General features: G+C 34.9%; 7 protein-coding genes and 1 non-coding gene across 15 annotated transcripts in view; 5 read left to right on the top strand and 3 right to left on the bottom strand.

Annotated features, from left to right (window-relative positions):
- Positions 1-23,228: 23,228 nt before the first annotated feature.
- Positions 23,229-30,775, top strand: LOC122403071 (S-adenosylmethionine synthase). 2 transcript variants are annotated; one of them, XM_043406366.1, is made up of 10 exons: positions 23,229-23,370; positions 23,735-24,265; positions 25,586-25,663; positions 26,333-26,455; positions 27,674-27,786; positions 28,865-29,008; positions 29,315-29,533; positions 29,603-29,785; positions 29,862-29,995; positions 30,183-30,775. In XM_043406366.1, the coding sequence occupies exons 2-10, from the start codon at positions 24,151-24,153 to the stop codon at positions 30,286-30,288; spliced, it is 1,215 nt and encodes a 404-aa protein (XP_043262301.1). In that variant the 5' UTR covers positions 23,229-23,370; positions 23,735-24,150; the 3' UTR covers positions 30,289-30,775. The 2 variants fall into 2 exon arrangements, with proteins under 2 accessions (XP_043262301.1, XP_043262302.1); XM_043406367.1 differs by lacking the exon at positions 27,674-27,786 and adding an exon at positions 26,954-27,066.
- On the top strand, positions 30,042-30,111 carry LOC122403085. The gene has a single exon (XR_006259586.1). It is a non-coding gene; the product is annotated as a small nucleolar RNA SNORD24 (small nucleolar RNA).
- A 4,099-nt stretch (positions 30,776-34,874) lies between the features above and the next one.
- Positions 34,875-38,871, bottom strand: LOC122403070 (zinc finger protein 665-like). Its single transcript, XM_043406365.1, has 5 exons — positions 38,425-38,871; positions 36,835-37,165; positions 36,506-36,778; positions 36,265-36,447; positions 34,875-35,857 (listed from the first exon to the last, which is right to left on the bottom strand). The coding sequence occupies exons 1-5, from the start codon at positions 38,587-38,589 to the stop codon at positions 35,487-35,489; spliced, it is 1,323 nt and encodes a 440-aa protein (XP_043262300.1). The 5' UTR covers positions 38,590-38,871; the 3' UTR covers positions 34,875-35,486.
- Positions 38,872-39,709: 838 nt separating this feature from the next.
- On the top strand, positions 39,710-71,376 carry LOC122403072 (extensin-like). Of its 2 annotated transcripts, XM_043406368.1 has the most exons (7): positions 39,710-39,860; positions 59,652-59,816; positions 61,799-61,899; positions 64,569-64,648; positions 66,293-66,574; positions 67,051-67,167; positions 70,166-71,376. In XM_043406368.1, the coding sequence occupies exons 2-7, from the start codon at positions 59,692-59,694 to the stop codon at positions 70,442-70,444; spliced, it is 984 nt and encodes a 327-aa protein (XP_043262303.1). In that variant the 5' UTR covers positions 39,710-39,860; positions 59,652-59,691; the 3' UTR covers positions 70,445-71,376. The 2 variants fall into 2 exon arrangements, with proteins under 2 accessions (XP_043262303.1, XP_043262304.1); XM_043406369.1 differs by lacking the exons at positions 39,710-39,860; positions 59,652-59,816 and adding an exon at positions 60,576-60,724.
- A 150-nt stretch (positions 71,377-71,526) lies between these two features.
- On the bottom strand, positions 71,527-85,369 carry LOC122403068 (probable E3 ubiquitin-protein ligase HERC4). The gene is made up of 19 exons (XM_043406358.1): positions 84,915-85,369; positions 84,360-84,440; positions 83,532-83,727; positions 83,348-83,455; positions 83,096-83,218; positions 82,730-83,005; positions 82,512-82,663; positions 82,257-82,373; positions 81,922-82,188; positions 81,729-81,856; positions 81,362-81,527; positions 80,988-81,287; positions 80,725-80,910; positions 80,571-80,654; positions 80,348-80,512; positions 79,973-80,283; positions 79,691-79,840; positions 79,275-79,614; positions 71,527-72,457 (listed from the first exon to the last, which is right to left on the bottom strand). The coding sequence occupies exons 2-19, from the start codon at positions 84,360-84,362 to the stop codon at positions 72,305-72,307; spliced, it is 3,225 nt and encodes a 1,074-aa protein (XP_043262293.1). The 5' UTR covers positions 84,363-84,440; positions 84,915-85,369; the 3' UTR covers positions 71,527-72,304.
- A 1,613-nt stretch (positions 85,370-86,982) lies between these two features.
- On the top strand, positions 86,983-124,506 carry LOC122403069 (moesin/ezrin/radixin homolog 1). 6 transcript variants are annotated; one of them, XM_043406361.1, is made up of 11 exons: positions 86,983-87,161; positions 88,909-88,966; positions 91,076-91,255; positions 104,622-104,654; positions 108,163-108,285; positions 109,171-109,443; positions 109,518-109,847; positions 109,936-110,178; positions 110,270-110,445; positions 110,520-110,736; positions 110,795-114,590. In XM_043406361.1, the coding sequence occupies exons 2-11, from the start codon at positions 88,952-88,954 to the stop codon at positions 110,957-110,959; spliced, it is 1,755 nt and encodes a 584-aa protein (XP_043262296.1). In that variant the 5' UTR covers positions 86,983-87,161; positions 88,909-88,951; the 3' UTR covers positions 110,960-114,590. The 6 variants fall into 6 exon arrangements, 5 of the variants coding, with proteins under 5 accessions (XP_043262296.1, XP_043262295.1, XP_043262297.1 ...); XM_043406360.1 differs by lacking the exons at positions 86,983-87,161; positions 88,909-88,966 and adding an exon at positions 90,604-90,841; XM_043406362.1 differs by lacking the exons at positions 86,983-87,161; positions 88,909-88,966; positions 104,622-104,654 and adding an exon at positions 90,604-90,841.
- LOC122403074 (annexin B9) lies at positions 121,742-124,682 on the bottom strand. The gene is made up of 7 exons (XM_043406370.1): positions 124,547-124,682; positions 124,345-124,396; positions 123,604-123,985; positions 123,210-123,362; positions 122,880-123,053; positions 122,104-122,285; positions 121,742-122,019 (listed from the first exon to the last, which is right to left on the bottom strand). The coding sequence occupies exons 2-7, from the start codon at positions 124,372-124,374 to the stop codon at positions 121,966-121,968; spliced, it is 975 nt and encodes a 324-aa protein (XP_043262305.1). The 5' UTR covers positions 124,375-124,396; positions 124,547-124,682; the 3' UTR covers positions 121,742-121,965.
- Positions 124,683-132,931: 8,249 nt separating this feature from the next.
- Positions 132,932-134,173, top strand: part of LOC122403055 — an 11,672-nt gene continuing 10,430 nt past the window's right edge. Inside the window, exon 1 of the mRNA XM_043406335.1 lies at positions 132,932-133,211. The gene's annotated coding sequence lies outside the window, so the exon portion shown is untranslated. The remainder of the gene's footprint in view (positions 133,212-134,173) is intronic.

Genomic DNA, 134,173 nt, shown 5'->3' with positions numbered 1-134,173 from the left:
CAGCTCGCCCTAGCGGCGAACTCTTATCTTTGTATAAACACCATGAGTTCGTAGAACCTGTGGCCAGAACTAGAAAGAAACTCTAGACATGTACATCGTTACTGGAGATGATTTTTTTATCGTGAGACGGTTAGGAAATTCAACAGTCCTTAGCTACAGCGATCAAAAATTTTTTTTTTTTTTTTTGACGTACGTGGATTGCAATACTCGATGAAGAAATTATTTATGACAAATTTTAGCGTGATTGGACAACTGGAACACGTGCCGCATTTGAATTGAACTTTTGAAATTATAACGATTTTGTATTAGGGTCGAATGTACTTGTATCCTCTTATTCGAAATTTAATAACCTGTAAGCGTGAGCTTCGAACTCGTGCTCGCATAACGCGTGGTCGAATAATTAACACTTGATTGAATAATTTTAGATATATATATATATTTGAGAAAGAGTGCAGAATGAAAAAGAAGAAGGAAATAGAATAATCTCTCACATTTATAACATGGAAAAAATCGCAATAAAGCACACAGTCCTTCGTGGCTAGGAAATCGCACACACACATTCTGACCGCCATTTGTCATTAACTGTTCAGGTACGACTGTCCTATCTCACGCACATTCTTTTCTCATTTGCGAAATCTGAATTCACCGATAGGGGGCACTGGTCTCACGTCGCTAACTTCGCGTTTACCGATTCGCGCCTAAAAACCGATATTTTTTGATCAAATTATAACTCTTTTAGTGTTAAATAATAACACTAAAAGAATTATTCAATTTATTATTAAACATTGTATATAACATAGGGAATGAGTCATAATTCGTGGCTTTTTCTTATTTATGGTAACTAACAACCGAATGTAGGTGTGCTACGTTTTGTCACACGATTATTTTCAATTTAAAGGACAAGGAGACACGTACGATCGTGTGTCAAAAAATTACGTTTATTTGCAACGTGCTAGGAAAAGTTTCTTTTCCTTTTTTTCATGAGAATTAATAAAATCCTCTTGATTGTTAGGTTAGTAGAGGAGGAGATCCTAGAAACCATTTTCCAAACACACAGAAGTTGTACTCTTTCTATAATACATTACAAAAAAAGGATTTACTGCGAATCTAGAAATAAATTAAAATAAAATTTCACTTTAGTATACAGTCTGAGACAAAAGTAAGTGGACAGGTGATGAAAAAGGATATGAATGAAATTTAACCAATATAGCATTGCAATTACATGTTTAAGTTTATTTAACATTCATCCTTATAGAATGCAACGAAAAATAATTTTCCCAGAGCGATTTGAAATTTTTTAGTTTTGTCGAAAAATTTGTCCTTTAACTGGAATTCTTTTCTAGAAAATGCGTAGAATTTTGGGAGTATGCCTATTCACTAAAAATGATTCTAATTGACCCTCGCAACCGAAAATAATTTTTCCAGAACGATTTGAAACTTTTCAATTTCGTCGAAAAATTTTAGCACCTACACTCCGTCGATTTTTCTTAAAAATTCGTTATTGATTTTTAGTAATTTTGTTTGACGTCATACAGAAATTTTGTTTAGTACTTTTTTGTAGGTACCAATGAATACTACTGCAGGAAAAAATTTCACTGAAATATATTTACTATTGTGGGATTTATGGCTCTTTGAATATTGGACCATTTTTATTTGGGTTTTCTCACTTTACGGGGTTAAGGAGTAACTTTTTGAATATTTTTGGAATTTTTACATATTCTTTGCCAAAATACGCGTTGTTTGCCGTTTGAAAGATTAAAATCCTTCAATCCGTTCAGGAGTTATGATTTTTCAAACATACGCATGAAATTTCAATTTTTTTCTCGAAAGCACGTAAGATTTCGGTGGTATGTATATTAACTAGAAATGATTGCAATTCACCCCTGTAGTCGAAAATAATTTTTCAGAATGATTTGAAATTTTTTAATTTTTTCGAAAAATTTCACATCTTCTCGAATTTTTTTCTCGAAAGTGGGTAGGATTTCGAGGGTATGTCTAATGATTAAAAATGATTGTAATTGACCCCTGTAACTAAATATAATTTTTTTAGTATGATTTGAAATTTTTTAATTTCGTCTAAAAATTCCAGGGAAGTCCCGAGATTCAATTTGATATTCATTTGTTATTTCTTACTAAGTTTGCCTGTAATAAAGTGAATAACGCAACAATGTATCGAAAAACACGAGAAACAACAATTTCAGAGAGAAAAATTCTATTAAAATTATCAAAAGAGGGAAATTCGTATTCTACAATAGCTAAAATAGTAAATAGAAGTCGTTTCATCGTAACAAATATCGTTAAACGGTTTCCTGACGAACAAAATGTAAAAAATCTTCCGCGAAGTGGTCGTCCACAGAAATGATCAGAACGAGATAAACGAAAAATTATCAAGATTGTAGAAAAAAATCCTAAAGTTGCCTCTACAGAAATAGCGGCACAAATGAAAAGTGAAAATAAGGTAGATGTACATCTTATAACTATCCGGAGAGTTCTTAAAAGTGCCGGGTACAATTCAAGAGTGGCTAGAAGAAAACCATTGATCAGCAAAATTAATCGAAAAAACAGATTAGAGTTTGCAGAAATGTATGTACACAAAAATTTAGAATTTTGGGATAGAATACTCTTCTCTGACGAAAGTAAATTTAATATTTTTAAATCTGATGGTTAAATAAGAATACGGCGAAAGCGTAATACCGACTTGGATTCACATAACATAGTCCCAACTGTTAAACACTGGGGTGGTAGTGTATTAGTATGGGGTTGTACGAGTTCCTCCGGACTTGGAGAACTAGTTTTTATAGACGGTATTATGGATAAATTTGTATGTTTAAATATTTTGAAACAAAACTAAAAAAAAAGTGTGGAAAAATTAAATCTTGGGGAAAACTACTATTTCCAACAAGATCATAATCCCAAGCATACTGCTTATATTGTCCGCCAATGGATGGTTTGTAATACACCCCATACATTGCCAACCCCTCCTCAATCGCCGAATTTAAATCCGATTGAACACATATGGAATGAGTTAGAAAGAAGGATCCGATAACACCTTATTCGGACAAAGGAGCAATTAAAAGATGCACTTATGAAGGAATGGAACGAAATAGGTTCAGAAGTGACACAAAATTTAGTACATTCGATGCCTAATCGGTTACAAAGTGTAATAAGACAAAAAGGATTGCAAACAAAATATTAATTTGAATATTGTATTATAAAATAGTAAGTGTGCCAATACTTTTGTTTCGTCGAAAACTGCCCTGTATGTGTTTGTTACTATTTTTTATTATTACAGGTCTACTCAATCGCTTTGTTTCGCGAGATACTTAAAGTTCAAACCTCAAACTTATATTTTATACCAAAGATAAGGAAGATATTGTGCTTTGTTCACAGTTACATAACATTTTATTTGAAAATACGCTCTGTGCCAATACTTTTGTTCGTATATGGGCGACGTGGCAGCCAAAGTTTTAAGGGATCTAAGCGTCGCCTCACTTCTCAGTTTCAACAGAGTAAAGACGTCCTTCCAGACCATATAACAAAGTTTCCACTTTCACTTATAAAGAGTACTGCTTTTTCACCCAATTCCAATAATACCATTTAACACGTCGACTGCCAGACCAAACACCTCAAATTACAAGGGAAATTAAATTTTGTTTACAGACAACTGGAAAGTAGCATAGCAATCGTTTGTTATTGAATTTATTTTCACAGACTCGTTAAAATTGAAGGGCCCTGCCTAGCTTTATTTTCTTTGACATTTGAGCATGAGAATTAATTTTTTTAATTCCTTGGTGAGAAGTCGTGTCGCCCATATGTGGGTGACGCGGCAGTCAATGTGTCTGTTGGATTTCCTAACCGTCTCACGTGGTTACAAAAATCATCTCCAGTGACGATTGTACATGTCTGGAGTTTTGGCCATGGGTTCTACGAACTCATGGCGTTTATTATAGAAAGATAAGAGTTCGTCGCTAGGGCGAACCGTGCTCCACTCTCGCCTTTCTTCTGCGGGTGAAGTCACAGTCTTGTAACAGATCTCTCAGAGAACAGAACTAAACTCTTAGATATATCTTTTACGTATCATTTAATAAAAAGTACATTCTACCAGTAATTATTGTCGTTTCGTTCGAATCACACGTCTCATGACCCCGCCTTTGCCAATAGTGTTGAAAGAGTAGGAAAAACCGTATAAAGCTATAAATAAATCGATCAAACGAATGAAAATGTTACGTGTTAAAACGGATCAGTTTTCAGCGGTGTCGGACCAGTCTGCAGATTTTAATCGATGAAATAGAATCTTAATTGTTCCCCTGTTGGCCGAAGCAAAGGCTCCTTTAACATTTAGAAGACTCTCGTCTATTTCAAGCTGCTGGCCCATCGATCGCGCAGTCGGCTTTTTCCGTACGAAACACGTATAAATGTATATGCGCGCGAAGAGTAACGGATGGTGTGGACAGGGGCGGTGGGGGGCATCGGGCGGTCGAGGTGGCGGGGCAACGAGGCGGGGCGACGGGGCTGGAGGGTTGTACAGGGGTCAAGGTTAAAGCAAGCCACTCTTTCCCTTTCTTTATCGTTCTCCGATCTTGCTGGTTCTATGCTCCCTCCGCAGCGCGAGTCAGTGTCAAGGGTCGGTGAACTTCTGTTTCGGGCCAACTCGCGCGACATTAGAAGCGAATACTCAAACTTTCCAACGAACGATGACACAGTGCACGGTCGCGAGAGCATATACAGTGCCGAGCAAAAGTATTGGCACATAGCGTATTTTCAAATAAAATGTTACGTAACTGTGAACAAAGCATAATTCCTTCCTTATTTTTGGTATAAAATATAAGTTTGAGGTTTGAACTTTAAGTATCTCGCGAAACAAAGCGATTGAGTAGACCTGCAATAATAAAAAATAGTAACAAATACACAGAGGACAGTTTTCGACGAAACAAAAGTATTGGCACACTTGTAAATTTAATATTTCTATGATTTTAGTAACAACGTGAGACGGTTAGGAAATCAAACAGACACATTGACTGCCACGTCATCCACATATAGGTGACACGACTTCTCACCAAGGAGTTAAAAAAATTAATTCTCAAGCTCAAATATCAAAGAAAATAAAGCTAGGCTGGGCCCTTGAATTTTAACGAGTCTGTGAAAATAAATTCAATAACAAACGATGGCTATGCTAGTTTCCAGTTGTCTTTACACAAAATTTAATCTCCCTTGTAATTTGAGGAGTTTGGTCTGGCAGTCGACGTGTTAAATGGTATTATTGGAATTGGGCGAAAAAGCAGTACTCTTTATAAGTAAAAGTGAAACTTTGTTATATGGCTTGGAAGGACGTCTTTACTCTGTTGAAACTGAGAAGTGAGGCGACGCTTAGATCCCTTAAAACTTTGGCTGCCACGTCGCCCATATACGAACAAAAGTATTGGCACAGAGCGTATTTTCAAATAAAATGTTACGTAACTGTGAACAAAGCATAATTCCTTCCTTATTTTTGGTATAAAATATAAGTTTGAGGTTTGAACTTTAAGTATCTCGCGAAACAAAGCGATTGAGTAGACCTGCAATAATAAAAAATAGTAACAAATACACAGAGGACAGTTTTCGACGAAACAAAAGTATTGGCACACTTGTAAATTTAATATTTCTATGATTTTTGTAACAACGTGAGACGGATAGGAAATCCAACAAACACATTGACTGCCACGTCACCCACATATGGGCGACATGACTTCTCACCAAGTAGTTAAACAAATTAATTCTCAAGCTCAAATGTCAAAGAAAATAAAGCTAGGCAGGGCCCTTCAATTTTAACGAGTCTGTGAAAATAAATTCAATAACAAACGATGGCTATGCTAGTTTCCAGTTGTCTTTACACAAAATTTAATCTCCCTTGTAATTTGAGGAGTTTGGTCTGGCAGTCGACGTGTTAAATGGTATTATTGGAATTGGGCGAAAAAGCAGTACTCTTTATAAGTAAAAGTGAAACTTTGTTATATGGCTTGGAAGGACGTCTTTACTCTGTTGAAACTGAGAAGTGAGGCGACGCTTAGATCCCTTAACATTTTGGCTGCCACGTCGCCCATATACGAACAAAAGTATTGGCACAGAGCGTATTTTCAAATAAAATGTTACGTAACTGTGAACAAAGCATAATTCCTTCCTTATTTTTGGTATAAAATATAAGTTTGAGGTTTGAACTTTAAGTATCTCGCGAAACAAAGCGATTGAGTAGACCTGCAATAATAAAAAATAGTAACAAATACACAGAGGACAGTTTTCGACGAAACAAAAGTATTGGCACACTTGTAAATTTAATATTTCTATGATTTTAGTAACAACGTGAGACGGTTAGGAAATCAAACAGACACATTGACTGCCACGTCATCCACATATAGGTGACACGACTTCTCACCAAGGAGTTAAAAAAATTAATTCTCAAGCTCAAATATCAAAGAAAATAAAGCTAGGCTGGGCCCTTGAATTTTAACGAGTCTGTGAAAATAAATTCAATAACAAACGATGGCTATGCTAGTTTCCAGTTGTCTTTACACAAAATTTAATCTCCCTTGTAATTTGAGGAGTTTGGTCTGGCAGTCGACGTGTTAAATGGTATTATTGGAATTGGGCGAAAAAGCAGTACTCTTTATAAGTAAAAGTGAAACTTTGTTATATGGCTTGGAAGGACGTCTTTACTCTGTTGAAACTGAGAAGTGAGGCGACGCTTAGATCCCTTAAAACTTTGGCTGCCACGTCGCCCATATACGAACAAAAGTATTGGCACAGAGCGTATTTTCAAATAAAATGTTATGTAACTGTGAACAAAGCACAATATCTTCCTTATCTTTGGTATAAAATATAAGTTTGAGGTTTGAACTTTAAGTATCTCGCGAAACAAAGCGATTAAGTAGACCTGCAATAATAAAAAATAGTAACAAATACACAGAGGACAGTTTTCGACGAAACAAAAGTATTGGCACACTTGTAAATTTAATATTTCTATGATTTTAGTAACAACGTGAGACGGTTAGGAAATCAAACAGACACATTGACTGCCACGTCATCCACATATAGGTGACACGACTTCTCACCAAGGAGTTAAAAAAATTAATTCTCAAGCTCAAATGTCAAAGAAAATAAAGCTAGGCAGGGCCCTTGAATTTTAACGAGTCTGTGAAAATAAATTCAATAACAAACGATTGCTATGCTACTTTCCAGTTGTCTGTAAACAAAATTTAATTTCCCTTGTAATTTGAGGAGTTTGGTCTGGCAGTCGACGTGTTAAATGGTATTATTGGAATTGGGTGAAAAAGCAGTACTCTTTATAAGTAAAAGTGGAAACTTTGTTTTATGGTTTGGAAGGACGTCTTTACTCTGTTGAAACTGAGAAGTGTGGCGACGATTAGATCCCTTAACACTTTGGCTGCCACGTCACCCATATACGAACAAAAGTATTGGCACAGAGCGTATTTTCAAATAAAATGTTACGTAACTATGAACAAAGCATAATATCTTCCTTATTTTTGGTATAAAATATAAGTTTGAGGTTTGAACTTTAAGTATCTCGCACAACAAAGCGATTAAGTAGACCTGTAATAATAAAAAATAGTAACAAACACATACAGGGCAGTTTTCGACGAAACAAAAGTATTGGCACACTTACTATTTTATAATACAATATTCAAATTAATATTTTGTTTGCAATCATTTTTGTCTTATTACACTTTGTAACCGATTAGGCATCGAATGTACTAAATTTTGTGTTACTTCTGAACCTATTTCGTTCCATTCCTTCATAAGTGCATCTTTTAATTGCTCCTTTGTCCGAATAAGATGTTATCGGATCCTTCTTTCTAACTCATTCCATATGTGTTCAATCGGATTTAAATTCGGCGATTGAGGAGGGGTTGGCAATGTATGGGGTGTATTACAAACCATCCATTGGCGGACAATATAAGCAGTATGCTTGGGATTATGATCTTGTTGGAAATAGTAGTTTTCCCCAAGATTTAATTTTTCCACACTTTTTTTTAAGTTTTGTTTCAAAATATTTAAACATACAAATTTATCCATAATACCGTCTACAAAAACTAGTTCTCCAAGTCCGGAGGAACTCGTACAACCCCATACTAATACACTACCACCCCCGTGTTTAACAGTTGAGACTATGTTATGTGAATCCAACTCGGTATTACGCTTTCGCCGTATTCTTATTTAACCATCAGATTTAAAAATATTAAATTTGCTTTCGTCAGAGAAGAGTATTCTATCCCAAAATTCTAAATTTTTGTGTACATACATTTCTGCAAACTCTAATCTGTTTTTTCGATTAATTTTGATGATCATTGGTTTTCTTCTAGCCACTCTTGAATTGTACCCGACACTTTTAAGAACTCTCCGGATAGTTATAAGATGTACATCTACCTTATTTTCACTTTTCATTTGTGCCGCTATTTCTGTAGAGGCAACTTTAGGATTTTTTTCTACAATCTTGGTAATTTTTCGTTTATCTCGTTCTGATCATTTCTGTGGACGACCACTTCGCGGAAGATTTTTTACATTTTGTTCGTCAGGAAACCTTTTAACGATATTTGTCACGGTGAAACGACTTCTATTTACTATTTTAGCTATTGTAGAATAGGAATTTCCCTCTTTTGATCATTTTAATAGAATTTTTCTCTCTGAAATTGTTGTTTCTCGTGTTTTTCGATACCTTGTTGTGTTATTCACTTTATTACAGGCAAACTTAGTAAGAAATAACAAATGAATATCAAATTGAATCTCGGGACTTCCCTGGATACAACAGCCATGCCAATATTATAAATATTTACATAAGTGTTTCATAGAAATATTAAATTTACAAGTCTGCCAATACTTTTGTTTCGTCGAAAACTGTCCTCTGTGTATTTGTTACTATTTTTTATTATTGCAGGTCTACTTAATCGCTTTGTTTCGCGAGATACTTACAGTTCAAACCTCAAACTTATATTTTATACCAAAAATAAAGAAGACATTGTGCTTTATTCACAGCTACATAACATTTTATTTGAAAATAAAGTCTGTGTCAATACTTTTGTTCGGCACTGTAAATAGGGAAAATCTTTTATTCATATTTGATACAGTGCCCCGAGTGTCATGTCGATATTTATTCTATTCCGTCAGCGCATGTTGGGAGCATGATTCTTGAGATATAGTTTTCTCGCAGAATGTTAAGTATTTCTAAGTTTTGTTATTTGTATAATATGGTCGATATTTTGTTTTACCACCTTTGTTTTTGGTCACCTCAACACAGCGACCAGGCATGGAATTGACAAGTGTGACGCATCGGTCGGTTGAAATCGTTTTACACGCGTTTATTTTGTACAAATTGGAGAAGTCGCACTTTATTAACATTAAAACGACAATCCCACTTTAATTGAAAATGGGTTATTCGTTAGGTACTTGTGATTACGTTTCTAACATTTTTATGATAAATAGCATCTAAACGTGTGCATTGGTTACAACGGAAGTATTGATTAATCTAATACTGATTAAAATTCGATTGCAATCAGCAATATGGGATCAGCTTATTTGATGAGCAATAATGTTACTCTTACTATAAAGAAAAGAAGCTTACAACAAACACTAGATTTTAATTATAATGAAACAGAATAATAATTCCGCGGATTATCTAGCTAATATATTTAGCTATTATAGCTTACAATATATTTCCTAACCACACAATTTCTAATTATTAAGTTCAAATATGCATATCCTATTGCGTCAGTTTTAATTTCCGAGTGCTATGAAGCAGGAAAATTCGATATCTATTTTAAAATTAAACGATTTATTATGAGCCAAACAAAATAACAAAAGTATATACCTTTTCGATACTATACTTTGTTAAAATTACTTCTTACACGAAATATTAAATAACTAAAACCTTCAATTTGCAAATTGAAAATTAGTACTACAAATACCCTCATGTTTAATTCAGTTCCTCATATCTAAATGAACAAGTCAAATGCGCATTTTCTTTGACTATGAAGGATTAGATAACAATAACCGTATACACAATGACTATTATTATTTCTGTAAACAACATGTAAATAACATGATTATTTTAACTAATTTCAGTGATACGCAGTCTGAATATATTTTCTATGATCAAAAACACTATGAATCTTTTATGCACTCACATTAAGCTTGACTTTGGTGCTTTATGATCAGGAATTTTAATAACACAACTGTCAAAGTTTTATACTGAATTCAGCCAAAGAATTTGCATGGCATATTGATAAAATTATCTTGCACATTGTTTAACTTTGTCCTGGTCTTGCTGCTTCTTCAGTTGTTTTTCTCTCCTTCGTTCTGCATCTCTAAAATTGCAAAAGTAATTTCAAGTATTTCATTTATTTCGTACTTTACGCGTGTAAAACATGTAATTTTAACTTCCATTGCATTCGTTTAATAATTTTTAAACTTACAATTATTCCAAACCTTAAATTTCAATCATCTAAGACTAATATCGATTTCAAATTTATAACTTTTAATAGAATTTATTTATAATTACGAATTATAATTGAAACTGGAAATTATAACTATTTTGTGGTTGGCTATTAGACACAATTCATTTGTTAGAATACAAAACATATGGGTTTTTAAATATACAGGGTGTTCGGCCACCCCTGGAAAAAATTTTAATGGGGTATTCTAGAGGCCAAAATAAGACAAAAATCGAGAATACCAATTTGTTGATTGAGGCTTCGTTAAAAAGTTTTTAACGTTTATAGTTCCGCCTGTAGATAGGCAACCTGCGCACAGCAGCGTGCGCGCGATAGCGGTTCTCACTCACAAGACCCGCAACTGTAAACGTTAATAACTCTTTAACCAAGCCTCAATCAACAAATTGGTATTCTTAATTTTCGTCTTATTTTGGCCTCTAGAATCTCCCATTAAACATTTTCCCAGGGGTGGCCGGAACACTCTGCATATATTTTTAACAATTCTTTGGAAGGATTTGAAAGCTCGGTACTGCATACAGATTTATGTATTAATTATTACCGTGCTTTACGCTGTTCCAACGATAGACCTTTGTTACTGTCTTGTTCAGCAGCTGATTTCTTTGCAGTTTTTTTCATATTTTTGGCTCGTGCTAATTCGCGCTGATTTCCACCTATATAAGAAAAAGACAAAAATAAAATAAAATATTTTTACTTATTATAATAACAATATATGCGTTACAGAAAAATACGTATTAAGACGAAACAGTACAAGTTTATTTGAAATAACTAAACAGTACCAAAGTAGAAAAGAAATGATGTTATTTTAAAAAACATGTGTGGCCTCGAAATTTCAAAAAGAAAAGCTGAGGAACTATTTTATTATTACTATGTTTGCCACTGTCAACAAACACTTTCATTATTAATAAAGATATTTACAAATACCCATTTAAATTCTATATAATTACAGTCAGTCCCATAAGTATTAGTACCAGTGTAGATTTTGCCTAAAACTCGCATATTATGGTAACTTTTTTACTTTCTATTAATTTTCAAGTATTTCGTGGGTCCACCTTTATGCCTTATTACACCGTTTAACCGATTTGGCATACTTTCTACCAGTTTTAAAGTGATATTTGATTCAATGCTATTCCAAACTTCCACAATTTTTTCTTTTAGCATTTGTTTATTGGAAATTTCATGCTCGCGTAGTCTTTTATCTATTTCCGTCCATAAATTTTCTATTTGTATCTGGACTCTGAGGAGGTGTGCGTACAAAATGAGGAACGTGGTAAAGTATCCACTCACGAACAATCTGAGCAGTATGCTTCGGGTCGTTGTCGTGTTGGAAATAGTAGTCTTGCTTCCTTCGAGTATATTTTTATACTTTATTTTATCCATAATTCTATCGATAAAGATAAAATTGCCCACTCCGAATGCTGACATGCAGCCCCAAGGCCATCACGGAACCTCCGCCATGCTTTACAATCAGTTGTAGCGTCTTTAATTCTAGTTCTTTATTAAGCTTTCTCCAAACTTTTCCTCTTTCGTCACATCCAAAAATATTAAATTTTGACTCGTCAGAGAAAATAACTTTTTTCCAAAAGGTATTACTTTGACTTCTGTACATCTTTGCAAATGCTAATCTCTTTATTCTGTTAATTTTACTAACGAAGAGCTTCTTTCTCGATGTTCGACCATAAAAATTTTCACCTCTCAATATTCTTCGACAAGTTTCAGCAGAAATCTTCTTATTGAATATATCGTTACACATTGTCGGTAACTTAGGTGCACTAAGTTGAGGATTTTGTTGCACTTGACGTATCATAGTTTTTCTCTCTCGAACGGTTAAAATCTTTGGTCTTCCAGTACGTTCGTTATTTAACAAACTATCACTTGCTTTTATCCGTTTAATAATGAATTGGATAGTCGATTTACTTCTGTCCATTATTTTTCCCATCTCAACATAACTTTTGCCCTCTTGGTGCAATTTAAAAATTATTTTACGCTCTTCTAGAGTAGTCTCGGACTTCTTTCGACTCATTTCTGTTTATTGATGTTATTTTGACACAATTTTGAACTAGTCTACTTTGTTGCCGTTCGCTCAACCGACTATGAACTGTTGTAATTATTTTCGATGTAAAATGACATTCGAAAGAAAAAAAAACCGACTTTGCTAAGAATGGTAGAAATACTTTTGTGTACTGCTATTACGTACTACGTATAATAAAATCAATATATGTTTTTTATTAGATAATCAATTTCGTTATAATTTGGTATAAATAAACTTTATACCTGTGTTCATTTATAATAAAAAATTTATTGGAAAACTTTAAATGCATCGTTTGATTTGAACAAATTTCTATTACAAGCAACAAGGGTACGAATACTTATGGGTCTGACTGTACATGTTACATGTAAACAAAAAGGATTAAATTATTCTAACCAATAAAATTGTGATTTGGTCAAATCTCAAAAGTACGAATAGGAAGGTAAAAGTTCCAATTTACAACATTGTATTAAAATAATATCAAGCACATTTCGAAAATTATCCAAACTTGTTACATACAATAAATTACTATAAACTATACAAGGCGTTTAGCCACCCTTGGGAAAAATTTGAATGGGGGATTCTTGGGGCCAAAATAAGACGTAAATCAAGAATACCAATTTGTTGATTGAGGCTTCGTTAAAAAGTTATTAACGTTTAAAGTTAAAGTGTGCAGCGCGCACGGTTTTCGTCTCACAAGCGCAACTATAAACATTAATAACTTTTTAACAAAGCCTCCATCAAAAAATTGGTATTCTTGATTTTCGTCTTATTTTAGTCTCTAGAATCTCCCATTAAAATTTTTTCCAGGTTTGGCCGAACACCCTGTGTATTATTAAATATTGACATAATTGTTTCCCTATTCATATGCTCGCCATTTCTCTTCGAAATTTCAATACCAAAAGAATGAGCTTTCCATATGACTCCTGTACATTTGAATAATACAGAATTAATGAAATGTTAGAAGAAACGCGTTAAAATTAAATGCAGAAGATGCAACGATTCGTTTGAATATCGCAAGAAATATGGATTAACTGTGAAACTTTGTGCATTGAAGGCATTGTGTGGCCAAGAATAAAGCATCGTCTCTTTTCTATATGCACGAACAATAATAGAAAACCTTTCACGATGTTGTATACCTGTCATTCAAATCGTGACGACAATAAGAGTTTAACAAAGCGTTTGGCGGCCGTTAAATTTCAAAGTAAGATACGCCTATCTTCTGTCAGCGCACGCGCACGCGTTTGTCGATGAATGAAAAGAAAATTTACTCTTTTCTATATTGGCCCAACTGAATTCAGGAGGTTATGTATAATATATTGGAAAGATATTTGACTAACAAAATATTGGTGGGCTGAAAGAATTCGAAATTGATGGAAATCGAGTGGAAATTGTTAGGTTAACTGAAGTAACATTGCTATTTTATTGATATGTGAAAGATTGAAATTTAGCATTGTTGTTATAATATATTGCAAAGAAATTAGATTAAGAAATATATTGATGGGTTAAGAGAATTCGTGATAATTCGAGATTGATGGAAATCGAGTGGAAATTGTTGGGTTAACTGAAGTAACATTGCTATTTTATTGATATGTGTAAGATTTAAATTTAGCATTGTTGTTATAATATATTGCAAAGAAATTAGATTAAGAAATATATTGGTGGGTTAAGAGAATTCCTGATAATTCAAGATTGATGGAAATTGAGTGGAAATTGTTAGGTTAACTGAAGTAACATTGCTATTTTATTGATATGTGAAAGATTGAAATTTAGCATTGTTGTTATAATATATTGCAAAGAAATTAGATTAAGAAATATATTGGTGGGTTAAGAGAATTCCTGATAATTCAAGATTGATGGAAATTGAGTGGCAAATTGTTAGATTAACTGAAGTAACATTGCCATTTTATTGATATGTGAATGATTGAAATTTAGCATTGTTGTTATAATATATTGCAAAGAAATTAGATTAAGAAATATATTGATGGGTTAAGAGAATTCGTGATAATTCGAGATTGATGGAAATCGAGTGGAAATTGTTAGGTTAACTGAAGTAAAATTGCTATTTTATTGATAAGTGTAAGATTGAAATTTAGCATTGTTGTTATAATATATTGCAAAGAAATTAGATTAAGAAATATATTGATGGGTTAAGAGAATTCGTGATAATTCGAGATTGATGGAAATCGAGTGGAAATTGTTAGGTTAACTGAAGTAACATTGCTATTTTATTGATATGTGAAAGATTGAAATTTAGCATTGTTGTTATAATATATTGCAAAGAAATTAGATTAAGAAATATATTGGTGGGTTAAGAGAATTCATGATAATTCGAGATTGATGGAAATCGAGTGGAAATTGTTGGGTTAACTGAAGTAACATTGCTATTTTATTGATATGTGTAAGATTGAAATTTAGCATTGTTGTTATAATATATTGCAAAGAAATTAGATTAAGAAATATATTGGTGGGTTAAGAGAATTCGTGATAATTCGAGATTGATGGAAATCGAGTGGAAATTGTTAGGTTTACTGAAGTAACATTGCCATTTTATTAATAAGTGTAAGATTGAAATTTAGCAATGTTGTTATAATATATTGCAAAGAAATTAGATTAAGAAATATATTGGTGGGTTAAGAGAATTCGTGATAATTCGAGATTGATGGAAATTGAGTGGAAATTGTTAGGTTAACTGAAGTAACATTGCTATTTTATTGATATGTGAAAGATTGAAATTTAGCATTGTTGTTATAATATATTGCAAAGAAATTAGATTAAGAAATATATTGATGGGTTAAGAGAATTCGTGATAATTCGAGATTGATGGAAATCGAGTGGAAATTGTTGGGTTAACTGAAGTAACATTGCTATTTTATTGATATGTGTAAGATTGAAATTTAGCATTGTTGTTATAATATATTGCAAAGAAATTAGATTAAGAAATATATTGGTGGGTTAAGAGAATTCGTGATAATTCGAGATTGATGGAAATCGAGTGGAAATTGTTAGGTTAACTGAAGTAAAATTGCTATTTTATTGATAAGTGTAAGATTGAAATTTAGCATTGTTGTTATAATATATTGCAAAGAAATTAGATCAAGAAATATATTGGTGGGTTAAGAGAATTCCTGATAATTCAAGATTGATGGAAATCGAGTGGAAATTGTTAGGTTAACTGAAGTAACATTGCTATTTTATTGATATGTGAATGATTGAAATTTAGCATTGTTGTTATAATATATTGCAAAGAAATTAGATTAAGAAATATATTGGTGGGTTAAGAGAATTCGTGATAATTCGAGATTGATGGAAATGGAGTGGAAATTGTTAGGTTAACGGAAGTAAAATTGCTATTTTATTGATAAGTGTAAGATTGAAATTTAGCATTGTTGTTATAATATATTGCAAAGAAATTAGATTAAGAAATATATTGGTGGGTTAAGAGAATTCGTGATAATTCGAGATTGATGGAAATCGAGTGGAAATTGTTGGGTTAACTGAAGTAACATTGCTATTTTATTGATATGTGAAAGATTGAAATTTAGCATTGTTGTTATAATATATTGCAAAGAAATTAGATTAAGAAATATATTGATGGGTTAAGAGAATTCGTGATAATTCGAGATTGATGGAAATTGAGTGGAAATTGTTAGGTTAACTGAAGTAACATTGCCATTTTATTGATATGTGAATGATTGAAATTTAGCATTGTTGTTATAATATATTGCAAAGAAATTAGATCAAGAAATATATTGGTGGGTTAAGAGAATTCGTGATAATTCGAGATTGATGGAAATCGAGTGGAAATTGTTAGGTTTACTGAAGTAACATTGCCATTTTATTAATAAGTGTAAGATTGAAATTTAGCATTGTTGTTATAATATATTGCAAAGAAATTAGATTAAGAAATATATTGGTGGGTTAAGAGAATTCCTGATAATTCAAGATTGATGGAAATTGAGTGGCAAATTGTTAGGTTAACTGAAGTAACATTGCTATTTTATTGATATGTGAAAGATTGAAATTTAGCATTGTTGTTATAATATATTGCAAAGAAATTAGATCAAGAAATATATTGATGGGTTAAGAGAATTCGTGATAATTCGAGATTGATGGAAATCGAGTGGAAATTGTTAGGTTAACTGAAGTAACATTGCCATTTTATTGATATGTGAAAGATTGAAATTTAGCATTGTTGTTATAATATATTGCAAAGAAATTAGATTAAGAAATATATTGGTGGGTTAAGAGAATTCGTGATAATTCGAGATTGATGGAAATCGAGTGGAAATTGTTAGGTTTACTGAAGTAACATTGCCATTTTATTAATAAGTGTAAGATTGAAATTTAGCATTGTTGTTATAATATATTGCAAAGAAATTAGATTAAGAAATATATTGGTGGGTTAAGAGAATTCGTGATAATTCGAGATTGATGGAAATCGAGTGGAAATTGTTGGGTTAACTGAAGTAACATTGCTATTTTATTGATATGTGAAAGATTGAAATTTAGCATTGTTGTTATAATATATTGCAAAGAAATTAGATTAAGAAATATATTGGTGGGTTAAGAGAATTCGTGATAATTCGAGATTGATGGAAATCGAGTGGAAATTGTTAGGTTTACTGAAGTAACATTGCCATTTTATTAATAAGTGTAAGATTGAAATTTAGCATTGTTGTTATAATATATTGCAAAGAAATTAGATTAAGAAATATATTGGTGGGTTAAGAGAATTCATGATAATTCGAGATTGATGGAAATCGAGTGGAAATTGTTGGGTTAACTGAAGTAACATTGCCATTTTATTGATATGTGAAAGATTGAAATTTAGCATTGTTGTTATAATATATTGCAAAGAAATTAGATTAAGAAATATATTGGTGGGTTAAGAGAATTCGTGATAATTCGAGATTGATGGAAATTGAGTGGAAATTGTTAGGTTAACTGAAGTAACATTGCCATTTTATTGATACATGAAAGATTGAAATTTAGCAATGTTGTTATAATATATTGCAAAGAAATTAGATTAAGAAATATATTGGTGGGTTAAGAGAATTCATGATATTTCGAGATTGATGGAAATTGTTAGGTAACTGAAATAACATTGTCATTTTGATAAGATCTGACGTATTGAAATTTAGGATTGTTATTGTTGTTTTGTAAACGTACGATAGTCGTAAGAATTTGTATTTATGCTGCAATAAAGTCGTTGAACAAATAGATAAATAAAAAAATAGGTTCGTAAACACGATAACGTTATCGTAATACGTGACTTTTATCAAGCATTTTCTTGCATGCGCCGTATCGTCGCGAAGACTATGCAGTATAGAAGCTTGCAGCACGTGCGTTTCTTCATTGCTCAGCAAATGGAAGTAACGTATCTGTATCTGCGTATCAGAGAACCTCTGTTATCCGAACAGTATACATTCCTTTACAACCGAAATAATCATGCGTTAGTTTTCCTTGTTTGGAGATAGATGTTCTCGAGATCCAACGGAAACTAAAATGTAGTCGCCTAAAATTTTAAGGGGGCAGTCTCACGTGTACTTTGCAAGATTCAACCATCTTTATCAATCTTTTTTAACTAAATATTACATCTAACGCTGTAATTTATTTTCTCTATTTACTTAACTACTTTACTTTGGGAAGATAAATTTTTCAATAATTTTTATCGACTCTTCATGTTTTTATTCGTTGCAAAAGGGGGCAAGTTTACAAATACGAAATTGATTTTAACACGCCCTTTTTAAATGTTTAAAAACTTTTGGACATATATTATATAAATATTGTACAGTCCACAATGCTTGACATTTATCTCTCAAAATTTAACAGAACATTCTTAAATTTACTTCCAAAAATTGAAATAAAAAATAATTAATTCTCTTGAGGTCCACATGAGACTGCTCCCCTTATAAGGTGACTTTCCTTTGATAGAAATAGTGAATATAATCAGTGGACGTTTATGGCACGAATCTACTCGATTTTATCAACAATTTGTCCTTCGATGCGTCGATAAAAATCATATTAGTCATGATTCGAGACCAGTGAAGCCGAAACAGTGTAAATATAATACGGCTGATGTAAGAGGCGCCTAAACGTGTCACCATCCGCCACATGCTCTTAACAAACCTTCAAAATCGACTAGAACGAATAGATATCTGGCCGAGATTTAGTTAAAAATAAAACAGATATGACAACGACCGTGACTTTGACCACAGCTTCTCAAGATTCACGTTAGAACTGTTACATTATTAGTATTTAATTATTACATCAGAAAAATAACGATTACTAAAATTAAATTTAAATGAATAAATTTAAATTGCCTTAAATATTGGAAAGAAAATTGTTTCTATCATCCTTTCGATTCTAATTGCAATCCATTTATTATTTTCATTTAAATTCTTTTAGTTGAAAATTATTCGCCGATGAAATTGAAAAAATAACGATTACTAAAATTAAACCTGTTTTAAATAGTGGAAAAAAATTTGTTTCTATCATCCTTTCGATTCTAATTGCAATCCATTTCTTATTTTCATTTAAATTCTTTTAGTTGAAAATTATTCGCCGATGAAATTGAAAAAAAAAAACGATTTCTAAAATTAAACTTGTTTTAAATAGTGGGAAAAAATTGTTTCTATCATCCCTTCGATTTTAATTGTATTTCGTTTTTTTATTTTCATTTAAATTCGATCGTTGCTTGTTGTCGAAATAAATAATTTCGATCTAATTTTTAGTCGATAATTGATAAAATTGAATCGTCTACTAGAATTGTTTAAATTATTCGTTATGTTAACGACGAGAGTAGCCTCTCCTTAGCGCGATACAAAAATTGCGTCAGAAAATAACCACGTGCTTAATACGTACTTGTTGAACCGTGCAATCTACCGAGTAACGTAAATGACCGATACTAAACAAATATATAGCAAGAATAATGTCTTGACGATGATGTTATTCAGAAAATATTGAGTCCACTTATCACAGTCGCTATCTGAAGGAAACTGAATGAAAAAGGAATATTTGGGGGAAAAGCGCAGATAAACTTGAAATATTTATTGTTATAAAATTTGAAAAAATTGCAATTGGAAATTTTATAGTATGGAATACGTGTTTGAAAAAAAAATTAAATACATGTTAATCGGAGACGATTTTGGCTTTGTTTCGGTGGACGCCATTTTATTATTTTCGAATGGAGGAAAACTTGCGTCAGCCAACTAAATTCTAAATATTTTGTGTTATTTTTAATTATTACGATGATTATTTAAGTAACCAAAAGTTTGTTTAAATCTAGTTAATTGTTTTATTTTTTATTTTGAGGAATTTAGTTTCCACAACTAAATTATAAACATTTTATATTATTTTTAATTATTACGATGATTATTTAAATAACTAAAAGTTTCTTTGAATCTAGTTAATAGTTTTGTTTTTAATATGATGAGGAATTTAGTTTCTACAATTAAATTGTAAATATTTTATGTTATTTTTAATTATCACGATGACTATTTAAATAATCAAAAGTTTTTTTATATCTAGATTAGGTGTTTAAAAGAAAAAAATGAAATACATGTTGATCGAAGACGATTTTGGCTTTGTTTCGGTGGACGCCATTTTATTATTTTCGAATGGAGGAAAACTTGCGTCAGCCAACTAAATTCTAAATATTTTGTGTTATTTTTAATTATTACGATGATTATTTAAGTAACCAAAAGTTTGTTTAAATCTAGTTAATTGTTTTATTTTTTATTTTGAGGAATTTAGTTTCCACAACTAAATTATAAACATTTTATATCATTTTTAATTATTACGATGATTATTTAAGTAACTAAAAGTTTTTTTAAATCTAGTTAATAGTTTTGTTTTTAATATGATGAGGAATTTAGTTTCTACAATTAAATTGTAAATATTTTATGTTATTTTTAATTATCACGATGACTATTTAAATAATCAAAAGTTTTTTTATATCTAGATTAGGTGTTTAAAAGAAAAAAATGAAATACATGTTGATCGAAGACGATTTTGGCTTTGTTTCGGTGGACGCCATTTTATTATTTTCGAATGGAGGAAAACTTGCGTCAGCCAACTAAATTCTAAATATTTTGTGTTATTTTTAATTATTACGATGATTATTTAAATAACCAAAAGTTTGTTTAAATCTAGTTAATTGTTTTATTTTTTATTTTGAGGAATTTAGTTTCCACAACTAAATTATAAACATTTTATATTATTTTTAATTATTACGATGACTATTTAAGTAACTAAAAGTTTTTTTAAATCTAGTTAATTGTTTTATTTTTTATTTTGTGGAATTCAGTTTCTAACGGGCTATTATAAATTGAATATCAGAGCGAAACGGTTAAATTAAGCGACTCTGTGGATAGATATGTAGATGGGTCGTGGAGGCTGAATTTAGGTGCTATCGAGCTAGTTAAGGTTACGGTAGTTCGTTAACTGATAAGTCAAATAAAGTCACAGAAAATAATGCCGATCGATTATAAAATCGTGTGCAAAATTTAATATCAAAATTACCAATATCATTTAAGTAGCCAAAATCGATCTTGTATAAAATAGTACAATAAATATATACCAAATTTCGATCGCGTAGTTACTTGTTACAAGCGACGCCATTTTTCCCCTAGAATTCGTAAGAACCTGAAAGACCATTAAATTTATTTTTAATTATTTTCGAATCATTACTGTGACAAATATTATTATCACAGTATTAATAATAACTATGCTTCAATTTCTTCGCATGTATTTACAAATATAACAGATGATACGTATTATTTTAATCGCGTGTAATTTATCATACTACGATCAGTCGTCAAATGATCATTAAATTTGTATAGCATTACGCGAAATTTTTCCAAATGAATACAATTCTTGTTAATTTATAATTTCAAGAATCGAATAAAATTTATTATTCAATTTCAAAAGTTAAATTAAAGTTCTTAACAATTTCCCAAGCACAGTATTAATCATAGCTAAGCACTTTTCATTTCTTATATATTATTATAAATTTTTCCAAACGAATTCTTGTTAATTTACAATTACAGGAATAAAATTTATTATTCGATTTAAAAAATTAAATCAAAATTCTTTACAATTTACTAATAACTTTAATCTGCTAATAGGGTACACCATTATTTTTATCCGAAACATTTCTTATCTACGCGTAACTGAAACCTCTCGATGTTGTTTCATAATACCAAATGATCGAATTAAATACTGAGTCATGTTTCCCTCAGATTATATCTTTCACATCATGCTTGCAAAGCATAGAGTTTTATTTAACCACGGAATAATATAATTTTTTTTAATTAACTGAATAATTTATTCGATATTCTCTCATTCGGCTGTGTCAGTGTCATTGCATACGTCTAGTTTTCGATTACGTTGCTCTCCTCGTGAACAAGATAACATCAGACTGCGCGCGTGTTTTTCTTCGAAATATATTGCATTACAAGCATTAACAAGATTCTCATTTAAACGATTACCAACAGAGTACAAATTGCTTTCGTCAGTTCCATGTTTATAAATTTTAATTCTCGTTTCTGCATGTTCAGATAAATGGACTTAATCATGTACGTATAAATATTATTAATATTGTTTTTTTTACAAATATTACATAATGGCCACCCCTGGGAAAAATTTTAATGGGGGATTCTCCAGGCCAAAATAAGACGAAAATCAAGAATACCAATTTGTTGACGGAGGCTTTATTAAAAAGTTATCAACGTTTAAAGTTCCGCTCGTACTGAATTTTTTTCTCGAAAATGCGCAAGATTTCGGGGATATGTCTATTCACCAAAAGTTATTGTAATCAACCCCCGCAACGGAAAATAATTTTTCCAAAACGATTTGAAATTTTTTTTCCGGTCGAAAAATTTCACACCTTCTCGAATTTTTTTCTCGAAAGTGGATAGGATTTCGAAGATATGTGTATTCACCAAAAACGATTGTAATTGATCCCCGCAACCGAAAATAATTTTTCCAGAACGATTTGAAATTTTTTAATTTAATTGTTAATAACTTTTTATCGTAGCCTCCATCGACAAATTGGTATTCTTGATGTTCGTCTTATTTTGGCCTCTAGAATCTAGAAAAACTCGAAGAACATTATTACAATACTATTACTATAATAATATTTTTTTTTACAAAGAAACTTAACGAAAATAAAATATATTTATTTTTCCGGTTGTCAATTCCTCTTTACTTCTTACATATTACCCGCAATGCTTTGCATGACAATAAACCAAAGAAATTCGCGCGATAATATATTTTTCAACATTTTAAATTCGTAATCGAATGTATATCGCAATGTTATAAAGTTCAAGCCGAACAATTTGCCAAAAAAGAGCATTACGAAACGCCTGAAATGAATCGTTTTTATCTCGAATCGACACTTCGTCGACGAGACAAACAGCCATTTTTCATTCGTTCGAAAATTAAAAGAAATTTTTTTTTTCTCCCCCCTAAGGTTCGGTTTTCATCGAGAAACCATTTGAAATTTCAATTGAAAATTCCTTATCGAACATTTTATTCAGCGGTTCTCTCTGCTTTCTTCGACGCCCCATGCATAATTATATTCATCGAGTGCACAAATACTTGTTACGACCCCACTCGAATCTTTTCCAACATCGTGGAAGGGAGGTGTCATGACATACATATATAAAAGTTGGACTGATACGCAACATCTGCTCAGTGTGAATTCGCTTCTATCGGGAGTAACCCGCGAACCGTGTTTACCGCGAATCGATAATCATTCGAACTATTTATAACGGTTAAAAAAAAGAAATTATCGACCTAGACGACGATTTCTCGTGGAACCGATACATCGAATCGAAGGTAACGGCCGAATCACTCTTGGTTAGGGAGATTTGGAATTCGTACGAACGCATTATTAATGTCACGCGATTAAAAAAAGTCATAAACGTTGCGTTACAGCTGCTTTCCAATCGCTCGATTAAACCGCGACGATGTAAACATTGTTGAAATAATTCGATTCGAACCTAACCTTCGTGCAACCGATATAGAACCATTTCAAGATTCGTATGGAACCGATATAATATCGATTAAACAGAGGATCGATATTGATCCCTTTTTTTTTTACTTATAACGGTTATAACACGGTCTCGATTATCCGTAACTGCTATTTTTGTGTAACTTTCAAATTCTGCTGCTTCCTACAAAAATACGAAATTGTTTTCAGTCGGCGAACACGTGGGAGAAAGAAGAAATTGAATTACGCGCCGATCGTCGACTACCAGATGACTGGGCGTCACGTGACACGAGATTAGCCGAACGGAGCGACGACGGTTCCGTGGTTATAAATAGCGGCCGCCAGGGAGCGGGGAGTCTCTTTTACTTTGAACACTGTGCATAGTGCGTATGCTCCGCGCTCTTTCAACTATTACGTTCCGTGGTGTGTAGGTGTCGGGGATTCGCTCGTGAAATTGAAGTAGGGTGTAGATACTTGGCTCCGTATCTTGGTCGTTTTGGTTAATCGTTATCCGACACCAGACGGAGTTAAACGTGTTTACGATACCGCGGTCACGTGGCTTGTAACGTTGGAGGAAGAGCAGACGAGAGGAAAGTCCTTAACGACGAGTACAAAAAAGAAGGAAAATGCCGGAGACCGCTCACCATATGAACGGATACGCGAACGGGCACACGCCGCCCGAGCTGCAACAGGACACCAGTTTTCTCTTCACGTCCGAGTCCGTCGGCGAAGGACATCCAGGTACGTAGTCGAAAAAGTACGTCTTCGTCTCATGACTGGCTCGTATTTCAGCTGATCTCGTGTGCGAGCTGGATTCGAGTTTCCATGCGCGGTGAGTCGCGTGTGCCGCCATGAAACTCGATGAACACGATCACACATATATACCGCGTGCGCACGCCGCGAATCTACTACCCTTCCTTCGTGTTTTCTTAATTTCCTTAAAAGCTCCGAAATGCCGGGATGGTGTTACGTTGCACTTTTAGTTCGTCGGCCCTGATCGTCTTTTCGATCAATTCTGAAGGACCGTCGATACACCAGATTCTAATAAACACATTTCCACGAGCGTGTTGCACGAGCAAACTGATAGAAGAGACCAAACACCTGCGGCGTCGCCATGTGCTCGATATTACAACTTACAAATCCACGATTTGCAACGGTCGTTCTTGATCTTCTTCCTACATAGATCTATTTCGGTGATCTAACGGACCACGTGGACCGTTTCCATGCAATGTTCTTTCAAATAACGTTCTTGAATGTTAGATAAATTATTGTTTAAAAGCCAGACTTGTTTCTGTACAATGCTCAGAGTTGAATGGAAAACTTGCACAGATTGGTTTATAAAACTAGCATACGCGTACGAGGAACACCAGAATTCTCAGAGAGCTTTTAGCAAATTTTTACTTCCAAGATCAACATGTTCATCCTCAGAACAAATAGAAAAAGTTTAGAAACGTTACAATTGTTAAAAGAGATCTTTATTTTCTACCAAGCTACAAAGTGTATTTTGACATTTGATTTTTCAAATACCTCAACTTGTATGCTTCCCTTTCGTATTAGCAGTTTAGCTAAGAAAGCTCTCTACGCAAAACTAAGTAATGTTTGAAGCATTGAAAAGATAAAACAGATATTTTCACACATAAAGTACGCAATGAAAATAAATATTTAAAATTGTTAAAAACCACTATCTTGTGACTCTAATTTCTCTTTGATTTCGTTCTTTACAAAATCTGTTTCTGCTTACACACCATAGATGATTCTTCGAATATCGCGTGAAATTTATAAGTAAACCTAATCTAAACCACATTTTTCATCATTTCGAACGATTTTGGTCGAATTTTCTAACGAATTCATCCAAAACCATAACCTAAAATAAAAATTATTTTCTATGTTTCCGAAACTGTTCCTATTTAACGAACAAATTATATTAATTCGTGACGTAACGTACATTTTGAAAGGGATGCTAAATTAATAAAAAAATTAGATCCAGTTATTTAAAAATTAAAATGTTTTAGACTTTTCCCACAATTTTAATAACACGTTTGAATTTTCTTTTCTTTTTAGATAAAATGTGCGATCAGATAAGCGACGCTATTTTAGACGCACACTTAAAGCAAGATCCTGATGCAAAAGTGGCTTGCGGTAAGTTTTCTGGGATACTCTTAATTTTTCAATGATTTCAATCTGTTCGTGTTATAACCTCTATTTATAAGCTAGCCAATCCGACCTTGAGTTAATTTTGAAACAGAACTCTAAAGGGATCTAATACTTAATAAATCACATACAATTGTGTTTCTATTTCAGTCGATGCCTTGAATTTTGTTAAATATGAAAAACATAATTATAGCGCAAATAAGTATGGTATCGTCGTTAAATGCTTTCGCCAAACAGTCCTTTGGTATAATAGTAACGCGAATAAATTATCGTAATAGTAGCAACATTTGACACTGATTAATATTTATAAACTGCGTGGTACGAATGTAAATCTAATGAATGGTATCTCCTCCCACAAAAATTCTGATTTCGAGATGGTAAACATAACGACATTGGTTCAAAATTTCTTTTGTTATCGTCGAAGTATGTTTGCAATTCTATCTTCTCCATATTCTGCGTGCAAGATCTCTCTCGAATAGTAGCAGCAAAATAACTCCATATTGGTACAAAACGTCATATTTAACGATATTTCCTTCGACTTGTTCCCTCTTCGTTCGTTAAATTGATTTTATCTTAATTTTCATAGTTCGTTCTATATAATTAAAAATGCATATCGTTATATTAATTGTAACAGTATTGTACTTTTTAATTGTTCAGAAACTGTGACAAAAACAGGAATGGTACTGTTATGCGGTGAAATAACATCGAAAGCTGTGGTAGACTATCAAAAAATTGTTCGGGACACTGTTAAGCACATTGGATATGACGATTCGTCGAAAGGTAAAAATACTTCCATTTGTATCTTGTAATTTCTTGTTTTCAGCGATGTATGTTTGTTATACCTTTTACACCCTTAAAATTTTGTTGAATATTTTTCTTTTTTATCTTATACATCTAAAACATTAAAGAAATTTTCCTTGCTAACATGAAAAGTTTTCCGCACCCTCTGTATGACGTACACATTGGCCCGTGGCTGGATGAAAAAAACTTTATTATCTTGTCCCTCGTAAAATTCGCCTTCATTTGGTTCTCCAGAATCAGATTTTACAAATACACGGTCGAATCATGGCACGAAAGCTTCCAGCACTATGTTATGAATTTTAATCGAAAAGGATGTGATGTGCTTTACGCTACATACACGTTAGTAACATGTTGGACTTGAGGAAATTCCATGACTCGATCGATTGGATAACTAATATCCTGCTCATTATCTTTTGGAAGCAATGAGCAAAAGAATACATATGAATATGTAACGTAAGCATATCGTGATCGTGGCAGGATTCGATTGGCGTACGTTGAACCTTTTGGTGGCGATCGAACAACAATCTCCAAATATCGCTGATGGTGTTCATGTGGACAGGGAAGAGAAGGACGTGGGTGCAGGTGATCAGGTACATAACCCATTCTCAGCCCGTGCCGCAGAGCAGCCATATAATTGAATGACATTGTTTCTTTTTTTGCTTTACCGTTTCCCTTTTTTTTTCATGACATATTTTACAAACCTTTTATAACATACACGTCCCCTATGTTAAGTGTGAATGTGTGAATGCAGTTGTATAAATGCATCTACTATAAATATTTTATAATATAAGAATAAATTCGTCAGGAAGTATCAATAGATAGGATTATTCACAAACTTCCAGGGAACTCGTTATTAAACAATCATCGCATATTTATTTATCATCGCAGAAAAGTTATCCGATACAAATGTATCTTTTAAGTAGGCTCTTGGTGTTTCGTTGTACATTAATCGTGGAAAAACATTTTCAATGGTATCATCGTGCAAAATGGTTAGGTAGAAGTTGTTTTCAATATCTTTATTTAATAATAACGAATTATTGTTGTGTTAAAATTGTTAAATCGAATACTTAGGATCGGTGTTATCTGTGAAAAGTCGGTTACCTGGAATTAAGCACTGTTCGAAGTGCCAGGTGGATAAGGCACCGTTTGATATTCACGATAGTGAATATTTTTACCTTACTCGTGTAATTTCTACAGGTTTTGACTACAAGCTCTGCAGTGTTCTATTGGCGCTCGATGCTCAGTCGCCAAATATTGCAGCGGGAGTTCATGAAAACCGTAGCGATGAAGAAGTGGGCGCAGGAGACCAGGTCAATTAGCATTCTGATCGTTCGTTTGAAATTTTGCGTTCTTCTTTTAATAAAATGTCTAATGCTATTTATTAGTTATCCCTTACTTTTCTGTGTAACGTATGTATATATAACTATAGTGTTGTTCCTATTTTTAACGTATGCTAGATGTTTCCACTATCGTAGAAATATTAGCTACAGCGCTATTGCTATATGCTATTTATTAGTTATCCCTTACTTTTCTGTGCAACGTATGTATATATAACTATAGTGTTGTTCCTATTTTTAACGTATGCTAGATGTTTCCACTATCGTAGAAATATTAGCTACAGCGCTATTGCTATATGCTATTTATTAGTTATCCCTTACTTTTCTGTGCAACGTATGTATATATAACTATAGTGTTGTTCCTACTTTTAACGTATGCTAGATGTTTCCACTATCATAGAAATATTAGCTACAGCGCACTCTATATACTCTGTTTTTTTTTCTGCTATTTCTTCCAATTTTTGTAAAGGCTTTCGTAGATAAAATTTTAGTTTCTCGTTCTTGCCTCGGCTTGGTGATGGTGAAGGCCACGTATAGCCCATTAGAATGTGTTTTGTTTTTATTATGATTCCATTGTCTTCGTAAATTTATCTATTGGTTTTAAAAATCATTTCTACGCCAAGAATTCTCATCATTAAACTGTGTGTGATGGTAATTCTTATTCATTCATATTCATAGACATTCATAACATTTCCGACTAACTGACCCTGAAATTCACGCAATCTTTGCCAGTTTTAAAATTATTAAATGCAATTGCCCCCAAATGTTGCTCGTCAGGATTCTGCTCTGTGTGACACCTTTTTATGTATGTTATAAATTTGTACACCGTGTTACAATTATAATTGGTGTTACGGTCAAATAATGGCGTAACACCTTCTATCGGGCTCTATGTAGATATGCGTTGTTGTTATGCTCTCTATTAATGCTTAATCTCCTCTGTAGAAATTCGTATAATATCGCAAATTAATTAAAGATATTTATCAAATCTTTCGCCTGCTTCAAGTTTATATCTCGTAAATTTTAGCTGGAATAACTGAAATTCTTCTATCAGGGTCTGATGTTTGGATATGCGACAGATGAGACAGACGAGTGTATGCCGTTAACTGTTGTCCTAGCGCATAAATTAAATCAAAAGATTGGGGAATTGAGGCGAAGCGGTGAATTGTGGTGGGCAAGACCAGATTCAAAAACACAGGTTGAAATTTTTACTTATTAAAATATTGTACTTTTAAACCAGATCCAAGCGTTCTGAGAAATTCAAAATTAATTTCCAGAGTTATTTGAAGAGTAATGTGATTTTAGATGAAATTATAGATATATTTGAAATACATTTGTATGGGTTCGCTTAGGATATAGAATATTGTATTCGATGATGTAATGTTTAGTATTTGCTACTCTTGAGCGACATGATGCGACGATAAATTCACTGAGAACATCTCTCACTGTTATATTATTAATGTAATATGGAGAACCTATTTTTGATTGAAATTTTTAAATCCAGGTGACTTGTGAATATCTCATGGACCATGGTGCATGCGTGCCTATAAGAGTTCACACGGTGGTCGTGTCGTTGCAACACAGTGAAAAAATTGGTTTGGACGAGTTACGCAAAACAGTTATGGAGAGTGTAATTAAAGAAGTAATTCCGGCGAGGTACCTTGACGAAAGAACGATTTTTCACGTAAATCCTTGTGGACTGTTCATTATCGGTGGACCGCAGGTAAGAACGAACACTTTAAAGTGAAATTTCCCTTAGGATACACTGAAACGCGTTTACCTCTGATTACAGAGCGATGCTGGTCTTACTGGGCGTAAAATAATAGTGGATACCTACGGTGGATGGGGGGCTCATGGCGGTGGAGCGTTTTCTGGCAAAGATTTCACCAAAGTCGATAGATCCGCTGCTTACGCGGCGAGATGGGTCGCCAAGTCCTTGGTGAAGGCTGGTATCTGTAGACGTTGTCTTGTACAGGTAACACGAAATTAAGGGATCGCTGATTCTAATCGTTAGAAATGTTTCCCTGAAATTAAACATTTTTTTTGTTTAGGTTTCGTACGCTATCGGCGTAGCAGAGCCCCTGTCGATCACAGTTTTTGACTACGGTACATCCAAACTCTCTCAAAATGAACTTTTAGGTATAGTTAATAAAAACTTTGATTTACGGCCTGGAAAAATAGTCAAGTAAGTATAATGCATTTGTGTCTTATTCGTAATAGTTTATCGAAATATTCAATGATGTTATATAGTATTTGCTACTCTTGAGTGCCATGATGTTAAAAAACAAGTTCACTGAGAATGATAGTAATCGACTATTTTTATAATATAGTTTATGTTACGAAATTGTCTTTAAATTATGTGATTATTTCAGGGAGTTGAACCTTCGTAATCCTATTTACCAACAAACCAGTACGTACGGACACTTTGGCCGAGAAGGATTCACTTGGGAGCAGCCAAAAACACTAATTCTCGATTGATGAGAGCCATAGATTTTAAATAAATTTGGCGTTTCTAATATTGGAACGTCTACCAACTCGCTCTAAATATGCGTGTACATCCCGGAAACATTATCCGGGACTTTTCGACCTCCGCGCTTCATTCGCCAAGAGTCCATCAATTCCTTTTACCAACTTAGTACTAGCAGGAAGAACGACATGGTAGTTTTTTCCCCCACGCGATGAGGTACTTGGTATTATGTGGTATAGTACAAATTTCATTGACCCCAGCACACAGGTGAGGACAGCAAGTTTTCTTTTATTCTTTGACAAATGAATCCAAGTTTATCCATCATCAGGTGTCATGAAACTATTGACAAAGGGGAAAAAAAAAAAGATGATGAATTAAAGCCTATCATGAGTTCGTTGCCTACTCGTGCATTCGTTAGAATCGTGGAGGGTAGATTGTTTACCAAATGGCACGATTTCTTTTTGTGGCTCGTAAGTGCTGTGTGTTAGAAATAATTATAATAGAGAGAAAGAGAGAGAGAGAGAGAGAGAGAAAAAAAACATAATATTTAAGCGAAAAGGCGATCGAGCATTCGAAAAATCTGTAAATTGGTAACATCGGGCCGTGCCTTTAAACGAAACTATGAGATGAAAATGTTCACTCAGATTTTTAGCGGTATTAGTATTTTTCTAGGGGTGTGTGGGTACCACCGATCAACAAAATATTTCAAATTTTATTACGACACAGACTCAAATATGCTTCTCAGGTTTTTCATATTTAAATTCAGACGTGTAATCGTGCAATACGTATACCATAAATACGTACAATCGGATTGCAATACAAATTGTTTCGCGGGCAAATATTTTTCGGGCTCGGATCTGGAACATCGAACACCCCACACCACGCCCCTGGTATTTCTGCGAACGTACATGAAACTTCGACGTTTGTTCGTTTTGCTTGACAAGTGTAAGTGTAACATTTTAAATAGCCTGTGTTTACTTTTACCAGCAACTTCAGTTTATAATAATCGAACTTTCATGTACGGTTTCCTCGTTAGAATAATAATTAATCGTTCGAGTGCAAATGTAAACCCGATAATAATTACGTATATTAATTTTAGCAAAAAAAACGGGAAATCGAATAAATTTAAATGACCAATATGGGACAAGCCTTGATTTTCATATTGTTTTAAATCTGTAAGATGAAACAATAATGATGTTGGGCAGAAGTTGTTAATAATATCGCGTTTATTTAAATCTGTTGAGTATAATTTATCGTAAAAATTTCTTAATTGACATTTCAATTTGAATAATAGCGATACTACTAACTCTTATATATTTATATACACACACACACACATACACATACACATACACATACACATAACACACACGCGCGCGTTTCCCTCTTTGCTCCGTTTGAATAGATAATTGTAATAGACATTGTCGATCTTGCAATGTATAGCAAATGATGCAACATCGAAAATGTATCGACTTTTATTTCGTAGAGGTTCGATTAAAAAAAAAAAAAAACAAAAAATATCGTGTGGCGGAGCTCGAAAATTATATGACTTTTTCAATGTGTAGTGTGAAAAATCTGTGACTCACGTTTTAAACATTAACGAGAACTGTAAATTAAATTTTAGTCATTTCCTTCCGTTAGATTAATATAACGATTTATTGTGTAACGGTATTGGCAGTGTAAAGATGAATAAGATCATCGTATACAAGTCATAATAAAAAGAATTTTTTAATAAATTGTTATTCATTTCACTCATTTTTTACTCCACGCTATTTACGAATTGGAAAAAAAAAGAAAAGAAAACTCCTTGAAATTCCTTCGTCAATGTTACGTTTAGTTGGAAAGTTTTTAAATAAGAGCTCTGTTGCACAGTAAACTGCGACTAGCTGTAATGGAACTATGTAAGTAATTTTTATACACATTGTTATAACGATCTATGCTTTTCCTAAATAGCAAAGTGAAACGTTTTACGTAGATAACTCGTCTTACACGTGTAGCTTGCACATTATTAAGCATTTTATTGTAAGTACTATATGTATATAAAATTTACAAAATTTAGCAAATTTAATCGGTGTAAATCGAAGTAGAGCGTGGTGTAGATATAGCGAACGAATTTCCTGCGCATAAACAATTCTGACGAATTAATAATACTGTCTGTTAGGGTTGTGCCGGTCACCAGGAAAAATTTCTTTCTCAGGTTCTCCGTTGAAACTTTCAGATTACGAAAAGTAGCCAAGGGAAAAGAAACTCCCGCAAAGAACACCTGCACACCTCTACCGTATACTTTTAGCAATATATTAACCCTTCGAGCACTATTGTCAATTTCATTTGGTACGTTATTGTCTGTTTTATTAAGTTCCAGCGATTTCTGAGGGAGTTGAATGAATAATGAAAATATAGGCTGAAACAATAGAATCTGATTTTTAAACATTTTTAAATATACACCAGACTCGAAGGGTTAAACGACGTTTGAAAATTTTAATAATGTTTACATAAATCCTGAGTAAGACTCCTACTATTGGCTCCTAACATTGTAATACATTGTCTAAGAAGCAGAAACAGTTATTCCAACGAAGTAACTTAATATAGATAATAAAATGGTACTCTATTATTGTACATACTTCATCCCCTGCTTCTTAATAATAAGGCGTAGAAAATATGTATTTTTTCTTTTTTTTGTGTACTATACATCATCAGCCACCTGGACAACCAAACGGGTGTCTGAAGAAAATATGTATCACACTACGTTCAACTCTCATAAAAAGTTTTTCCTAAGAAGCAGAAACAGTTATTCCAGCGAAATAATATAGAGAATAAAATGGTACTCTATTATTGTATAAACTTCATCGCCTGCTTCTTAATAATAATGCGTAGAATATAAAATACGTTCAACTCTCATAAAAAACTTTTTATAAGTAATACCATACGATACCAATCGAATAGTGAATTTAATGGACGCAGAAAAGTGGAGTGTCTAGTACGTAGAAGACAAGATTATGTAAATGGATGAAAGCAGGTTTTCGTCACATTTATCCAAGCGATTACATATGTTCCCTTTTTAAGAATACGTTACTTATATATTGTTGTTTCGTGTTTTTTAAATATACTTATTTTTATTATTGATCTCTACGCTGCAAAATTACCATTTACGGTTCAATTTTTATTTAACAAAAATAACAATTTTTCATTATAATATGAGTTTCTTAGTTAATTAGAAGTGTTCTAATTTTTGTTGCTTTTTAGGTGTTGGGGCACTGCTGCGTACAAAAAAGAAACGAGAAAGAAGTTTTCATCATTTGTTTGCAATTATCGAGGATCCATGGAGCTTCGGTAGTAGGAAAAGAAATTTAAAGAATGGTATTTTTCATTAAAATATATTCTGTTACTTTTTACATATTTTTCAAATCAATAACATACGTTTAAAAAGAAGGGACCATAACTGCATGAAGACTGTCGGAAAGAAACAAGGAATGTCCATAAGCATGCGATAGAAAAAGAAGAAATATCCTTTAAAGTTGTCGCAACATGTATTTCAGTGTTTATTTTATTCTTTAAAACGTTTAAACTATTTAACTGGAATTAATAACCAGTTTATTGAAAGTAAATAGTTTCCGACAGTCTCCATTTTTGATCGATAGTCTTTGTATGTACGCAGTCCTCCTCGAAGTGGTTTATCAAGGACTGCGTACGCATATAATAAAATCACTGACAATATGTTACGAGTAATTGTTTGTTGAATTTTACAAATGTTATTGGGAATGATCGAAACCAGGGCCGTGACAAAGCTGGGTTAAAAAGTGAAAAAAGATAAAGAAAATATCGTTTCACATTGTCGAGCTTTACAAAAAAAGTTTACTACTCAACAATTGCAAGGAAATATTTCTGGCTATATTTTCATCTTAATTTATATAACTTTAAAAATAATTAGAATTCAAATTTTGTTATAACAACAATACTCGTATATTTGTATCCAGTACAGAGGGAACATGCAACGCCAAAGTCTAGTAAATTTTATATCATTACATTGTTTACGTTTCCATTCGTGAATTAGAATAACGGATTTACTCGAAACTGTCCAGACACGGCCCTGATTGAGACAGAAAGAAATGTGCAGTTGAAATCCTTACGTGTAAATTTATACACCCAAGTACAATATAATTGTATATAATACAAACAATCAATCATGGAAATATATACAGGATATTTGAAAAAAAAAGAAAGAAATAAAGAAAAGATTACAAACTTTTAAAGCTTCTGCTTAAATTCAATAGTAAAACTTTCATTTTTCTTTTTAGATAAACGCTATTGGAGCCTCAAAAGTTTGTAATCCTTTTTAACACCCTTCCATGGAACTAGCATTTTACGAGAAAATGTTTAGCCAGAATGCTAATTTATATAATCTTAATGAAACAGATAACTTAATTAAACGTAAAGTTACGTTGTGTATGATGTACCACGCTAGATGCATAAGTAAACCATCTTATTGCACATCATTTTGAAGAAAATCTTTTGTTTTAATACCTGGTACACGTACAATAGAAACGAAATATTTACATATAAATGTAAGTATATATATATATATATATATATACTTGGAATTGTTGAACAAACTGTTAGTGCATGATTATCGTTGAATACGATATGTTATAAATTAGATAAAAAAAATTAAAAAATGTATATCACACGCTTAACGCGTTCGCTGTTGTTGTTTTTAAATTGTTATAGTTTCTTTAGTTTCATTCCTTGGTCCTATCTGAAAATTATACATAAACGATCTTCTCGAAAGTGAAAAAATTTTCTTTTGCATTCCTCTTGTTTCAGCGATGTGTTCATCGTCCTTCCACGAGAAGAAGCGTGCATTGCATCCCCACTCTTGCTGCAGTCCGTTGATTGGCTGTGACCGATCGTTCTCGACCAATACCAGTGAGTCAGCGGACTGCAACAGGAGCGAGGACGTAAACACGCTTCTCTCGTGGAAGAATGGTACACCGCACATAATAAATTTACTTTGAGACGTAGAAATCTGATAGAATGGGCCCCGAAACGTTTGAACATATTACTGTTAAATCTATATCTGTGTAATTTTCTTCGAAAAAGAATACGATCACGAGCAGCGAACGTGTTAACAATTAAACATCGAGAAACGTATTTCGCGAGTGTTTATTTAGCGTCGATATTGCGATTCCGATCTAGAGTTTACCGAATGAACTTAATTCGTTACTATCTTTTTAGGTGCGTGAATGCGACTGTGCCTCAATAGCGAACTCTTATCAGTGAAAGATTTTTCACACTCCACGCACTTGTACGTTCTCCCGGTATGTGTAACCAAATGTCTACTGAGCCCAGACGCGTGGCAGAAAGCTTTCGGGCAGAGTTGACAATGGTGCAATTGGATATCGTTCGGGTCCAATTTCTGATGTCTTCGCATATGTACTTTCAGAGCCTCGCGTTGAGTGAAGCTCTTTTCGCAATGCTGGCATTGAAATGGTTTCTGCCCGGAGTGCGTCATCAGATGACGAAGCAGAATTTCTTTCTGTGCAAACGCACGATGACAAATGTTGCAACCGAATGGTTTCTCGCCTGCAAAAGTGGAAAAAAAGTGAATATTTGTTTCCATTACTAGACACCTTATATATATATAGGGTGTTCCACGTTTCTACGTAGACACTTCAGCAGTTCTACAAGTAAAACTAAGACGTAAGAGTTATAATAAAAATATGAAATGCGAAAGATATGATAGTGTCGATGTTAAGTAACATAAACATGCTAATTATGACATGTTTACTGTGTTCGAGTCTCCATGACGGTCTTACATTGTACTACGAACATCAGCAGTTGCATGAAATGGGCTAGTTTGATCCTGCGTCACTTTGAAATGGAAACATAAGTATATTCGACAGCGTTTCATATTTTTGTTATAACTTCTTTAGTTTTTGTACGGAAAAATGTGTAACATCCTGTATACATATATAAAATAATTTACGCACCTGTATGAGTACGTTCGTGTCTCACTAAAGCTGACCTCGTGGGGAACCATTTCTCGCAAGCCTGACACGTGAAACCTCTTTGCGTCGAGTGAACCGACTGATGACTTTTCAACATTATTCTTCTGGTGAACGCTTTTGGACATTTGTCGCATTGGAACACCTTCAGTTCTTCGTTAGCCTCGACTGTAAGAGAAACGAGTTGAGAAATTTTACTTTCGCAGAAACTTCACGCGTTAATTACCTATTGTATCTGCGATCGGTTGCAATTTCAATGATTCTCCTTGCCCGGAACTGTTGCTCTTCAGTTCCATCATGTAAACGTTTTTCAAGTCTGCGTTCGCGATTGCCCTGTGTATCTCTTCCGCTTCTTCGTCCGTGTCTTGTTCTTGTTTGATACGTGTTGTGCGTATCGTGCAACGTGCTTTAGCAGTACGTTCTTCGGCTGGCACTAGCGTAATGTTTTCTGGATCCACCGCCATAGTTTCTTCCATTTCCACGTTCTCAGAATTCATCCCTGCGATTAGGAAAATTAGTTGTTGCTTCGTTCAATGAAACGAAGTTTATGCATACCTAAAATGTAACCACCGACAAGCTCCTCCTCCGTAACTTCGATAGGGTCACCATCCGTTTGTCCACTGTCATCTTTTATCGACACCAAATCTGCCAATAGTTGTTTAACCTGTTTAGATTTACCGGTGTTGGAGGTATCTTTCAATTCTTCCCTGTTATTGTCTTGGTTCTCTCCTTCCCCGTCTTGGCCAGTTAATTGTTGTATCAGTTTCATGTGCTTCCGAAGTTTGGCGTCAGCGGCCTCGCATTTTTTCTTGAACTGATAAGACTTTTCCAATTGATACTTGCACGGATGACAAATCATGTTTGGTAGACCATCTTCTTCGAAAACCTGTAACAACAAAATGTTTTAGATATTAAATTTAGTAGATTCGAGTAGGTGTCACAGTTTACACGTTTCTGTAAGCTGAGGGGCCTTAGACCATATAGTCAGGGCCGTACGAAGAAATGTTTTATCCAGTGTCGCCATCTTCAGAAAGTCATTTTTAGAGGTATCGTAACAGGTTGAAGGCCTTACTCGAGTTTTTGATATCTTAATTTGTCCGCTTGTAATATATGCATGTGGAAAATAAAAAAAAGTAGTTCAGAAAGGCACCCTCACGAAAGATGTCATGTACGGCCCTAAGTGCCACAGCAGTACCATTCTTCCATGAGAAGAAGGCACAGCGTGTTTACATCCCCACTCTTGTTGCTGTCAGCTGACTCGCTATTGGTCGAAAACGATCGGTGACAGCCAATCAACGGACTGCAGCAAGAGTGGGGATGTAAACACTGTGGAAGGACGATAGTCGGTCCCAACCTTCAAGAGTTTACGACTTCGCTATATCGTGATTCAGACTACACAATTGGCGAAGAGATTAAGTATTTTACACGTTATTTCCATATCAACAATTCTATTCAGATGTCGCCTTATTCCAAAGCGAATAGCAATTATCCTTTAATTCGATCGTTGTGGTTAGGTGCTAGGATGGTGGGGGATGATCGTGATCATATAAGCGAGGGAATTAATCGTCGTGTATCGCGACGCTGTTTGGAAGATTTGCTATAACAAAAGGCCACCCCGAGTTGCACGTCGCGATCGATCATTCGGTGTATTTAAAGGGGGGAAAGGGGTACGGCAGGGCAGACGGGAAACATAAAAGCCGCGGTTGTAATCTAATATTGCAGATTTCTATAAATTCGCAGGGTAAACGATCTGTAACGGAATGATACGTCTCGTCTAGATTCCTGTAATGAAAGAGAAGACGGTGGCGTCGACGTATCGCGAACACAAAGTCGATAACTCGGTAAAGCCGGTAGTTGCTTTGGGCAGTGCGCCGTTCGTTACACACGAGGGCCGCGGTGTTTGTGCGTCTTGCACGCTCGCGACGAACGCGCGTGTGTGAGTGACGCTCTCGAACACAAGCGAAAACGCAATATAGCAGGATGGTGGGGAGTGGTGAGAGTAGAAAGAGACAGAATCCATGGCAGTGAGATAAACTAGATTCCTATTTTTCGATAAGTTCTCGATACACACGCACGACACGAACCGCCAACGTCTATTCGAATCGACTGTGGCGTACACACTCGTTAGAAAGGCTCGGAACTCACCTCCAAATTAACGCAGGCCATTATTCGAAGAGATAAGGGTACAGTTTCGTCGACGTAAATCGGCACCATCTCCTCCTCCTTTGCCAGGCACAGTCGGCACAGCTCGTTTACATGAATGATCACGTTGCTCGAGCTATCGCCTTTTTTCCGGCTGTACGTTTTCATTTTAACGCACGGCTCGTTCGTTCGACGATCTTTGTCAACGTGTATCGCGTTTGGCGTCGAGGCGAGAACGGACTTTTTCGCGGAAAAGTGCAGAGAGCGGGACTCGGTCACACACAACGGAATCTATAATGGCGGCGGCGACGGTGGCGACACGGCGGTTAGCCAATGGCGAACGCGCGGCGCTGCGATTTCAGCAAAGATGGACGCTGCGATCGTAAACTTTCAAAGAGCGGGAAAGGGAGAGACGCACGAGCTGGAAAGAGACGGAGCATCGTTTAGGGTATTCGTCATCGTAAAGTCGGTAAGGCCGGTAACTATTATTGATTTTCCATTCTTCCCAACGGCGGGAAACGATCTTCCAACCGCTACCGTTGCGGCACATTCGAATTTTCTTACGTTTAATTCCGTCGCAACGTTACTTTTCCACGGTTTTGCAACGTTTCGTTGTTCGCGTTCGACGTTTCTCGTCGTATCGGAGGTAATGGAAAGGACGGATACGCACAAGGGACGAAGAATAGTGTAAACACACACCGCTAGTCTTGTACAAGACGCGATAATGCTACCAATTTTTCAATCGATCGATCAGGATTTGCCTGTGACAATTAGAAGATAAATCTGATTAAGAAAGCGTTTATTTTCATCTCGATAAAGCGGACGAAATTTCTATAAGGAGATCAGGATACGATAAATATCGATTTCCTATAGAAATTTTCCGTCCACTGTAGATAAGTAAAAATTAACCTTGTTCTTTACCGCGATATAACCACGAAATTTCTGTTGCAGATGTTACATAGGTGTCAGTAGTAAAAGTGTCGACCGAGAGCGAGGTATTACAGTAGGAGTAATATACGATAGTCGTACTAATTTTATTCGATTTCGAACGATCGACGTTAAGGAACTGTCATTTTTAGGAGACGAGGGCATCATTTACAAAAATAAAGGAAGCGGATTATTCTTGTGTCACGGTCGAGAATTCGGCAACGAGCGTTGGAGGGCGGTCAACAATTTTCGAAAAGAGAATTTTCAGGAAATGCAAATACGTTTACCACGGTTTGTGCCAGAAGCACATGACGAATGTAGCGATCGTCGCGGCGGCGGGGGGAGGAGGGTCGAAAATAACTATGTCAGAGGAGGATTGGAGAGCGATTCGACGGTTGTTTGGATAGGGAGGGAGTGGTTCCCTTTTACCGGTAGTCCGGTGCTTTCGGTTTTACGAGTCCAGTGTGTTTCGCCACCCGAGATACCCGCGTGCCTTGCGTTCTAGCGCGAAGGTAGGTGTTCCTGTGATTGTTGTGACTAGTGATGGCTGTGATCCTCAGCCTTTCTCATGGTTTTCAAACAATTCTTGAACCGCTTGGTCGGGAAATTAGGGATTCGGTATCGAATATGTTGGACTCGAGAAAAATAAAAAAAAAAATAGAAATAGAATAGAAACAGAAATAGAATATGATCGAATAATATAAAGTCGAATAAGAAATGGAATAGAAATAGAAATAGAATATAATTCAATAGCATAAAATCGAATAAGACATGGAATACATAAAGAATAGAAATAAAAATCGAATAAAAAGTAGAATAGTATTAGAAATAGAAAAGAAATAAAAATAGAATATAATTGACTAGAAAAAAAAATCGAGAAAGAAATGGAATAGAATTAGAAATAGAATATAATTGAATGGAATAAAATCGAATAAGAAATGAAATAGAAATAGAATAGAATCGGATTAAAAATGGAATAGAAATAGAAATACAATATATTTGAATGGAATAGAATCGAATAAAAAATGGAATAGAAATAGGAATGGAATAGAATGGAATAGAAATTGAAATAGGATATATTTGAATAGAAATAAATCAAATAAAAAATGGAATAGAAATAGAATATAATTGAATTAAATAGAATCGACTAAAAAATGGAATAGAAATAGGAATATAATAGAATTGAATAGAAATTGAAATAGAATATATTTGAATAGAAATAAATCAAATAAAAAATGGAATAGAAATAGAATAGAATAGAATCGAAAAAAATGGAATAGAAATAGAATATAATTGAATAAAATGGAATAGAATATAATTCAATGGCATAAAATCGAATAAGAAATGGAATACATAAAGAATAGAAATAAAAATAGAATATAATTGACTAGAAAAAAAAACCGAAAAAGAAATGGAATAGAAATTGAAATAGAATATAATTGAATAAAAAATGGAATAGAAATAGAATATAATTGAATAAAATCAGAATCGAGTAAAAAATGGAATAGAAATAGAATATAATTGAATAGAATCAGAATCGAGTAAAAAATGGAATAGAAATTGAAATAGTATAGAATATAATTGCATAAAACGAAATCGAATAAGAAATGGAATCGTATTAGAAATAGAATATAATTGAAAAGAATAGAATTTAATAAAAAATGGAATAGAAATAGAATATAATTGAATAGAATAGAATTGAATAAAAAATGGAATAGAAATAGAATATAATTGAATAGAATTAGAATCGACTAAAAAATGGAATGGAAATAGAAATAGTATAGAATATAATTGAATAAAACAAATTCGAATAAGAAATGGAATAGAAATTAAAATAGAATATAATTAATTAGAAAAAATGGAATAGAAATAGAAATAGAATATATTTGAATAGAATAGAATGGAACATAAATAGAATATAATTGAATAGAATAGAATCGAATAAGAAATGGTGTAGAAATAGAATATAATTGAATAGAACAAAATCGAACAAAAACTGGAATAGTATTAGAAATAGAAAAGAAATAAAAATAAAATATAATTGAATAGAATAAAATCGAATAATAAATGGAATAGAAATTGAAATAGAATATAATTGAATAAAAAATGGAATAGAAATAGAATATAATTGAATAAAATCAGAATCGAGTAAAAAATGGAATAGAAATAGAATATAATTGAATAGAATCAGAATCGAGTAAAAAATGGAATAGAAATTGAAATAGTATAGAATATAATTGCATAAAACAAAATCGAATAAGAAATGGAATCGTATTAGAAATAGAATATAATTGAAAAGAATAGAATTTAATAAAAAATGGAATAGAAATAGAATATAATTGAATAGAATAGAATTGAATAAAAAATGGAATAGAAATAGAATATAATTGAATAGAATTAGAATCGACTAAAAAATGGAATGGAAATAGAAATAGTATAGAATATAATTTTAATAAAACAAATTCGAATAAATAATGGAATAGTATTAGAAATAGAATAGTATCAAATAAGAAATGGAATAGCAATTAAAATAGAATATAATTAAATAGAAAAAAATAAAAAAAAAAATGGAATAGAAATAGAAATAGAATATATTTGAATAGAATAGAATGGAACATAAATAGAATATAATTGAATAGAATAGAATCGAATAGAAATAGTACAGAAATAGAAATAGAATATAATTGAATAGAACAAAATCGAATAAGAAATGAAATAGTGTTAGAAATAGAAAAGAAATTGAAAATAGAATATAAGTGAATAGAAAAAACCAAATAAGAAATGGAATAGAATTAGAAGTAGAATATAATTGAATGGAATAGATTCGAATATAACTGAAACGACAAACAAATATGGCGGCTAGGAAACTCGAATTATTAGTTTTATTAGAAAACACTATCTATACATATTTATTGTTTTTACGATTTTACACTATCCAACAGTTCCCTGTGTTTACGTACCATCAATTGCAATAATTTTAACGTGTCGAGCAACTAATTATGTAAAATCTTATCGAATAGAAACACGTCACATGACTGAAACGACTAACAAATATGGCGGCTAGGAAACTCGAATTATTAGTTTTATTAGAAAACACTATCTATACATATTTATTGTTTTTACGATTTTACACTATCCAACAGTTCCCTGTGTTTACGTACCATCAATTGCAATAATTTTAACGTGTCGAGCAACTAATTATGTAAAATCTTATCGAATAGAAACACGTCACATGACTGAAACGACTAACAAATATGGCGGCTAGGAAACTCGAATTATTAGTTTTATTAGAAAACACTATCTATACATATTTATTGTTTTTACGATTTTACACTATCCAACAGTTCCCTGTGTTTACGTACCATCAATTGCAATAATTTTAACGTCTTCAGCAACTAATTTTATAAAATCTTATCGAATAGAAACACGTCACATGACTGAAACGACTAACAAATATGGCGGCTAGGAAACTCGAATTATTAGTTTTATTAGAAAACACTATCTATACATATTTATTGTTTTTACGATTTTACACTATCCAACAGTTCCCTGTGTTTACGTACCATCAATTGCAATAATTTTAACGTGTCGAGCAACTAATTATGTAAAATCTTATCGAATAGAAACACGTCACATGACTGAAACGACTAACAAATATGGCGGCTAGAAAACTCGAATTATTAGTTTTATTGGAGAACACTTTCTATACATATTTATTGTTTTTAAGTTTTTTTTACCGTCTAACGGTTCACTGTATTTGGCGATGAGCTAATTGGAAAGAATCTCTGCTATTTTAAAATAATAGCTTTACGATTCGAGCGTTTTCGCGATAATTCTCCGGCCCTCGTCAGATAAAACAATAAACGTATCGCTGAACTTCCGCCTGTTCTGTTCGAACGAATCTTTTGTTATACGCAATCTGGATAGAACATTGAAATATTTGTATTAATAGGAAGCGTGTTTTTCATCCATTTTTTTTTTTTTTGTTAAATTGTTTGTTTCTCTTTCGCGCGATGGTTAAAAATTTGTTAAAGAATGTAAACGTATTTTGTTTGTTTTTCGATAGAGAGAAATTCTATTTAAAATTGTACGAACATCCTCCATCATCGATAGAATTTAATTTGACCATTTTTATTGGCATAAATGGTACAGAAAATGTGACCATTTCAGTGTTAATGATATTCAAAGTTGTTTTCAATAAATACAGAATAATGAGCTATCATTATTGAAGAGTTTATTCAAAATCTGTATAAAATTTATATCATGTAAATCGATGTTGACAATAATATATAGGAATTTAATATTTTTTGTAGGAAGCCATTTTTGTAAAAATTTGTTAATGAATGTTAGCATATTTTGTTTATTTTTCGATAGAGAGAAATTCTATTTAAAATGGTACGAACATCCTCCATCATCGATAGAATTTAATTTGACCATTTTCATTGGCCTAAACAATACAAAAAATCAAACTATACAGGGTGATCGACCACCCTTGGGAAAAATTTTAATGGGGGATTCTGGAGGCCAAAATAAGACGAAAATCAAGAATACCAATTTGTTGATGGAGGCTTCGTTAAAAAGTTATTAACGTTTAAAGTTCCGCTCGTACTGAATTTTTTTCTTGAAAATGCGGAAGATTTCGGGGGTATGTCTATTCACCAAAAATGATTGTAATTGACCCCCGCAACCGAAAATAATTTTTCCAAAACGATTTGAAATTTTTTTTTCCGTCGAAAAATTTCACACCCTCTCGAATTTTTTTCTAGAAAGTGGGTAGGATTTCGGGGGTATGTCTATTCACCAAAAATGATTGTAATTGACCCCCGCAACCGAAAATAATTTTTCAAAAACGATTTAGAATTTTTCTTTTTCGTCGAAAAATTTAGGCGCCTAATTAGATTTTCGATGAAGAATTTTTTTCTCGAAAGTGCGTAGGATTTCGGGGGTATGTCTATTCACCAAAAATGATTGTAATTGACCCCCGCAACCGAAAATAATTTTTTACGATTTGAAATTTTTCTTTTTCGTCGAAAAATTTAAGCGCCTAATTAGATTTTCGGTAAAGAATTTTTTTCTCGAAAGTGCGTAGGATTTCGGGGGTATGTGTATTCACCAAAAATGATTGTAATTGACTCCCCCGACCAAAATAATTTTTTTAAAATGATTTGAAATTTTTTTTTTCGCCAAAAAACTACCCCCTGTCGATTTTTCTTGAAGATTCGTTTTTCTTTTTTAATAAATTTGTTTCACGTTGTACAGAAAAGTTGTTTAATACTTTCTTGTAGGTATCCATGGGCTCCGATTCAGAAAAAAATTTCGATAAGATATCCTTACTATTATAGGAGTTATGGTCGTTTGAATATTGGACCAGTTTTAGGGGGGTTCTTTTCACTTTACGGGATCAAGGAACAACTTTTAAAATATTCTTAGAATGTCTACATATTCTACATTAAAATATACATTATTTGCCTTTTGAAACATGAAAATCCTTCAATCTGTTCAGACTTTATTTATAAATATATATTATATATTAGAGTGACATTTCTGGCCAGAAATTATATTTTCGGTAAAGAATTTTTTTCTCGAAAATGCGTAGGAATTCAAGGATATGTCCAATAATCAAAAATGATTGTAATTGACCCCCGCGAATGAAAATAATTTTTCACGATTTGAAATTTTTCTTTTTCGTCGAAAAATTTAGGCGCCTAATTAGATTTTCGGTGAAGAATTTTTTTCTCGAAAGTGCGTAGGATTTCGGGGGTATGTCTATTCACCAAAAATGATTGTAATTGACCCCCGCAACCGAAAATAATTTTTTACGATTTGAAATTTTTCTTTTTCGTCGAAAAATTTAGGCACCTAATTAGATTTTCGGTAAAGAATTTTTTTCTCGAAAGTGCGTAGGATTTCGGGGGTATGTGTATTCACCAAAAATGATTGTAATTGACTCCCCCGACCAAAATAATTTTTTTAAAATGATTTGAAATTTTTTTTTTCGCCAAAAAACTACCCCCTGTCGATTTTTCTTGAAGATTCGTTTTTCTTTTTTAATAAATTTGTTTCACGCTGTACAGAAAAGTTGTTTAATACTTTCTTGTAGGTATCCATGGGCTCCGATTCAGAAAAAAATTTCGATAAGATATCCTTACTATTATAGGAGTTATGGTCGTTTGAATATTGGACCAGTTTTAGGGGGGTTCTTTTCACTTTACGGGATCAAGGAACAACTTTTAAAATATTCTTAGGATGTCTAGATATTCTACATTAAAATATGCATTATTTGCCTTTTGAAACATGAATATCCTTCAATCTGTTCAGACTTTATTTATAAATATATATTATATATTAGAGTGACATTTCTGGCCAGAAATTATATTTTCGGTAAAGAATTTTTTTCTCGAAAATGCGTAGGAATTCAAGGATATGTCCAATAATCAAAAATGATTGTAATTGACCCCCGCGACCGAAAATAATTTTTCCAAAACGATTTAGAAATTTTTGAATTTAATTGTTAATAACTTTTAACGAAGCCTCCTTCAACAAATTGGTATTCTTGATTTTCGTCTAATTTTGGCTTCCAGAATCCCCCATTAAAATTTTACCCAGGGTTGGTCGAACACCCTGTATAAGTGTTATTGAAATTTTGAAGTTGTTTTTAATAAATACACAATAACGAGTAAATTGATATTATTATCATTATTGAAGAGTTTATTGATAATCTGTAAAAATTTGTATTGTGTAAAATTGAATATTTTTAGTAGAAAGGCATTGGCCGTTGCGCGACCGGAAATCAAATTTCGACATCGTCTAACAATAACAAGAACGATATATTTATAATATTTCCCGATGCTTGGAAAAGCCAGTCATAACATAAAACGAAGCCAAAGGTTTTTACGTTTTTGCGCGGTGCATCATTGTAGGAATAAGCATTAAAATAGATCATAGCTTATTTAACAAACAAGGGCAAACCTTAGTTATATACAGGGTGGTCCGTATTTGTTTCGCGCACACTTCAGCATTGTGTTCCACAAGCAAATACTAAAATGTTTACTAAATGTTAAAATACCAAAAATCTACAAATGATTTGTTAAGAAGTTATAACAAAACTATGAAGTGTGAAACTTAGTTGAGATTTAGGATATTAAATAAAAAAAAAAAATATTTATAATAAAGTAAAATCAATTTCAAAGCAGTTTCTTCAAAATCAATTTGAAATCAAAAAATATTATACAATCCACAATACTTGACGTTTCTCTCTCAAAATTTAACAGTACATTCTTAAATATACAGTGTGTTCCCTATTTTTCTGTACACACTGTGTTCTACAAGTGAAGACTGAAATGTTATATAATAAAAGCTCCATAAATGATTTGTTAGGAAGTTATAACAAAAATATAAACTGTGAAACTCGATTGAAATTCAGGATTTTAAATAAAAAAAACAAATTTTTAATAATTTGAAATCAATCTTTTACAAGCATCCGATATTGTGAGTTTTTTTGCAATTTACTGAATATAAACCTGAACAATTATTTATATTATAAACAAAATTTTATAACAAAAACAAAATGTTAAAATTTTATTACAAAAACAAAATGATAAAACTTTTATAACAAAAACAAAATGACAAAACTTGTATAACAAAAACAAAATAACAACATTTAATAACGAAAACAAAATAACAAAATTTTATAGTAAAAACAAAATCACAAAACTTATATAACAAAAACAAAGTCACAAAACTTTTAGAATAAAAATAAAATAACAACATTTTATAACAAAAACAAAATAACACCATTCAAACAAAAAAAAAATAAAACTTTAGGAAAATAGAATGAAAAAGCTCGTCAGAAACGAAATACACGATTTTTCTATGAAATTCTAGAAAGTCTGAAAATATCCACTAGAAATAGAAGTACATTATTCGCGAATAGGAACAAAAGATAAATAATCGATGGTAAGAAGTTTGTTTTCATAGGAAAAGGTTGTAGATGAAAATGGTTAAGGGGCAAGACCACTGCAAAAACCTGAAATAAAGCGGTTCTTTGCGATTTTTTTTTTGATGGATGGAAAAGTAAGATTAACCATGTCGTTAAGTGTAAAAAAAATAATATTTATTCAAAAATAGTGCAAAATGACGACGCTGGAGCAATGCTCGCGTGGCACAAATGCTCGCCAATCACACAAAAATTAATGTTCCAAAAATCCCCTGCGTATTTCTCTAGCTATACTCGTGTAGATTAAGAGAAAATTTTTTTGTTTTTTTCCAGATTCAAATTTGAGTCAGTTACACAGCGCCTCAAATTCAACGCGCCTTGCGAAAGTGGCTCCAACGTCGTTATTTTGCACTATTTTTGAATAAATATTATTTTTTTTACACTCAACGACATGCTTAATAACATTCTTGAATATCATTATCCTCTTTTCCATCCATCCAAAAAAAAAAAAACAAGAAAACGCTTTATTTAAGGTTTTTACCATGGTTCTACCCCTAAAATATTCTTTGCTCTACGCAGCTACATCTTGTACTATATCTTATAAATAGACTGCGGATGTTTATGCATTTATGGGAAATTTTAATCCTCAAAAAACTACAGAGTGCATTTAATATGCAACAATATAAGAAATACTTAAAGTAAGATACGAATTATTATATTTAGGGGTTGAGACAGCCTTCTGCGAAGCTTCTGTTTCATTAATTCTATTAATAAAAATGTGAATTTGCATAAAGATCCGCAGTCTACTTATAAATATCTTACATTATACATATCATTGCAGTTTCTTTGAATTTTCTTAATAACGATGCTTAAAGTTAGAAATTAACCAAAAATATATGATTCGATTAATGTGCAAAAGGATATACAGCAACATACATTATGTACTATTTTCACATTTGAAAAATATGCTTTTATCAATTCGTTTGAATTGCTCATTTTACATTTCAAAAGTAATTTATTTTATTACAAAGTCTTGATTAGAATATTTTAGGTTATATAATTCAATTTTTAGTAGTACATTTTTCTTATAAAAATATACTTTCTAAATATCAATTTTAAATAATAAAATGAAATGAGAAAAAGTAAAGAAAAGCTAGTCCATTATATGCACAATAAATTTAATATTCCTTCGAAAATGAATGTAATTATAAGTAAAATAGAACTTGAAATAAGTAAAATAGAATTAATAGTAAAATGGAATAGAATTTATAAAATAAGCAAGTCTTTGGGGTTGTTTCGAGGGCCTCCAGCGTCGTTATTTTGCACTATTTTTTTTTTAACACTTAACGACATGGTTAATAACATTCTTGAATATCATTATCCTCTTTTCCATCCATCCAAAAAAAAAAAAAACAAGAAAACGCTTTATTTAAGGTTTTTACCATGGTTCTACCCCTAAAATATTCTTTGCTCTACGCAGCTACATCTTGTACTATATCTTATAAATAGACTACGGATGTTTATGCATTTATGGGAAATTTTAATCCTCAAAAAACTACAGAATGCATTTAATATGCAACAATATAAGAAATACTTAAAGTAAGATACGAATTATTATATTTAGGGGTTGAGACAGCCTTCTGCGAAGCTTCTGTTTCATTAATTCTATTAATAAAAATGTGAATTTGCATAAAGATCCGCAGTCTACTTATAAATATCTTACATTATACATATCATTGCAGTTTCTTTGAATTTTCTTAATAACGATGCTTAAAGTTAGAAATTAACCAAAAATATATGATTCGATTAATGTGCAAAAGGATATACAGCAACATACATTATGTACTATTTTCACATTTGAAAAATATGCTTTTATCAATTCGTTTGAATTGCTCATTTTACATTTCAAAAGTAATTTATTTTATTACAAAGTCTTGATAAGAATATTTTAAGTTATATAATTCAATTTTTAGTAGTACATTTCTCTTATAAAAATATACTTTCTAAATATCAATTTTAAATATTAAAATGAAATGAGAAAAAGTAAAGAAAAGCTAATCCATTATATGCAAAATAAATTTAATATTCCTTCGAAAATGAATGTAATTATAAGTAAAATAGAACTTGAAATAAGTAAAATAGAATTAATAGTAAAATGGAATAGAATTTATAAAATAAGGAAGCCCTTGGGGTTGTTTCGAAGGGTTAACAAATTGACCTTGCAAATAAGCAAAGAAATTTGTAACGGACGATTATACATATGTATGTAGAAAAGAAACGAATGGTGGATTCCGTGGGTCGAAAAACAGCCGTAGTATCCCGAGACTAATCGTCGCCCAAATGTTTCGAAAGGTTTTGGCCAGCTGTCCACTATATCCGTTATTCTGCTGTAATCTAATACGACCCAGAAGTATCATTGGTGGCTCGGGTCACGAGAAGGGGAGGGTGTGATGTAGAGATTTTGCGGACGATGTAGATATATTCGGAGGAATTTCATAGCAAAAATAACTGCGGTAGACTACCGGTGGCTGCCTCACTGAGAATCCGAAACTTTCATAAGATAAACGCGCGATTCGTCCCTGTTTCTCTTCCTTTTTCGATTCTTCGCTGCTCTCATCCGTGTTTCCGGCCATTAAGAGGTAACACCACTGCAAAAACCTGAAATAAAGCGTTTCTTTGCGATTTGTTTTTGGAATGAATGGAAAAGTAAAATTAACTATGTCGTTGAGTGTTAAAAAAAGAAATATTTATTCGAAAATAGTGCAAAATAACGACTCTGGAGCCATTCTTTAAAAATTAATGTTTCGAAAATCCCCTGCGTTTTTCTCTAGCTATACTCATGTAGATTGAGAGAAAATTTTTTGTTTTTTTTTTCCAGATACAAAATCGGTTACACTGCGTGTCGCAGAGCGCCTCAAGTTCGGAACACGCCTCGCGAGAATGGCTTCAGCGTTGTTATTTTGCATTATTTTTGAATAAATATTTTTTTTTTAACACTCAACGACATGGTTAATCTTACTTTTCCATCCATCCAAAAAAAACCGCAAAGAAACGCCTTATTTCAGGTTTTTACAGTGGTCTTACCCCTTAACCATTTTCATCTACAACCTTTTCCCATGAAAACAAACTTCTTACCATCGATTATTTATCTTCTGCTCCTATTCGCGAATAATGTACTTCTATTTCTGTCGGATATTTTCAGAGATTCTAGAATTTTATAGAAAAATCGTGTATTTCGTTCCTACCGAGCTTTTTCATTCCAATTTTCTAATGTTTTATTCTTTTTTTTTGAATGAATAGAAAAGTAAGATAATAATATTCAAGAATGTTATTAAATTTGATTCTTTAAATTCAAAGAAACTGCAATAATATGTATAATGTAAGATATTTATAGGTAGACTGCGGATCTTTATGCAAATTCACATTTTTATTAATAGAATTAATGAAACCGAAGCTTCGCAGAAGGTTGTCTCAACCCCTAAATATAATAATTCGTATCTTACTTTAAGTATTTCTTATATTGTTGCATATTAAATGCATTCTGTAGTTTTTTGAGGATTAAAATTTCCCATAAATGCATAAACATCCGCAGTCTATTTATAAGATATAGTACAAGATGTAGCTGCGTAGAGCAAAGAATATTTAAGGGGTAGAACCATGGTAAAAACCTTAAATAAAGCGTTTTCTTGTTTTTTTTTTTTTGGATGGAAAAGAGGATAATAATATTCAAGAATGTTATTAACCATGTCGTTAAGTGTTAAAAAAAAAATAGTACAAAATAACGACGCTGGAGGCCCTCGAAACAATCCCAAAGATTTCCTTATTTTATAAATTCTATTCCATTTTACTATTAATTACATTCTATTTTACTTATTTCAAGTTCCATTTTACTTATAATTACATTCATTTTCGAAGGAATATTAAATTTATTGTACACATAATGGACTAGCTTTTCCTTACTTTTTCTCATTTCATTTTAATATTTAAAATTGATATTTAGAAAGTATATTTTTATAAGAAAAATGTACTACTAAAAATTGAATTATATAACCTAAAATATTCTAATCAAGACTTTGTAATAAAATAAATTACTTTTGAAATGTAAAATGAGCTATTCATACAAATTGATAAAAGCATATTTTTCAAATGTGAAAATAGTATATAATGTATGTTGCTGTATATCTTCTTGCACATTAATCGAATCATATTTTTTTGGTTAATTTCTAACTTTGAGCATCGTTATTAAGAAAATTCAAAGAAACTGCAATAATATGTATAATGTAAGATATTTATAAGTAGACTGCGGATCTTTATGCAAATTCACATTTTTATTAATAGAATTAATGAAACCGAAGCTTCGCAGAGGGCTGTCTCAACCCCTAAATATAATAATTCGTATCTTACTTTAAGTATTTCTTATATTGTTGCATATTAAATGCACTCTGTAGTTTTTTGAGTATTAAAATTTCCCATAAATGCATAAACATCCGCAGTCTATTTATAAGATATAGTACAAGATGTAGCTGCGTAGAGCAAAGAATATTTAAGGGGTAGAACCATGGTAAAAACCTTAAATAAAGCGTTTTCTTGTTTTTTTTTTTTTGGATGGAAAAGAGGATAATAATATTCAAGAATGTTATTAACCATGTCGTTAAGTGTTAAAAAAAAAATAGTACAAAATAACGACGCTGGAGGCCCTCGAAACAACCCCAAAGATTTCCTTATTTTATAAATTCTATTCCATTTTACTATTAATTACATTCTATTTTACTTATTTCAAGTTCCATTTTACTTATAATTACATTCATTTTCGAAGGAATATTAAATTTATTGTGCATATAATGGACTAGCTTTTCTTTACTTTTTCTCATTTCATTTTATTATTTAAAATTGATATTTAGAAAGTATATTTTTATAAGAAAAATGTACTACTAAAAATTGAATTATATAACCTAAAATATTCTAATCAAGACTTTGTAATAAAATAAATTACTTTTGAAATGTAAAATGAGCTGTTCAAACGAATTGATAAAAGCATATTTTTCAAATGTGAAAATAGTACATAATGTATGTTGCTGTATATCTTCTTGCACATTAATCGAATCATATTTTTTTGGTTAATTTCTAACTTTGAGCATCGTTATTAAGAAAATTCAAAGAAACTGCAATAATATGTATAATGTAAGATATTTATAGGTAGACTGCGGATCTTTATGCAAATTCACATTTTTATTAATAGAATTAATGAAACCGAAGCTTCGCAGAGGGCTGTCTCAACCCCTAAATATAATAATTCGTATCTTACTTTAAGTATTTCTTATATTGTTGCATATTAAATGCACTCTGTAGTTTTTTGAGGATTAAAATTTTCCATAAATGCATAAACATCCGCAGTCTATTTATAAGATATAGTACAAGATGTAACTGCGTGGAGCAAAGAATATTTTAGGGGTAGAACCATGTTAAGAACCTTATATATAGCGTTTTCTTGTTTTTTTTTTTTGTATGGATGGAAAAGAGGATAATAATATTCAAGAATGTTATTAACCATGTCGTTAAGTGTTAAAAAAAAAATAGTGCAAAATACGACGCTGGAGGCCCTCGAAACAACCCCAAAGACTTCCTTATTTTATAAATTCTATTCCATTTTACAATTAATTACATTCTATTTTACTTATTTCAAGTTCTATTTTACTTACAATTACATTCATTTTCAAAGGAATATTAAATTTATTGTACACATGATGGACTAGCTTTTCTTTACTTTTTCTCATTTCATTTTATTATTTAAAATTGATATTTAGAAAGTATATTTTTATAAGAAAAATGTACTACTAAAAATTGAATTATATAACCTAAAATATTCTAATCAAGACTTTGTAATAAAATAAATTACTTTTGAAATGTAAAATGAGCTATTCAAACAAATTGATAAAAGCATATTTTTCAAATGTGAAAATAGTACATAATGTATGTTGCTGTATATCTTCTTGCACATTAATCGAATCATATTTTTTTGGTTAATTTCTAACTTTGAGCATCGTTATTAAGAAAATTCAAAGAAACTGCAATAATATGTATAATGTAAGATATTTATAGGTAGACTGCGGAACTTTATGCAAATTCACATTTTTATTAATAGAATTAATGAAATCGAAGCTTCGCAGAAGGCTGTCTCAACCCCTAAATATAATAATTCGTATCTTACTTTAAGTATTTCGTATATTGTTGCATATTAAATGCATTTTGTAGTTTTTTGAGGATTAAAATTTCCCATAAATGCATAAACATCCGCAGTCTATTTATAAGATATAGTACAAGATGTAGCTGCGTAGAGCATAGAATATTTAAGGGGTAGAACCATGGTAAAAACCTTAAATATAGCGTTTTCTTGTTTTTTTTTTTTGTATGGATGGAAAAGAGGATAATAATATTCAAGAATGTTATTAACCATGTCGTTAAGTGTTAAAAAAAATATTTATTAAAAAATAGTTCAAAATAACGACGCTGGAGCCATTCTCGCGAGACGTGTTGAATTTGAGGCGCTGTGTAACTGACTCAAATTTGAGTCTGGAAAAAAACAAAAAATTTTCTCTTAATCTACACGAGTATAGCTAGAGAAATACGCGGGGGATTTTCGAAACATTAATTTTTGTGTGATTGGTGAGCATTTGCGACTCGTGAGGATGGCTCCAGTGTCGCCAATTTTCCACTATTCTTGAATTAATATTTTTTTTTTAACACTGATCGACATGGTTAATAACATTCTTAAACATTACTATCCTCTTTAGTATCTATCCAAAATAAAATTGCAAAAAAACTTTTATTATTTTAGCTTTATTTCAGGTTTTTACAGTGATTTTACCCCTGAACACCACTCTAATCTCTATTTTAACCGATATGAATAGTTTTAGACCTTCTGTATCTCTTCTCTAGGACAAATACATTACAAATTCCAAAATATAACGTCAACATAAAGATTTGCATACGCTTGTCTGAAACTGTGAATCAGTAAACTCGAAGTTCATCTAGTTGTAACACGATTTTTACCAAATGTGTAAAAAGAGTAAAAAGAATTTTGAAATTATTATGACCTTTTTGTATAACAATTGCTGAATTAATTTAGTTGGTATAAATATATAAAGCACTTTTTCTTATATTTCTGTCGCATCAAAAGATTGATCAATGCTGTTCTAAGATGGATCTAAAAAAAAAAAGAAAAATTTGAGCAAGATAAACAACGAAATGTATAGTTGGAACAATATAGTCCTTCAGTTACGAAAATAAAACTCGTGGATCGCGATCCAGATAAATATTCCAAAATAAATTAATAGTATAGCCTCGTGTGAACCAATGTACGAGTTTTGCATATTTCTCTCGATGACTCGTGGTTTGGCGATGGAAAGTGAACAGTTTCGAAAAGTGGGTTACGAATTACGATCGTTCCGGTGTTTTGAGAATGTTTGGATATTCGATAGGTATCCAAACCGTAGGCGATCACTCGGTCACGAGTTTCGCCTCGTTATTTTGAAACCCGTGCCAAGAAACATGCTCGGCCGTATAGAGGCTGTGAAAACTGTAAAATTCGGGGAACCACCATTCTCGATCGAATTTATCACCGTTCCCAACACGTTTTCTTCTTCAGACCTAACGAAACCTTCTCACACCTTAACGTTTCTCGAGATTAAAATTTAAAAGTTAAATTAAATTTTGACAGAAAATAATAATATTATCGCGTAAATAATAATCCTTTATCTTGTATTTGTAAATATAGTTTGAACTCTAATGATACACTTAATCTCGCGCACTGCGCGTGGCCTCATAGCGTCAACGATAATAACGAACGTACAGAACAAAAATCACCGCCAGGGGGCTCTGGCCTCGCGCGACACATTCTTACCAATACAAAGTTACCAGACCAATTTCGATCTCACTATAAAATTTTAATCAATCCTCGTATCGTCGAAGAGATCCCGAATTTAGACTTGATTAATTGGTTTGGAATTAACTATGCTACTTTTCCGAGACTATGTATTTTCGCACCTTCGATCTTCGGAATAATTCGCGAGCCAATAAGGGCGAGCACGTGCAATTAGTTTTTGGCAAAATTTCGAAACCAACGGTCACAGACGTTGAATTAATGTTCGATTAGTCGAGCGATCGCGTCTAGTTGCCAAACAGTAATTATACTAATGCCTTATTTGTTTGTTTGTTCGAACCAATTTAATCAAATTTCATTTTAACTTGAAAATTTTGATATTTAACGTTCGACATTTTTGCAGGGGAAATTGCTGTTCGGAATCGTCTCATTCCACATTTACGGTTCTTACACTATTTATGGGACACCCTGTATATCAGTGTTTCCAAATACTAATTTGATTAGTTAATTAATTTAACGAAGTCTCCTAAAATCTCCTAAAGTCCTTGGAAAAAGACAGAAAAGCAAATTATTTTAGTTTTTGTTATTTTTCAACATAACCTCCTTTTAGCTCTATACACTTCTCCAAGTGTTTTTCCAACTTTTTTAAGTCATCTAAAAAATAAATGTGTCACGCTTAAGGGGGGAGTCCCATGCGAGACCTAAAAAAAATCAATTTCTTTTTTTTTTATTTCATTTTTTGAAAGTATTTATATTTAAGAATGTACTGTTAAATTTTGAAAGATAAATGTCTAGAAAAAATTTATTCTCAATGTAAGACGCTGAAAAGAATAAATTTGGATAGAACTTATGAATTTTAACAAGGTTACAAAAATAAGTGCTGAAACAAATATTAGGTTATGTAGCTTACAATGGTCTGAAATGAAAATTTTACTTTTTCAGAATATTATACGGTTTTGGTCTGCCAGTGAACGTGTTAAACAGTATTATACATTATTCAAAAATTTGTGAAAATACTTATAGCCTTTTTTGTACCTTTTAGAATGTATAATACCCATTAAATCTTTGTTTCGTCTACTTCGTGACTGTAAAATAGTAGATCATTCCGTCGCATCGTATTAAAGCCGCACGATGGCGCTTTACGTTGGAGTACTGGTCGACAGTAGGGGAATCCCCAAGCAAAGCTCGCCAGTGGATCGCGGGGAATTCCCGTGCCTGTGTATTGCTATCGAAACAGTTTTATAAAACATATCTTCTTCGTTGTTTATATAATTTTGCTGTATGGGTTATTAGAAACTAATATAAGAAAGTAAAATAACTAAAATAACTTGCTTTTCAGTCTTTTTCTAAGGATTTATCGAACGACCCTCGTACCTTTTCATTACTGTACTGATTTTAGGAAGCTTTGTTAAATTAATTAACTAATCAAATTAGTATTGGGAAACACTGATATACAGGGTGTCCCGTAAATAGTGTAAGAACCGGAAATGTGGGGTAGCTGAGACGATTCTAAACAACAATTTTATTTAGATATCAAAATTTTCAAGTTGAACAGTGAAACACGTTATTTTCGATGCTACGGGACCCAAGTTTTGGATTTTCTAAGCACTTATTGAACGACCCCTGTACCTTCCTTTCGCGGCCATTTTATCTTACAAGACAACGTTCGAGCACTAGGAATTAATTTTCAATTTGATTATACAAATATTACTATTTGATTTATCACTGTTCGTATACCGTTATACGACTGTCGGTATTTCATTATTATTAATCGGATTTCATCATTGAAATGCTATTATTTGGAAATTCGAATGTTATCATTTAATTATCGTTATTCTAACATTTCCGGAATTAAGTCAATTATGAGGCACATGACTACTTAAAAAATGTACATAGAAAGTAAACTTGCCTATTTGAATTTTTAAATTATACTTAATTTGAATTGTGCTATATTTCTCTGTGATATCATGGTGAATGTAACTGAGAAAAAGTTGAGAAACACTGTTCAATATCGTTGATTGTCTGTTAGGCTTGGGTTAGATAGAACACCAAAACTGTTCAACTTGTCTATTATATTTAATACATATACACTACTAAGGTTGAGAACCACTGTCCTACATCGTTGATTGACTGTTAGAGCTGGGCTAGGTCTACAATTTCAATAGAACAACAAAACTGTACAACTTGGCTATTATATTTAACATATATACGCAACAAAGGTTGAGAAACACTGTTCTATATCGTTGATTGTCTGTTAGATCTGGGTTAGGTCTACAATTCGAATAGAACAAAACTGTTCATCAACTTGGCTATTATATTTAACATACATACACAACAAAGGTTGAGAACCACTGTTCTACATCGTTGATTGTCTGTTAGGCCTTGGTTAAATGTAAAACTACAATTCGAATAGAACAATAAAACTGTTCAACTTGGCTATTATATTTAACATACATACGCAACAAAGGTTGAGAACCACTGCTTATTTTCTGTTAGGTCTGCGTTAGGTATAAAATTACAATTCAAATAGAACAAAACCGTCCATCAACTTGGCTATTATATTTAACATACATACGCAACAAAGGTTGAGAACCACTGTTCTACATTCTTGATTGTCTGTTAGGCCTGGGTTAGATATAAAACTACAATTCGAATAGAACAACGAAACTATTCAACTTGGCTATTATATTTAACATACATACACAACAAAGGTTGAGAACCACTGTTCTACATCGTTGATTGTCTGTTAGGTCTTGGTTAAATGTAAAACTACAATTCGAATAGAACAATAAAACTGTTCAACTTGGCTATTATATTTAACATACATACGCAACAAAGGTTGAGAACCACTGTTGATTTTCTGTTAGGTCTGCGTTAGGTAAAAACTACAATTCGAATAGAACAAAACTGTCCATCAACTTGGCTATTATATTTAACATACATACGCAACAAAGGTTGAGAACCACTGTTCTACATCGTTGATTGTCTGTTAGGCCTTGGTTAAATGTAAAACTACAATTCGAATAGAACAATAAAACTGTTCAACTTGGCTATTATATTTAACATACATACACAACAAAGGTTGAGAACCACTGTTCTACATCGTTGATTGTCTGTTAGGTCTTGGTTAAATGTAAAACTACAATTCGAATAGAACAATAAAACTGTTCAACTTGGCTATTATATTTAACATACATACGCAACAAAGGTTGAGAACCACTGTTGATTTTCTGTTAGGTCTGCGTTAGGTAAAAACTACAATTCGAATAGAACAAAACTGTCCATCAACTTGGCTATTATATTTAACATACATACGCAACAAAGGTTGAGAACCACTGTTCTACATCGTTGATTGTCTGTTAGGCCTTGGTTAAATGTAAAACTACAATTCGAATAGAACAATAAAACTGTTCAACTTGGCTATTATATTTAACATACATACACAACAAAGGTTGAGAACCACTGTTCTACATCGTTGATTGTCTGTTAGGCCTTGGTTAAATGTAAAACTACAATTCGAATAGAACAATAAAACTGTTCAACTTGGCTATTATATTTAACATACATACGCAACAAAGGTTGAGAACCACTGTTGATTTTCTGTTAGGTCTGCGTTAGGTAAAAACTACAATTCGAATAGAACAAAACTGTCCATCAACTTGGCTATTATATTTAACATACATACGCAACAAAGGTTGAGAACCACTGTTCTATATCGTTGATTGCCTGTTGGGCCTCGGTTAGATATACAACTACAATTCGAATAGAATAAAACTGTTTATCAACTTGGCTATTATATTTAACATACATACGCAACAAAGGTTGAGAACCACTGCTTATTTTCTGTTAGGTCTGCGTTAGGTATAAAATTACAATTCAAATAGAACAAAACTGTCCATCAACTTGGCTATTATATTTAACATACATACGCAACAAAGGTTGAGAACCACTGTTCTACATCGTTGATTGTCTGTTAGGCCTGGGTTAGATATAAAACTACAATTCGAATAGAACAACAAAACTCTTCAACTTGGCTATTATATTTGACATACATACACAAAAAAGGTTGTGAACCACTGTTCTACATCGTTGATTGTCTGTTAGGCCTGGGTTAGATATAAAACTACAATTCGAATAGAACAACAAAACTCTTCAACTTGGCTATTATATTTGACATACATACACAACAAAGGTTGAGAACCACTGTTCTACATCGTTGATTGTCTGTTAGGCCTCGGTTAGATATAAAACTACAATTCGAATAGAACAAAACTGTCCATCAGCTTGGCTATTATATTTAACATACACACGCAACAAAGGTTGAGAACCACTGTTCTACATCGTTGATTGTCTGTTAGGCCTGGGTTAGATATAAAACTACAATTCGAATAGAACAATAAAACTATCCAACTTGGCTATTATATTTAACATACATACGCAACAAAGGTTGAGAACCACAGTTCTACATCGTTGATTATTACTTTTCAGTGACCGATAACCAAATAACCTGATAAAGGAAAAGGCGAATATGTCGGCGCAAAGGGGGATGTTCGTGAACAAACAGTTCAACTCTCCAATAAATTTGTACTCGCCGCAAGCGATACAGGAAACTTTGGACAGGAAAACTCAAGTTTTGGCTAACGGTGCTGTCGGGTAAGCTGGCTAAAAAAAGTAAAAATTTTATGCATCTTTCAGACTCTAATATCGCAAATGGTATTGGAATATATGGATCCGTAACATTTCTTTTATTTATAGCCTTATACGCTTTTTCCTACTACTTTAAACAGTATCAACGCACACTTCGAGCTTCGACAGCGCCCCCACTAGGGTGGTCCTTTTTTTTTTTCGAGTGTCACAATCTAGGGGGGTGCGTAAAAAAAACTAACAAAAAAATTGTCACCCCTGTAAAGTGTAGTATAGTATATATATTATTATATAAAGTATGTATACCTTTGTCATATGAAACATATATTATTTATCTTTGAAGTGTGCTATAATTCTGCACACTCTGCTTTCTCCAAGAGACCCTAATTGAAATAACCTCAATCTAGGTTATGTCTACCTATTTGTGGAAGTTACGTTTTACATATCACTAAAAATTTCCACGCTAACATAATCCTAACGCAAGAAAATAAAGATAGCACCCGTGTGCTATCATCTTGCCTGGTATCTTTTCTAATATCGTAAATGGTATTAGAATGCATGGATCCTGTGTTTGGATAAGACGTTTGGCAACCACCTCAACTGTCTACACCTGGGTCCACGTGTCTTTCGACGGACTCGTGTCGATCGTTGTCTGAGAGGCGATTCTGACCGGTTGTTGGTCGATGAATCAGCGGTTCCTGCCGTCATTGCCGAGCCTCTGTTATTTTCAGATGGCCGAATCACGCGAGTTAGAAATAAACCCCGGGGTCCAGAGCCTAGCAGTTGCGCAAACCCCGCGAACGCCATCGTACTTGACTTAGTTTCGCGTTTGGTGGCCTCGGGGTCTGTACTTCGCCGGTTTTCTCGCGGGATTTCCCTTCTGTCGCGTATCCGATCAACATGCTTACCCAAAACAGGTGATCACACGAAACCAATAACCATCTTGCGCTATCACAAACACACGGGGGATCGTATTTCCCTCGATTTACGAACTTTAACGCGGCCGCTGACACCAGCGACCGGGTGACCAGTGCGACCGGTGACCAGTGAACCTCACGTTTCGCGAAATTTTATATTTCTCAGAAAATTTCGTTTATTTAACGCTTTACCGACCGCTAACTGTTGAACATTCTGATATAGGCCAATAAGAATGTTAAATGAAACTTTGTGAAAGTGCTTACTGTATTGTTCGCGTTCTATTACTATAGGGTAATTAAATCTAGTAACATTTTTTATTTTCATGAGAACCGATTTATACCAGTCGGTATTGTCGGTAACTGTTGGATGAAAACCGATTAACGAGTAAAATTAGATATTTGGCAATTTTTTTTACAGCATAAGGGTATTATGAAACTTTTTATGAAATAATAAATGTTTCAAATTTCTTTCGATCTAGAATAAAAACGATATTTTGTTCGTAATAGTACTACGCGTCGCGTGAACTAACATCCTTTGAAATAATAATTATTTAAACTATGTTTATCGCGTAATTAAATTGTAAATTGCAAGAATTATTTTTGTTCGTATTTTCGACAATTTTGCATTTTTTAAGAAGGATTTTAGCTTCTACTAGCTTTTTTTTTATTTCTAGATCAAAGGGGAAAAATGCTGCATGCCAGGAATAACAAACATTTATTATTTCGTCCAAAGTCGATAGAAACGTAACGGAAAAAATAATATTTATAGTTTGAAATGTTGAAGAATGTACGTGAAAAGCGACGAAAAGTTTCATCAAACTTTTATGTTCTAAAACAATTGTCAAATATCGCTTCTCGTTTTACCATTTTGCATGAATTTCGGGGATTCCAATATCCACCCTTAAAAGGCTACCGGTCGGTAAAGTGTTATTTTACGTTGGTAATGTTTTCTACCATAAACATAGTAATTTTTTTAGGGGTTTTTTTCGAAAGTGTATAGACGAAAGTAAAATAAGTTAGAAAGTTTCGACTAATCATTGTTAATCGCGAGTAACAAAGAGTGTTTTCTTTCAGAATCGACTTCAATCAGTTAGCCAAGCCGACGAATTTACAAAACAGTGCGGTTCTACGGATGCTCGAGGAGGAAGAGGCTAGGCAACGAAGCGGTCAGCCGAGTAAGCGAACTTAAATTTACAGTCGGTTAATTTCTCGTTTCTTGCGAATCATAGTAACAAGTTATATCATAAAAGGCCTTACTAAAGCTATATCGTCGGAGAAACCATTTCTTTTTTACAACATTTACATTATTCGATAGGTTTTTAACTCTTTGCGGCACAGGATTTCAGATAATAGACCCATGTTGCACAGAAATTTTATTTTTAAATTAAACCAGGGGGAAAAAGATTGTCGCGATAAACCTTCCGCTTGCAACAATTGGCGAACCTGTATTGGCACGTTCATCGATGTTACCAACACGAGCGAATACATTTGTAACATTTGTCGAAGATATTACCAACTGCTTTACGTAAACAAGACGAGATATAAACGTATGCGCGCGCATGCAGCTAATATAAAAATGTCCCACCATGCATCACGGTGCACCAATAAGGTGGGACACTTTTGATCCCAGCGTGCCCCAAAGAGTCAAAGAAACAAAAGTTTGCGTAGAATATAAAATTTCAAACTGTGCACATTTCTAATAATGAAAATGTATACGCTGGCTGCCAGTGGCTGGCATAGTTTGCAAGAAACTACTTTGCGTACGGAGTCCAAGATAACGTAGAGAAAAACAAAAGAACCTAATCCAAAGATTTCAGCAACCGAAGCACAAAGTCGCACATTAATCTAACGAAGAAGACTAACAAGAAGCAAATGTTGCAAGCTGCTAATTATGAGCGAGGGAGACTAACACCACTATCAGAAAAGCTGGTTTTATCTATCAACAGAGAGGTGAACACTAACAACGTTACTTAAAACATACAGCGGGACCAAAATACAGCACGCTTTGGTAAAATCGTTCCAATTTCTCTTCGATGAACCTTGCACGTTTAATAATGCGTACGTCTTCTCAGTAGACTATAGAAAGAAATCAAGCAAACTTAAATGGAACTCAATGTCGTTTAATAATTACAGTTGGACCGTATACGTATATGTACGCAGTACCAAATATGAACAGATAGAAAATGTGCTGTCTTTTGGTCCCACAGTGTATGCTGTTCTGCGCTTGCTTCGTAACAATTGGAGTGCAAGAATCATTTTCCGAAATTTTAACTCTAGTTTGTCGTTATAACACATCACAGATATGCAAATATACTAATCGTGTTTCCTTTTAGAGTTACGGATTGCTATTCGCGTTGCATTTTTTACTCTCTTATTCATACAATGGATATCAATCGTGTTTGTAGGTTCGGTTAATCATGTTCAATTATAATACTTGTTGTTGTAGTAATATGGATTATTTTAACTCCATGTTATTAGGGGGTGGAGAGTTATTGAAATTTTAAGCTCCGCTTTTCTACCGATACTTTGTTAAAAGTCTCAGTGGTCTGCGATTGAACCTTGATAAAAATAATAGCAATAGAAATGGCTGTTTGTTTGGAAAGTGCCCCTGTCGAAATTTTTAACTTGCCCCTACCTATCGGTATCAACCCCCACTTTTTGGCCTGTGACCAGGAAAGCTCTAAAATCGGTGGCTAGGTCGTTTCTTCGATAATGAAAGGTACTTCTAGCGTTAGTTGTTGGCCAGTATTCGTTTTGGCAAAGTCGTTTCCTTCTTCTTCGCGTCAAAGTGACTTGTTTTAGGGAATCGTGCTAAACAACAGTTCCACCGGGGACAACATTTCCAATTGTACGTACACCCAACGATGCATGCATGACACAAAATCCATAATAACAAAGAAATTAAACGTTGGAAAGCAATTGCTTAACATTTCTATTAACAATCTGTCCAACGACAACAATCGTTTGGTCAAAATCGAACGATAATATTGTTTTGAGAAGCTTTACGTAAAGATACTTTGGACTTTGAAGTTATGTTATTCTTTTACGTACTATTGCATTTGTAGGAGATTTGTTTCTAGTCTTAAATTGTACTTTTATTTCCTTGGTCACGGGTTGATACCACCCAATATTCGTGCTTCCAAAATAATCTAAGAATACAGCAAGGTCGTACCAAAATCGTGTCAATTCTTCAGCAATAATTGTGTAAATATAAACTTGGCTGCTACCGCTGCGGTGAATAATAATTCGTTTTATTGGCGCAATAACCACTCTTTTCCACGTTTCTTTCAATCAAACATGGGAAACGAAACACGATCCAACATTCACAGCCAAGTCCACACAAGTGTGAAACATACAGATAGATTGCACTTTTAGCTTGCATTTTCTATTTATCCATTTATCATTACACATAGGTTCGTGGTAATAAAAGTAAAACAATTACTTGAATTGTAAATGTTCAAAAGAATGCGAAACATACTAGAAAAATAAATAAACATTTCAGTAGTCAGGGTCTAAAAATTTAGCATGACGCATCCGGTTTCGATCGAGTCATCAACTTGTATACGTATGTTGCTCATAAATTGTTGTCACCTTCGGGAACAAAAATATACACACGCTATAGCGAGCGTATCGCGCAAAATATAAAGGCTGTTTCCGCTACAGATAGTTTTCAACACGCGAACAATATTTATCCTCAATATTTCGTTGAATTTTCCAACGATAGGAAATATAATGCAAAATATTTCAAATAACATTGATGCTTTACAACTAATATCATTAATCCTTTCACGTTCCATTCGAGCATAGTCATTTCAATTATACTGACTTTTTTAATCGTTCGTAGGTCTGAAACGAGTGGCTTGGCCACCTCCTCCGGAGGATCAGGACTTTGACTTTGTGGAACAAGGACCCGTGCAAGCGAAGGTAAATATTTCGGTTTAAACAAATTTTATCACGAAGCCACGAATAGAGAGAAAAGACCTGATATTTAAAATGGTGTATTAATATTATTATTCTTGCATCAACTGCCCTTACCCTAACAACTTTTATCAGATTCTATCTAACGATTACCGTTAGGCACGTGTTGTTTTTTTTTTATAGAATGAATTATTAATGTTCAGTATTCACGTATCGGAAACGATAGAAGAATCCTGTTTCCATCAAAAGTTTGTGATTTCCTTATTATCTTGCAGTTGTCGTTGTTTGCTCGTTGTGTATTAGGCGTTGACGATGTACTTTTATGTTTCTTTCTGGGCCCTCCTCAATGTTCGTTATGTGCTTGTTGTTACATTGTAATCAGCCCAGAAAATGTTCGTATTCTGCAATTTAGAAAAAGTTTGCGTTATTCGTAGTGAAATAAATGATTGCCACGGCTAGATTTTAGATAGTTAAAACTCAACGCTTGCAACGAGTGTTAGAAAGTTTTGAATCTCCAACCCAAACCCGAAATCGTGTGTACCCGCACGCCCCTACTCAATGTACAATGGCGAGGAGGGAAACAATTATTTATATCCGTATTAGAAACGAAGAATCACACTTTTGAGTACGCGGTTGACTACACCGTCGTGGCTGTCGAGGCGAATATACACACAGTCAGGGACAAAAGTAAGTTGACAGATGATTAAAAAGGATATCAATGAAATTTAATTAATATAGATTGTAATTACTGTTAATGTTTAATGACGATAATATAAATTTGTGTAAATAATTACACAGTACGAGAATTCACAGAGACCGCATGGCGAGCTTGGGGATTCCCCTATGGTCGATCGCTACTCTGACGCATGCGCGCTATCGTGCGGACGCATGCGCGCCACCTTTTTATTAATACGAGATTTACGCCATACCTCACAAGATTTTAGTCCCACTTGGTGGAACCTTCGTTTTATTGTTTTTGTTGACACATCTGATCCTACTGCTTTTAAATCTGCCGTGAGGAGATCGTGGACTCTCGTTGAAATTCTCGAACAATTCGACGGTCTTCGTGTGTGGTAGTACAACGTTTTCGTTCAGAGCGTCTTAAATTCTCTACAGTATAATGTACTAAATATTTATTCCATATTTATTGCACCGCACTCTTTGATACTTTATACTTGTGGGTCATAACACGGTAACGTATCTCATTGAAATTTATTCTAAGTTAGGTCTCAGTCCGAAAGAATTAAATTACGGATTTGACATAAAATTTCTGCTGTTTTTTTCATTTTTATATTGTTCAACGCTTAATCTTACTTGTGCGAAGCCTGAATAAATACTGTGTGTAAACACAACCCTCGTATAATGACTTACTTCTGACGAATTGGTTGAGTTTTTGTTTAAACTTAATTTTGGTTTACACCGATTGTTAATATTTATTTTAAATGTTATTTAAATAATCCATATACTATAAAGATAAACCTGTAATTATGATGCTATAGTAATTAAATTTCATTGATATTCATTTTCATCATCTGTCCGCTTTCTTTTGCCCTTAACTGTGTACCGAGACTAAGGTCTCCGAAGAAACCAGAAACGGGCAAACAATATTCGTCGATGCGTACAAAAAGCCTCTGTTTTTCGTTTGAAAAGACCCGTGGAATAGGTGATCGCGCCTCGTACCAGAGCAGTCCCTCGTCAGGTTCGTCGCCTCAGCCGGCGTCGACGATCGCTCGTTCGTCGACTCAGGGCGCTGTTCCATCGTCTCCGTCGTCGATTAGCCCTGCTGGAACTCTGCGACAGCCTTCTTCTCACTTCCAACACCAACCTGTGCCGAAGGGCTGGGCGCCGGTAACGCCCCCTGCTACTTCTCCGATATCGCCACAACCGATTCAACCGGTTTCCTGGTCGGGACAACAGAATCACCATCCGCAGGTAAGTGATCCGGGGCATAGGTGTCGACTTCCTTCCGCCTTAAACTATTTGCAATGTATCTCGTACCACCTAACAACAGTTATAAAACAATTAATTCGGATGTGATGACACAGGAAATGTTTTGATAAAAGCAAACAAAGGTCTAGAATTAACAAAACTTACAACCAATCGTATAGCACGGTGTGGAAGCTCTGTCATTGAATTGCACCGGACTGGAAGTCGACACTTGTGCATATATCAGATCGTCCCATGAACAAAATCTTTAGAACGATCTGATATCTTGGACAGTTCTATCGACAGGTGGATCGCTTCGCAGGAGAGATGCACGATAAGGAAATATTAATCTTCATTTCCTCCGTATACATACATATATTCCTCTGTTCTGGAACGAGCGTGTAGTCAACAGGCGTGTTAATTCTTAAAATCCACTTCCCTTGGATTCCTATACGCTAATTTAATCGTGTTATTAATTACAGCAACACCCTCAGGATAGTTACTCGTCACAGCGACAACCGCAACTTCAAACAGCCCCTGCTCCATTCGAACCACCACCCTCCACCATCACACTTCGCCCGGAGCCTCCAATTTCACAGGTTCGTGGAACGTTTATTGATAATTTAATTTTTTCAGATTTCTATTCACTTCCAACGTATCTCATGAGGTACCAAATTATCAAAAACTGCTCTGATAAAAGTTATTTTACTTAAAAGGGCACATTATGTGGTATAAATAATTTTTGTGTAGGTGATCACATAATGTGGCCCTTTAAATAGAACAAGTTTTGTAAAAACACTTTTTTGATAGCTTTGATGAGATATTTCACCTTTCGCAGTTCAACCTTCAATGAGATATCCCACCTTTCGCAGTTAAACTTTGAATGAGATATTCCACCTCATGAGATATCCCACCTTTCGCAGTTAAACCTTCCATGAGATATCCCACATTTCGCAGTTAAACCTTCAATGAGATGTCCCACGTTTCGCAGTTAAACCTTCCATGAGATATTCCACCTTTCGCAATTAAACCTTCAATGAGATATTCCACCTCATGAGATATCCCACATTTCGCAGTTAAACCTTCCATGAGATATCCCACATTTCGCAGTTAAACCTTCAATGAGATGTCCCACCTTTCGCAGTTAAACCTTCCATGAGATATTCCACCTTTTGCAATTAAACCTTCAATGAGATATTCCATCTCATGACATATCCCACCTTTCGCAGTTAAACCTTCAATGAGATGTCCCACGTTTCGCAGTTAAACCTTCCATGAGATATTCCACCTTTCGCAATTAAACCTTCAATGAGATATTCCATCTCATGACATATCCCACCTTTTGCAGTTAAACCTTCAATGAGATATTCCACCTCACAACTTATTCCATCTTTCGCAGTTAAACCTTCAATGAGATGTCCCACGTTTCGCAGTTAAACCTTCCATGAGATATTCCACCTTTCGCAATTAAACCTTCAATGAGATATTCCATCTCATGACATATCCCACCTTTTGCAGTTAAACCTTCAATGAGATATTCCACCTCACAACTTATTCCATCTTTCGCAGTTAAACCTTCAATGAGATGTACCACCTTTCGCAGTTAAACCTTCCATAAGATATTCCACCTTTCGCAATTAAACCATCAATGAGATATTCCATCTCATGACATATCCCACCTTTTGCAGTTAAACCTTCAATGAGATATTCCACCTCATGAGATATCCCGCCTTTCGCAGTTAAACCTTCCATGAGATATCCCACATTTCGCAGTTAAACCTTCAATGAGATGTCCCACCTTTCGCAGTTAAACCTTCCATGAGATATTCCACCTTTTGCAATTAAACCTTCAATGAGATATTCCACCTCATGAGATATCCCAAATTTCGCAGTTAAATCTTCAATGAGATATTCCACCTCATGAGATATCCCACCTTTCGCAGTTAAACCTTCAATGAGATGTACCACCTTTCGCAGTTAAACCTTCCATGAGATATTCCACCTTTCGCAATTAAACCTTCAATGAGATATTCCATCTCATGACATATCCCACCTTTTGCAGTTAAACCTTCAATGAGATATTCCACCTCACAACTTATTCCATCTTTCGCAGTTAAACCTTCCATGAGATATTCTACCTCATGAGATATTCCACCTCATGAGATATCCCACATTTCGCAGTTAAACCTTCCATGAGATACTCCACCTTTTGCAGTTAAATCTTCCATGAGATATTCCACCTTTCGCAATTAAACCTTCAATGAGATATTCCATCTCATGACATATCCCACTTTTTGCAGTTAAACCTTCAATGAGATATTCCACCTCACAACTTATTCCATCTTTCGCAGTTAAACCTTCCATGAGATATTCTACCTCATGAGATATTCCACCTCATGAGATATCCCACATTTCGCAGTTAAACCTTCCATGAGATATTCCACCTTTTGCAGTTAAACCTTCAATGAGATATTCCACCTCATGAGATATCCCACCTTTTGCAGTTAAATCTTCAATGAGATATTCCACCTCATGAGATATCCCACCTTTCGCAGTTAAACCTTCCATGAGATATCCCACATTTTGCAGTTAAACCTTCAATGAGATGTACCACCTTTCGCAGTTTAACCTTCCATGAGATATTCCACCTTTCGCAATTAAACCTTCAATGAGATATTCCACCTCATGAGATATCACACATTTCGCAGTTAAACCTTCCATGAGATATCCCACATTTCGCAGTTAAACCTTCAATGAGATGTACCACGTTTCGCAGTTAAACCTTCCATGAGATATTCCACCTTTCGCAATTAAACCTTCAATGAGATATTCCATCTCATGACATATCCCACTTTTTGCAGTTAAATCTTCAATGAGATATTCCACCTCATGAGATATCCCACCTTTCGCAGTTAAACCTTCAATGAGATGTACCACCTTTCGCAGTTAAACCTTCCATGAGATATTCCACCTTTCGCAATTAAACCATCAATGAGATATTCCATCTCATGACATATCCCACCTTTTGCAGTTAAACCTTCAATGAGATATTCCACCTCACAACTTATTCCATCTTTCGCAGTTAAACCTTCCATGAGATATTCTACCTCATGAGATATTCCACCTCATGAGATATCCCACATTTCGCAGTTAAACCTTCCATGAGATATTCCACCTTTTGCAGTTAAATCGTCCATGAGATATTCCACCTTTCGCAATTAAACCTTCAATGAGATATTCCATCTCATGACATATCCCACTTTTTGCAGTTAAATCTTCAATGAGATATTCCACCTCATGAGATATCCCACCTTTCGCAATTAAACCTTCCATGTGATATTCCACCTTTCGCAGTTAAACCTTCCATGAGATATTCCACCTTTTGCAGTTAAACCTTCAATGAAATATTCCACCTTTCGCAGTTAAACCTTCCATGAGATATTCCACCTTTTGCAGTTAAATGCAACATCCTGTATGTGTATGTTGTCGAACACCTGAGCTTCTCGATGACTCCTTTTGTAATATCTGCTAGCGGTGCAGCTTCCTCCTCTCTTGCTCTGTCTGCCTCCTTGAATAGCATTTTGTCGGGAACTTTAGGCACCAGCGCCCGTTTACCAAGCTCAACCTGCCGCAACAAAGGCTCCAGTCAGTGGAAACATGAGGGGAGACTTGAAATGGCCACCGCCGTCGGTGAAAGCTCAAACAGAAGCGGAAAACAGAGCCAGGATGGAATTGGCGAGAGGACCTGCCGTCAGACCTCGAAGAATAAAAAAGGATTATAGCGGTTTCTTTGCCCAGCACGCCTTGAACTGTTCGTACCCTGGCTATCGAGCTCCACCAGGCACCCAATACTTTACCCCAGCCTATCAACATTAGCGAATCTATTCAATAGTTGTTTACTTCTCTCTCTATCTATTTATCTATCTATCTATCTCTGGAAACGTCGTCCTGGGCTTGATTTTTGATCTCTTGTTGGAAATTAACCTAGGAATATCCATCTTTACGAGGATGTCGTCCCGATACATAGAAATCGCTCAGGACTGTTCTCGTTGGATTTCGAAATTTGTGCACTGAAAGCACAGAGTAACGTAATGTACTCTGCGCCCAGAGTGAAACGATGGATCGATCGAATATTTTTTTTTCTCTAGGACTCGAGACTGTACACGGATTGTGTTTTCGCTTTTCCAGTTCTCGGTCCGAATTGGCACGATGCTTTCACGAGACAAGATAAACATCTTCATTAGGATTTCGAATTTCAACGTAACTTGTATATACTGAGACTGACAATTGCTTTTTATCCTCGTCACTTTCATATAAACGTAAAATCAAGCGTTGGATGAATTGCATAGTTGTTGGAAACATTAGGGCAAAATGTTTCGAGAACCCAAATCTTACATCGCGGATCGGGTGACTTTTCAGTCAAATTTTTACACTTATTCTTTCAGATACACCCCTGAGAGTTAGGTTTCAACCCACCTTTAGTAAAATGCTGATCAATAGCGTAGCTCTAAGTAATATTTAACGCGAAACGTTAACGTACGAATAAAAAAACTAATGCTTCTGACAAAAGCTTTTTATCTCGTGAAAGAGTGGTAAACACTGACATGTTGAGTAGTAGCGAAATAAGAAACGAATAAGAAAGATCGAATGAAAATCGAACAAAAATGTTGCGAAACATTAAGACGAACACGTCCCAATGTAAACATTTTTGTAAAACGATTGAACGACCACGTGTCTATCAAATAACGTAACTTTGTAATAATGTAACATATTGATGTGTATAAATAAAGGATATTTACAAATTTAAACGTGGACCGTGAATTCTCATGCTTTATAAATAAATATACAAAATATATATTCGAGTACTAAAAAATGTATAAACTATTTTGTACAGAATATATAGCAACGGCGAAAATTAAGAAAATTTCATTTAAAAATAACCGATCGAGATTGTAGATCAATTCGTTAATTGACTTTCGCTTGCGTTTCCTTCTTAAAATTATCATTTTTTAACAGATTTTTTGAAAAAACAACGAAGAAAATCCGCGGGCGAAAATCAGTTTATCAACGAATCTACAAATGTTTATCCGTTATTTGTGAATAAAATTTTCCTAACTTTGCTAGTGGTGAATGCTTGAAAAAAATCACATTTTTATTCATTTGCAACCTTATAATTGAAATAGTAAGGTAAGAGAAACATTTACTCGCGATTAATAAATAAATGCTAAGAGTCGACCATCAACACTCTCGTGGTCTATCGTTTAAATAAGTATTAAACATGTACATCGAGGGCGATTATCTTATTCGTTAAAAATAACACGTTAATCGTACGTTTAATCATTAAAAAAATAATCTATCAGGAATATGATCTTTGATTGAAGTTTATTTGCTAACAATTTCCCCTGAAATCATCTTGCTTTTCTTTTTAAATTCAAATTCATTTGCGGTATTATAAATATTCTATCGTTTTAAATAAATCGTTTAATAGATCGTTTATAATACTCGTATTTATAAAATCGTGTGTCTCGCTAAAGTGATGCATTTTCTTTTCCTAGCCCGTTCGTTGCGCGTACTGTTGTTAATTGTTCAATCTCGTTTCATTGCATAATAATATTACTCCAAATTCTTACTACTAAGGATCAATTCATTCAATCTTGCGGTGTAAGATAACAAAATTCCGATTAAGATTTTACGCCGTATTATGCAAATGTTGTACAACTAAATAGGAAAAAAGTTTCAGACTAACGAAAAACCGTGTGTTTGTTGTATAGCTTGTTGCAGCTTGTATCGTAATCGTTCTTGGGTCTGATATCGTGGGAGATCGAGTAAATTGAAACACGTATGAGCGACGGGCAACCTACGTTCATCGCCCAATGGTTGCATCGTAATCTGTAACAGACAACAAAACGCTTAGTTGAAACTGTTTAAACGTTTAAAAATTGCATGTGTGGCGCTGCTTCGCTGCGGTAGAAATTCGAACTATCGTAGGAGGACGGAAAAGGAAATGAGGGGGCGCTAGTGGACTCGTCAGTAAGGCTTCCGGTTGTGTGATATCGGGGTTTGTTTAGTATTATGAGGAGGTACTTATTTTGGATTACCTGGATTTTGGAAATGTGTATTTTTGCTGCTATGCATCAGATTTCCGCTTCGTATGTGATGATCGAGCGGACGCAGGTTTTGCATAGGCGGAGTTTGAGAGAGGTGGAGAGCGGGCTGTTTCTGAAGATGAGGCGATAGAGTGTACGCAAGACACCAAAAAAATTCCTTTGCACACTTGGTCTTGGATGTTATGCTGCCATTTTAATTTTGTGTCGAACCAGATTCCCAGGTATTCCACCTTTTTGGACCAGGCGATGAGGTGGTTGTCTATGGTGATGTTTGCGGGTGAAGAAGATTGCCTCAGTTTTTGTTGGGTTTATGGTCAGTTTCCAGGTCTGTGTGAATTGGAGGATGTGATTTAAGTGAACTTGTGCATACTATCCAGTGATGACTTGATAGTTAGGCACACGCATTGTCATTATTGGCTGAGTCGCTCACAACTACAATTCCATCGCGTGGCAAAGGATGCAAACTAAACAGGCAAACTAGGGACAGAGAAGGGTAGGACAAGACTGAGAGGTATTGGCATAACCGTACGCTCATAATACTAGCCATGAATAGAACAAAAATGTATCTTTCGTGGTTATGGAGACCCTACTACTATGTAGCGTGACTTCAGAGTTCCTTGCCCTCGCCCCGTTTAGTTTACAGGTGCTTAGCCAACAAGTCATCACTGGATATTACTCGACTCCTTGGTTGTGAGCCCATGAGGAGGAGTAGATTGCAGTGTCATAGAGGACTAGCTTGGTATTGGAATTTTTGGGAATGTCGTTGATGTAGATGTTGAAGAGTATGGGACCCAGAACTGACCCCTGGAGGACCCCGATGTGAAGTGTTCTGGGAGTGGATTGTGTACCATTGTAGATTACTGATATAGTTCTGTTTGACAGGAAGATGTGTGTTATTTTGATTAGGTGTTTAACACTAGATTGCCCAAGGAAGTCATTTTGACTGCTTTTTAATTTCAATTAGAAAAACAATTATGTATATAATGACACAATTTCTTAGAATTTTGTGACTTTTTGCACAACATATAAATGCGTTTATTAATAATTGTAGTTACCTCCCCCCTCCTTCATTTCCGGTATATGTGTTATACCTATATTGGTCAAAAGCAGTCATTTTGACTGCTTGGGAAATTTTGAATAATCAAATGACTCTTATTATTGAATTGAGTAAATTTCTTATATGACCAGTTCGACTCTGTATTGAAATAACAGTTTTCATTTTTTTTCGATTACCAACACATGATAACATACAAGTACATGATAAATTGTCAATTTGGGCGTACCTAACCCAGACCTAACCCAGATCTAACCCAGACCTAACCCAGGCTTAATTCAGACTTAATTCAGACTTATTCCAGACCTAACCCAGACCTAGGTTTGGGTTAGGTCTGGGTTAGGTCTGGAATAAGTCTGAATTAAGTCTGGGTTAGGTCTGGGTTAGGTCTGGGTTAGGTCTGGCTGCATCCTCGCATGGCATCCCGGAGGTCGGAGCGAAAGCTCCCGCGGACCAAACACCGGTATGAATGCGTTGCGCGTGTGAATGTGTGTGTGAGTGGACTGGGGCATGGGATATTTGCCGCGGGTTTGACCTAAGGCCGCAGGTTGGCCAGTTGGCTGCGGGTGTGTCCTGCGGCCAACATGGCCCCGCGGCCGGCGGCTTAGTCCCATGTCACGGGGCCGCGGGCGCTGGTGACCAGGCGCCTGCGGTTGAGTGGAAATGCGGTGGGAGGAGTGCCTCTCACCGGGAAGGGCCTGAAAAGGCACGGCGCGGCGGGGGACTCTGTGATGTCTCACTAGAGTTCCCGGTCCCTCGCCAAGCGCCTGAGGATGGTCACCGTGGGGTTTTAGCCGGTAAGAGTCCGGCACTACCCGCCGGCCCGCCCATCGGGTGGGCCCGCGGGTGTCCATGAGGATTTCCCCACGTACAAAAAAAAAGGTCTGGGTTAGGTCTGGGTTAGGTCTGGGTTAGGTCTGGGTTAGGTCTGGGTTAGGTCTGGGTTAGGTCTGGAATAGTCTGAATTAGTCTGGGTAGGTCTGGAATAGTCGAACCCCTACGTGGCGCGTCCCCAGGTGGCGGATAGGGGCAGCCGCTGGGATGGGATGCGGGAATGAGGTCATCAACCTAGAAGGCTGGTGGCTGCTGCATCCTCGCATGGCATCCCGGAGGTCGGAGCGAAAGCTCCCGCGGACCAAACACCGGTATGAATGCGTTGCGCGTGTGAATGTGTGTGTGAGTGGACTGGGGCATGGGATATTTGCCGCGGGTTTGACCTAAGGCCGCAGGTTGGCCAGTTGGCTGCGGGTGTGTCCTGCGGCCAACGTGGCCCCGCGGCCGGCGGCTTAGTCCCATGTCACGGGGCCGCGGGCGCTGGTGACCAGGCGCCTGCGGTTGAGTGGAAATGCGGTGGGAGGAGTGCCTCTCACCGGGGAGGGCCTGAAAAGGCACGGCGCGGCGGGGGACTCTGTGATGTCTCACTAGAGTTCCCGGTCCCTCGCCAAGCGCCTGAGGATGGTCACCGTGGGGTTTTAGCCGGTAAGAGTCCGGCACTACCCGCCGGCCCGCCCATCGGGTGGGCCCGCGGGTGTCCATGAGGATTTCCCCACGTACAAAAAAAAAGGTCTGTGTTAGGTCTGGGTTAGGTCTGGGTTAGGTCTGGGTTAGGTCTGGGTAGGTCTCCACGCACCCGTTTGGTTGTCCAGGCGGCAGGGGAGGTGAACCCCTACGTGGCGCGTCCCCAGGTGGCGGATAGGGGCAGCCGCTGGGATGGGATGCGGGAATGAGGTCATCAACCTATGAAGGCTGGTGTCTGCATCCTCGCATGGCATCCCGGAGGTCGGAGCGAAAGCTCCCGCGGACCAAACACCGGTATGAATGCGTTGCGCGTGTGAATGTGTGTGTGAGTGGACTGGGGCATGGGATATTTGCCGCGGGTTTGACCTAAGGCCGCAGGTTGGCCAGTTGGCTGCGGGTGTGTCCTGCGGCCAACGTGGCCCCGCGGCCGGCGGCTTAGTCCCATGTCACGGGGCCGCGGGCGCTGGTGACCAGGCGCCTGTGGCTGAGTGGAAATGCGGTGAGAGGAGTGCCTCTCACCGGGAAGGGCCTGAAAAGGCACGGCGCGGCGGGGGACTCTGTGATGTCTCACTAGAGTTCCCGGTCCCTCGCCAAGCGCCTGAGGATGGTCACCGTGGGGTTTTAGCCGGTAAGAGTCCGGCACTACCCGCCGGCCCGCCCATCGGGTGGGCCCGCGGGTGTCCATGAGGATTTCCCCACGTACAGGTCTGTGTTAGGTCTGGGTTAGGTCTGGGTTAGGTCTGTGTTAGGTCTGGGTTAGGTCTCCACGCACCCGTTTGGTTGTCCAGGCGGCAGGGGAGGTGAACCCCTACGTGGCGCGTCCCCAGGTGGCGGATAGGGGCAGCCTCTGGGATGGGATGCGGGAATGAGGTCATCAACCTATGAAGGCTGGTGTCTGCATCCTCGCATGGCATCCCGGAGGTCGGAGCGAAAGCCCCCGCGGACCAAACACCGGTATGAATGTGTTGCGCGTGTGAATGTGTGTGTGAGTGGACTGGGGCATGGGATATTTGCCGCGGGTTTGACCTAAGGCCGCAGGTTGGCCAGTTGGCTGCGGGTGTGTCCTGCGGCCAACGTGGCCCCGCGGCCGGCGGCTTAGTCCCATGTCACGGGGCCGCGGGCGCTGGTGACCAGGCGCCTGCGGTTGAGTGGAAATGCGGTGGGAGGAGTGCCTCTCACCGGGGAGGGCCTGAAAAGGCACGGCGCGGCGAGGGACTCTGTGATGTCTCACTAGAGTTCCCGGTCCCTCGCCAAGCGCTTGAGGATGGTCACCGTGGGGTTTTAGCCGGTAAGAGTCCGGCACTACCCGCCGGCCCGCCCATCGGGTGGGCCCGCGGGTGTCCATGAGGATTTCCCCACGTACAAAAGGTCTGTGTTAGGTCTGGGTTAGGTCTGGGTTAGGTCTGGGTTAGGTCTGGGTTAGGTCTCCACGCACCCGTTTGGTTGTCCAGGCGGCAGGGGAGGTGAACCCCTACGTGGCGCGTCCCCAGGTGGCGGATAGGGGCAGCCGCTGGGATGGGATGCGGGGATGGGGTCATCAACCTGAGAAGGCTGGTGGCTGCATCCTCGCATGGCATCCCGGAGGTCGGAGCGAAAGCTCCCGCGGACCAAACACCGGTATGAATGCGTTGCGCGTGTGAATGTGTGTGTGAGTGGACTGGGGCATGGGATATTTGCCGCGGGTTTGACCTAAGGCCGCAGGTTGGCCAGTTGGCTGCGGGTGTGTCCTGCGGCCAACGTGGCCCCGCGGCCGGCGGCTTAGTCCCATGTCACGGGGCCGCGGGCGCTGGTGACCAGGCGCCTGCGGTTGAGTGGAAATGCGGTGGGAGGAGTGCCTCTCACCGGGGAGGGCCTGAAAAGGCACGGCGCGGCGAGGGACTCTGTGATGTCTCACTAGAGTTCCCGGTCCCTCGCCAAGCGCTTGAGGATGGTCACCGTGGGGTTTTAGCCGGTAAGAGTCCGGCACTACCCGCCGGCCCGCCCATCGGGTGGGCCCGCGGGTGTCCATGAGGATTTCCCCACGTAAGGTCTGGGTTAGGTCTGGGTTAGGTCTGGAATAAGTCTGAATTAAGTCTGGGTTAGGTCTGGGTTAGGTCTGGAATAAGTCTGAATTAAGTCTGGGTTAGGTCTGGAATAAGTCTGAATTAAGTCTGGGTTAGGTCTGGGTTAGGTCTGGATTAAGTCTGGGTTAGGTCTGTGTTATGTCTGGGTTATGTCTGGGTTAGGTCTGTCTGGCAATACGTATTAAACGATTAGATCAACATCACTATTAATTATCGACAATTATGTTCAATTTCACGTTTTATAAAACACCTTGTACACACTATCCATCTACGTTTCTTTCTCCATTTTGATATCACATCGTCGGTAGAAAGCGCAAGAAGAAGGTTATCGATCATCGATTGAATGCATCATGATCGAGCGAAAAGAATTGATTCCAAAGGCAACCACAGGAATGAAAACACCGAAGACACGAAGTTGGAACAATACTCGATTGTTTTCTTGTGTAAGAGTCGAGACTCGAGACGAGGTCGATCGGACCCACCTGGTCAGAATCGATATTCACCCTAATTGTTGCCCCTGTAGTCTCAAGGTGTTTATTTTATTTCTGCGCCCTAAATTCATAATATTATAACATAATATTAAAAATTAATTTTAAATAAATTTCTTTACACATTAGTTAGTCTTTCACAATGCAGTCATTTTGACTGCTTTTGGCCAATAGAGGTATATACTAAGTTTCAGTCTTTCTAGTGTTAAGTAGGTTGATATGATGTAGTTTGAGCAGGAGTCCATTGTGCCTGACAGTGTCGAAGGCCTTTTGGAGGTCTAGCAGGACTAGAGCCAAAGGACTTGTTCACTTCTAGTGCAATGTCTTCCTGCTGTCCGAGGGCTTGGTGGATAGTGGAGTGTTGGCCCGAAAGCTGAATTGTTCCAAGATTAGGGTGTTGTTCCCTGTAAGGTGTATTTTGATTTGGGCGAGGATGATTTTTTCCAGGATTTTACCGAGGAGGCTTAGGAGGCTGATAGGTCTGTAGTTGTTTGGGTTAGCGTGAACTTTTCCTGGTTTGGGGAAAGGTATGATTTTTGTGATTTTCCATGCTTTGAGGAAATAGGCTTATAGATTTGCCTGAGGATGTAGTATAGTTGTAGGATCATTCTATTAGGTGGGTTTTTAAGTTGAATTGCGGTGATTTTGTTGTGTCCTGGGGATTTGTTGTTCCTTAAACTCTTGATGAGTTTGAGGACTAGTTGCGGGGTGATGTACTCTGAGTTGAGTGGGGTGGTGTTGGAAAAGTGGTAAGATTGTGGGCGTGGAGATCCGTCCCTCGATCTGTAGAATTGTTGGAGTGAGGAGGTTGTAGTTGGAATGTTTTAGCAAGGAAGTTCGGCTTTGTCTTGTGTGAGCTATGGAGTTACACCGTCGGTGAGGGGTGGAATGTTGGTTTTGTTATGTTTTAGGGCTTTGTAGGTGGTCCGTAGGGAAATGGGATTTGCTTCAATTTGGGAGAGTTTATGAGTCCAAGGAGGTGTTTTTAAGGTCGCGGATTTTAGACTTGATTTGGTTGGTGAGTGAGTTTTTTAGGTATCTATGGAGCAGGTTAGCAGTATTTTGGAATTTACGCCGATATCTGTTTCGGAGCTTGATGAGGTTAATAAGTTCAGGGTCGGGGTTTTATTGTTTTGGAGTATGCGCGGGTGGTGGTGGTTGCTCTGTTGAAGTTATGTCTGATGGTGTTTTGGGATTTTGGTAATTTCTTTGTCAATGTCCAGCGTGGTGTTCAGGTGGGTGCTCTAGTGGCGAGCATGGGAGGTTGTTGCTCTGTTGAGGTTATGTCTGATGGTGTTTTGGGGATTTTGGTCATTTCTTTGCCAATGTCCAGCATGGTGCTCAAGTGGATATTGGAAAGAGGATTGTATATATAGTAACCAAGGGGGTCAGTCGAGCGCTTGTGAGAGCGCGACCCCTCTGGTGGCGAGCATAGGAGGCGAGGCCACACATGCAACCATAATACTACCAACCTACCTTGATCGCTTTCATGCCTTGTATAGGTATTCTATCGCTTCCGGTTAAAAATAATAAAAACTTTTTCTTCTCTTCCAAAGGCAGTTCACGAAATATTTGCCAAAACAGTAGAATCGTGGGATCGTTTTTCGTATACCCTCCTTTGTACATTGCATTCTTTTCCAACTCCTCCCAATCGTAATCTTCGTTTCCTACTACCACTGCCATTAATTCGTAACTATGAAACAATTCTAACACTCGTCCGCCGCAAACTTTATGGAAACCTTTGTGAAATTCTTTAAAATGAACTTCAACAGATTTGTTCAGTATATAATCTACGTACAAGTCAATAAACTGTTTTCTACAAACAATAACGATGTTATTATTTACGAGAACGCATACGAGAAAATAGAACAGAAACATTTGGAAATATGTACTTATTTTTCAATGTAACAGGAATTTTACTACCTCCTGGTATAAGTTCGTATATTCTTTTCTCACCAAACGCTTCCCTGACAACCTCGAAATTCAAACAAAAGACTTCTTCGAAATCTGATTCGTCGTAATCAAGTACGCTTTGCATGCCCCTGCAACAATATCAATATCACCATAATGCTCGTAAAGGTTTGGACAAGACACCAAGTATTTTATCTCGAGTGTCCATACGCAGTCTTTTGCACCTTAAAATTCAACATATTTTAAAAAACATCATATCATACTTGGCGACCACTGGCGACATTTCTTTAACGTCGATCAGTCCGACTGGCTCGTGCAACAACTTTTTATATAAAGCCAGTGGAAATGGTAAATCGATAATAATGAAATTGTAAATGGCAAGTCCACAAATGACTCCGATTAGAAAATACATATTCTCATCCTCGAAAGAGTCTTCGCTGAACCAAATGATTCTGGTCTCTTCGTATTGCTTAAACATACCATATTTTGGATCAAGAATTTCTTTTAACAGAAGCATAAAGAATTCTTTTTTAACGCCTCCCGCGTCTTCTGCTTCCTCATTGAGAAACTTCACCTACAATAATTTTATTAATGGAACTTTACCCATAAGTTATTTAAACTTTTTTTACAATACTCACTCGTAGAGGTCTCTTCAAGTCTTTGTAATGGTAGTTATACAATTCCCATAAAGTGTCTGGAACTATATTCTCACGCGACACATTGAACAGCACAAATTGAATATTCTGGAGCCCTTGGTACAAAAACAATTCATTCGTCGCAGCCTCGTTTATCGCTGACTGCATCTAACGTAACATGGAGAAGTTAGTTTAAAAATTGCGACAAAATAAGATCACTTTGTACCTGAATGTCTTGGTCCGTTTCAAGCAATATGGTCTTTGCTTGAGCGTCGAGAAGAAAAGGATAGTTACAGAACACCTTCTGGCACTGAAAACAATTTGAATTATTTAAAGGAAAGTCGGGACTTGGCAAATCATAGATTGTGGATTCAACTTACAGAATAATGTTCCTTTTCTACGATCCACTTTACATAATCGTCTCTAATGTCTATATACTCTATCAATTCTGGTAAATGAAACGTAGCGTACGGCACAATATTCCTTTCTTTGCCTTCATTATTCAATTTGTTCAACAAACGTAACAAATCTAAGACAAGTTGAAGCGTCGTATCCCACGACACAACCTGATAAATTTGTTTTCTACAGTATTACAGAAATAAGTATTTCACTGTTTGACGAATGAAGCGATCATGATCATTACCTTAGTTGTTTTCGATTCTTTTACGTACTGAAGAACAACCGACTTATGAATTCTGACTAATCTTTCGAAATAGTGCGATGGTGCTTCCGCCCACCATTTAGATACAATTTCAAGCACCTCTGGTTTTAATGCTAAAACAGCTTTGCAAAATGGTTTATGCAATAAATTACGATTAATGGGATCTGCAAAACCGTGATACAAAGGTAATATTAAGAAGATTCTTAAAGATTCCGGACAATATACGCTAGATGGTAAACTAGCGCAGGATGGAATCAAGCTCTCTGATATGCAAGTAAATATCTAAAGAAGGAATAATTAATTCGTAGTAATTTAAAATGTATTTGATCTTTCGTAAGACTTATTTTCGTGTATACCAGTTCTTGAATCGTGTTGTTATCCAATTCCCTAATAATTCCAAATGATCTACTCGCTCGATTCAGATCCAGTCCGTGTTGTTTACTTGAGCATCCATAGTGGTTATCGTTAAGCAAAAATGATCCATTCAAACATGCTTGACTCTTAAATACAGTCTCTAAATATCTGTAAGAACATCGGTTCACCAAATGTTACAAATTCTATCATCGATTATACAGGGCGGTTTGATAAACTAAGACTAAAGATAACAATTTATAGAGAACGCAGTAGAATTTTATTTTAAATTCAATTTACCGCCCAAAGAAATGTGAAATCTGTTTACGACACGCATTTGGAATAATCTTAGGTACTAACTTTTCTACTCACATCATAAGGTCATGATCAATGGGCGAGCTTGGTGGGACTCTCTGACATGCCATTAATTGTTCCTCGTTTATTTCAAGAATTCGATAAGAGGATCCTAATATTCTACAGTCATCTGGTTTTACATTATCCTGCAGAAATTACATTATATTAGAAATTATATTATTAATGTGGGCTTGAGCATTGAGAAACCAACCTTCCGTGGAATTACGGTTGCAAAACAGTGATCGCCACCAGTAAAAATATGTGTAACTATACAGTCGATGCTGGAGAAACTGAATTCCTTGTCAAGATCGATCATTGCAGTGCCATTAGGGGCAACCCATGGTCCGTGTACTACCTGTGGAGTGGCTACGCTACGTGTTAAACCATAGCCCAATTGTCCTGACCTGCTCACACCCCATGCGTAAATTCTACCACGGGATGGCACCAGTGCCAATGTGTGACTTTTACCGCACGAGATCTTACAAAACAAATATTTACATAACGCGTTAACCAACAAGAGAAATAACTTACAACATTGTGATATACCTGTGTAACTGTGCTACCCATAAGTTCCATAACTTGACGAGGCAAAATTTCATTCGAGCTATTTCCATGTCCCAACTGACCATACATTCCTGCTCCGCATGTGAATACTCCACCATCCTGGAATAATGAGGTAATGTACGGATGTAAACGTAACAATATAATAAAAGAGTGAATGGTAATCAGGTGTTACCTAGACAATCTCACAACCATTCAATATTGATAAAACTTCGTACAACGCAGGTTCAGAGTACTTACCAATGTCAAAAATACAGAAAATTCTTCGCCACACGCTGCGTAACATACTTTTGCATTTTGTAAGGTTTGCAACTGGCAAGGAATGTATGTGTCCTGTGTGTTGTTTAGCCCCAATTGACCAAACGTATTTTTGCCCCAGCCGAATATAGCTCCTGCAAAAGATTTATTTACTTCCACGTTCTATAAGAAACAGTTTTCCTTTCTTTCTATTAAGTTACCTGATTTTGATATGGCTATGCTGTGATACCATCCGCAGGCAATAAAAGCAATAGGCACACCGACTAGACTACTTACAAGTTTAGGCTTTATACGGGTTATAATGTGAGAATCCAAACCAAGTTGCCCTTTGTTATTAGAACCCCAACTGTATAATTCACCATTGTTTGTCAACGCGAGCGTATGTTTCGCGCCGCAAGCTATTTGCACAATTACGCTAGTACCAAGTGCCTTTACCATACACGGCGTACACTCGATAATATTTTTTGGATATAAACCTGCAACTCGGTCGAGATATTAACTGGATGAAATTTTGAAATTTCTAGAGATTTTCGAAAGGAAACTCTTATTAATTTTGGTAATATTACCTAGCTGGCTTTCTCCGTTAAATCCCCAACTAAACAGCTGCCCCCATTCATTTACTACTACCGTGTGGTGCTCGCCACAAGCTGCCTTTTTAAATACAAATGCATCCAAGTCAGGTACCAACTCTAAACATAAAATAATTTTGTCGACATCGATAACAGGTTTTTAATCTCTATGAAAAATAAGATTTGCCACTCAAATGTTACAAATTTTTAGGTTTACTTAATTCAAGGATTCGCGTTTCTCATACTTACGCAATCTTTTACTTCCCTTATGGCCGAGTTGTCCAGAATCATTTGTTCCACATGAATATATTTGGCCATCACGGGTAATAACTATCGTATAATTTTCACCACACGCAACTACGGTAAAATTATTTGAAAGGTGATGATTATAAAAAAAAATTGTTACGTGCACTTTGGTTGAATTAACTCTTACTTTGTTCAATTTCCCCTGCTGTTTTAAAGTTTATTTCACGGGGTGTTAAAATATTCTTATCCTCGATATCACCTAAACCCAGTTCCCCGCTTATATTACTACCCCAGCAAAACATATCTGTTATTACTTCGAGTAATGGATATTCCTCTGCTACAACAGGCTCACAAGCCAGACGTCGCTTTTTGGTCCAGTTTGCCTATGCAAATACAGATACAGAAATCATAATTATCGTTGCTTTCTTCTATTTATATTTGTACTGTTTTACAATACAGAATATCGTAAATATAATACTGTTTACAGTTATATACATGTACTTGGCTTTTAAATATTAAACATGCACTATATCTGAAGATAAAAAATAAAATTAATGCGTTGTATTGCGTTTACCATTTTTAACGGAATAAATTTAAAAATAGACGCAACTAATACAATGAATAACTACGATGCAAACAAATGAATCTAACATTGATGTAAAAATAAGATTAGACTGTCATGTAACAATATATAAAGTTTTATGTTCGTAAAAACATTTTAGTCTCATTTTTTGATCACAGAATACCTTTATAATGTATCGTAACGTTAATTCTTGGTAAAAATAAAACAATTGTACCTCATGCTACAACTTCTTCTGTTTTGCTTAATTAAGTATACATTAGAAACATGAGTCTTGAATTGACGTCCGAAGAAACGATCGAATCTCGATTTTAAAAATTTCAAGCAAATTAGGTGCATGCCAAGTTACACATACTTTTAAAACATTATACATATAGTAAAGTAGTAAGTATCGATGATAAAGTTTGGCTGAAAACAGGTATATCGGCGACTAACCATATTTTTCTGTTTCTCTCAAACTGAAAGCATCAGAGGTGCAGACGGGACATGCTATTTATGAAAAACATGTGGTATATCCTAAAAATAACGTTCTTTACAATCCTCTGTTAAGTTTGAAAAACATGTTTATAAAAGAAGAACATTATTTTTATATATCGGTTTATTTCTTTAGAAACATCGTATATTATTGATATATTATTTAACGTTTCGACGCAAAGCACACAGAAACATAAAATTGTATTTAAACGTAAAGTTATAGTTAAAGATGACATTGCGTAAAATGTTACGTTTAATACAACGTACTTGGAAAAAAGTTCTATTCATTGTACCTGTTTATCCTGTCATAATCTGAATTTAAGCGGGCTAGGTTAAGAGAAACGGAAGAAATTTAAGTAGCTTAAAACATGACAGTATTTATGGATCTGAATAGTAACAAATCAACAACGCAAGAACGACTTCGAAAGTGAAATGCAGCAAATTTCAATTATGAGCTGATAAGAATTTATTCTTTTACTAAAATACGTAACAGTCGTCGTTTCGCTCGTTACTTACATTTCTCGTAGGTACAATGTTTATGGAAAGTGTTTAAGTACAATTATTAATACAGAAAATTTTTAAATGTGGTACGATTTTATTTGCAAGCCAAAAGATAAGTTTTTCGTTTTAATGACCATTCACTGTTAGAAGATTACAATCGCAAGAATGGAAAAACCTAGACTGCAGTGTCGTAATAATACACCTACGAAATAGTATTGCAGTGTTTTTTTTAATCTTTATTGCAGACCCTTGACGCGCGAATGAAATTGCTCGTTTTAAAATATTAGTTAAATGAAGGTTTTTGAAAACAGAACACCGTTAAATAGTCAAGAATCCGAAAAGATGTTCCATAGTAGTTTTTAGATAGTAATAAATTTCGTTCTCTAAAGAAATTTATAGAAACTTTTGAATTTCAACTACATCTGTACTTCCGATAGTAATTAGGGGTTAAAGGGTTATATTAATATTTTTAAATGGAACATATCCGACAAGAATAAATATTTAATAATTCCCTATACAAATTCACGGACCCTCAAACAATCGTGAGGTACTATGGATATTTTAAAATAATTGTAAACGAGGTAGTAAAACAGACTTTATTTTGTAACGACCGTTTGTAACATACAATCAGTCACGAAAGTCTTCATACACCCCCTAAAATAGTAATTTTAAAGAAAATAAACAATTTCGTATAATATTATATACATTTATTATTGTGTATGATCTTATTAATTAAACTACATAAAAATGTATTGTTTTTTTTTTTTTAAGAATATTTTATACAATGAGGAAAAAACGAAATATGTAACAAAATTGTTCGTATCGTCCTTCCACGAGAAGGCACAGTGTGTTTACATCCCCACTCTTGCTGCAGTCCGCTGATTGGCTGTCATCGATCTTCGTCACCGTTTTCGACCAATACCTGTGAGTCAGCGGGCTGCAACAGAAGTGGGGATGTAAACACACTGTGCCTTCTTCTCCTGGAAGAATGGTACACTAAAATACGAAGGTAGTAAATCTAATAAATCTAATAAATTTTTGAAACATAATACCTGGGCTTATCCGATAATGTTTTGTTTATGTTGTCATGACGTCGTGATTTAATTGAAAGATGTTTAACATTTAGCGACAACGAGTGCTTCTAGGAGAGAAACAAGCGTTGAAATGTTGAAATGCGGGAATTAATTGTTAAATTGTATAAGGAGAAGAAATCTCTACGTGAAATTGCTAACATTATAGGCAGAAAACATTCTACTATTCGGTACTGTTAGAATTAAAGAACTGGAAAACAATTAGATTTCGTACAATACTGTACAATGTCCCGAAACAATTTTTTTCACCGCCTCAATCATCAGATTTGAATGCTATAGAGCACGTGTGGGATTATATGGAACACAAAATTAGAAAGCATAAGATAACAAATAATCAAAGCCTTAAAACTGCATTGGAAGAGGAATGGAAAAAAATCCGTCTGATTTTACAACTAAATTAGTCAATTCTATGCCAAGAAGATTAAAAACAGTTTTAAAGGCAAAAGGAGGACCGACAAAATATTAATGTAACAAAAATTTACTAGATTTACTAGATGTACTAACTTCATATTTTAGTGTACGAACACTTTTGTGACATACATATTTCGCTTTTTTCTTATTGCATAAAATATTCTTAAAAAATAATACAGTTTTATATAGGTTAATTAATAATATTGTACATATTAATAAATAAACATAATATTATATGAAATTGTTTTTCTTATTTTCTTTAAAACAACCGTTTTAGTGGGTGTACGAAAACTTTCGTAACTGATTGTAGGTTTCTACTCGTTCGCACTTAAAATTCTAATTTGAACAAAATTAGCTTATAGTGACAGTAATTGGGTCTTTCACCCAGTTATAATATGTACATAAAATATTAAATAATAGGAGAAACATTGTTTAATTTATCCTATAATATCATTTATAATATTTCCAAAAGATATTTATGAAATTGAGCTTATTTTCGTCGAGGATTCTGTCTATCATAAATCCATATAGTTCATGACTTCCCCCTCTATCGGGAGAATTGAGCGACCGAGTGGGTAGGCGGCAGCCATATTATCAGTGAGGTGTCAGTATTGTCTGAACGTGACAGGATTTTAGGGTGTGGAACATACAATTTCCTGTCATTTTCTACTGCGGGTATAGTGCAAGTGCAAGTGCCACTGGCTTACTGTGAATGTGTGGCACATGTGTTATAGGACACATATTTTATAATCACAATACTGTAAGTTCCATACAACTAATTGTTGCTCAGTACCGAACGGGCATACAAGTATATTTCACGAATCTTAAAACAAATTGTTTTTTTCATAACCAAAATTGAGATTCTACTTGTTCAATATTATTCAATATTATTGTGTCGATGCATACGTTTCCTTTCTTTGCTATAGGAAACTAACCTCTTACTTACTAACCTACATAATAGTTTTTTTTTTTAAATCATAAAATCGTCACTTATCGCTCTTCGATAACTTATTCTGCGGCTACATTTTTCTTCACATCCTGGTTCTATGCTGGTTACATTTGCCTAGTAGGTAGTTCCGTAAATATATTTCCCACATAATTTCGTTCACCGAAGGTGACATTGTACCACGTCCCAACTTTTTTTTGTACGAAGGCGTAAACATGCAAATGAAGAAGAGTTTCTAAGCGTATATAAATAATAAATTATTGGACGGAACGAATTGATCAATCGACGTTATATCGATATAATCATTGACATGTAAACACTAAAAGTTTAATGTGAAATATCAGAGTTCTTGTAAGACGTTTAGCGTGTTACTTTCCTTGGATGTAAAATGAAGCGACAGACAGATATACATGCTTACATTTCTGTCAATCTTACGCATTTTTAGTTACGCTCAGCAATCACTTGTAACATGAACGTTTCTCATACTTACGATCGAACTTTCGGTAAATTAATTTCAAATTTTCTTTAAACTTATACAGACTAGTAAATAACGTTTACGAAAGGTTCACGACCGATGTACAATTTACCGTCGAAACAGCGTACATTCGCGTCAATGAGCAACCTTGAAATACATTTTTAAGTCCTTTGTTTTATTATGACATTCCTCTCATTCTTTTTTCTTACTCGGATATTTCTAACGCATTACATCTCGCGTATTTATATTTCCTCGAGTCTATTCCTCTTTGGAACATGCTGTATCGTGTAGACGGTGTTAACGTTATAAATCAAAGTAAAAATAAATTGTAAATTTATGCAGTAATCGGGGAATACGGCATACTATTCGCGTGGACATGGATTTTACGACGAGTATTTTGGACTTCGGACGCAGCAGTCGGAAATGGAAACTTTATTAATAGATGCTTTCTATCTCCGTGCTTCTTGAAAACTTGGACGGATACGTCACGCGAATCTTCTTTTTTTTCCCCCGTCGCTGACAAAAGTTAGGAGATACCAACGGTTCAACGGACGTGGTGGTCCTAGATAAAAGGAGAATGCTAGACGCGCTATACAGGCACTCCTTTCTGCCAGCGGATGTCGGTCACGCGGATTTACATTATAACCTGTCTCTTCTTCCAATATGGAGACATGTATGCAGTTCTCGAATGGATACGTGCCACTTTTTTCCCCCCCAATTACTTTTTTCCAATAAGGGTTATTGTCATGTCGATTTGTCAATATTTATTAACAAATTAATATCTTGTAATATGCTTTTCAAAATACTATTTTCGAAAGATGTTAAAGTACATTGTCAATGTACCAATTTTATTTCTATTTTAATGTCTTGTACAATTCGTCGTCCAATGTAAAATAAATCCTGAAGGCGATATTTCAAACGATATTTGTTCGAGTAGAATACGACTTGAATACGATTAAAAGAATATTGGGAACGTTTCCTTTGCTAAATAATTTCTCCATAAAGAATGTACACCTAGCATCGCAAGATATAATATCGCAAGATGTAGCGTAAATTTTTAATTAATACTGTTGTTTTTTATTATAGCGGATATTTTCACTGTTGAATACAGGAAAACAAAGCTGCCATAATGCCCAAGCCACCGGTACGTACATTTTTTTTTTTTTTTTTATAAATGAATTATATTTAAAATTAATTTTTTTTTACCTTTATATCGTTACAATTATTGTAGGCTTGCACTATATTTATAATATTAACAGATTATTCTTAAGTATTTCATGTATGGTTTGTAAAGTAGTAATTCTGTTGTTCGAATTATAAATTTTCAAATAAACGAACAATTAAAAATAATTTGTTTCAATTTAAGAAACGTTTTTTTTGAAATGGTATCATGGCTTAAAAATATTTATGTTAAATGTAACGTATGATAGTCTTTTTAGTTAGGTACATTTTTGTTCACCATTCAGTCCCCTAATGAGATACAATGACTATACATAACCTATTGCAGAGATTATAAGGAAGCTAGCAATTAAATCGATTTAATGATTTTCGGGATTATTAATCATGAACAGTTGATCTCACAATCTTTACATGTTTATACATATATTAAGTAACAAGATTAGTCGAAACTAAACGAAATATTTAAAAATAAATTTTTAAAGAGGAGGTATTCTCATATTGAGATAAATAAAACTATAAATGGCGATCAACTGGTCATATAAATAGCATTGAATAATAGTCATTGGCCGAACGGCCAATGACTGGTTTTTGAGGTTATGTTGACAATATGACAGTGATTGGCCTTTTATTTGATGATGGTTCTGTGCTGTTTAATATTTATTTAATATTCGAAAGATATACTTTATTACTGTTTACTATTTATATAGATTTCCTAATAATTATATCAAATAATAATACTGATGATTCAAAAAATTATAATTTTTTGAATAATAGCAAAGTAGCTAATGTAGTTCATGTGTCTGAAATTGATAATTTAAATATATCAATACTGAATAATACTTTCATATGTACTAGCAAAAGTAATACTTGTAATACTAAAAGTAATAATACTAGAGATAAGAGTGCGGATGCAGTGATAGTAACAGATAAGACTTTAATTAATAATAATATTATGTATTAAAATGCTAACGAGACTGAGAATGAAAGTATTGTAATTGATTCATCTGTTGGGCATCGCAGAGATTATCCAAAAATATTATCTGACTTCTTGAACTGTGCATGATCATTAAAATTGCAAAGGAAAAACGTTTCGCAAAGCAAATTTTATGCAATAAAATTCCTCTAATGGTTGATTGAAAAACAATTCTTTTAACAGAGAATAGAAACAAACAAAAGGGAATTTAAAAAATCTGAAAATTTAGAAAAAAGCTGCAGGAGAAAATGGGTAAAAAAAAAAATTTTTCCATTATTGCATTTATTAACGTAAATCTTTAACTTGTTGGTACAGATTTGTTAAATCGGAAATAATAATTCATTATTTATGTGACACTCTTCCTTAAAGGACCAATCAAAACGGACATGAACCGTTTTTGAAGAGAGTTCGTTTCTTTCGCGCAGTCGGTATCTCAGGCGAACGCTGATTGGCTGCGACAATACGACCGGCTTCCTCACGTGATCACTTTCGGATCCTCTTTCTTCCTCTCACGGGTTCTACCAACGAGTTGAACAGAGAGGGGATGATGGTTGCACTGTCCATGGCGCAGAAGTGGGGGGGCGGGGGGAGGGGGAAGACGCTACCGGCTGCACTTGCCCCTTGGCCCATTGTCCGACCTGAGACCGGCAAAAGCTGACAGCCAGTCGAAAATCTCGCTGCACGGGTGTTCGTTACTCTTTCCAAGCGTCGTGTTCTTAACTTTTCCGTGCTTTGTAGAGATCATTTGTGCCCGAGCATCGTAACAAGTGGACGTTTGTCGGTCCTACAACGGTTTATTTCTCATTCGTTTGAATTCGCGTCGCAAGTTCGCGTATCGTCGCAGCCATGGTCGTCGGTGCTAAAATGGTAAGCGTGCCGGTGGTACACGTTTTCTCGAAATATTTTCTCGGATCTGCAACTGATTATATGCTCACTCTTTATAATCGTAACGCTTAGTGACTTATACCTTCCGTTTGGGAAATAATTTTGTGAAATGCATAAAGGGTTAAAAGCGCCGTTTTTGCATCTACCGGTTGACATCGTTCGCCAAAGTTTAATCCACGTCACTTATCTCCGTTTCTTTTTTCCCCGTATGCGAAGATGAACGTCAGGGTGACGACGATGGACGCCGAACTGGAGTTCGCGATCCAAACGACGACCACCGGGAAACAACTCTTTGACCAAGTTGTGAAAACGATCGGACTACGCGAGGTGTGGTTTTTCGGGCTTCAGTACACCGACAACAAGGGCGATCTGACGTGGATTAAACTGTACAAGAAGGTAGGATGACTCGTTACTTATTATACCGATTATCTTGCGATTTACTTAATCGCTCGCGATGGCTCCCTTCTCTCATGTGATTGAATTTGGGCCATGTTGGATATCTGAGAGCTTTCGTGCTTGCTTTGATCCGAAATGTCCTGTGTACATATATCTTTCGTACATCAAGTATTATTGCTCGCTTGGTATAAATTAGAAAAAATGATACTGTTATTTGTAGTAATTTCAGCATTGATTGAATCAGTGGCCCCCCCCCCCATTTTATTGAAATTTGGGTTAGGTTCTGAAAGCTTTCGTAGTTGCTTCGATCCAGAATGTTCGTTGCGTATCTTTCATACGCAAAGGTATTATTCCTTGCTTAGTATAAATTAACAGAAACGATACTGTTATTCGTAGCAAGTGCACCATTGAAGATATCTTGTTTCTACGAGATAAAATTTTACAAGGCACGAATCAAGATATATGTACAATGTATGTAATTGATTATTTAACACGTTACGTGTTTGCATAGTTAAACACTTATGCGTTTGGAAGTTAATTATTGTAAGAGTAGGCTTTAATGCTTACGAGAAATGTAAATAAAGTATACCTACGACTAGTCACAAGATTGTTCGCATCAACAATACAACAAAGGACTTGCCCATATTTTTTTGTTTGGAAACATAATCTGCAATTCGATATAACAAAATCATAAAAACGGATTTGTCACGGATAAACGAGTTATAACAATTCTTCTGGATTATTGTTTAGCAGGATACTTCGTTTTATAACTTTGGCAACTCTTTCTTGCATCTATTCCAGTATTGTTTTTAAATAATTACTGTCTATTTTTTGACGTTCTACTTGCAATCTATTCTATGACTCAATTTTGTTCGCAGTGGAACGTTTGTGTATTTCAACTCGTTTACTACCATCCTTTGGTTGAAATCTATATTTGTAGTAATTTTACTTAATGAGGCGCATGCTTTCAATCGTGTACAAATTATAGTAAATAGTTCGCCCGAATATTTTCAATATAAGCCTTCATTTTTTTTATACAATTTTGTTATATTGAGCTGTACATTTCCCAACTGTGTAAAACTGTGTTGGAGAGTACTTTGTTGTCTTATTATTCCATTCATCTTCGTCACGAATAATTTTGTGGCATGTAGTAACGACAGCGAATTAAGAGAAAAAAAATGGTCGTGTTCGATTTGATTTTAATGCAACGGATACGTCGAGTACGTTTACGTCAACTCTGTGAAATAATGATCTACGGAGATATTGTAACACGGCGGATGCTGATGTCATCGACTTTTGTAGTTTCGGCCCGTACGTTTGGTTGGCTGAATTTCGCACTGGATTCTAATCTTTTAACTTTTCACATTCACGTAAATTCTGTCTTAAATTTTAACTTTCGTTTCGATGACTCTTTCGAGAATAAAATTTTCGAAGAGAAAGTTCGCATAGTATTTTTCTCGTAAAAATTAATTACGGAAAAAATGACGCTGGTTTTACTCGGCTTCCATTTCAACCCACGCATTATTGTAAATTAAAGTTTCGAGTATAAATATCAAGCGAATTATTATCTTTTTTATCGCATTTTAAACGCGTTATCTTACCAAAATGTATTTTTGTATTGTGCGATACTGAATTCAAAGTACAGTTACGGCCCAAGTATAGATAACCCTGCTTTCACCGTGCGGTTGATGTAGTCGCGCCTTCACCTTGACACAGTCGCGTTTGGACTTTTATTGTCTAGTTGTTTTTCTCTTCTTCTGTTTTCACATTTCTGCGATCCGACTAAACACGATCAATTTTAAAATACCGCGGTGCTTCTGCTTGATTATTTTTAGAAAAATCGAAAATGAATAAGGAATATAAGTGACGAATAGAATAATGTTCGTTGCAGAAAGTAGGGTTAGGCCCGAGTTACTATTTAATTATTTGTCAAAAATATATTTTCGTGTTATTCGTCACGTTATTCAATGTCTTTAATGTGAGAAAAGAATTAGTAGAATCTTGAAGTAGTGGGAGTATAACTTGTAAGATTTATTTTAAGTTACCCTAATTGGTATTGGAAAAACCGTTTCGAATACATCATCGAACCGGTGTTCCCCCTGCGTTTCGTTAGACGCAACTTGAAATCTTTTCTGCGAGAAGAGTATTTTCCTGTACAGTACGCAGAGACTAGATGATATGATTATACATGACCACATCATCCGTGTTCTTTTTTTTCCTTAATGATATTTTTATCTTAAACTGTTGCACGTGTTAAGGATAAATATTCAAGGTAAGAATGGAACATTAAAATTGATAGACGTACCAGTTTGCGTAAAGTCCATTATATAACTCTTACGATGTAATGACACGTATTGTGCTAATTATTTAAATTTCGATCGAACTCTCGGATCATTGTACCGATTTTAACTAGGAATCAAAGTTAATATCAATTCAAATACGTGATTTTGGCGACTTAAAAAAAAAAAAGAAAAGAATTTGTAAACGTTTATTATATGTCGGGGACTGGTAATTATGATATAATTTTTTGGAGAAAAAAAAATCGTTCGTTCCATTATTTATTTGTGCAGTTTCTTAACAGAACTAGAGATTAGATAACGTAATTATGTTATTTACGATCAAAGATAGCGACGAATATTTTGCTAATAGTACATATATACACGACATAAACAATAAATAAAATAAATGTAAAACATGTCATCCTTTGACTCTTTCGGTCCTGGACGGTTTAAAAGTTCCGTTAGACAATAGTTAATAATATTTAGATAAAAGTTTCTCCGAAACTGATAAATATATCAGTCTAAAATTAAAAATATTTTTTTACGTATCGTAACGTATCTTGTTTTGTAGATAATTTCAATAGAAAGATTCACAGTTTACTTTTAACCTCGAAATCGAAGAAGCTAATCTTTTTCCTATTTATTAATATTTCAACCGGCTACTGCTTGTGGAGCGCGTGGGTCATGTTCCATTTTGTTTAATTTGAAATTGTGTTTTCTGGAACTGAAAAAAAAAAAGAATTGTTGTATCGGACTAAACGTTTTATTTCTTAACGATGAAAATGATTACACGCAGCCGGAAAACGCAATAACGAGGGTGGTGAAGAAAGAGGTGAAAAAGAAAGTTCGAAAGCTGAGAGGTTATTCGGACTCTGATACTGACGGCGACGAGTTTGAGGATGACCTGGTAAGTGATGGGAGGAAAGGGACTTCATTTTCTCAGCTTGGAGTCCCAAAATGTTAAATGGGACTATATCGACCTGGAATTATAAATCTGGTTTTGTTGGAATCATTTACTATCGCGAACAATCGTTACTTTATCTGGATCGACAACTCGTGTTAGTACCGAAAAACGTACAACTTATTCTTGCGATGAATCATTCACTGACGTCAGCTATGCCAAGAGTATCGCGTAGACAGAGTTTGATAGCCTCGACTCGCATTATCTACTGTTGCAGATTTTTATATAGTTATACTGTTTCGTCGATCAGACATTTTACAATAATTGTATTCTTTTATTTTATTAGAAAGAGCAGGCTTGCAAAAAATGAAACAATTTTGAAAATAAAAGATAAATACAAAAATGAAACAATTTTGAAAATAATAGATAAATACAAAAGTGAAACAATTTTGAAAATAAAAAATAAAAACAAACAAGATTTTACCAACAAATGTTAATAGAATTTACTAGATTATTAAATTCACTAAAAAATTTTGTTTCCCAATTTGAGTCGAATGAAAAATTTTGTATTGAATGTATTTAATTAATCTATTGTTGGTTAATTCGGGTCATAATTATAATTTTGGAAATAAAAGATAAATACAAAAGTGAAACAATTTTGAAAATAAAAGATAAATACAAAAATGAAACAATTTTGAAAATAATAGATAAATACAAAAGTGAAACAATTTTGAAAATAAAAAATAAAAACAAACAAGATTTTACCAACAAATGTTAATAGAATTTACTAGATTATTAAATTCACTAAAAAATTTTGTTTCCCAATTTGAGTCGAATGAAAAATTTTGTATTGAATGTATTTAATTAATCTATTGTTGGTTAATTCGGGTCATAATTATAATTTTGGAAATAAAAGATAAATACAAAAGTGAAACAATTTTGAAAATAAAACATAAAAACAAACAAGATTTTACCAACAAATGTTAATAGAATTTACTAGATTATTAAATTCACTAAAAAATTTTGTTTCCCAATTTGAGTCGAATGAAAAATTTTGTATTGAATGTATTTAATTAATCTATTGTTGGTTAATTCGGGTCATAATTATAATTTTGGAAATAAAAGATAAATACAAAAGTGAAACAATTTTGAAAATAAAAGAAAAATACAAAAGTGAAACAATTTTGAAAATAAAACATAAAAACAAACAAGATTTTACCAACAAATGTTAATAGAATTTACTAGATTATTAAATTCACTAAAAAATTTTGTTTCCCAATTTGAGTCGAATGAAAAATTTTGTATTGAATGTATTTAATTAATCTATTGTTGGTTAATTCGGGTCATAATTATAATTTTGGAAATAAAAGATAAATACAAAAGTGAAACAATTTTGAAAATAAAACATAAAAACAAACAAGATTTTACCAACAAATGTTAATAGAATTTACTAGATTATTAAATTCACTAAAAAATTTTGAATTAAATTGTATTTAATTAATCTGTTGTTGGATAATTCGGTACATAAAAGAGAAATATTTTAAGGTTAAAGGAACAAAAAGCTTGTAGTAAAATCTTTTAAGATGTCGTAACAAGCCTTTTATGATTGTTTAATATTTTCAACGGGCAGCTTATTGTTATCTTTGAAAATCGAAAGTATTTCCACGAATTTCTAAACCCGAAAGAAATTTGTCGATTTCACATAGTCATTGTTCGATGAATCTTTTTTTATTCTCAGATCGAGTTTCGGAGCATACGTTGAGACTTTTTTTTCTCGTTGTCTGCTTACATTATACTCGGCTCGGTTTGATCACGATCCACAAAGCAATTGTCAGAGAGCAAACAATCGTCCAGAAATTATGCTTCCTCAAAGAGGTGTTGGTAATCTCGTGCCGGAGTTATCTTTGTTCCTCCACCGATGACGTTGCCCTTTAAGTGTTTCGTAAAGTAAACAGCGACGCTGAAACGAGGAGATGTCGACAACTGTTCTTTAGAAGCAGCCTGCTTTATCGTGTTACGACCGCGATAAAAGGGAGAAACGTAATGGAGGCTCTCTGTATGTGTTAGATTATCTAATAAATTCTTGCTGAATTTTTTTTTTGCCAGAACTTAAAACAATATTGCTGAACTCGATGAGAAACCGTCATCCCTTTCTCGTTCGACAATTCCCTGTGATTATTTATTTATCTATTTATGAGATTAAATCTTGGATACGGAGAGTAAAAGTCGTTAGAGAACGGATTTATTAATAGGATGAAATTTACTTGATTTAATTTTATAATTATTAATAATAGGTATTAAATATAAAATTTAAATACATATAAATAATATTAAAACTCCTAATTTATTTGGAATATCATTCTGGTTTGATATGTTCTTGTTTGTAATTATTGGATTTGCTATAATAAAATTATCTGGATCACTTAAATAATATGGAATTTGTATATCAATATATAAAATTTTTAAAAATCCTAATATATCTTTAATAACAAGATAAGGATGAAAAGGAATTTTAAAAATATTACTATCTATATCTATTCGATTATTTGATCCATTTAAATGTAAATAAAATAAAAGTAAAATTACTATAAATAAAATAATTAATGGATGAATAAAATCGATTTAATGTAACATTATGAGTAATTATAATTTGAAAAATATAGAATACTTTTAAATAAAATTAGGAGAAGAATGGAATGATATCCCATCTTCTTTTGTTAACAAAGTAATTTATTCTATGCCACGTTTAAAAGCCCCTTTTGATACAAACGGTTGCATTTAAAAGTTAATTAGTAATCATGAATCTGTTGACAGTTGTGATAATGTACGATTCCCTCCGATTATTTATTTATTTATTTATGAGATTAATCCTTAGATAGGGAGAGTAAAAGTCGTTAGGGAACGGACCAAAGAGAGACAATGCAAATATAGTAAGATACAAGAAATGTAAAAAATTGAAAATGTTGCAGGTTTATTACTCGTAGGAAGATAATGACTCCCAAGTATGTGTCATGTATAGTTCAACTGTAGTTATGTTACTACGTTAGAAATCAAGTATGAGTAATTATAATTTGAAAAATATAGAATAAATATATACAGGATGTTTGGCCACCCCTGGGAAAAATTTTAATGAGAGATTCTAGGAGTCAATATGAGACGAAAATTAAGAATATTAATTTCATGATTGAGGCTTCGTTAAAAAGTTATTAAAAAAGTTAATTAAAAAATTTCAAATCGTTCTGGAAAAATTATTTTCGGTTGCGGGGGTCAATTGCAATCATTTTTAGTCAATACACATACCCCCGAAATACTGCACACTTTCGTGAAAAAAATTCCTTACCAAAAACATAATATGTGCCCCGAAATTTCATACGGATTTTTAAAATTTCATAACTTCTGAACGGATTGGAGGATTTTAAAGTTTCCAAATACAAATAACGCGTATTTTGGTGCAGAATATGTAGAAATTCCAAAAATATATGAAAAGTTGTTCCTTAACCCCGTCAAGTGAGAAAACCCCCATAAAAATGGTTCAATTTTCAAACGGCCGTAACTCCTACAATAGTGAACATATCTCAATAAAACTTTTTTCTGAAGCAGAGCCCATGGGCACCTACAAAAAAGTATTAGATAATTTTTCTGAAGGGCGTCAAACAAAATTATTAAAAATGAAAACGAATTTTTACGAAAAATCGACAGGAGTAGTCCCTCTTTTCGGCGAAATTGAAAAATTTCAAATCATTCTGGTAAAATTATTGTCGGTTGCGGGGGTCAATTACAATCATTTTTGGTCAATACACATACCCTCAAAATCCTTCCCATTTTCCAGAAAAAAATTCGAGTAGGTGCCTAAATTTTTCGACGAAAAAAAAAATTTCAAATCGTTCTAAAAAAATTATTTTCGGTTGCGGGGGTCATCTAAAATCATTTTTGGTCAATACACATACCTTCAAAATCCTTCCCATTTTCCAGAAAAAAATTCGAGTAGGTGCCTAAATTTTTCGACGAAAAAAAAAGTTTCAAATCGATCTAAAAAAATTATTTTCGGTTGCGGGGGTCGATTGCAATCATTTTTGGTCAATACACATACCCTCAAAATCCTTCCCATTTTCCAGAAAAAAATTCGAGTCGGTGCCTAAATTTTTCGACGAAAAAAAAAAATTTCAAATCGTTCTAAAAAAATTATTTTCGGTTGCGGGGGTCAATTGCAATCATTTTTGGTCAATACACATACCTTCAAAATCCTTCCCATTTTCCAGAAAAAAATTCGAGTAGGTGCCTAAATTTTTCGACGAAAAAAAAAGTTTCAAATCGATCTAAAAAAATTATTTTCGGTTGCGGGGGTCGATTGCAATCATTTTTGGTCAATACACATACCCCCGAAATCCTACCCATTTTCGAGACAAAAATTCAGTATGGTCGAAACTTTAAACGTTAATAACTTTTTAATGAAGCTTCCATTAACAAATTGGTATTCTTCATTTTCGTCCTATTTTGGCCTCTAGAATCTCCCATCACAATTTTTCCCAGGGGTAACCGAACACACCCTGTATATTCATAATAGAATATTTTCTTTTGTTGTTAACAAAGTAATTTATTCTATGCCACGTTTAAAAGCCCATTTTGATGCAAACGGTTGCATTTAAAAGTTCATTAGTAATCATGAATTTGTAAACAGTTGTGATAATGTACGCGTGTACTAAATTTCCGTGACACTAAAATAATCATATTATTGTACTGTTTGTTAAATAAATAGAAATAGTTCATTTCATGATAAACTTTTTTCATAAATGTTTCTATGTCTGAATAAAATACATATTACTTTTTGACTCTTAAATATGCGTGTTATTTTTCTCGTTTGTTAATTGTATAATTTCAGGCTAAGTTACGTATTGTCCTCGTGAATCCGAGAAAAACTAATGGTTAGAACTTATGGTATGATCTAATATTAACCTGGAGGCGTATCGCTTTGCTAATAGCTTAAATCGTATGTATATCGTCAACCACAACGAAAATAACGTGTGGTGATTAATTAATAGTCGTTTAAAGAAATGAGAATAGCGTCCATTTGTTTCTTATCTTTTTTTGCTATTGCATTTGCATTTGCATACAAATGTCCAATTCGATCGACAACGATGACACGTATAATCCTATTAAATCTTGTTATCAACGATTTCTGGTTTGGAAGTATTAAAAATTGATTTACTAAATCCTCCAAGATATCTAATCTCGTGGATTAATTTATATTGAAAGTAATACGAAAGTGAAATTGTTTACAGTTTGTAATTTTTCGTTTAAACGTTCGAGAAAGTTGCGTATCGATGGAAAATAATTCCAGGCGAATTGGATTCCACAGCCAAGAATAACTGACGCCCCGTAATAGGCCATGAATCGAAAAGTTTAACCTACACAGGTGCGTTCTCTTACCTGTGGACTGTGGATTATTACGCAACGCGTTGCAGGCTCCAGCAATTAGCAGGCGTTATTCCGTGCGCCATTAAAGCCAGCTCTTGGACGTCCCTTCTACGCTTTTTTTTTCATTCTCTTCGTAGCACTTGAAGTTATTTATGTTATCGGCGTGCGTTGCAAGGACGTTCCGCTGATAGCTTGGAGGTTCTAGACGTTGGTGTCGGGTGTCACGTACAGGGTGAACCGCATTAATTGATCGTCAGATCAAATCCATGAAATTTTCATCTTTTTCTATTATAATTATAGACCTCCTTTTTTCTTTTGTAATTTTCTATCGTCGCAGGAAAAATAAAAAATCGTGGAATAAATCTTTTCCTCCCGGTGAATTTTCTATTAATTTTATTTCAGTGAATAGTAATTTTTTACTGAAAATGTAAATTTAACGGAGGTCATTAGATTATTTTAAATAATATTTTACATGAAAGAAAGCGAAAAACCTGTAATGAAATAAAGTAAAAAAATTCAAGATTAATGGCAGTTTGGAGGTTCCAGACGTTGGTGTCGGGTTCCACGTACAGGGTGAAACCACATTAATTGATCGAGCACTGCTTTTTTTTTTTATTGTAATTTTCTATCGTCGAAGGAAAAATAAGAAATGGTGGAATAAATTTTTTTCCCGAGAATTTTTTTTATTGTAATTTTCTATCGCTGAAGGAAGAATAAAAAATCCTGGAATAAATTTTTTTCCTGAGAATTTTTTTTATTGTACTTTTCTATCGGTGAAGGAAAAATCAATAATCGTGGAATAAATTTTTTCCCCCGTCGATTTACGATTAATTTTATTTCAATATCGTGAATAGTAATTTTTTACTGAAAATGTCAATTTAACATTCGTAAGATTATTTTAAATAATATTTAACACGGAAGAAACGAAGAATCTGTAACGAAACAAAGTAAAAAAATTCAAGCTTGGTGGTAGCTTGGAGGTGTAATTTTAGGTCCAAGATGGCTAATAAAATTATGAACACCAATTAAAATACAAACACTTTCACTATGTCTTTATTATCTTACTTATGGAACTATATATTTCTTTCCACGCATGCACGCTTTCCGATTCTTTAATGGTCTTCTTGTTTCGCCTTTTATTTTTCCCGCTCGTCATTTTTTCTCTCTTCGGATGTTGTCGTCCGTCTTCGGCTATTGTCGTCCGTCTTCGGACGTCCACGCCACGCTCGGTCCACACACCACACATGCATACATTATTTCTTATAGAGGTTCTAGACGTTGGCGTCGGGTTCCACGTACAGGGTGAACCGCATTAATTGATCGTCAGATCAAATCCATTAAATTTTCTACACTTTTTTCTATTATAATTATAGACCTATGCTGAGCGCGGCTGTTTTCTTTTATAATTTTTCATCGTTGAAGGAATAATAAAACATCGCGGAATAAATTTTTCCCCCTGTAAATTTTCGATTAATTTTATTTCAGTGAATAGTAATTTTTTACTGAAAATGTCACTTTAACACAGGTCATTAGATTATTTTTAACGAAATAAAGTAAACAAATTCAAGGTTGATGGTATTTATTTACAATGCAGAATAAATATAACGACTGCCATTAAAATTCAAGTTAAATTATTGCTGGTACATACATTTTTCCCTCAGATTGAATAAGTGTGTACAACATACAGAAAACAAATTCAACAATCTGCATGCTTAATCTGTAACGTGAGAATATGCACATGTTTTGTACAACAACTTTCTTTGTATCATTTAATGGCTCGTGGATATCACTATTCGTGTCAAAACATACGTTACTCTGTATATAATCACTTTTTTTTACGAATGAAATCTCTGTAAGACATTTTTCCCTTTATCTTTATTTACCTTGATAGGAAAATAAAAATGTATACAGTAGTGCCCACATAAATGACCGAATTTTTGCCCACTTAAGTGACTGTGGTATCCCCACTAATTCTTAGAAGCCAAGTGGCTTCGAATATCAAGCGGTGTCGAGCATTTTTTCCTTTATCTTTATTTATTTACCTTAATAGGACAACAAAAATGTATACAGTGGTGCCCACATAAGTGACCGTGGTTATCCCCACTAATTCTTAGAAGCCAAGTGGCTTCGAATATCAAGCGTGTCGAGCATTTTTTCCTTTATCTTTATTTACCTTAATAGGACAACAAAAATGTATACAGTGGTGCCCATATAAGTAACCGCATTTTTGCCCACTCAAGTGACCGCGGTTATTCCCACCAATTCTTAGATACCAAGCGGTGTCGAGCATAATTTGACACTGGTCGTTATCGATTCATTTGTATACAGAGTGTTCGGCCAAACCTGGGAAAAATTTTACTGAGAGATTCTAGAGGCCAAAATAAGACGAAAATCAAGAATACCTATTTCTTGATTGAGGTTTCGTTAAAAAGTTATTAACGTTTATAGTTGCGCCTGTGAGACGGCAACCGTGCGCGCTGCACACTTTAACTTTAAACGTTAATAACTTTTTAACGAAGCCTCCATCAACAAATTGATATTCTTGATTTTCGTCTTATTTTGGCCTCTAGAATCCCCCATTAAAATTTTCCCTGGGGTAGCCGAACACCCGGTATAACATTTCAGTCTTCGTTTTACTTGTAGAAGTAACACACTTGTGAAGTGTGTACGAAAAAATGCGGAATACCCTATACATCGTGGATTTAAAACAGTTTGTAAAATGGAAAAATTTATAACAATGGCCATAAATGGTATATGTATTAAATAATTAATAGAACTTGATAAATGATTCGATAGAACTTTTTCGATCAGGAATCTGATAGTTTATAAATTTCTGTCGCTGGTAGCTTTTGAAGCCCGTCGAAAACACGAATAGTCTTCGAAATTAACGTGTTTAACTGGCTATCGTAACTTTTCTTTGCAATTACTTTTTCGTAAGACCGTTGAATGTTAACTAACACAGTAATTTCAAGGACAAAGTCGTGGTCGAGACAATTAAACAGCTTATTCGCATACTTAAACTTTATCGTATTTTGATTCTTTGGACGCATGCCAACCGCAATATTAACAACTGGAAGAGTGGATTATCATTCTTGTCTAGGGTAAGTTACAACGTGTTTAATTGGCATGATAAGTTCTGTTATTCGTTATGTTACCGCACGTAAGTACTAGAGTTAGGCACACACACACATTTTCCAAGCGTTTCGTGGCCTCTGGAAATATTAATTATTATCAGTTTTAATTAATGTTGCATCATTTTTATTAAATTCTATTGCCAATTTTCCAGTATGTTTATTGTGTAAACAAAGTCATTTTCAAGGCTAACTGTCTAATTAAAATAAAAAAAGACTGAAAGAAAAATAATTTCAACTATGAAACTAAAATCAAAAATCAAAAATTATTTTATTTTTGCTCGAGATGAAAGTTTCCTGTTTATACAATTTTTACGTAAACATTTTTTAATAATAATAACAACAACAACAACAATAATAACAGCAGTTTTTTTTTTTATAAAAACGATGTCTTAATTTCGAACAAAGTTGAAAAATTTTTTTATTTTTTGCTCGAGATGAAAATTTCCTGTTTATACAATTTTTAAGTAAACATTTTTTAATAATATTAATAACAACAACAACATTAATAATAGCAGAGTTTTTTAAATGAAAACGATGTCTTGATTGCGAACAAAATTGAAAAATTATTTTATTTCTGCTCGAGTTCAAAAATTACCCGTTTATTCACATACAATTTCTAGAGAAACATGTTTTAATAGTAATAATAATAACAAGAACAGTAATAATAGCAGAATTTTTTAAATGAAATTAAAAATGCAATTTTATACAATTATAAAAAGTTTTTGCATTTTTTTCCAATATTTCTAGTTCGTTTAATAAAAAAATTAATCAAAACATCAGTATTGGTAAAGTGTAAAAAGTAATTCTATTTTTGAAATTAAATAATTTTTCGTTGCGAAGTAGTGCGGTAAAAACGATTTTCTTCTTGCTCTTCGTCTATCAATGTAAGATTAAATAATTGGTTGCATATATATGTATATGTAGTTGCATGTAGCATAATTTCATGTTTTCAAATCTTGACTGGTACGATTTATCGACGTCCTTGGAGCACGCTTCTAACGTCTGCCGATCGTACAATAGTTCATTTACTTAGAATGGATCGGCATGTTTTGGAAAACGTACTTGCAAGAAAATTTATTTGAAACGATACGTTGATAATTTTTCGTAATCCGATTGGGAATCGGACTGCTTTTTTGGGGGAATTGATATAATTGCGAAACAAAGATTAAAATATATCCGAATACGTTCAGATAATATTCATAATTTTATTAATTTCAATGTTATTTAATTTAATTTTTAGCCATTCGAACTGTCCTCGATCAGTTTCATTTTCGATTTTAAAGGGGCATTCTAGTTTAAATGTCAATTTTTTACGTATTCTCTGGAATGTAAAAAAAATAAAGATATTCTTGTTTCTATATTTAAGAAGCATCTTTCTCGTGTAAAAATATTGGAAAATCAAATTTTTACAGCACTTTTCCGTTAACTGCCATATTAAATCTGCCATACCAACAGTTTCTCGTACTATTTATTTTTATAACCTGAAATTCAAGTGTTCTAACTAGATATTTTTTTTTTTTTTTTTTTTTTGTTTTTATAACCATCTTAAGAATTAATTTTTTTCCAACGTTTTTAGACTAGAATGCCCCCTTAATGGAAATGCATGCTTTATCTGACAATTTCGGCGATAATTGCAGGTGGTTCCGTGCGGCCCTCGAAAATTCTGGCACGTAAGACTGCAATTAAAATTTTCTAACCCTAAACGATAAAGTATTGCCCTCTAGCGCCTGGATTTGAATCCTCGAACCGAATCGAAGGAAATTCTCGTGCAATAATATCGAATATTAATTTTGTTACTATTTAATATCGATAGAAATTATGCGAATAATTTTTCACTCCTAACCGACTAACAGTTTACCAATTGTTTAGTTGTGTTTGGGTATATATAATTAGCCATGTTTTACAAGCGTGAGATATGTTAATTTTTTTTCTTGGATCAAGAACAAACGTTATAATAATTTCCTGCTCTGTCTCGATAAACTAACATTCACGTTCATTCATCGATCGGATATCGTACTTGTAATATTTAATGAGGAAATATTAATCGAGGATCGTTATCTCGGCGCTCGCAAAAAGCCTCGTATGTACAAGTACAAGACAAACACTGCAATTACTGCTTTTTCATTATGCACTTACCCTCGGGAGGACAACAATAATTTTGGTGGACGCTAAATTATCCGTTCTAAAACTCTCGGGCATAAATTTTCACTTATCGATGTTGCCGTACATTATTTATTTATCAACAGAGTTTTATTAACCTTTAAATGCACGCATTGTACAAATACGTTTTGAGGTTAGATAACGGAAATTGTACTGATCTCGTTTATTTGTTTTTCATAGCATCGTTAGAAGGTTTCTTATAATGTTGAAAAATATCCAGGTAACTCTCTGGGTGTAATTTGCGATTTTTTAAAATTAATTATTAAGCAAAAATGGAGGTGTCTAACAATATATTGTAGGTTAATAATTGTAATAGTAAATACAAAGGCTGTATATGACGTAACTAGTGATAATATTTCTCATCTAATTTGCAATCGTTTGACAAATAATTTACTATTTCAACAGCCTTGATTCACAAGTCTGTGTTAATTAACTATTTTTATTCATTATTGCGCGTGCTATGTCTCAAAATTCTCGAAAAGTAATTTCATATTTCGTTTAAATATTTTTCGAAAGAGTTACGATAATTGATTTTGAGGTTATAGTTGTGAAAGCGATAATAAATAGCTTTATAACATATATATATATATATATATATATATATACATATGTATAGTATATTCAGAAGAAACTTTAGAATTGTAGGTAGCAACGACTAATTCAAGGTGATTTGATTTGTTATAGTGTTGCAAACGAATGCATTTAAGGGTTAATCACAAAACCATAAAGAAAGGATCGCGTTAGTTCCTCTTAAACCCTTCATGCTCACTAATCTTAATGATATTTACATGTATTGTTATCAGAATTTTTACTGTGTATTTTTTCTTTTATTAATTATATTCTATAAGGTTGTTACATATACAATTTCTCAATACGACGATAAAAGAATCTAGGTTATATATTTTTAAAATTATTATTTCCTGTTGTGGGAATGCAGTGTCGCCACCTATGAGATAGATTCGAACGGGACTCTCCCGCGCGAAGACTAGAACGTTTACTGTACTCGATGTTACATGCCCTTTTCATTTTCTAAAAGTTACACTATGTAGTCTTAAAATATTATTAAGATAATAATAAGTCTAAGAATACATTCGTGTTAATAGTGGTCTTACTCAAACTATAACATTTCCAAATCAGATTTACATGAAAAAAAATCTGTTCGATGATTGTGAAATAAAACTAAATAAATGTCGAAGCGTGAAATTTTGTTGAATTTTTAATTATTGTACCAAGCGTTTTGGAAAGATAGAAAAAAGGAAAAAAAAATACACACGAATTATATGCATGGCCAGTATGAAGGGGGTTAACAGTGAAAAGAGACTTTTGTAGAAACGTAATCTCGAACAAGAACTCTGTAACTGATTTCAATATTACCCTATTATTAGCCGGACACGTGTCAGTTCTGATTTAACGAGTTGAGTGTATATGCTGTCCATCAAAAAACGTGTCCTACAAAAAAATTCACACGCTTGTTGTACCTGCAATATCCATACGCCACCGCCCATTTCTGTTTTTAATCGCGAATTCTTCACTCACGTCTGAAAATTATGCAACCATGCACAGGTATCAATAATGATTATGAAAAATCGCGTTACTGGCATTGAATCGAGATGTCAGCTACGGTCAAGGCGACCGTGTCGAGAGATCCGATTGACACTTCCGTACTAGGACTACCTGATGAGTCAGGCTCCATAAATGATACTTTCGTTTACGACAAATTCACTTAGGAGCACACTTCTAGCATATATATTTAAAAGGAGTACCTGTAAATACTGGTCAAATGTAACAGTCACCAGTTAAGATAAAAGATAAGATAATATTTTGTAACAAATCATGACCAATAATAGAAATATTAGAGCGTGCAACCTATCTCTGATGATCATAATCAATCCATTCAATTGAAATGTATGGCCGAGATTCAGATAAATAATTCTCGATACTTCGTTTTTATTGATAGTATAAAATCAGTAATTGAGAATTTAGCAGAAACGATGCTTGCTGTTAAAAATAATGAAAAACTCATTGTATTATTTACATTTAATCCATTACACACGGTGATAAGATACGTGCATACTTGCGCGAATATAGATAATAATCGTGTCTATCGGAATGTCATTAAATCGTTGTTTACCATTAATAAAACATTTTCCCTCGTTTCTATCGCGTTTACATATCTTTCATCGATACCGATAAGAGAACCTAACCTCTAAATTCATCAGCATCTTTTAATCCTAGATGATAATAGATTAAATCGATTTGTTCTCAATTCAAATTCTGTTCTTGCAATGCTCCACAGATAATATAATATAAATTGTATCAATCGTTGTTTACCATTAATAAGACATTTTTACTCGTTTCTGTCGCGTTTACATATCTTTCATCGATACCAATAAGAGAACCTAACCTCTAAATTCATCAGCATCTTTTAATCCCAGATGACAATAAATTAAATCGATTTGTTCTCAATTCAAATTCTGTTCTTGCAATACTTCACAGAAAATATAATATAAATTGTATCAATCGTTTACCATTAATAAAACATTTTCAATATTTCTAACCTCTAAATTTATCAGCATCTTGTAATCCCAGATGACAATAAATTAAATCGATTTGTTCTCAATTCAAATTCTGTTCTTGCAATGCTCCACAGATAATATAATAGAAATTGTATCAATCGTTATTTACCATTAATAAAACATCTGTACTCGTTTCTATCGCGTTTACATATCTTTCAGCAATACCAATAAGAGAACCTAACCTCTAAATTCATCAGCATCTTTTAATCCCAGATGACAATAAATTAAATCGATTTGTTCTCAATTCAAATTCTGTTCTTGCAATACCTCACAGAAAATATAATATAAATTGTATCAATCATGTGTCTGTCATCAGTTAATCTTTGAATTATGTCATACGTAACACACCTTTGCACGTTCTTCTTTTTTCTGATTATGTTTGCTGTTTATTTTTCGACCGTTTTAATATTTATGATTGTTAATCGTATAATACACGTTTCAGGTGATGAACCAGGAAGTCAAAAAGGAAACTCCGTTGCAGTTCAAGTTCCGTGCCAAGTTCTACCCCGAAGACGTTGCGGAGGAATTGATTCAAGACATTACTTTGCGTCTGTTCTATCTTCAGGTATGAAAAACTAAACAATCAATCACTAATAAATCACTAATTTTGCGTTCATATATAGTTTATGTATTTTTTAAGAATATTCCTAGAAACAAATGATTGTCGTTACCGTGTTCATGGTGTAAATTATAAATGCCAGGTAGTCAAATGCTAATTTGTCAGGTCAGGTGCAACCTAACTTAGCTACAGATGTCTTAAAATTAACATATATGCTAACAAACAATTATGAGCAATGTCATCTTATTATATAACTAAAATTAAATAAAAATACTGTTTCGTAATGGTCTTATTTCATAAGACAAATAATGGTCGATTAGCTGTATAATTTCTGCGCAGCAATTTGAAGAGTAGAGAAGATTGTTCAGATTGATGAATCTACATTTTGTCGTAGAACAATATCACAGAGGCCATTTGAAAATTAATCACAGCGTCAATTTTGAAGATCCCATTACTGATGCTTATACGAATTAAATTGAGACCACTCGGAGGCATGCCACACATTCTTTAATCTCTTTTATAACATATAATACTATCAATATTTTATATTTTCAAGAAGGGTAACTTCATTGGATACCTGAGCCATTACGTATTTAGTAAATGTACCTAACAGGAAAATGGGGATTTATTCAATGAAACATCAGCAGAAATAGCAGAAATTTCATTCGATACGTGTTTAACAAATTAGCATTTGACTTTCTGGCATTTATAATTTACACCATGAACACAGTAACGACAGTCACTTGTTTCTACCTGTGAATGAAATGCATATTAATAATGTACTGAATTAGACGAATCGAATGACGGTCCGTTTGCTAGGAATATACCATTTTTTATTGTATTATTTGTACAGAAGAGGAATGAAACCGTTAAATAAAACATATCTTTCAGGTGAAAAATGCCATTCTCACGGATGAAATCTACTGTCCCCCGGAAACATCTGTATTGTTAGCCTCCTACGCGGTACAAGCGAGACACGGAGATTTCCAAAAAGGTACGCACACTGCCGGTTTTTTGATTAATGATCGTTTGCTGCCACAACGTGTCATGGATCAGCACAAGATGAGCAAAGAAGAGTGGGAAAGTTCGATCACCAATTGGTGGCAAGAACATCGTGGAATGTTACGCGAAGATGCTATGATGGAATATTTAAAAATTGCTCAGGTAACAATTACAAATTGTACGAAAAAAAAAAAAAAAAAGAAAAAGAAAGAAAATATTAACATTCTCTTTTGCAGGATTTGGAAATGTACGGTGTGAACTATTTCGAAATTCGTAATAAAAAAGGTACGGATCTCTGGTTAGGCGTGGACGCTTTGGGTTTAAACATATACGAGAAAGACGACAAATTGACTCCGAAAATTGGTTTCCCATGGTCCGAAATTAGGAACATTTCGTTCAACGATAAGAAATTCATAATTAAACCGATCGACAAAAAAGCGCCGGACTTTGTCTTCTTCGCGACTAGAGTTAAAATTAACAAACGAATTCTGGCGCTGTGTATGGGGAACCATGAACTTTACATGCGTAGGCGTAAACCTGATACGATCGATGTGCAACAGATGAAGGTACTTTTCTTTCGGTGACTGTGCGTTTATTCTATTTTCCTATCAGTTTAAAAAGATCTAAATAGTACGTTTCGTTTACGATCAAAAGGCTCAGGCGAGGGAAGAGAAAATTGCAAAGCAACAACAGAGAGAGAAGTTACAGTTGGAAATAGCCGCGAGAGAACGCGCAGAGAAAAAACAGCAAGAATACGAAGAAAGACTCAGAAATATGACGGAAGAAATGGACAGGCGGCAAGCTGAACTAAACGAAGCACAGGAAATGATACGGCGTTTAGAAGAACAGCTCAAACAATTACAAGCGGCTAAAGAGGAGCTAGAAGATCGTCAGAAAGTACATATATTAGAGACGTATAGATACAGATGGTCATTTTTGACAAGCGTATTCGAATGTTACAAAATTTTCCTTTCTAATTTGTTCGCAGGAGCTCACAGTCATGATGGAGAAACTTGAACTGTCGCACGAAATGGAAGCGGCGGAGCGTGCTAAACTCGAACAAGAAATAAGAGCCAAGCAAGAAGAAGTGCAACGTATACAGTCTGAAGTGGAGGCGAAAGATGCAGAAGCGAGAAGACTGCAGGAAGAATGCGAAGCAGCCAAGTATGACAACAGTTTCCTTTCTATTTTCTGTACAGGGGACATACGATTGAAATTTGATAATTTTTTGGGAGTAGGTTGAGGCAAGAAGAAGCTGATAGGGCGTATCAGGCCAGTACAACGCCTCATTATCATCACGTTGAAGAGAACGAGGAAGGCGAAGAGGAAGGCGAAGACGAGATTCCTCACGGCGATGTTACTAAAGATCTTGCAACCGACGAGTCAATAATCGATCCTGTCGAGGAACGGCGTACTCTAGCAGAAAGAAATGAACGTCTTCATGATCAGCTTAAGGTATGTGCCTTTGTGTTCATAAATGTCGTGTATGCATTGCAACGAAAATATGTTTCAGGCATTGAAGCAAGATCTAGCACAGTCACGCGACGAATCAAAAGAAACTGTTATGGATAAAATCCACAGGGAAAACGTCCGTCAGGGTCGCGACAAATATAAAACGCTCCGTGAGATTCGTAAAGGCAATACTAAGCGTCGTGTCGATCAGTTTGAGAATATGTAAATTATATATCCGTTTGCCTATTTGTCTATTCGCCTGTCCATTTCATCCTGCCTTTAAATTCTCCTCCAATATTCTCTACGAGGACAATTTTTTGAAAACTTGTCAGATATTATTTTAGAGTAATATTTTTTCTTTTCCTTTTTTTTTTTTTTTTTTTTTTTTTATTTTATTATTTTTGTTTTGAGATGCTCTTCGAGTAACGAACCACTTCCAATTTACAACGATGTAAAGTTTATAGCGTGTAATTGCTATTTTTCGACGTTGATTCTGTACTCTCGAGTACAGTAGAAGCTTTTTCACAAATAGCAAGGAACGCGACGAGCGACCAACTTGCGCCGTCTTCCATTCATGCTACCACAGTGTGTCCGCTGTTAAGCAGTTTTTCGTAAAAAATAATATTCGTGTACAGGGTGTTCCACCTAAATATCTGATTCGATTGTGGCGATACAAAAAATAATTTGTGTGCAATTTAAATGTTATTGGAAGACCAATGCCTTGCAAAGAACATTTTATTTTTCGCATATAAGTGCATATTTTTGTTTATTGTGTCTGTATGTTCAAATACGTTCCAATATAAAATCGTCTTCGACTTGGAAAATTAAAATCAAACTTGAAATTAAAAAATATATATATATCTGCATTATATTAGTTTCTGGATAACATTTAAATATTTTTTATGGTACACCAATTGGTGGAAATGTTTAGATGGTTTAGATGAGACATCCTGTACATATATATACATATATATATATATATATACATATATATTTTGTTTAATAGAAGTAAATTTTCTTGCTATTTTAGCAGCGAAATATTTAAAGTAATTTGATAATAACTGCGTTAGCTAACGTTGTTTTTTTTTTTTTTTTTAACAATCCTTGCTAAAATAACAAGAAAATTTGTTACATAATTTTTGAATATTATTTTAAATTTGCCCATTACATACGAATTTCTAAACACCGACGCATCAGTATTTTCTTTCTCAAAGTATTGCTGTCGGTCATCGAGCATAACATACAATCTGTCCGAAAATATTCAAATAAGAGTATACTTTTAATAATTATGTATTTTACTTAAACATACAGCAAAGAAATAGAATATTTCATGCTGTGTTACCGCATACTTTCTAAGTTTACGAAAATGCAAATACTTGTGATCTATTATACAGGGTGTTTGGGAAAAATTTTAATGGGGGATTCTAGAGGCTAAAATAAGACGAAAATCAAGAATATCAATTTCTTGATCGAGGCTTCGTTAAAAAGTTATTAACGTTTACAGTTGCGCCTATGAGACGGCAACCGTGCGCGCTGCACACTTTAACTTTAAACGTTAATAACTTTTTAACGAGGCCTCGATCAACAAATTGGTATTCTTCATTTTCGTCTTATTTCGGCCTCTAGAATCTCCCATTAAAATTTTCCCAGGGATGGCCGAGCACTCTGCATATAATTTTTTGAGTAATAGGAGAGAATTGAATTTATAAAATTAAAAATAGAAGTTTTTGATCGAGGATTAATATTTTCTGGGGTATCGATTTTGTTGCAAAGTTTTTTTGAAATACTTGAAAATGTATCGCAATTTATTGAATGTTTCATGTAAGTTTTGCAGAAACCACTGAGATCATTCAAAAGTTCTTGTTAAAAGAGTTATAAAATGTGTCGCAAAAAGAATTATGCTACAGTGACGTTAATTATTTAAAAAGAAACTATTTTTAATTGGGCAACACATGACAAAGTGGATTTCCTCGCGAATCATTAATTTTTAATTGAAAACTGATTTTTATTTTATAAGTTTCATCTGTCCAGTGTCTGAACTATTTTGTGGAATTGTTTAGTTTTGCGGTTCTTTTTTATTATTCAAAAAGTAATTGCATTTTTATTGGCCAGACACTGTTTCAGTTTAATGTATATTTCATTAAAACACTGATCGTAATTGTTACAGTAGTATCGTCTTTCCACGAGAAGAAGGCACAGCGTGTTTATATCCCCACTCTTGCTGCAGTCCGCTGATTGGCTGTCACCGATCTTCGTCACTGTTTTCGACCAATACCCGTGGGTCAGTGGACTGCAACAGGAGTGGGGATGTAAACACGCCTTCTTCCCGTGGAAGAATGGTACATACTTGTCTCGGAATATTTTCAAAACAGATTGTTAATTCTTATTTTCTTATCACGTCATCGCATATAGTCCGTCCTTGATAAGGATTCGCCCGAGAAATATTTCGTATAAATATTTGCGTCATCAAATTTATCTATTAATAAGATTGCTTTCGTCAACAGTGGTCGCTATACAGTTACGATATATACATTTCTATTATGATTTCGATTTATTATACTAATGTTTTGCAACATAGAACAAGCAATAAATAAATTAACCCATCAGGTACGGCGCAACTGCTCAAGCGATACGATAAAGCTTGTCTTTTAAATTTTATACTGATATTTAACTCTTTGCTGCACAGGATTTCAGATAATTAAATAGACCCATGTTGCATAGAAATTTTATTGCGTTTTAAATTAAACGAAATTGGTATAGTTCTATTAATAAATGTAAAAACATAAAAAATTCCGCTGGCAATAATTTATGAACCTGTATTGGTATGTTGAATGTTGCCAACACAAGTGAGAATACAATTGTAACATTTGTCAAAGATATTACCAACTGCTTTACGTAAATAAGACGAAATGTGAACCTATGCGCGCGCATGCAGCTATTGCAATATAAAAATGTCCCGCCATGCATTACGGCGCATCAAAAAGGTGGGATTAACCCCAGCGTGCCCCAAAGAGTTAAAGATGTTAAGAAGTAGAAAAATATGACATCTGCCTACGGTTAAACGTCGACAACTGACGAAAGTTTATGGTTCAGTATATTGTACACGATACTTGAAGGGTTAATATTTTAAAAGATTTCTAAAGTATCCAGCATTATTTTACAACTCTAAAAGAACACATTGGCCATAGATCGATAATGTACTTAGATGCGACCACTCGATGCATGGAACGTGAAATCGGTAATATCCGTCTTGACGATAAATATAGAAATGGTTAAGCACGATGCACGAACTATTTGCAAAATGTGCGAACGAATATTCAACTAATAATTTTGTATTGAACACACTCGTGGCCTTTATTGATATACATATATTGAAATAATAGATACTAATATTGAATAATAGGATATAGGAAGACATAGGGATATCGCGTGACTCTTTGTATTGCATACCTTCAACATAAGGTAATCGCGTGGTTCCTAGAGAAAGGTTAGGTACCTATCGAGCAAGGGATGAGCGGGTATTCGACAGATTTTCGGTTTGTTTACGAAAATAATTGTTTCTTTGGCTACTTAATTCTAGAATGGAATTAAAAATTTAAATTTGAAAAGTTATGATAAATCTTATGGTCGTAAACAAGCTCTCGAAAAAGACCCCAGCCGGAGGCTTCGGGTACTCGCGCACGCCTATTATAATAACGATTCTTGAAAGCATGGAAAGAATGAATGTGAGAGAGAATGCGACAATAAAGAATAACGTACGGAAGATCGAATGGGTAGAACATGTATAATCTGTGGCAGTCTGGTACGCCATATAAATTTTAACGCAGTCCATTTTTCTTTTTGTTTGTCCTCTAAAAGATTGTATCGACAATGACATTAAAAACTGAAGTAAACGTAATAGTCTCCAAATGCTGCCAATTTTTGACGGAATGCAAACAAAGAGCATTACTACGAAATGAAATACAATCTTTGCGTTGATTAAGCAGGGAAGATGATGAAAAAATTAAAAGAAAAAAAAAAAAACACTGATCATTGTATCGGGACTTTATTCATAATTATATTATCATCATCGCGTGTTACAATAAACACGAAGGGGAAAAAAGTACAGGAAAAATAAGGATAGATATTTTTTGATTATATTTAATACTACAATTTACAAATTAGTAGTGTTTTATTATTATTATTATTATTATTATTATTGTTGTATTAATATTTACAATCTAGTAGCGTTATTATTATTGAAATAATATTACATGAAAGAGCAATGTATTTTATAGTCAGTCTATTTGTACTCTTAAGAAAGTTATTAAAAATCTGCGTCGTAATAACTAAAACATATTTCGTACGATGCAACGTCATGTTCTATTATTCAAACGATGTAGATGAATACTATTTTTATAAAAATTTGTCTGGATATTCTTCCCCACTGAACACATTCGGCGAGAGACAGGTACTTTTGAGACATTCCAAAATTTTTGTGTAAATTGTTTACTTTTTTTTTTTCCATCCATGTTGGGGTTTTTCAATTGTGCACGGGATTTGTAACAACGTTTCGAATGTACTTAAAATAAGTATATTTATTTGAAAGAATGGTGGCATGTCTTTTATATATATATATATATATATATATATATATATGCATAATTCATATATAAAAAAAAAAAAATGTATGAAAATCCCTAACGTGGATTCACGAACGATCTATGTTCTTTATGAAGGTAATGGATATACGAGATCATTTCTAATTTTTTTTTTTCCACGTGTAATAACTGTAAATATGTAAATTACCTTGCTAAACTTTTGGCTTGAAATGCGATATGTACAAATTGGTATTGCATACCTTCATGAGGTCATTGACAAAGATTAATTTACACCTTACACTTATGGTGCGCATCGTCTTTGACATATTTCGGTGCTAGCATCTCTCTTTATGACATATCCCAAGCATGTAAAAGTAAAATAGGACCAAATGCATTTCCGATTCATAATAAATTTTTACAAATCTAAACGGTTGACGACATTTTCTGATCGAACGGTATAAGTTCGACCAAGAATTATAACCGAACATTTCGTTTTTATATTTAAAACAAAAAAAAAAAAGATCTTCGTAATAGTATTGTCGAGTACTTTGAAACAGAGAAACATATAAAATACACAAGGTACGATCACGGAGACGCATAGACATTGTATTTTATTGAAAACAATATTATATGTTGGTGCGAGGATATGTGAAAATCACTTGTACTTTGCAGACAAAGTTAAGCATTGTTTAAATAAAAAAAATCATATCATAGTTTTTTTAATTCATTATTATTGTATCCTTTGTGTGTAATTCGTTTAAGAAAAAGTATGTTGTATGTAATTCTTAAGTATTAATTTAACATGTTGTCTTGTGGTGTTAATGGGTGACTTTAAACTTGCAATATTGTTCACAGTGGAAATACTGCAATTAGTAAATTATCGAACAATGGTTTTATTTATTAAAATGGCGGTAGTACAGCAATGTCGCCATCTACGGTAGAACGTCCAAGTTTGTCGAGAAATAGTACACTGTTTTCGCCACTAGGTGGCGGCGCTATTGACCTAAAAAGAGAGGGCAACAGCCAGAATGTCGGACGGAACCCCAGGATGGACATTTGTGGGATTTCTTTCTGCGCATGCGTAAGCTGACGTCACAGCTACCTATCGTCCGCTACCATAGATGTATCTTTAGTGCAAAAAGAGGTGCATGTTGGGAATTCCCATGTTTTGTACAAAATTGAACTTTCTACTTCAAATGCTCGCCAATCACACAAAAATTAACTTATCGAAGATCCCCTACATTTCTCTAGCTAAACTCATGTAGGTAAAGAGGAAATTTTTTGTTTTTGTCTCTTTCCCTGTAACTTCCTTAAATTTTGTTCCTTACTGGGATCCAACGGAACCCTAAATTCTAGTTAAGTGTATACGGCAGTGATCATACGCTCCAGTGCGCATGACAAAAATTCCCACCTATCACTGGCCCCGGGTGTACCGGGGACACCCTATTCCTCTTTCTCACGCTATGTCTATTTCTATTTTCTATTTTTTTTTTTGTTGGGGGTATGATACTAGCACTATCGGCTTCGTAATAACACCATTTATCATCTATTTTTTAAACCCTCTATTTCCCTCCTTTCTACTCTTTTAACTTCTTCTCCCCCTCATCAACACCTTTTCCCCTTCTTAACTCTCCCGCAACCCTAACCGCGCCACCAGTGATGCCAGATTCAGCACCGAGTGCATTACTCACCCATGCCAGATCACGCGTACGTGAGCTCGTGGAGTTTCGGAAAGTCGACAAAGGCAAACTGACACATGCCCTCTTTCTCGATTCTCCGAAGCTGCCCGAAGTAATTTCGGACCGTCTCGTGGGACTCGAGAGAGGCAGGCTCACATATTTGCCTTTGCGCTCTTGAACAACTGACATTTGACCTCACGTCAACGGCATACGATTCAAAGTCTCGACTGCCCAGGTATTTTTTACTTTACTATACCCCTTTTTACCTGAAGTATGAGGTAAAAAGTACGATGTATAAGGTACGACTACGTGTACTTTTGAATTTTCCTACAGTCCTCCGCCGGCCTCTGCTGACCGCTGCTGACCATTCCTCATACTTCTGACTTGAGACTATATGTACTTCAGTCTAATTAATAAACAGTGTCTAAAGCTTGTTATTATTATAACTACAGTAGTGTCTACATAAGTAACTGCATTCTTACCCAGCTAAATGTCCGTTTAGTACGTCCGTGATGCTCCCTGCGTATAAGTTGAAGGAAGTGTGACCCATCGGTGGTACATGATTTGCACAGCCATCTACGGCAAAACACCCAAGTTTGTCGTGGAATAGTTCGTTACCTCCAACGCTAGATGGTGCTCATTTATCGACCATGTAGGGACTACACGCGTCCCCGCGTCTGCGCGGCGCTAGTGTCGTGCAGCTAGCCGCGTGGAGGGAGAGTTCTCTCTCTTGCGTGCCAGCGACCGTAGGATAAGGTGTGATCTGGTGTATTCCGTTCTAATAAAGTCTTTGCTCATCAAGAAAGTATCCATCCTGGTATTCCGGCGGTAGTAGGCCGCGTCTCGTTACCCATCGAGACCATAATCCTACAACCACAGGCCCTCTTGTGCTAAAATGCCCAAGTTTGTCGTGGAATAGTTCGTATCATCCATGCCAGATGGATTTCTCGACAAATTTGAGCGTTTTAGCACCAGAGGGCCTGTGGGCGATAAATAAGCGCCATCTAGCGTTGGTGGTAACGAATTATTCCACAACAAACTTGGCCGTTTTAGCACCAGAATTCGCCTTAAAAAGCAATATCGCATGATCTAAAAAACTATATATAGTTCCATTCGAAAAACTTTACCATCATATCGTTTAAATTAATAACATATACAAAATTTTCGTTTACGCCAAAATAGAGATCCCATTTTATCCCGCAATTTACATATAAACAATTTTTTCGTATCATCAATAGTTATTGAAATATCGCGACTGTCACACTTCAGCGTGGACATCCTGCATGCTAACAGAAGTTATCAGGAATCCACTGCTGTTGCCCGCAGTGGTTAGCAGGGGCCAGCAGAGTTTGGCAGAAGCAAGAAGAAGCCAGTAGTAATCGTTATACAATGTCGGTAGTATCAGGAATGGTGAGGGAAGGCCAGCAGGGCCAAGTCGTAGCAAGTATTAATCCTTATACGTTGCCATAAGCATCAGGAGTGGGCAGCAGCAGTCAGCAGAAGCCAGCATAGGCAGACAGAAGTCAGTAGTAATCGTTATACGGTGTCAGAAGTATAAGCGGTGGTCAGCAGAGGCCACTAGAAGCGAGCAGAAGCCAGCAGAGACTAGCAGAGACTAGCAGTAGCCCGTAGTAATCGTTAGACGTTGTCAGAAGCATTAGGGGTGGTCAGCAGAAGCCAGCAGAGGCCAGCGGAGGCCAGCAGTGGCAAGCAGGAGCAAGCAGCAGCAAGTAGTAATTGTTATAAGTTGTCATAAGTATCAGGAGTGGTCAGCAGAAGCCAGCAGAGGCAGGCAGGAGTCAGTAGTAATCATTGTACGGTGTCAGAAGTATAAGCGGTGGTCCACTGAGGCCAGCAGAAGCGAGCAGAAGCCAGCAGAGACTAGCAGAGACTAGCAGTAGCCCGTAGTAATCGTTAGACGTTGTCAGAAGCATTAGGGGTGGTCAGCAGAAGCCAGCAGAGGCCAACAGTGGCAAGCAGGGGCAAGCAGCAGCAAGTAGTAATTGTTATACGTTGTCATAAGTATCAGGAGTGGTCAGCAGAAGCCAGCAGAGGCAGGCAGGAGTCAGTAGTAATCGTTATACGGTGTCAGAAATATAAGCGGTGGTCAGCAGAGGCCAGTAGAAGCGAGCAGAAGCCAGCAGAGACTAGCAGAGACTAGCAGTAGCCCGTAGTAATCGTTAGACGTTGTCAGAAGCATTAGGGGTGGTCAGCAGAAGCCAGCAGAGGCCATGGAGGCCAGCAGTGGCAAGCAGGGGCAAGCAGCAGCAAGTAGTAATTGTTATACGTTGTCATAAGTATCAGGAGTGGTCAGCAGAAGCCAGCAGAGGAAGGCAGGAGTCAGTAGTAATCGTTATACGGTGTCAGAAATATAAGCGGTGGTCAGCAGAGGCCAGTAGAAGCGAACAGAAGCCAGCAGAGACTAGCAGAGAGTAGCAGTAGCCCGTAGTAATCGTTAGACGTTGTCAGAAGCATTAGGGGTGGTCAGCAGAAGCCAGCAGAGGCCAGCGGAGGCCAGCAGTGGCAAGCAGGGGCAAGCAGCAGCAAGTAGTAATTGTTATACGTTGTCATAAGTATCAGGAGTGGTCAGCAGAAGCCAGCAGAGGCAGGCAGGAGTCAGTAGTAATCGTTATACGGTGTCAGAAGTATAAGCGGTGGTCAGCAGAGGCCAGTAGAAGCGAGCAGAAGCCAGCAGAGACTAGCAGAGACTAGCAGTAGCCCGTAGTAATCGTTAGACGTTGTCAGAAGCATTAGGGGTGGTCAGCAGTAGCCAGCAGAGGCCAGCGGAGGCCAGCAGTGGCAAGCAGCAGCAAGTAGTAATTGTTATACGTTGTCATAAGTATCAGGAGTGGTCAGCAGAAGCCAGCAGAGGCAGGCAGGAGTCAGTAGTAATCGTTATACGGTGTCAGAAATATAAGCGGTGGTCAGCAGAGGCCAGTAGAAGCGAGCAGAAGCCAGCAGAGACTAGCAGAGACTAGCAGTAGCCCGTAGTAATCGTTAGACGTTGTCAGAAGCATTAGGGGTGGTCAGCAGAAGCCAGCAGAGGCCAGCGGAGGCCAGCAGTGGCAAGCAGGAGCAAGCAGCAGCAAGTAGTAATTGTTATAAGTTGTCATAAGTATCAGGAGTGGTCAGCAGAAGCGAGCAGAGGCAGGCAGGAGTCAGTAGTAATCATTATACGGTGTCAGAAGTATAAGCGGTGGTCCACTGAGGCCAGCAGAAGCGAGCAGAAGCCAGCAGAGACTAGCAGAGACTAGCAGTAGCCCGTAGTAATCGTTAGACGTTGTCAGAAGCATTAGGGGTGGTCAGCAGAAGCCAGCAGAGGCCAACAGTGGCAAGCAGGGGCAAGCAGCAGCAAGTAGTAATTGTTATACGTTGTCATAAGTATCAGGAGTGGTCAGCAGAAGCCAGCAGAGGAAGGCAGGAGTCAGTAGTAATCGTTATACGGTGTCAGAAGTATAAGCGGTGGTCAGCAGAGGCCAGTAGAAGCGAGCAGAAGCCAGCAGAGACTAGCAGAGACTAGCAGTAGCCCGTAGTAATCGTTAGACGTTGTCAGAAGCATTAGGGGTGGTCAGCAGTAGCCAGCAGAGGCCAGCGGAGGCCAGCAGTGGCAAGCAGCAGCAAGTAGTAATTGTTATACGTTGTCATAAGTATCAGGAGTGGTCAGCAGAAGCCAGCAGAGGCAGGCAGGAGTCAGTAGTAATCGTTATACGGTGTCAGAAGTATAAGCTGTGGTCCACTGAGGCCAGCAGAAGCCAGGGAAGAAATAACGCATGGCACGATTAGAACAAGTATCCTTGAATCCTGCCAAGGGTCGATACTATATTTTTAAATTCTGAAAGTTCATAATTTAATCCCAAGGAAAGAAGTAATTAGCGAATAATCAAGCTATGCGTAACACGGAGGTACCTGTACTCCGCATACCTCCTTAGTATTCTGTGATCCTGGCACAATTTGAACAGTTCGAATTCCTAGCGTCAGATGGCGACACTAGCTTCGGCACGTTTTAGCGCCATATTGAAATGACTATCGCCTCCAGTAATTTATAACCAATTAATTGCATGAAATAATGTATAGAGAAATGGTTGAAAAACATAATTTGACTCGAATAATATTTGCAGTGGTTCTAAAAGCAAAAAAGTGGAGTTTTAGTATCATAAATTATTTTTAACTAAACAGATGCGCTTTTGTCTAGTCTCCATTCGTGGCATAATTTCATTTTGCATCTTGTATTGCTTAACCAATTTTTTACACGTTATACGCTTTGTTGCTACATGGACTTCGCTTGCTGTTGACCTAGAAAAATAATTGTAAATGTTTTTTGAGATTTGTAAATGCATTACAGATCTTAGTTGAGCTTGACGGGCCACTTCAAGTACCTCGCAATAAAGTCATCTTGCTTTTGGACACAATTGTTTTCTACTATCTTTAAAATTTCCTTTAATCGTTTTTGTAATCTCAGATAATAATTGTCTGAAAGCAGTGCGAGCTTCCTAGATAATGAATGATTTATGTCGTATTAATTTAGTAATGTACAACAGTTAAAACATGATCAGGGGTCTTAAAACGTGTATTTCTGTAAAAGAAATTGTTTCAAAAAATTTTATTCTCATATAGATTTCATAACAATTTGTATAAATATATGATTTTCATTGTAAAATACATAAATCTATTATATATATAAAAAAAAAAGTATATATATATATATAACAGTATGATTTAGTAAAATATTTCATCAAAAATAAATTCGAGCGTAATATAAAATGCAAATTATAACATAGTTGCAGTGCTGTAGAGATTCAAAAATCATGTAAAATATACATATACTAAACCGCAGAATCCTTTATACCCATATATTCAATTAATTCACTTGTAAGCACGTGGAACAAGCATGTTTTCCATAATTTGTACTAAATACGACCATGCAACAAAAATTATTCAAACTTTATAATTCCTGTTAGAATATTCCATTCCAATTATGTAGAAACGAGCGAAAGGAGAGCTCTCTTATAATCTCCGGACGTATCACCCTAAAATTTAAAACATTTATACATAATTGCGTAACTAAAATATAAATACAAAAGCAATTTATTTAAAATAGTAAAAATACATACAGCAATCCAGCTTTCCAGCGATTTCCCGTATCGTTCTTCGAAAGCTTTTTTAATATCACCTAAATCGATTTCACTTCGAGACACGATAATACGTATTAACGTTCTGTCCTTTGTTCCTATACCATGCATACTATCGTATAAACGTTCAGCAAAGAAACCAACTTTTGATTTCACACACTTCACTGTTACATAAAAAGAAATAACGTCAATATATAAAAAAATAAAATTCTTAAAGAATAAAGAATTTCACTTAGATAACAATTGCAAATACAAAATTGTTCGTAACTATTGGTACATCAATTATTTTTAAAGCTACTGCAGTTAAGACCAAAGTATCGTAGTTCCACGAGAAGAGGGCGCTGCGTGTTTACATCCCCATTCTTGCCGCAGTCCGCTGATTGGCTGTCATCGATCTTCGTCATCGTTTCCGACCAATAGTGAGTCAGCGGACTGCATCAGGAGTGGCCACTGCGTGTTTACATCCGCATTCTTGCTGCTGTCCGCTGATTGGCTGTTATCGATCAATAGTGAGTCAGCTGACAGCAACAGAAGCGGGAATGTAAACACGCGTTCTTTTCGTGGAAGAATGGTACATGCTCGTACTGTACAGAAAAGATAATAAATGTTATTTAACGTAACATGGCCATTTTTCTCCAACTATTAATATATTCTAAACGATTATGTTACTAATTACTGGATAATAAAACTAATCTGTACATACGAAACAAATTGAACCTTTCTTAAATATTACATATTATTAAAAAGAAAATAGTTACCTATCCCAAGGAGACCTTTTTCGAGATTTCCAGAAAATTCTTTCTTAATAGCAACTTCAATGTCGTGTCCAGATATTTTTTCATATTCGATAAAAGTCTGCCTTAACTGTTGATAACTACGCGTTATTAAAATAGCATTAAACTGAGATTCATTCGTGCCCCACTGTTTTTCACCTGCAACGAAATAAATTATTTTTCAAACTTAAATATATCTAACTTGTATATAAAATTTATTACGTTTTAATTATCACAGTAGTTTTATCGTCTATACATTTTACTTGTCGCTGTTAAAAATATGTTAATCCAAATTAGTATCGATATAACACATACCAGCATCGTAGAGAGCTTGTGCGTCTGTTGTAGCTTCAGCATGATCTATACTTTGATTCTCATCTCTGTTCGCTTGAACAAGCGAAACCAGTAATCTCTTAAAATGTCCTGATGTGTCTCCTTTTAAGTCGCTTTCCAGAGTTTTTCCATATACTGTCAAATACAAAATATAGTTAATGAAATTAATGTAGAAGTATCCGATACTACACCCTATGTAACACGAAATAAAGTACTACTAAATTTAATACTTAATACTCGTAATACTCTTATAGTATTTTTCTATCAACAAGATTAATTTTAGACTTATTTGTTTGTAGATTGTTTATACTCTAACGAGTGTTAAGATTACATCTTAAGAGAAAGTGTTTTCTTAATTATTAATCGATGGACTTACAGTTTTCATAAAATGCTGCGATCGTACGTATACCATAATTACTTAAGGTACACAAAATTTCTACAATTGCTTCCTCGTCAGTCCCCAGTCCACTGACTGCGTCGTGCAATTCCTTAGCATAATAATGAGGTAACGGTGTCATAAGAGCAATTATAACATCTTCCAATTTCCCTGTAAGTTCGCTCTTCAGATCGCTAACTAGATCCTTTCCGTATAATGTTTTATACGCTTCTGCAACTTCTAGTCGCTGAACGATTCCTCTCTTCGTGAGTACATCGATAATGGTTTTTTCATCCGTGCCGAAACCTTTCATTGCTTTACGCAATAGCGAAGCATCTGCATTTGCGTCGAACGGTTCCGCAGGATACACGGTAGGAGTACACTGAAACGCAAAGTATGCATTTATAAAATATGTTATTATAATATTAATATTTAATATTATATATTAAAATATATAATCGCACAATAATAATGACAGTATTTAATTCGTATTACTGCATTATAAGTTTTAGTGATAAATGTATTTTAGTCTTTTATTCCCGATTTTGAAACTTATACACAGTTTTAAGAAACTAAATTTGGTAAAAGTATAAATCGACTACATCGACGTAGACCGATTTCTTCGAACAAAGTAACGCTAAAAATACTCTTGACCAATACTTGAAGCCATAAATAGACCTATTTGATTTAAGCCGTACATAAAAAAAATTCTATTCAAATTCTAAGGAATAATGTACTTACTTTAAACGGATAATATTGTTGTTGTGACATTTTTACTCTTGCGAAAAACGATCTGGAATTAATGAAAACATCGATTTATTAATCAACGATCGTTCAACGACCAACGATAAACGGTCGAATTTATCGTACAGTATTACAAAGTTGATATTATTTTTTATCATTTTTTAACAATTTGAATCATTCGTATATGAAATACACTTACAATGAGTATGTTCAAGGAAATTTGATAGATTGTTTTTGGTAAGTAGAATCAGATCCTTCCTTCACGATTGCCGGCCAGTCAATAATGGGCACCGTCACACCCATGTCGCATCACGTCATCCATAGTTCTTTCAAGGTACTATACTAGCACAGAAAGAGTGAGTAATAAGAGAAAAAAGGTTACGATACGAATAATAAGATGGATGACAACATCGTAATAGATATATGTAGAATGATCGATAGATATATACATGTATTCGAATTCATCTATAAAAATCGATAGGGGGCGGGTGCTGAAATTTTTCGGCGAAATTGAAAAATTTCAAATCGTTCCAAAAAAATTATTTTTGGTTGCAGGAGTCAATTACAATCATTTTTGGTGAATACACATACCCCAGAAATCCTACGCACTTTCGGAGAAAAAATTCGATTAGTTGGTGAAATTTTTCGGCGAAATTGAAAAATTTCAAATCGTTCCAAAAAAATTATTTTTGGTTGCAGGAGTCAATTACAATCATTTTTGGTGAATAGACATACCCCCGAAATTCTACATAGTTTCGAGAAAAAAATTCCTTACAAAAAACTTAATGTGTGCCCCGAAATGGTGTCCCAATTTTCAAATGGCCATAATTACTATAATAGTGAATATACTTCATTGAAATTTTTTTCTGAAGTAGAGCCCATGGGCATCTACAAAAAAGTATTAGATAACATTTCCATACAGCGCCAACTAAATTTATTAATAATGATAAACGAATTTCAAAGAACAATCAACACGGGGTAGGTGCCTAAAGTCGACGAAAAGAAAATTCAAATGGTTCTGAAAAAATTATTTTCGGTTGCGGGGGCCAATTACAATCATTTTTGGTGTATACACACACCTCTGAAATTTTATGCACTTTCGAGAAAAAAATTCGTAATTGAAAATACTATAATGTATGTCCAGAAATGGTCTGTAATTTCATTCTCTGTCTCGCTCCCTCTTGTGTTCATTTGTGTAACTTGTTTGTGGTGAAATTATGCCGCCACAAGTATGTGGCGACAGTGGCACTCTACCTTATCAACCGGAGAGCTCGTAATTTAATTCCCGGCGTTTCAGTTTTTAAAATAAACGTTGTTATAAACCAAGATACACAAATCGTTATAATAAAGTTTTTGATCACTATTAATATTCGTGCTTATCGATGAGCATAATGGCTAATTTTGACACGCTATTTGTAAAATCAATTTAACATTCATTTAATAATGGTGAACCACAATTTTGATCCTTTGCTTTATTTGATTCTTCGATAGCCGTCGTTGAGGACATTTGTTAATGAATTGTCCTTTGAAAATGTTTCAACTGGTTTAAATTATGTAGAGAAAACTCTTTCAACACGAAGGAATATACATAGATACTCGCCAACGCGTTTCCATCGACGAACTGGACAGAAAATCTATAAACTTAAGAGTATAATTTTAATAAATTCTTCCAGGAACGTTATCCTGAATACACCATCATCCAATGAATCAAATTTTACTTGCTTATAGATGTATTGGTTTGGCAACTAAGTAATTGCGGATTTTTTTAATAAAATAAAAGGTAATTTTTTGATGGAACGAAATATAACTTTATGCATTCATCAGATGCTCCTAATTCGATAGAAGTGATAGCATTTGAGATGCTTAGTTGCGTTTTATAACGTTTCTCTGTGTTTTTCATGTTTACAAAAAGTACCTGTGGTGGCGCTGCTTCGCTGCGGCAGGAACTCGAACTATCGTAGCCGGGTAGAAGAGGAAAGGGGCGCTGCTACTCTGCGGTAGGAACTCGAACTATCGTAGAATGATTGGAAAGGAAAGAAGAGGGCTTTATTTCATAAGAATTTCATTGTAATCAATTTAAAATTATCATTACAGTTAATTTTTATTAATTAATTAAAAATTAATTAAAATTACCATTAATTTTCATTGTTAGTGGATTCATCAGTAAGGCTTTCTAGCAGGTCCAGTTTCTTTTTTTTTTTATCTCGTTCTCCTGATTCTTCTGCAGTACCCTGGGCTGGAACCCTATAATAACCTGCACTTAAAGTGTTTGTTAGTGGCTGTAATGTATGTTTATGTAAATGTGTTATTATGTGGTTTTCCTTGGGTTAGAGCTCGAGGGAAAAGTTTCAAAAACCTCGTTTACATGAATCATGCGATGAGCGTGGTGCTGTGGATGGTTAGTTGATTCTAGCAGGTTCTGCCTTAGACGAAGTGTATATATAGCAACCGAGGAGTCGGTTGAGCGCTTGTGAGAGCACGACCCCTCTGGCGGCGAGCTTGGGAGGTGACGCCACACGCCTAAACGTTATTTTTAGCGTATTTCTCCGTACTTTTACCTCAATAGTGGATACGAATGGTAGTCTCATTGCTCTAGTACGCCACTATTTCAGTTATAATAGGGATTTAATCGTTCTACTGACTATTACGAAATGAAAACAAATGCATTCTGATGCTCCTAATTTAATTGAAGTGGCACAAGTACTTTTAATACTCTTTTCTCGACGAAATACGGTTTCTCGGGTATTTAAATAACGAAAAAAGGTAACAATATTTGTTGGAAATGAACGAAAGTAACGATTTATAAGATAACACGGAATTTTTCGATCTTTTTCAGAGCAATGTAAATTCGGGCGGTTATCACGCGAGCGTACGATTTATTTACACGACGATGTATGCGTGAGGTAGCGCTTCAACTATGAGTAATACTCTGCAGACTAATTAGGACCGGGATCGATAGTCGAGGATCATTTCGAGCACCCTCCGGTTCACGGAATTGATTGTTCCCAGCGTCGGAAATAAAGTTCACGCGCAATACAATCTCGGTTTCGCGTGAACCAAACTATACATATCAACAATGAAACTAATTGATGCGTCATCATACTTTGTATCCATGCTAAATCATTATTTTAGTTTTATTTATTTATTTATGGGTTTGTACACCCTTTGATACAATACAATTGCATGATATGTGTAAAAGTCTTGTTAATTGCGTATGTTAAACGATGCAGTGCCTACAACACTAGCGACACGCTTTTTAATACTAGATTTACAGATGTGATTATACAGAGCGTTCGGCCACTCCTGGGAAAAATTTTAATGGGGGATTATAGAGGCCAAAATAAGACGAAAATCAAGAATGCTAATTTGTTGATGCTTCGTTAAAAATTAAATTCAAAAATTTCAAATAGTTCTGAAAAAATTATTTTCGGTTGCGGGGGTCAATTGCAACCATTTTTGGTAATTTGACACACCCTCGAAATCCTACTTACTTTCGAGAAAAAAATTCTAGAAGGTATAAAATTTTTCGGCGAAATTAAAAGATTTCAAATCGTTCTAAAAAAATTATTTTTGGTTGTGGATATCAATTTCAATCATTTTTGGGGAATACACATACCCTCGAAATCCTACGCACTTTCGAGAAAAAAATTCGGGAAGGTGGACAAATTTTTCAGCGAAATTAAAAAATTTCAAATCGCTCTAAAAAAATTATTTTTTGTTGCGGGGGTCAATTACAATCATTTTTTATGAATAGACATACCCCCGAAATCCTACCCACTTTCGAGAAAAAAATTCCTCACCAAAAACATAGTGTGTGGCCCGAAATGATTCCCTAAAATTTGCAAACAACGCATATTTTAATGAAGAATATGTAGAAATGCTAAAAATATTGGAAAACTTGTTCCTTGACCCCGTAAAGAGAGAAAAGCTCCATAAAAGTGGTCCAATTTGCAAACGACCATAACTCCTACAATAGTCGATGGATTTCATTGAAATTTAGTTTGGAAGTAGACCTCATGAATACCTACAAAAAAGTATAAGACTACATTTCCGTGCAGCGCTAACCAAATTTATTAAAAATGAAAAACGAATTTCTAAGAAAAATCGATAAGGGGATAGTCCTTTTTTTCGGCGAAAAAAAAATTTTTCATATCGTTCTAAAAAAATTATTTTCAGTTGCGGGGGTCAATTACAATAATTTTTGGTCATCATACATACCCCTGAAATCCTACGCACTTTCGAGAAAAAAATTCCTTACCGAAAAAATCTAATTGGGTGCTAAAATTTTTCAACGAAAAAAAAAAATTTCAAATCGTTCTGGAAAAATTATTTTCGGTTGCGGGAGTCAATTATAATCATTTTTGATAATTTGTCACATCCTCGAAATCGTACCCACTTTCAAGAAAAAAATTCGAAGTATGAAATTTTTCGACAAAATTAAAAAATTTCAAATCGTTCTGGAAAAATTATTTTCGGTTATGGGGGTCAATTACAATCATTTTTGGTGAATAGACATACCCCCGAAATCCTACTCACTTTCGAGACAAAAATTCAATACAGGCGAAACTTTAAACGTTAATAACTTTTTAACGAAGCCTCCATCAACAAATTGGTATTCTTGATTTTCATTCTATTTTGGCTTCTAGAATCCCTCATTAAAATTTTCCCAGGGGTGGCCGAACTCTTTGTATAGTTCTACATGGTTCAAATGTAAGGAACTCTAATCCCAACAAAATTCTGTCATAGTGATGACAAGTAACTGGAATGGGACTACTTATAGGAGACGATGCGTAGGAATTTGTGGTGAATACTTTTAATGCATTTTATTATGATTTCTTTAACAATTTTCACCGGGACAGGAAATAAAAAAGACTCGACGCGCGCCATTAGAGTGTAGCGTCGCTTCCCATGTTAGCCACCAGAGGGATCGCGCTCTCACAAGCGCTCGACTGACCCCTCGACCAACTTCCCAATATCCACCACAAACTTTCCCAAATAATAGACAACCGCAACATGCTCTGGACTACTTATAAATCGCTAAACAATCCAAAACTACTATCCCACCACTCTCTGACGGCAACACCACAACATTCACCAACATTGACAAAACAGAACTACTTGCTAACAGTATACTTGTATACATATACAATCTTCCACCGATTTCCCAATTTATCCAATCGTCTAAAGCAGGGCTTGCTCTACAGGTATACCAAAACAAATGAAGACTTGTACTTAAATAGAGATAATAGATACTTAAGAATAGCCAGACCTACATGAACAAAATTGTACAATCAAAACAAAATACTAGAAAACATAACAAGCATAGGATCACCTAACAAACCATTATTCAAACTAAAACACAAACTTACCGTATCAAAAACTACCAATATTCTACCAAAACAAACACACAAGTGCAATTAGCGCACCAAGCGCCAAACACTAATCTTAAGAGGTGATATAAATGTTAAACATAAATTTATGTATGTATACATTGCCTACAAATAGACATAAGCAGACTGTTAGTACAACTTAGTAAGATAAGTTAGCATAGAGAATTTGAAAGAAAGACTGAATGTATGTAGCATACCTAACAAGTGCAATTTCCAAAAACAGGTTTTTAATACTTTTCCTGTAAGCAAAGATACCCCTTTAATCGAAAACATATATTTTTAGACATCACACTGTGGTAACTGTAAAAGAAAAATAGATACTATGTCCATACTGTTCCAAAATGAAAGGTAGAGCCACAAAGAGAGGCAGGGACTTTCAAACATCGCATATGAGAAAAGACTGTATAAGGTTGACTTAGGTCAAGACTACACATGTAAAACTGTAAATATATTGTTAATAAATCGTTGTTGAAACGAAAGAGCCTTACTGGGATGGGTCCATTAGCAGGCCCAGGCGAAACGCCCCCCCTCCTTTCCTTTTCTACCCTTCCATGATAGTTCCAGTTCCTACCACAGCGAAGCAGCGCCACAAGAGTTCACTCATTTGAGGACTCGCTCGAGGGCAATCATTTGTCAATAAATAATGTTAAAATTAGCTTAACGAAGATCCCCTGTGTACTTCTCTGGCTATACTCATGCAGATTAAGAGAAAATTTGTTGTTTTTTTGCGTCAGAGCGCCTCGCGGGAATGGCTCTAGCGTCGTCATTTTCCACTATTTTTGAACAAATATTTTTTTCTTAACACTTAACGACATGGTTAACATCATTCTTGAATATTACTATCCTCTTACTTTTCCATCTATCCAAAAAAAAAAGAATTGAAAACAAAACGCTTCATTTCAGGTTTTTACAGCGGTCTTTCGTTTCGATTCGTCGTACAATTCGCGAGATCGTAAATCGGGAATCGTTAATCCGGGGATTAAGGTGGTTCGTTAGGCGAAACGTTATTATTGGTTATTTCGCAAGGTTAATTACGAAATTAATTATTCCCGTTTAGCGCGTCGTGTTTAAGCTTCGACGAGGAGACGGCCGGCCAACCTTGCGGAGAAGGTCTCGTCGATATTTTATCGATAGCGTGTAACACCTATACACCGTGCTAAATATAATCATCCCTCTGAATACTACGGACAATGTAAAATCCGCGTCTTGCATGTGTCGATCATGCGTGTTCCCCGCATCGTTTACAAATAGCGAAATTTTGACACCTTCAACAAGCAAATTCTTCCCAAGAGAAGATAACAAATATAAAGAACCACTGGCCGCGCAGCTTTTAAAAACTAATCGAAAATACAGACTGGACTTTGCTCGTTGGAGAGACTCGAAAAGTTCCATGCGCGCTGCCGCTTCCATGTAGCATTTGTTTATGTCTGTAAAATATGTAAAAATGTGTAAATTACACTCGTCAAATATATGTATCAATAATATAACAAAATATACTTACATAATAATAATCAATTATAATTTAAATTATGTGTTATTTCTTCAATATTGTCAAAGAGATAGTCGATTACGTTTGTAGATTATAAGCTGAGAACGAACGCTCAACATTACACAATTTGACCTCGTAGAACCTGCCTGTTAAGAATATTACAGAATTACTGATTAATACTGATTAATAGCGTCTATGAACTATTAATGATTCATTATAGGTAAAGACTAGATGTATAAATAGCTATGTTGTGATTTCTGTCATGACTATTGTATACAAACTTTGAATTGATAGACTCAAATAGATATACATATGTTTTTGTAAAAAATATGCAAAATAAAAAATATATTTTTAAGGACCTCTAGTGATGAGACAAACTTAGACAAAAGAGTGGAACTTAAATAGAAGTTAGTTTCATCAGTAAAGGTCCTTAAAAATATACAATTTAAATGGAGTACTATGAATGAAGAACTATTTAAGTTCCACTCTTTTATCTATTTCCTAGAATCGTATGTATATGCATAAACATCTATCAATTATTATAGAACCGGTAACGTCAATAAATGCAATTGTCTTGCAACAGAGGGTTCTTCATTCTTGCAGAGGGTTGCACCCTATGTATTGACTTCTCCAAAACTAAATTCGAATCACTTGTTGCGTTTCTTTAAATTTCGTTAATTTCGAACGGCCCTCGTGCAACGTATACACGCGTTGGCGAGTGCTTGAAAACATTCTGAAATGTTTCAGGTCTCCCTCTAAAAATGTCAGTGGTCGAGAAGAAAGGTCAAAGGTGTTACGACAACGGCGCAAATGGAAATAAATCGCGACGCGTACGTAAAATAAGGATATTATTCTCTTAATTATTAATCAGTGGACTTGCAGCTTTCATAAAATGCTGCAATATACCATAATTGAGGTACATGACATTTCTACAATTGCTCCTTCGTCAGTCGCCAACCCACTAACTGTATCATGCAATTCTTTACCATAATAATGTCACAAGAGCAATTATAATAAAATCCCCATTTTCTGCATTTTATGGGCTATTTTCATAATTTTGATCTTTTATAATTCCGAGTATTTTCTCATTTGGTACCTTCGATTCGCTTGGAACAACATGGTTGTTTGACAAGATTTTACAATAAAAAGTTTGTATTGGTATACATTTTAAGGTACCAAAACATCGTGCAAAATGAAATTTATTTATACCTAATCGTTTTTTTTTAGCAAGTCCTTAGAAAAAGGCTCAATTTGACTGCCTGATCTGACGCCTCAAAAAAATCAATTTCTTTTTATTTCATTTTTAAAACTATATTTAAGAATGTACTGTTCGCCTTTGCCAAAATTATATTTTTATAATGAGTATATCATACACTTTTATTAAAAAGTTTGTGGAAAAAAAATGACAAAATTTAGCAATTTTTAGTTCAAGCTTTCGCCATTTTGCCAGTTTTCAACATAAATTACGCCAATGTTTAAACGCATGTTTACTGTGGGTGTAATAAAAACATGCAAAGTAAATAAAAATCACTGAAAAATTTACTTTTTATCCCCGGAGGGTAGTCAAGTAAATTGCGAAAAGAAACTATAGCGTTGGATGTAACGTTTAGTTAAAAAAAAAATGAACAAAGATGGTTAAATTTTGCAACGTACACTGCCCCCTTAAAGTAGCTTGTTAAAGTTAGGTTCGACGTAATGGTAGGTGGGTTTAGGCAGGTGTGTCCGCGCCTTAATCGTGAACCGAGTGGGTGGCCCCCGACAGGGTGGTTTATCGACCAGGATACGAACCTCTGGAGGCTCAGTATTCGCGGGACCTCCACCCCGTCGAAGCGATCTTACGTAGTAGCGAGACTCTCGGTGATTCGCGTTGTGACAAGCTCTCTTCGATGTTCCTCTGATCGTGAAAACCCAAGTCCTATCTCCAACGATTCTCCCGGTGAATCGACGCGGATTTTCACGCAGGTTCCTCGATTCTTATCAGCAAAGTAAGTCGATCGCTAACTTTTATCGTGGCTCGAACCACCGATCACTGACCGGTCACCCAACAAAAAGATACTCTTGGAAAACTCGGTTCTATCACCGTGATTATCAATGTGACATTAATAATCGGTACTTTCCCCTCCTACTTGCAACCCGTTAATAAATAAAAATCTATTTGGACGCGTCTATGAGGCTCGTAAGACAATTTTCGTTGTCCAAACGTCGGTGTTTCGAGCTACGATATAGACTCGACTCGAGTTTCACCGATCTACTTAGATATTAGACTATCCCCCGAGCATAGTTTGCGTGCGTGGTGTGTGTACGTGCGTGTGTGTGCGCGCGTTAATGGAATTTTTCTGATCTAGATAAATAAACAGAGATTTAATAGTTTTGGCCGGTCGATAGGATTCTGTTCGATCGTTCCTAGCGACAATCGAGTGACCCAGTTGACGATCGAATACTCGTGGATACGCGAGATACTGCCCGACGACCTACAGTGACCCATTTATCGATTCGCCAGATTTTAATCAACTACTCCTACAATTGTTTTCGTCCCGTTCACCTCGATGCACACATTATACATACATCCATAGATATATATAGCAACGCACACACTGTTGGTATTGTTCCTGTCTGTCCAAGAGTACCAAGAGCGTTCGATTAATTTTCACGACTAATAAAAGCAGAAACCCGCGTTAGCAGGCGATAGGTTCGAGGGGTAGGTTTCCAAGGTCAACGTTATTTAAAAAATAGAGAACGTCGACGATGATAAAACAACTTTAACGGTCCTCGATCTTCCTCGACCCTTTTCGATCTCTTAACTGTATCGAACCTGAAACTATTTAAATTAGTCGTTAGGCAGAGAAAATTGACAAAGTAGGTAAAAAGGGCGCGTTCGGGTTGCTCTAGAAATAGGTACGAGAAAGCAACGGGGTACACTGACCTCGATTACCAAATCCATCCAAAC

This window comes from Colletes gigas, unplaced genomic scaffold, assembly GCF_013123115.1.
Source record: "Colletes gigas isolate AHSC1104 unplaced genomic scaffold, ASM1312311v1 Colletes_gigas_Sc00043, whole genome shotgun sequence".
Taxonomy (NCBI): domain Eukaryota; kingdom Metazoa; phylum Arthropoda; class Insecta; order Hymenoptera; family Colletidae; genus Colletes; species Colletes gigas.
Note: the sequence above shows the minus strand (reverse complement) of the source record. Positions and strands in the feature narration are given on the sequence as shown.

Bases quoted from the DNA above. Each gene is read 5' to 3' on its own strand.
- LOC122403071 (XM_043406366.1), top strand. From the start codon at position 24,151: ATGCCGGAGACCGCTCACCATATGAACGGATACGCGAACGGGCACACG. The intron at 27,787-28,864 runs GTCAATTAGCAT...TTCTTCTATCAG, and splicing joins AAGTGGGCGCAGGAGACCAG to GGTCTGATGTTTGGATATGC. The intron at 29,009-29,314 runs GTTGAAATTTTT...TTTTAAATCCAG, and splicing joins GACCAGATTCAAAAACACAG to GTGACTTGTGAATATCTCAT.
- LOC122403068 (XM_043406358.1), bottom strand. The intron at 82,189-82,256 runs GTATATCACAAT...TTGTTTTGTAAG, and splicing joins TGGGTAGCACAGTTACACAG to ATCTCGTGCGGTAAAAGTCA. The intron at 80,284-80,347 runs GTGAGTATTGTA...AAATTATTGTAG, and splicing joins ACTTGAAGAGACCTCTACGA to GTGAAGTTTCTCAATGAGGA.
- LOC122403074 (XM_043406370.1), bottom strand. From the start codon at position 124,374: ATGTCACAACAACAATATTATCCGTTTAAA. The intron at 123,363-123,603 runs GTAAGTCCATCG...TGTATTTGACAG, and splicing joins CGCAGCATTTTATGAAAACT to TATATGGAAAAACTCTGGAA. The intron at 122,020-122,103 runs GTATGTATTTTT...TTTAAATTTTAG, and splicing joins CGCTGGAAAGCTGGATTGCT to GGTGATACGTCCGGAGATTA.
- LOC122403070 (XM_043406365.1), bottom strand. From the start codon at position 38,589: ATGAAAACGTACAGCCGGAAAAAAGGCGATAGCTCGAGCAACGTGATC. The intron at 37,166-38,424 runs GTGAGTTCCGAG...TTGTTGTTACAG, and splicing joins TGGCCTGCGTTAATTTGGAG to GTTTTCGAAGAAGATGGTCT. The intron at 36,448-36,505 runs GTAATTAACGCG...TTTCTCTTACAG, and splicing joins ACCGATCGCAGATACAATAG to TCGAGGCTAACGAAGAACTG.
- LOC122403069 (XM_043406360.1), top strand. From the start codon at position 90,821: ATGGTCGTCGGTGCTAAAATG. The intron at 91,256-104,621 runs GTAGGATGACTC...CGATAATTGCAG, and splicing joins GGATTAAACTGTACAAGAAG to GTGGTTCCGTGCGGCCCTCG. The intron at 109,848-109,935 runs GTACTTTTCTTT...TACGATCAAAAG, and splicing joins TCGATGTGCAACAGATGAAG to GCTCAGGCGAGGGAAGAGAA.
- LOC122403072 (XM_043406368.1), top strand. From the start codon at position 59,692: ATGTCGGCGCAAAGGGGGATGTTCGTGAACAAACAGTTCAACTCTCCA. The intron at 66,575-67,050 runs GTAAGTGATCCG...TATTAATTACAG, and splicing joins AACAGAATCACCATCCGCAG to CAACACCCTCAGGATAGTTA. The intron at 67,168-70,165 runs GTTCGTGGAACG...CGGGAACTTTAG, and splicing joins CGGAGCCTCCAATTTCACAG to GCACCAGCGCCCGTTTACCA.